This window comes from Sciurus carolinensis, chromosome 3 (assembly GCF_902686445.1).
Source record: "Sciurus carolinensis chromosome 3, mSciCar1.2, whole genome shotgun sequence".
Lineage (NCBI taxonomy): Eukaryota > Metazoa > Chordata > Mammalia > Rodentia > Sciuridae > Sciurus > Sciurus carolinensis.
In genome coordinates, this window is record NC_062215.1 from 44,606,574 (window position 1) to 44,733,716 (window position 127,143).

At 37.9% G+C, this 127,143-nt stretch overlaps 1 protein-coding gene and 4 pseudogenes across 4 annotated transcripts; all 5 read right to left on the reverse strand.

The window, feature by feature from the left end:
* Positions 1-49,555: 49,555 nt before the first annotated feature.
* LOC124979319 (pygopus homolog 1-like) lies at positions 49,556-62,794 on the reverse strand (annotated as a pseudogene).
* Positions 62,795-67,819: 5,025 nt separating this feature from the next.
* On the reverse strand, positions 67,820-69,530 carry LOC124979700 (progressive ankylosis protein homolog; annotated as a pseudogene).
* A 10,137-nt stretch (positions 69,531-79,667) lies between these two features.
* On the reverse strand, positions 79,668-81,374 carry LOC124979320 (pygopus homolog 1-like; annotated as a pseudogene).
* A 5,291-nt stretch (positions 81,375-86,665) lies between these two features.
* Znf624 (zinc finger protein 624) lies at positions 86,666-109,236 on the reverse strand. 4 transcript variants are annotated; one of them, XM_047544253.1, is made up of 6 exons: positions 109,175-109,236; positions 104,890-104,976; positions 103,001-103,066; positions 95,412-95,538; positions 93,470-93,565; positions 86,666-90,329 (listed from the first exon to the last, which is right to left on the reverse strand). In XM_047544253.1, the coding sequence occupies exons 2-6, from the start codon at positions 104,920-104,922 to the stop codon at positions 88,126-88,128; spliced, it is 2,526 nt and encodes an 841-aa protein (XP_047400209.1). In that variant the 5' UTR covers positions 104,923-104,976; positions 109,175-109,236; the 3' UTR covers positions 86,666-88,125. The 4 variants fall into 4 exon arrangements, with proteins under 4 accessions (XP_047400209.1, XP_047400210.1, XP_047400211.1 ...); XM_047544254.1 differs by lacking the exon at positions 109,175-109,236 and adding an exon at positions 108,403-108,526; XM_047544255.1 differs by lacking the exons at positions 104,890-104,976; positions 109,175-109,236 and having other exon boundaries at positions 102,910-103,043.
* Positions 96,180-97,653, reverse strand: LOC124979698 (rab5 GDP/GTP exchange factor-like; annotated as a pseudogene).
* Positions 109,237-127,143: the final 17,907 nt, after the last annotated feature.

Sequence of the window (127,143 nt, forward strand, 5' to 3'; positions counted from 1 at the left end):
ACAGGTGTCTGACATTCACACAAGTGGTTGGTCCTTTTACTGCCCTTTGAGGAAATCTCAGGGTCTGTGCAGGCACCTTGTAACCTCACCTAAAGCAAAAAGGATTCATTTTGTTAGAGACAAGGGCTACAGAATTTGGTGAGGTCTTGGGTGGGGTGAAAAGTTTTGTAAAATTTGGGCTCCTGTGCAAAGATCCCAGGGATATGTAACTGTTCTGACTCTGGGATGCCTGGGTAAATCAAATTGCCCCATTGTGCTGTCTTTCATTTTCTTTCTTTTCATGGAAGGATTTTTAGGCTGTTCTCTATATTCCTGGGTAGACATGCATTATATTGAATGCTTTCTGTCACTGTAAGTGTGCACACACATTTTTGTACCCGTCCACATAATTTATAAAGCATGGTGACCAGGGCTTTCTCTCTGTTCCAGGAGTTAACCATCTTGTTTGTCCCCTCAGGTCCTGACTCATCCATGGTTAATTCTCCATTCTGAGGAGATAAGGACAGGGTTTTCCTGAAGAATGTAAAGGAGATAGGTAAGCTTGTATGTGTTTTCTTTCTGCCATTTTTTATTAATTTTCATTTTGTATTAAAAAAAACCATAGAATATGTGCTCTTTTTGTGTCTCCTCTAGTAGCTATCTTCAGGTTTTCCTATGCTTTTGCTGTGTCTGCACATTAGCCTTACACAGCAGTGCATAGATGGTTTACAATTTATTCATACATTCCTCTGCTAATGGATATCTTCAGTGTTTCCTGTGTTAGTGTGCATATTTGAACAAATTTGCTATGGATATTCCTGAAAAAGTCATTGTAAGCACTTAACTTTTATTTCCCTTCAATTAATACCAGATCATATGGGTAGTTACATGTTCAACTTTTGTGTGAGTGTGTTTGTGTGTGTATGTGTGTTAGGTAATGGGAATTGAAGCCAGGGCCCCAGGCATGCTAGGGGAGTGCTCTACAATGGAGCCACATCTCCAGTGCTTCTTCATTTTATTTTGAGACAAGGTCTTGCAAAGTTGGACAGGCTGGCCTGAAACTTGTGACCCTCCTACCTCATCCTCTAGGTAGCTATCCTCTAGAGCTATCCTCTAGGAAGCTGGGATTACAGGTGCTCACCACTATTCCTGGCTGTGTGTTCAGCTTGTTCAAAAATATGTTTTAGATGTTGACGGACTTTTATTATTTATATATATTGCTGACAATCAAACCCAGTGCCTCACACATGCTAGGCAAGTGCTCTTCCACTGAGCCACACCCCAGCTCCTTTTAAGGACAATTTCATACTATTTCTCAAAGTAGTTTTATCAGTTTATACTCCCACAAACAGTATATTGAGTTATCCATTTCCTCTGGGGGAGTATTCTCAATTGCTTTTATTGTCTTTTCAGAATTTTTGTTTTTGCACAATCACAGTTGAGTAAAGCTTGTTTGCATCGCGTAAAACTAGTTTACCTTGGTGACCTTTTAAAAAGAGTGAAATGAAAAACAGAAATCCCATATAATCATATTTCCCTACATTTGGTGAAGCTGGTGACTCATCCATGGTGAGGAAAAGGCCTGCCGGAGGCCCTGATAGCCAAAGAGGCACTTTGTCCCTGACTATTCAGGGATGTTTTCTTAAGTAGGCTGTTCCCAAGGATTTGCTACTTCCTTCATCACATCATATTTGAGCAGGATTGGACAAAATGACCCATTTATTGCAGGTGGAGGATTGTCATTAAAGTTCGAGGAAGGTGATGTTTCGTGCTGTCACAGGTGGTTTCTGATGTGAAATCCCCAAGACACGTGCAAAGAAAGGGACACCCACAACTAGGGACCTTCCTGTTCAATTAGCTGGGACACAGGCCTTGCCAGAAGGAGGCAAGAGGAAGGGCAGGGGGAAGGATCAGTGGGTGGTGGCCCACATGTTTTTATAATTAGTTCTTAATTGTCTCCCCCATGTGAAAGCAGGTGAAAAACAATGGTGACTGTAATATGCTGATTATAAGTTCTTTGGGTATAAACTGAGGAGTGGGATAACTGGGTCAAATGGTGGCTCCATTCCAAGTTTTCTAAGAAATCTCCATACTGCTTTCCAGAGTGGCTGCACCAATTTGCAGTTTCACCAGCCATGTATTAGTGTCCCTTTTTTCCCACATCCATGCCAATACCTACTGTTGTTTTATTCTTGATAATAACCATTCTAATTGGGGTGAGATGAAATCTTAGGGTAGTTTTGATTTGCATTTCTCTTATTACTAGAGATTTTGAACATTTTTTCATCTTTCTGTTGATTGCTTGTAGATCTTCTGTGAAGTGTCTGTTCATTTCCTTAGCCCATTTATTGATTGGGTTATTTGTATTCTTAGTGTAAACTTTTTGAGTTCTTCATAAATTCTGGAGATTAGTGCTCTATCTGAAGTGTGTGTGGCAAAGATTTTCTCTGTTTAGGCTCTATTCACATTGTTGATAGTTCTTTTGCTGAGAAAAAGTTTTTTAGTTTGACTCTATCCCATTTATTGATTTCTGCTTTTATTTCTTGTGTTTTGGGAGTCATATTAAGGAATGTTTATAGTAATTCAATTCACAGTAGCTAGATTGTGGAACCAACCTAAATTCCCTTCAATAGATGAATGGATATAGAAACTGTGGTGTATATAAACAATGGAATATATACCATAAGGAAGAACAAAATTATTGCATTTGCAGATAAATGGATGGAGTTGGAGAATATCATGCTAAGTGAAATAAGCCAATCCCAAAAAACCAAAGGTCAAATGTTTTCTCTGATAAGTGGATAATGACACAAAATGGAGGAGAGGAGGGGATAAGGGAAAAATGGAGGAAGGATGGATTGTATAGAGAGAAATGAGGGTCAGGGACAGGATGGGGGAAGGAAAGATAATAGAATGAGACAAACATCATTACCCTATATAAATGTATGATTACACAAATTACGTGACTCTGCTTTGTGTACAACCAGAGAAATGAAAGTTGTACCCCATTTGTATACAATGAATAAATAATAATAATAATAAAAGAAAATCAATGGTGAATTGACAGTGGATCAACTAAAATTCATGACATTGTTTTAGGTTTCAATATTGCATTTTTATAAAACCAGAATTCAGTATGAGTTTACTTTCCTGACTTATGAAAACAAATCAATAATATGCTTTTAAAAGGTACTTGTAGCTCTTCCCCTTTTCAGCTGAGAGAATTGTCATGTTTGACCATTGCTCATGAACCAGTGATGACCTTGAATAATTTTAAATTAACTTGCACTGGCTAAATATCTTTCACAGGACCTCGCTGTGACTGACAATGCTTAAAAATATATGTCAAAGTGACATATGTACATGGTATTGTACTATGCAAAATTTGTCAATCACTTATAGAAGATCCCCAAAATGATGGTGATTCTTTAATAACAACTATGGCTATTTTAAGATGCTAAAAGATCATTTATATGAAATCACTACAGAATTTAATACAAAATCTGGTAAAGTTTTTTTTACATGGGATATTGTTGAATTAAATTTTCCCTTTTTAATATTTAATATCTGAAGATACTTTAATTTTACATATCTCCAATACAAGGGGAGAAATTAGGTTGTTTGTAATGCTCTTTAAAAGTTTTGTTGTGTACAAAAATAGTGTTGTGAGCTTATTCCCAAAGTAATTGACATTTTCATTCTAGGACCCTATATTATTAACTTTTATTTACATTTTTCTTTGCTCATTTTCAAATTTGGAAAGTATGTTTATGTCTTGTAGAAGTTTGTTTTCAAACATGCTTGCAGTTCTTTTCTTGTAAGCAAATACCTTTTTTAAATAAATAGAATGGAACTCTAAAATTTATTTGAGTATCATATAAGAAGGCAAGAAAAAAGAAACAGAGGATCAAGAAACAGGAAATAAACAAAATAAATATTAAAATGGAAGATTTTTAACTCTGGAGATTCAGTAATTACTTTAAATGTAAAAGGTCTAAATTACTTGATTAAAAGATACTGGAAAAGTACATCTAAAAATGTGACCCAGGTATGCCTCTACTTCATGTACAAACATAGAAACAAGATGTATCCCATTTGTTTTTTTTTTTCTTGTAAACAAATGGGATACATGTGGTTTCTCTATTTGTACATGGAGTCAAGACATACCATTTGCGTAATCATAAATTTACATAGGGTAATGTTGTTTGATTCATTCTGTTATTATTTTTCTCCCTTCCCCCGCCACCCCTCCCACCCCTCTTTTCCCTCTATACAGTCCTTCCTTCCTCCATTCTTACCACCCTCCTTATCCCAAACCCTAAACCAAACCATAACCCTAACGCTAACCCCTCCCACCCCCCATTATATGTCCTCATCTGCTTATCAGCGAGATCATTCGTCCTTTAGTTTTTTGAGATTGGCTTACCTCACTTAGCATGATATTCTCCAATTTCATGCATTTGCCTGCAAATGCCATAATTTTATCATTCTTCATGGCAGAGTAATATTCCATTGTATATATATGCCACAGTTTCTTTATCCATTCATTAACTGAAGGGCATCTAGTTTGGTTCCACAATCTGGCTATGGTGAATGGAGCAGAAATGAACATTGATGTGGCTGTATCTCTGTAGTATGCTGATTTTAAGTCCTTTGGGTAGAGGCCAAGGAGTGGGATAGCTGGGTCAAATGGTGTTTCCATTCCAAGCTTTCTGAGGAATCTCCATACTGCTTTCCAGAGTGGCTGCACTAATTTGTAACCCCACCAACAATGTATTGGTGTACCCTTTTCCCCACATCCTCTCCAACACCTATTGTTGCTTGTGTTCTTGATAATCACCATTCTAATTGGGGTGAGATGGAATCTTAGGGTAGTTTTGATTTGCATTTCTCTTATTACTAGAGATGTTGAACATTTTTTCATATATCTGCTGATTGCTTGTACATCTTCTTCTGTGAAGTGTCTATTCATTTCCTTAGCCCATTTGTTGATTGGATTATTTGTATTCTTGGTGTAGAGTTTTTTGAGTTCTTTATAGATTCTGGAAATTAGTGCTCTATCTGAAGTATGAGTGGCAAAGATATTCTCTCACTCTGTAGGCTCTCTCTTCACATTACTGAGAGTTTCCATTGCTGAGAGAAAGCTTTTTAGTTTGAATCTATCCCAGTTGTTGAGTCTTGCTTTTATTTCTTGTGCTATGGAAGTCCTGTTGAGGAAGTCTGATCCTAAGCCAACAAGTTGAAGATTTGGACCTACTTTTTCTTCTATAAGATGCAGGGTCTCTGGTCTGATTCCAAGGTCCCTGATCCATTTTGAGTTGAGTTTTGTGTAGGGTGAGAGATAGGGGTTTAATTTCATTCTGTTGCATATGGTTTTCCAGTTTTCCCAGCACCATTTGTTGAAGAGGCTATCTTTTCTCCTTTGCATATTTTTGGCACCTTTGTCTAATATGAGAAAATTGTATTTATTTGGGTTTGTGTCCGTGTCCTCTATTCTGTGCCATTGATCTACCTGTCTATTTTGGTACCAATACCATGCCGTTTTTGTGACTATTGCTTTGTAATAGAGTTGAAGATCTGGTATTGCGATACCCCCTGCTTCACTCTTTCTACTGAGGATTGCTTTAGCTATTCTGGGTTTTTTATTCTTCCAGATGAATTTCATAATTGCTTGCTCTATTTCTGCAAGGTACATCATTGGGATTTTAATTGGAATTGCATCAAATCTGTATAGCACTTTTGGTAGTATGGCCATTTTGACAATATTAATTCTTCTTATCTAAGAACATGGGAGATCTTTCCATCTTCTAAGGTTTTCTTGAATTTCTTTCTTTAGTGTTCTGTAGTTCTCATTGTAGAGGTCTTTCACCTCTTTTGTGAGATTGATTCCCAAGTATTTTATTTTTTTCGAAGCTATTGTGAATGGGGTAGTTTTCCTAATTTCTCTTTCTGAAGATTCATCACTTATGTATAAAAATGCATTGGATTTATGAGCATTGATCTTGTAACCTGCTACTTTACTGAATTCACTTATGAGTTCTAAAAGTTTTCTGGTGGAATTTCCTGGTTCCTCTCAATATGTAATCATGTCATCAGCGAACAGGGATAGTTTGAGTTCTTCTTTTCCAATTCGTATCCCTTTAATTAATTTGGTTTGTCTAATTGCTCTGGCTAGAGTCTCAAGGACGATGTTGAATAGAAGTGGTGAAAGAGGGCATCTCTGCCTTGTTCCAGTTTTTAGAGGGAATGCCTTCAGTTTTTCACCATTTAGAATTATATTTGCCATGGGCTTAGCATAGATGGCCTTTACAATGTTAAGGAATGTTCCCACTACCCCAATTTTTTCTAGTGTTTTGAGCATGAAGGGATGCTGCATTTTATCAAATACTTTTTCTGCATCTATTGAAATAATCATGTGATTGTTAACTTTAAGTCTATTGATATAGTGAATGACATTTATTGATTTCTGGATGTTGAACGAAACTTGCATCCCTGGGATAAAACCCACTTGATCGTGGTGCACTATCTTTTAATATATTTTTGTATGCAATTTGCTAAAATTTTGTTGAAAATTTTTGCGTCGATGTTCATTAAGGATATTGGTCTGAAATTTTCTTTCCTTGGTGTGTCTCTGTCTGGTTTAGGTATCAGGGTGATATTGGCTTCATAGAACGAGTTTGGGAGGGTTCCCTCCTCTTCGATTTCATGGAATACTTTGAGGAGTATTGGAATGAGCTCTTCTTTAAAGGTTTTGTAGAACTCAGCTGAGAACCCATCTGGTCCCGTACTTTTCTTTGTTGGTAGGCTTTTGATGACCTCTTCTATTTCATTGCTTGAAATTGATTTATTTAAGTTGTGTATGTCCTCCTCATTCAGTTTAGGTAATTTATATGTCTCTAGAAACTTGTTGATGTCTTCGAGGTTTTCTGTTTTGTTGGAGTATAGGTTTTCAAAATAGCTTCTAATTATGTTTTGTATTTCAGTCGTGTCTGTTGTGATATTTCCTTGTTCATTCCAAATTTTAGTAATTTGAGTTTTCTCCCTCTTTCTCTTTGTTAGTGTGGCTAAGGGTTTATCAATTTTGTTTATTTTTTCAAAGAACCAACTATTTATTTTGTTAATTTTTCCGATTGTTTCTTTTGTTTCAATTTCGTTGATTTCAGCTCTGATTTTAACTATTTCCTGTCTTATACTACTTTTGGTGTTGGTCTGCTCTTCTTTTTCTAGGGCTTTGAGCTGTAGTGTTAAGTCATTTATTTGTTGATTTCTATTTCTTTTGTTGAAGTGCCCCATGAAATAAATCTTCCTCTAAGTACTGCTTTCATAGTGTCCCAGAGATTTTGATATGATGTGTCTTTGTTCTCTTTTACTTCTAAGAATTTTTTTATTTCCCTCCTGATGTCTTCTGTTATCCATTCATCATATAATAGTGTATTATTTAATCTCCAGGTATTGGAGAAGTTTCTGTTTTTTATTCTGTCATTTATTTCTAATTTCAATCCATTTTGATCTGATGGAGTACAAGGTAGTATCTCTATCTTCTTGTATTTGCTAACAGTAGCTTTGTGGCATAAAATATGGTCTATTTTAGAGAAGGATCCATGTGCTGCTGAGAAGAAAGTGTATTTGTTCTTTGTTGGATGGTATATTCTATATATGTTCGTTAAATCTAAATTGTTGATTGTGTTATTGAGATCTATGGTTTCTTTATTCAATTTTTGTTTGGAAGATCTATCCAGTGGTGAGAGAGGTGTGTTAAAATCGCCTAGTATTATTGTGTTGTGGTCTATTTGATTTCTGGAATTGAGAAGGATTTGTTTGACGTACATGGATGAGCCAATGTTTGGGGCATAGATATTTTTGATTGTTATGTCTTGCTGATTTATGCTTCCCTTAAGCAGTATGTAATGTCCTTCTTTATCTCTTCTGACTAGTTTTGGCTTGATGTCCACATTATCTGAAATGAGTATGGATACTCCAGCTTTTTTGCTGTGTCCGTGTGCATGGTATGTTTTTCCCATCCTTTCATCTTTAGTCAGTGGGTATCTCTTTCTATGAGATGAGTCTCTTGCAGGCAGCATATTGTTGGATTATTCTTTTTAATCCAATCTGCCAGTCTATGTCTTTTGATTGATGAGCTCAGGCCATTAACATAGAGGGTTATTATTGTGATATGATTTGTATTCCCAGTCATTTGACTCATTTTTGTTTTTTGACATGATTTGGTTTCTCCTTTATTTGGCTATTCCTTTAGGCTAGTTCCTCCTGTTGCTGATTTACATCGTTGTTTTTTTCATCTCTTCCTCATGGAATATTTTGCTGAGAATGTTCTATAATGCCAGCTTTCTTTATGTAAATTCCTTTAGTTTTTGTTTATCATGGAAGGATCTTATTTCTTATTTCAAATCTGAAAGTAAGTTTTTCTGGGTATAAGATTCTTGGTTGGCATTCGTTTTCTTTCAGGGCTTGGTAAATGTTGTTCTAGGCCCTTCTAGCTTTTAGGGTCTGGATTGAAAAAACTGCTGATATTCTAATTGGTTTCCCCCTGAATGTAAGTTGATTCTTTTCTCTCGTGGCCTTTAAAATTCTGTCTTTATTTTGTATGTTAGGTATTTTCATAATAATGTGCCTTGGTGTGGGTCTGTTTTAATTTTGTATATTTGGAGTCCTATAAGCCTCTTGTACTTGGTTTTCCATTTCATTCTTCAGATTTGGGAAATTTTCTGATATTATTTCATTGAATAGATTGTTCATTCCTTTGGTTTGTTTCTCTAAGCCTTCCTCAATCCCAATAATTCTTAAATTTGGCCTTTTCATGATATCCCATAATTCTTGTAGATTCTGTTCATGATTTCTTACCATCTTCTCTGTTTTGTCAACTTTGTTTTCAAGGTTAAATATTTTGTCTTCAATGTCTGAGGTTCTGTCTTCCAGGTGTTCTATCCTATTGGTTATGCTTTCTATGGAGTTTTTAACTTGGTTTATTGTTTCCTTCATTTCAAGGATTTCTGTTTGTTTTTTTTCAGTATCTCTAACTCTTTATTGAAATGATCTCTTGCTTCCCGTATTTGTTCTTTTAACTGTTGATTGGTGCGATCATTTAATGCCTGCATTTGCTCTTTCATCTCTTCCTTCAATGCATGTATTTGCTCTTTCATCTCCTCATTTGCTTCCCTGATTGTTTTAATTATGTACATTCTGAACTCCCTTTCTGACATTTCTTCTGCTGTACTGTCATTGGGTTTTATTGATATAGTATCTAGGTTTGTTTGGGACATTTTCTTCCCTTGTTTTCTCATATTGGTCAGATGTCAGTGGGACTCTTGAGATATTGCAGATTTCCTCTATTGGCTTATAGTGTCCCTGTAGATTTCCAGTGTATCACCTCCAGCCTTCAGTAGCCAGAAGTCTTGAAGGAACTTGATAATGCAGTGCTTCCAAAGAAAGCTGCCCCTAGCCCGCTACTGGTTCCAGGGCTTGGAGCTGGCTCTGTGCATAAAGGCTCTCACTGGGCAGTCTGCTCCGAGAAGCTAGCCTTGAAAGGCGCCTCCTGCCGGAGGGAGCCGAGCTGCTTGGGGAAGTCCCTGGCTGCCCTGTCCTGGTCCCTGAAGCTGCCTGCAGGCTGGAGCTCCCCGCTGGCGGGACTTGGAGCTGGTTCTGTGCAGAAAGGCTTTCACTGGTGGGCCTGCTCCGAGATGCTGGCCGTGTGGGAGGAGCCCACTGCTGGAGTGAGCTGGGCTACCTGGGGAAGACTCTAGCTGCCCTGCCCTGCTCTGATAAGCTGCCCCTATCTGGGCCTGCCGCCCAGGCCGAGCTTCACCCGGTGGGGGAGACTCACCGCGTGGCTCTGTTTTAGTCCGAGTCTCTCATTGCCTCCCCTTTTTGAATCCTGGCTTCTGTAGCTACTGGAGATGCAGTCACCCTCTAGTCCGCCATCTTGGATCGCCCCCTGGAAAGAGCCTCCCCATTTGTTTACAAAAAATGAATTAAAAAAATGTGACCCAACCACATTCTGTGTATAAGAAAATTACTTCAAAAATAACGAGATTGAAAGTGAATGAATAGAAAAAGATATACCCCCAAACAATCAAAACAAAACAGAAGTGACAATGTTAATATTAAATAGACTTCAGAGCAAAGAAAGTTACCAAAGACAAAGAGGGATATTCCATAATGATAAAATAATTAATCCATTGAGAAGACACCAAAGGTAGAACTGCAAAATATGTAAGCAAAACCTACAGAGTGGAAAGGAGAAATAAACAAATCTACAATAATAGTGGGAAACTTCAACACCCCACTCTTACTGCTAAGAGTAAGCAAATGCCCTTTAATATGAAATGCAGATTTATTTTTTATCAATTATTTTGTTGTTATTGGAGAACCTACTTGAATTTTTTTTACTTTTTCCCTGAAAATATTAGCCCATTTTGATGAATTGTAGAAAATTTCTAATTTATTTGCAGAAAGATGGATTTGGCTTTGGTATAGGGAATTTCTTCAACTGATAAGATATATGTAATATATATTATATACAAAAACTCAGATACTTAATTTATATTTCATATATATGAGTGTATGATCAATGTTAATTTTAGGGTGAATGTTTTTATTAAAATGACTGTGTCTCCTGATGCCACACAGATGGGGAAATCCCAGCCTCATTATCCCTAAGCACTCTCCACCCTATCATCTCTGCCACTATCAAGTGAGTCCCTTGTACCCCCAGACAATAAAACACCCCAGTAGAATTCCAGAGAGCAGAAGTCAGAGAAGGAACACACAAACTCTCTCCAACTATCTTTCTGCTGGTCTCTGATGAACACAGGTGTGATCAGACTTAATCAAATTAGTTAAGGCATAGGAAGAAAATCAGAACTATGCTGGAGCCATCTTCTGGGGTCATGGAGAGTGAACTGAAGGAGACATTCCAGTGTGGTATGCGACATATGTGGAAGAGGGAGCTATGTGAATAAAAGCCCTTTCTCACAGAGTTTTGAATGGGGCAAAAGGCAGACAGTTTCAGGTCACTCAATGGAGAAAAAGTAGAAATGAAACAACCCCATATCTCCACAAGCTGAGGTATATCAGAGGAACCTATGAAAAATAAGTTTCCTCAAATAAAGTCATGTTCCAATTCTGTTTCGGTTTCAAGGGAAAGACTTCAAATACTAATTATATAAAAGTATGAGAATATCATTTGTGATTTTCGTAATGAAGTAGATTCCCTTACCCTGGAGGATCTGTTCCAAGATCCCCAATGGATGCCTGAAACTACAGATAGTACTGATCCTTATATATAAGCAGTGAAAATCCCCACAGTTTATCTCATGGCCAGATGTTTGTCAAAGGACTGATAGGTGGGTCGCCCATGAATCCATGGACAAAAGGATATTCACTTCAAGGTCAGGACAAAGAGATGTTGCCTGATTTCATCATTCCATTCAGAATGGTGAGCAAATCAAAACTTATACATTGTTTATTTCTGTAATTTTGAATGACATGGGTAACTTATGGGTAAGTGAAGCCATAGAAAGTGAAATCTTAGATAAGGCAGAATGCTGTTTTAGTCACCATTTTCATTGCTGAGACCATAAGACATGCCAAGAAAAATTAGAAGAGGAAAAGTTTATTTGGGGGCTCACAGTTTCAGAGGTCTCAGTCCATAGACAGCCAGCTCCATTCCTTGGAGCTTAAGGGGAAGCAGAACTTTATGGTGGAAGGTTGTGGTGGGGGAAAGTGGCTCAGGTCATGATCAGGAAGCAGAGAGAGAATACCCAGCTTACAAAATGTATATCAAAGGCATGTCCCTCCTTCAATGACCTACCTCCTCCAGGCACACCCTTCCTGCCTACAGTCACCACTCATTTAATCACCATCAGGGTAGAATGTACTGATTGGGTAAGGCTCTCACACCTAATCATTTTACCTCAAAACTTTCTTGCATTATCTCACATATGAACTTTTGGGGGACACCTAATGTCTAAACCATATGATGCTGTAAGATCTAAGTACACCATGAGATGCAATTAACTTTACTTTATGGAAAATTAAGTTGGAAATGTGAAATAACCACATTCAAATAACACCCTTTGGTGTCAAGATGGAAATGTCCAATGAATTATGTTAAGACTTCCAAGTTCTAACAGTATTTGGTGAGCACAGGAGCATGCAGTGTCAACTGTTGGGATTGGACCTCTCAAGTGACTACTGACATTTACTCCTCAGTATCTCACTTCCTATGTATGCCTTCTGTTACCAATCTGCAATTTCTGATCATTCAGAACCTTTTTACCTGATATGCTACTTGAGGGATTCTGCCATAGCACATTTTTGTGACAGGGATTGATGAAGGATGAATTATGAATTATGAGATTTGCAATGAATTTAACTTAACCAGTTCTAAACTGTATGAATTTCAGCATACCAATACATTTTTTTTCAGTTACAAGGATCATGCATAATTCCAGACAGGAGAAGGATAAGTGAATAACAATAATAACCATGTGTCATTAAGCCAGCCATTTGTTCCCAAGTGAGGTGGGTCAGTAATGAAGCAAATGTGCATGACATTTAAAGTAGAGGAGTCCAATGCCAGTTCCCTCCCATTCTTTTTCAGAACTGCCACAGTGAGACACCTTCAGTCCTCAGTCATTCAAGACTTCAGGCTTCTTGACAATGCAACCAAGATGCCAGTCCAGAAATGGAGAAGTCATTCAGCTCCTGGGGTAAGTTAGCATGAGAAAACTCAGGAGTCTTTAGAAGTATCATAGAACTTAAATAGCAGATAAGGCCTGAATAGGGGCTTTCTGAAAAAGGTAATCTTGAAATACTAAGGTTCATTTGAGAATGCCTAGCATTCCCCTTGGCCTCCTTCTCACCTTAGCAAGGAATGAGCTTTGCAAGGTCCTGTATCTATGAAGGCAGAGAGCTGGTGGAGGGTTATTCCAATTTGAATACTCTGAGAAGAAGAATCACAAACCATACTCCCCTTACTCATTGTCTTAGACTTGTTCACACACTCAGGTTGTCCCCAGGTGCCTTGGGTGACCCCATGGACAAAGAGATATGTGTCCTCTGAACCTCAAAGACACTAAATGTTCTGGCTGCAGGTTCTGGTATTTTTTTTTTTTTTTTTTGGTGACTATGCCAACCATAGACAAGTCAGGACTCAACTCTCCAACTCACCACCAAAAATTTGGTCTTCCAAGGTGAAACCTAGGAAATGAATCAAAATGTAAGCAGAGGTTAAAAATTAAGGTCAAAACTGTCTTGAATAGGAGGAACATTAGTAAACTCTAGACATTTAGCAGGACTGAATCTGGTTTTTGTTTTTTGTTTTTGGTGGTGCTGGGAATGGAACCTAGGGCCACAAACTCCACCACATAGTAACACACCAGCTCAGTGTTTCTGTGCTAAAAGCCTCACATGGACTCTTTAGAAATAGTGTGTCCATAATCTGACTTTCATTTCAAACCTAATTTTATTTGTTTTCATGCATATAGATATATATATGAATAGAAATAGACTTTAAACATTAATATTACAGTAAAGAGAAAAGGAAAGATCTATAAGGCTAATGGTTAAGTTTCAGAATTACATTTGGACATTAGAAGATTGAATTACATCGATATATATGGATAAATTTATTACTAATTTCACAAAAAAATATTAAAACATATAAGACATTAATAAATCCCAAACTGCTTGGTGTCTAAAGTAGGATTTGTAGTAGACTGTCCATGAAGAGTAATTGAAGGAACTTCTGTATTCAGGATATGCAGCTTAGATTCTAAGTTGTTATTTGTGTTCTATTGACAACAACAACAAAAAGAAAATTAATGTGCCATGGCACATTCCACTCATAGATAAGTTACTAAGGCATTATAGAATTTCCTCAAAAACTTAAAGCAGAACTGCCATATGATTGATGTAGGAACTCCACATTTTTGCAGTCTTATTCACAATAGCCAGTGTATAAAAACAACTTAAGTACCCAATTAATGGATGAATAAAGAATGTGTTTTGTACGTGTGGGGTGAGAATGAAAATGAGAATATTGTCTTTTTCTTCTTTTTTTTTGGTATTGGAGATTGAACACAGGGGCTCTTGAATGCTGAGCCTCATCCCAGCTCTTTTTTATATTTTATTTAGAGACAGGGTCTTGCTAAATTGCTTAGGGCCTTGCTAAGTTGTGGAGGGTGGCTTTGAACTCACGATCCTCCCTCCTCAGCCTCCAGAGCCACTGGAATTATAGGTGTGTACCACTGCACCCAGTTATTATTCAGTCTTTTTGATAGTTACATTTTTATTCTTAATTAGTTGTACATAATAGTAGAATGTATACTCCATATATGCATAATATTGTTGAGTATTAAAGAAGAAAATTCTATCATTTGTAACAGCATGGATCCCTGAGGACACTAGCTTGTGAGATCAGCAGGTACAGAAGGACAGATACTTCTTGAGCTCACTTCTGTGTGGCATCTAAAATAGGCAAACTCACAGAAGCAAAGAGTCAATGGTAGGTGTTAGGAGCAGGGGGAGGTGAAAAGTGGGTAGTTGATGTTGCTTAAAAGGTTATGCCTTTTTACAAAATGTGGTTATGCAAATGGATAATTTCTAAAGATCTAAGGTATACCATGGTGAATAGAGTTAATATGGGATGTTTGAAATTTGCTAAGGGAGTAGATCTTGGGTATTCTCAACACACACACACACACACACACACACACACACACACATACACTCAGAAGAAAATGAGGACTGTGAGTTGATAGATAAGTTCATTAGTTTTTTTGTGGTGATCATTTCACAGTGTATATGTACATCAAAACATCAAGTTTTGTACCTTAAGTATATATAAATTTAACTTGACAGTTTTACCTCAACAATGGTGTTAACAAAAACAGTAATCTAGAGTCTGCAGGGTGTGGGTTCCAGTGCTGGAGGAGGGAACAAGTCCACCATTCTCAAGGGATGTACCCAAAGAACCATTCAGCTGGAGGACAGTGACTTCTCACTGCTGAGAAACAACTTGTCTCTCAAATAAGCCTTTGGGATTGTTTCCAGGTAACATCACAACTCTAGATCAAAAAGCACTCATGCGAATTTTACAGCAGAAATTACATCATTGCTCTTCACAAAGCTCCTTTCCTCAGCATAGAAGAGTTATGTGTCAATTGTTCCAAGCATTATTTTTTAAATACACATGAGTTTTGTAGCTTTATCTTGTTTTCAGTTATTTCCAGTCTTGATTCTAGAAGACTGGAAGGGAAGGATCTGAAGGAGTTAGAGTAAACTAAGTTCTTTACTAGATGCAAATGTGAAAAATAAAATAAAACTCTTTTCAAATCCTGTATGTGTTTCAAGGGGGCAGATTCCATGGATATTTAAAGCAGAATTTCTGAGATACTTTAGAAGAACATATCCACATTCTATGCTGGAATGCACAGCAGGAAAGAAAGGAAAAGGTGTTGTTAACCCAGAGTTCATAAGACTACACAAGAGCAGTGATCTAAGTACACATGTACAAAAAATCATATGTTCAGGGATTTAAAGAACCATTAGAATTACCTACTGTAGGTGCTGAGGGGTTCTGCCTGGTCAGAAACAATGTGTATCACCTGGTGTTTCAATGAGCATTCTCCTGGATCTTGAATCCTGTCCAACTTCTTCCATTCTTTATCTATGCTGTGTTGTGATTGTTCATGTAAGTTAAATCATAATGTTAAACTCAATTTTGATAATTTGTACATGTTCTGTTCCCAAACAACTGTATCATTTTAGATATTATTGCCACTTATACAAACACATTTCTTGTGAGTGTAAGTAGGATCAAAGCTCTAGCTACTTAGCTTCTTATTTATTATTTTGTGCTGGAAGGTTCTGAGTTGGTGAGTTATGATTTCCTGAAATGTTCACAGTAGGTTTCTGTAAATCCTTCTATGTGAAGGAGTAGGAAAGAGTTAAATATACAAGGCTTTGGTATTATTAATTTTCATGTCTTAAATGAAAGTAAGGGATGGACCAAGCATAGATGGTGACCCATGGGAACTCCACCCTTTTATCTGAGAAATTCTACCAATAAAGAATGTTGGGAAAGATGCTCACAGTGGGCTGTTTTTTTCTAGTAAACCTTAGGTACAACCCTTAGCATCAGAGTCCTTCCCAAGGAGGAAATCTGTGCTGAAACTACACATAGAGAAGGTGGCTAGGCAAATTCCTAAGAGCAAGGACAAAAGAGTGAGTCAAGGGGCTCATCTCAGCAGGATGAAAGTCTTTATTTGGCTCTTAAGAAATGGGATGAACAATCAGAATTTGATGGAGTAAAAATCAAAGTTTAATAAAGACCTCCCAGAAGTTGTATGGCTCCTACTAGATCCCCCAAATTGTCCCAGGTGAAAATCTACTTTGTCCATCCTAGTTCATATGAACACAGGAAACCATCCCTAAGTCTCCTGGGACAAGAGCCCCACAATCTGATCAGCACAAGACCTGATGGAAGAGTCACAGTCTCTTCTGCACATGTGGTGAAAATGGTCTGAAGTTTGAGAATAGATATTTCTGGGACTCCTTCACAAGGATCCACGTGCACTATGGTGAAGCCCTAAGTGGGGCGGGAGTTAGCTTGAGAGGATTTAGATCTGCAAGGCTTGATAGAATTAAGGGGAACATGTAGATGAAAGCAAATGTTTAAAAAGCCTTCAAGAGAACATTATGTCTCATTCAACTGTGTGTTTTATGGAAATGGATACTATTTGACTGGGGAATGTTTCCCCTACCTACTGTTGTACAAGAGAAGCAGAAAAGTGTGCAATATTAATTAGACGTTCTAAATGAGAACAAGAAGATTTCTTGAGTCCACACAGGAAATAGGAGTCAATCAGCATAGCTGGAGTGTTAGAAAGGTCAGATCTTCTATAAAATAATGCTGGTTAAAGTGTAAACTGGGCTTTATGCAAAAACCCTTCAGCACCTCCAAGTGATGACTGCTGAGACTTTGACCCAGAAAGTTTTCATCTGAAGGTCAATTACTACCTTGCTATTAGTTGAAAATGTCCCATAACTGAAGGATATAAAATACCACTGAAACACAAAATATGCATGATGTCTTAGGTGATGCTGGAGAAATTTTCTAAGGAGGAGAGTATCCAGAAGGCTCAAAATAAATAAAGAGGTTTGTGCAAAACCATGCTACCAGGGGGTGCAGAGTTACTTGACATATTGATGAGCAGTTTGGTCTTTTCCTTAGACCTGACTTTAGTGCTACCCGTAGAACTGCTTGGTTCTCTCCCCACTTAGACTCTACCACATTGCCTGCTTTTGATTGACATGCAAACAGTTGGTGATTTATGTGTGCCCATTCCAAGCAAGCAGTCTAATCGAGAAAAGGTAATCAACTTTTTGGGTTGAATTACATGCTGTTTGCTCTGTATTTGTTTTCCTGTGACTCATGAGAGTCAGGGCTGATGACCTGTCCTAATGGTAAGGCAGAAGGGCAAAGGAAAACTGGCCTATTTAAGGAACATCTCTATGGGACCCTGCCCTGTAGAAGTCACTATGGGAATATGAGAGATGTACTGAAGAAGGACATGCCATTGTCCACCAGAAGAACTTCCTTCAAGGATTGGGACATGATTTGAATTGACAAATATGTTTCCCCCTGTGCTTGTTTGACCTGGTCACTTGTACCATGGTAGGGGATTGTAGCAATGCAGAGATGCACCCTGTGAGGTGCAAGATGGATATGGGGCAGATTCCCAGAGAAGAAGGCCTTATCTAGAGCTGGCAAGCCTGTATCCTTGGGATACTAAGGTGTGTTGTAGCAGGAATAGAAAGACAGTGTGGACAGGTCATCGTGCTCCTAGTTGTAGGTGCAAATGCTCAGAGTGCTGGAAGTAACCAGAACAAGTGATATAGCCCCCAGTAAAAACTCTGGATACCAAGGTCTGGTGAGCTTCCCTGGATAGAGATGCATCTCAATTTGCCAGGAGAGTTACACATCTCAAGGACATGCAAGGTGTGTCTTCAAGGCTCTCCAGGGCCTCTCTCTAGTCTCTTTTTTGAATTAGTCCTGATGTGCATCCTTTATAATAAAATATAATAATAGGTATAGTGTTTTCTCAAATTCTGTGAGTCACTGTAGTGGACTGTTGAGGCTGAGTTGGGGAGAGCAGGAACCTTGAACCTGTATCCATTTGGCCAGGAGAGCAGGGAAGATGGCAAGATGGGTTACAAAGGGCTTAAAGAAACATTTGGCAGTGAAGTTATGCTACTCTCTTCTTCCTAAAAATGCTTTCCTGGGTCTCTACATATGTAATATTCAACAAATTATAAACTACATATATGCAGTTTACTGTCACTGTATGTTTTATTGGAGGAATAAAATCAATATGACATATTAATAAAAAGAGATGTTTTGTAAGAAATTGGCTCATGTGATCATGAAAATTGATGAGTCCAAAGATCGGCAGTCAGCAAGCTGGAGCCCCAGGAAAGCCAGTGGTGGAATTTCACACTGATCCTGAAGCCCTGAACACCAAGAAACCAATAATGCAGTTGAGACCCAGGAACTGATGTTCCCTGATATGTGAAGGCAGGTGAAATCCATTGTTCCAGGTCAAGGGAAGTTGGGCCGGAGGAGTTCACTCTTGGTCAGTGTTTTGCTCTATGCAGGCTTTCAACTGATTGGATGAGGTCCACCCACAGTTGGGAGAGCAATTTGCTTTACTTAGTCTACTGATTCACATGTCAACTCAGTCAAAACAACCTCACAAACACACCCCAAATAAGGTTGACTAAATATGAGAGATCTCTGTGGCCTACTGATGTTAACCCTTGAAATAAACCAAAACCAATCACTTATGGTTCAGCAAGTAATTGAAAACGGATGCTGATACATGAACTGTTAAAATTTTTCATCTTGACAATAAAATTTCATTATTTTTCCAAAACAACTAGATATTACCTCATGAATTCATAAGTTAATTTATAATTATAAGTAAGAGAAATATAGAATTTATATCAGTCAGGAAGTTCATTTGTTCATTAGTAAATTCAAAAGTTACTTAGATTAAATGTGAGAAAAAAATCTACAGATACATCCAATTTGTATTTAAAAATGGATGAACTGGGTGCAGTGAAACATACATGCAATCCCAGTGGCTCAGGAAGCTGAGGCAGGAGGATCATGAGTTCAGAACAAGCCAGCCTCAGGAATAGTGAGGCAATAAGAAATTCAGTGAGATCCTGTCTCTAAATAAAATGCAAAATAGAGCTGGGGATGTGGCTCAGTGGGCAAGTGCCCCTGAGTTCAATCCACAGTATCAAAAAAAAAAAAAAAAAAAAAAAAAGAATGAAAATGTGAAAAGGTTACATACTTACGTTCCCAAATATATGACTTTCTGTCAATGGCAAAAGTATGCAGACAAGAAAAAGCTCAGTGGTTGCCAAGGATTAGGAAGAGGAAGAGATGAATCTGTGGGGCACAGAGAATTTTTAGGTCATTGAAAATTTTTGTAGGATACGATAATGCATGTCCTCATATGTTTTTCCAAATTCATTGAATGTAGGACAGCAAGATTAAATGTAATATAAAATACAGGCATTGGATGATAAAAATGAGTCAATGTGTGCTTGTCTGATGTAACAAACATTTTACTCTGTGAGGCACGTTGATTTTGCTGTGCACCTAAAACTTCTCAAATAAATGAATTTTGTTTAAAACAACAACAACATATTATGTTCCCCCAAAAGATGAGAGCAATCTAAATTAAAATTCTTTATAATAGATAGAAATGAGAGAACACTTAATAGTCAGTGAATATGAATATATAGCTTACTGCATATTATTAAAATAATGGGAATCAAATTTTGTTAGAAGCCAAATTCTAAATAACCATTGACAAGTACTCATCTTTATTTTTAACTGTAATGTGACCCAGAATTTCCAAGGCACTCTGATGGCAATTAGTATTAGTCATGGAAGTTAGCTGGTAATGAGTATGATGTTTCTGGAATGTTCATCCAGCACAATAAAAGGCAAACACAACAGTTTTTTAAAACTATACCATTTGACCCAGCTGTCCCACTCCTCAGCCTATACCCAAAGGACTTAAAATCAGCATACTACAGAGATACAGCCACAACAATGTTCATAGCTGCTCAATTCACAATAGCCAGATTGTGGAACCAACCTAGATGCCCCTCAATTGATGAATGGATAAAGAAACTGTGATATATATATATATATATATATATATATATATATATATATATATATATCATGGAATATATATATATATATATATCATGGAATATTACTCAGCCATAAAGAATAATAAAATTATGGCATTTGCAGGCAAATGGACGCAGTTGGAGAATATCATGCTAAGTGAGATAAGCCAATCTCAAAAAACCAAAGGACCAATGATCTCACTGATAAGCGGATGATGACACATATAGGGGGTGGGAGGGGCAAGAATGGAGGAAGGAGGGACTGTATAAAGGGATAAGAGGGGTGGGAGGGGTGGGGGGAAGAAAAAAATAACAGAATGAATCAAAAACTTTTACCCTAGGTAAATGTATGATTACACAAACGGTATGCCTCTACTTCATGTACAAACAGAAAAAGAAGATGTATCCCATTAGTTTACAATAAAAATGAATTTTTAAAAAACTATATTATTTGGATAGAGATAAAACTCATTTGCAAAGATATATAATATCCTTCAGATTAATGCAAATCAAAACCTCGCTTGGAAGAAAAAAACCTGTGAGCTCTAACATACAAAGAAAGTCTTACTTTACATCAGTACCCTTTTCCTCCTTTTCAAGGTATTTGTGTGTGTGTGTGTGTGGATTAAATAGCAAGGCAGTGAAAAGGTGGGCCAGAAGATTGCAGTCTGTGCGATTAAACATTGTCAGAATCATGTAGACACAACAAATTTTGTAGTAGACAAAATCTCACCTCTTCATAACAGAGAGGAAAGGAACTTTCCATTTTCTCTAGAAGCACTCCTTGCTGCGCTGTGCTTTTAACCTTTACATCAGGAACTGTTAAATGCCAAAGAATGATGTGAAAGAGGAACTCTAATAAAGTTATATTTGTGCATTTATTTCAAAGCATATATGGACAGAAGATGTAAAGGAATTTGATAATTTATCCTATGTTGATGAATAAATTATGGATATGGATAAAGTGCCACAATCTATAGTTCATAAATATTTACAAAGGGCTTTGGTTCACATTTTGAAGTTTCTATGTTATGATGTGCTGTGTTATGATGTGCTATTCCAATTTTTATGGTGACATAAAATACTTTGCCCCTACAAAGTAATCTATTAATATTCTGCAAAATTTTATAATAGTATTTTAATACAGCTGAGTATTTCTAAAATCCCACATGTCTCTTTGCCCATAGTGAGTATACTTGTAAGTGAAGCTACTTCAAAATACAGTATACCAATATTGATTTTTCAAAAAGATAGATAAAATTGAAGGTCCTTTTTCTGGGTGAATAATAAAGAGGAAGACTCAAATTACTAAAATCAGAGATGAAAGTGAGAACATCACTATCAATTTTACATTAATAAAAAATTTAGTTCAGCACAGTGGTGATGCTTTAGTCATAGCTACTCAGGAATCTATGGCAGGAAGATCACATGCGCCCAGGAGTTCAAATCAGCCTGGTCAAAATAGTGAGAGCCTGATTCAAAATTCCATATTATTAGAGAAAAATATGAAAAATTATATGCCAAAAAATTGAATAACTGGTAAGGAATGTGAAAATTCCAAGAAACATACCACCTTCCAAGATTAAATCTTGAGAACTCATAAAAAATAAGAATACACATAAAACTCACAAGGAGATTAAATCAGTAATCCAAAGCAAACTTTCAAAGAAACTTTCTGAACTAGAACACCAAAATTGAACCAGACGACTTTGCTAGGGAATTCTACCAAGCATTTTTTTGACCAAACATTTAAATAAATAAAGCATTACTCACTTTCTTTTTCAAACTTTTCCAAAATTCAAAGAAGAGAGAATACCCCTTATGAATTCTGAAAGGCCAGCAAGAACCCAATAGTGAAGCCATAGACTCACCAGAAGAAAACTCTAGATCACCATCCCTTAGGAATACTGGTGCAGAAATGCTCACAAGACTAGCAAGTGCAATTCAGCAGCATATTAAAATGATTGTATAACATGACAAAGTACAGTTTATTCTAGGAACATGGGAATGGCTCAACACATGAACATCAATCAATACCACATTAGCAGACTGAAGTAGAGGGGGAATATGATCATCTCTGCTGAAGCAGAAGAAGCGTTTTACAAAATTCAGCTCCTTCTCCTAAAGCAAACAGAACAAAACAAAAACAAACTAACAAAAACAATTAACAAAGTTGGAGTAGAAGGAAACTACCTGGATAAGGACCATATATAAAAATCCACAACTAACATACTTAGTGATGAAAGCATGTTTGATAAATTGGCAACGAGTTCAGGATGCCTGTTTTTGCCCCTTCCATTCAATATAATATTGACAGTTCTGGCCAGAAGCATAAGAAAAGAAAATGAAATTAATGCATCCAAATTGGGAAGAAAGAAATTAAAGTATGTCCCTTCACAAAGGACATAACACATATGTAGAAAACCTTGAAGATTTTACACAGAAAAGTGTTAGAACTAATAATTTCAGTAAAATTGCAGGGTATGAATTAATACACAAAAGGAAATTAAGAACACAATTCCAAGGCTTCACACTTCCTGATTTCAAGAAAGAAGAGCTATATCAAGATAGCATGGTACTGGCATAAAAAACAGGCACATAGACCAGCAGAGCGGAACTGAGAGTCCAGACATCAACACACACCTTTGGTCAAGTCATGTTTGACGGGAGTGCCAAAAGGACATGAGATGGATAGGCGAGTCTCCTCAGTAAACAATGTTGAAAAGATTGGATACCCACACATGGAAGAATAAAATTGGATCCTTATTTTATATTCTATACACAGAAGTAAACTTAACATGGAAGAAAGACTTAAATGTAAGACCTGAAACTGTAAAACTCCCAGAAGAAAATCTAGGAGAAAAGTTCCTTGATATTGATCTTAGCAATGATTTTTTGGATATGAAACCAACCTCATGGGCAACAGAAGCAAAACTAAACAAGCAGCAAAAGAAATAATCCCTAAAATGAAAGGGCAGCATCCACAGTGGGTGAAAGTATTTAGAAAGCATGACTGATAGGGGTTAAAATTACTCAAATAAATGGGAAAAGCCTGACTCAGCATTTTCCCAAAGGAGGTATACAGATGACCAACAGGTATGAAAAGGTGCTCAGCATCCTTAATGGCTGTGGGAATGCAAATTCAAAACCAAAGTGAGGTGCCCCTGAGCACCTGTTAGGCTGACTCTTAACACGAAGTGAAGAGAACAAGTGTTGGTTAGGGAATGGGTCAAGGGGGACCTTGTACACCGTTGGTTCAGAATTTCAGCTTTACTAGTGTTAAGTGTTCTGGAGGTGAGCAGAGATGATGATTGCAAATAATTCAATGTATTTAATATTACTGAACTGCACATTTAGAAATGGTAAAGATGGTTAAATTTTATGATGCATGCTTTTCCCACAGTTTAAAAAATAAATTTAAGAAATGCTTATTCATTAAAAGTCTTGGAACATAGATTTGATCCTGAAAGCTCTGCAGTTTTAGCATTGATCCCTAGTATCTGGTTTTATGTATAAGCACATTATTCATATTCATAAAAGCTTGGTACCTTGGCAACAGTGGTACCTAATCATTGCTTTTATTGTTATTACATTGAAATTCCCCATGTCTTCTGAACTCTGTACTTTGTGGTTGATTTGTTGGGTTTTAACAACACTGGGGTCATCTCTTTCCTTCCCACAGAAGTTAGTCATTTGAGAGCCTGCTCCCAGTACCTCCTTGTGTGGGCAGCTTGATTCAAGCCTTGAGAAGCCAAGAGACATGTAAATCAGGGGCTGCCTGCAGCCCAGATGTTTATTATGAGGGAGGTTTTATGTATATAAATAAGAAAACATGGGTAATTAGACCTCCTTCTTTCCTATTTGGATGCCTTTTCTTTCTTTCTCACCTCTTATTTCTATGGCCAATACTTCCAATAGTATATTGAATAAGATTGGTCTCTCCTTGTACCTGATCTTCCTCGAAATGGTTTCAGCTCTTCTCCACTGTGTGTGATGCTGCTTTGGCCTATCATCCATTGCCTTTATTGGATTGAGGCACATTCTTCCTATATCTTATTTTTTGAGGGTTTTCATTATGAAGGGGTGTGGATTTTATCAAATTTTTTTTTGTAATGCATTAAATGGTGCAATGATTTTTGGTTTTGATTCTGTTACTGCGATGTATCACATTTATGTATTTATATTTGTTAAATCATCATTGCCTCCCTGGGATGAAGTTCATTTGATAGTGGTGAATGATCTCTTTGGATTTGGTTTGCTAGAATTTTTGTTGATAAATTATGCATCTATGTTCATCAAGGATATTTGTCTTTACTATCAAAAACTACAGTTGTGTTTATTTTTGTAGGGTCTCTGTGTGACTAGGGTATCAGAAGAGTTCTGTCCTCCATACTTCATGTTTCTATAAATATGTTAAAATATACTGTATTATGTGTAACTAAAAAGAACAAATAAACTTAAAAAAGAAACTAGTGCAAATATTTTAGAGTTGTTTCCTCATGAAGGCTCATTTCATGTAGCCTAAAAACTGAAGTTATTGTTTCCTTACTTCATATTCTAAATAACATTTTATTTTTTCTAATCATATTGTTTCTGGGCTGACTCTTCTATGTGTTTATTTCATAAAATGAGGACAGATGCCACTATACCAAAGGGAACAGATGACAAACTTGGGACTAGTCTTTGGATCATTCCCCTTTAATATGATTATATATAAATAGAGGTATCTGTCTCTTTGTTCCTCATTGTTAGTTATAATATGGTTTCTAAGAACAACCATCAGAAAGCTGAAAAATGGCAAATTGAGCCATCATAATCTGGGCCCACATTTATTAACCACTTCTTTTGATCGCTAGATTTGATTGAGTATATGTAACATATTAAGTCTTGATAATTTAAACAGTAAGTCAATAGAATGACATTTTATTAATGTGTGATATTTAATGTTTATTGTCAAAATCAAGTTTCCTATCTAAAACAAATGGATTATTTTGGAAAAAGTAAACTAATCATGCACCACCACACATCCCAGCAGGTGTATTTCTGACATTTGTCCCAGAGAAATTAAGCTTTATGTTCCCACAAAAATCTGTGCATAAATGTTCATAGCAGCTTTATCACAATCTTCAACTAGAAACAATCCATATGTGTCCTTTTTTAGTTGTTGATGGACCTTTACTTTATCCATATATGGTGCTGAGATTCGAACCAGTGCCTCATACATGCTAGGCAAGCACTCAGCACTGAGCTATATAGCTCCAGCCCCCATAGGACTTTTAACAGATAAATACACAAGACATCCATACCATGAAATGCTACTCAGTAGTATAAAGAATGAACACAGATGTATTTAAAGTATAATTATGAGTCAAAAGAATCAATCCCAAAATATTACATACTAATTCCATATTTTTATTTCTTGAAATGACTGGATGACAGAAATGGAGATTAGTAAAGGTGGAAGGGAATTGGGTGGATCTGTGAGAGCACAACATGAGGGATGTGGTAACAGGAATGTTCTGTATCCTGGTTATGATACTGTACCATAGTTTTGCAAGATGTTACCATTGGGGAAAACCTGGGAAAGGAGAGACAGGATTATGGTTTATTTTTTTCTTACAACTGCATGTGAATCAAAAATTATCTAAAAATCTTAAAAATTTAATTTTAAAAACTATCTGTGAAAAAAAAGAATAGTTCTGTCCTCACAAAATGAACTTGAAAGGATCTCCTCTTCAGTTTTTTAGAAGAGTTTGAGAAGAATTGACACTCTTTGTTTTATTTATTTATTTAAAAAAATTTTTTTGTTTTAATTAGTTGTACATGACAGTAGAATGTGAGATTCAAGATGGCGGACTAGAAGGAGGCTGTGTTCCTTGTCGCTCCGAAACTCCGGTTTCAAGCAGAGGATATCTGTTTCTTGGTAAGGCAGTTTTTGCTGCTTATCGATCCCCTGCTGTTTACCCCATTTGTTTGCTGTGATCACCTGCAGTCTGCCAGCATATTGACGCCTTTTTTGAGTGTAGATTGCTCACTGTCAGGCGCCTATCATCTGCCATTTGCCTGCCTCTGCCTGTCCATCGCCTGCCTTCCACCTATCCATCACCCACCGCATGAGACTCACCTCCCGATCATCCGACGACAGTCAGCAAACTGATTGCCGACCACCAGTGGAGCACCAGCTGCCTGCTGTTGCCTGGAAGTTCACTGTTGCAGTACCTGCAGGATTGATTACATGTGTCTGCCGCCATTTTGAGACAACAGCCAGGCCCTGGAGGAACCCTGGCCGGACTGACTGAGCCCCATCTCAGGATCCCTCAGCCAGACCGATCACTCCCTGCCTCTGGGGCCCTCACATCGACTGACTGCTCCCTGCCGCCAGGACCCCCACACCAACTGACTGCGCCCTATCACCAGGACCCCAGACCGACTGATTGCACCCAGCCTTCAGGATCCCACAACCACACCAAACACACCCGACCTCCAGGAACCCTGCCTGATCAACCACATCCCGCCTCCAGGACCTCCTGCTGACCATGGCCACACCCTGAGCTGCAGCTCCCCATTTGCAAACACATTTCGAAGCTAGAGTGGCCATCTTGGATAATCCTGGAAGCCTTAGCTCCGATCTTTAGGTGGGGCAAAACCATCCTGAGATGCCTGCTGGAGGCTTGAAGCTCATTGTCAGGTAACTCTCATGTATCAGGCTACTGAACTCTGGGAGGTTTCATTACTATATGACTGTTATACTGTAGATTTTCTTTTTTTCTCCTTATTGAAAAAGTTTAAGTTTTTATTTCTTTACTTTTCTTGCTCTCTTTTCCTTTTGTTTACCCGTTCCCTCAGAGTCTCTTTCTCCCTTTTTTGCATGCTAATATCCAATTTCTTTTGATTACACTCTCACCCTTTCTATTATGTAGAACTTCTGTATATTCCTTTCTTATCCCATTAACAGCCACATTCTACATCCCTCTGCATCCTCTTTGTCCTCCATTTAAAACTGCAGACCTTATTGCAAATCTGTTTGTTTTACCAAAGATAATATTTGAACTCATTCTGTTTATTATGACAATTTTGTTATTGGCCTCATAGGGGCTATTTGGTCTAGGATTGCATAGTGTCTGAATTGGGCACTGCTAATATTGATCTCCCCTTAAAGAAAGGGTTTTGGAAACCTGTAGGGCCACTATAAGCCTATAGGGGGAAATCTGCAATACCCCAGATCTGCACTGCTAGAGGGGAAGGTACATGAACAACATGAAAAAACAAGGGAAGAAAATGATCCAAACAAATCTAGATTCTATATTAATAGAATCCAATGACAGTATGTTAGAAGAAATGTCAGAAAAGGACTTCAGATTATACATGATTAAGATGATTCGTGAAACAAAGGATGAGATAAGAGAGCAAATGCAGGCAATGAATAATAATACCAATAAGCTGAAAGAGCAAGTGTAGGAAGCAAAAGATCATTTCAACAGAGAGATAGAGATTCTCAAAAAAAAAAAAAAAAAAAAAAAAAACAACGGAAATCCTTGAAATGAAGGAAATAATAAACCAAATAAAAAACTCAATGGAAAGCATCACCAAAAGACTAGACCACTTGGAAGACAGAACCTCAGATAATGAAGACAAAAAATTTAATCTTGAAAATAAAGTTGCCCAAACAGAGAAGATGGTAAGAAATCATGAACAGAATTTCCAAGAACTATGGGACATCATGAAAAGACCAAATTTAAGAATTATTGGGAATGAGGAAGGCACAGAGATACAAACCAAAGGAATGAACAACCTATTCAATGAAATAGTATCAGAAAATTTCCCAAACCTGAAGAACGAAATGGAAAATCAAATACAAGAGGCTTATAGAACACCAAATGCACAAAATCACAACAGGTCCACACTGTGGCACATTATAATGAAAATGCCTAACATTCAAAATAAAGATAGGATTTTGAAGGCCGCGAGAGAAAAGCATCAGATTATATATAGGGGGAGACCAATACAGATAGCAGCCGACTTCTCAACCCAGACTCTAAAAGCTAGAAGGGCCTGGAACAACGTATTTCAAGCTCTGAAAGAACATGGTTGCCAACCAAGAATCCTATATCCAGCAAAACTTACCTTCAAATTTGAAGATGAAATAAAATCCTTCCATGATAGATAGTAGAATGCATTCATACATTTTGATAGATCATACATAAATGGAATGTAATCTCTCATTTTTCTGATTATACATATTGTAGGATCACATTGGTCATGCAGTCATATATGTGCCTGAGGTAATAATGTCTGTTTCACTCTACTATCATTCCTACCCCCATATCCCTTCCCCTCCCTTCACTCCCCTCTACCTAATATAAAATAACTCTATTCTTTTATTGTTTTATAGACCTAAGGATTGAACCCAGGCTTTAGCCATGTGAGGCATATACTTTACTGCTGAGCTACTGGTCCAACCCTTAATTCTTCTTTTACTGTTTGATAGAATTCAACACAGAAGTCATTAGGTCCTGAGCTCTTCTGTTCTAGGAAACTCTTCATTGATGATTCAGCATCTTTACTCACTATTTGGCCAAGGTTTTTCATTTCTTTATAATTCCATCTTGGTGGATTACATGTGTCAAGGTATGTATTCCTATCTTCTAGCTTATCCAGCCTGCTGGCATGTACTAATGGTCTCTTCATAGTAGTCTCTTATGATCCTCTATGCTTTTGCTGTGTCAGTAGCAGTGTTTCCTTTTTAATTTCACTTATTTGAGTTTCCTCTTTTTTTCCTTCATTTAACTAAATGTTTGCTGATTTTGTGTTTCTAAACATGTACTCTTAGTTTTGTTGATCTTCTCTTTTGTTTCTATAGTTCCTGTTTCATTGATTTCTCCTTTTTATTATTTCACTTCTTTAGTCAACTTTGGGCTAGTTTGTCCTTGTTTTTCTAGTTTCTTGAGGTGCAGTACTAGCTTTTTGGGATCTTTGTTCTGCTTTGATATGGGGGTTTACTGCTATAAACTTCTCTCTTTGAACTGCTTTTCTGTGACTCACAGGTTTTGATCCAGGGCCAAGAAACCAGGGAGGAGGCCGAGTGCAGGGGCCTGGCCTTCCATGGTGGATTTCTTAATTGGTGGGGTTGTTCTAGGGACCAGCAGGTCGAGTGCAGCCAGGCCTACAGAAAGGAATTATGCTGAGCTTTCAGATAAAGTTTCTGTTTCCTGTCTGAAAAGCAGCATTCTAAAGTCATTTTGGCTGGGCTTTGAACAGCCTAGGCTTTAATATTTTGAATTACTTGAAGGTGGGAATCTTGACCTGTTGTCCAACATATACACCAGCAGAAACTTCAGAATGCCTTTCCTCTGTCACCAGTGTAACTGGGTCCAGAGAGTCTCAGAGGTTCATGTTGCCTTTTGGTCATTTCTAAGTATAAGAATTATTAGTATAAAGACCTTAATGTTCTTGCTAGGAGGTAGGACTTTCAAAATAATTTATAAAATAATAATTACATGGACAAATACAATACCATGTGGGTTTTTCTCTCTCTCTCTCTCTCTGAAACAAGGTCCCTCTAAATTGCTGAGGGTCTTGTAAAGTTCCCCAGGTTAACCTTGAACTTGAGATCTTCCTGACTCAACCTCATGAGTCAGTGAGATTACAGTCATGCACCATCATACCCAAATCTATGGCTATATCTTAGAGGCTCTATTTTCACTGAACAATTTGGTTTAAAGTAAAATGGTCTGAAACAAATATATTTTTTAGAGAAATGAGTATGCTCATTTGATGACTTTTTTTCCTTTTTGTGGGGGTCTAAATCCTGATCTTCTAGAAGAACAAAAATGATATACCAGTATATTAAATAACAGAAATAAACTTAGATTACCTGATGATTCTGAAAATGGTGATTATCATTTTGCTACATTTAAATAAAAATGGTATAACTATTGACCTTTCAAATTTTCTTTTTCTTTGAAAAAGTTTGTGTATGTTTAATATGTACAACTTGATATTTTGTTATCCATGTACATTTGAAATGGTTAGACAATCTAATTTACATATGCATCACCTCATATATCTACCATTTTTTGTGTTTGTTGGGAAAATTGTAGATCTACTCTCTTAGCAACTTTAGTTGCACAATAGATTCTTTTTAACTATAATTAACATGCTGTGCATTTCATCTCCAGGTTTATTTTTCTTGCAATTTAATGTTTACACCATTTGACCTAAATTCCCACATTATTCTAAACCCAACTAGCACCTGAAAACTACCTTTCTACTCTATGTTCCTGTGAGTTGACATTGTTAAATTTCATGTATAAATGAAAACGTGCAGTATTTGTCTTACTATGTCTGAGTTATGTCTCTTGACATAATGTCCTCTTGGCTCACCATGCTGCCAGAAATGGCTGGATTTCCTGCCATTTTTTTTTTGTGTGTGTGTGGTGAGGGGGAGGGAGAGGGAATCTTAGTGATTTGGGGCTAGTAGTAGTCCCTTAGAAATTCTTCCTGACTGAATTCAACAAAGCACAAGTGTATTTTCCCCCATATCCTCAACAACAATTATCCTTATTTGTATTCTTGATGAATGTCACTCTGACTGGGGGAGGATGAAATATTACTGTCATGTTGATTTGCTTTTCCCTAATTACTAATGATGATGAACATGTTTTCAAATAATTTTTGGCCATTTGAATTTTTTATTTTGAAAAATATTACTTTGTGTAGTGTTATATTTTTGAGTTCTTTATATATTGTGGTTATTAACACTGTTGGAAGAGTATCTAGGAAACATTTTTTTCTCATTCTGTAGGCTCTCTTCACACTCATTTTCTTTGATGTGCACATTTTTAATTTGGTGCCATCCCACTAATTGATCCTCACTTTTCTCAGTCTTATTAAAGAAGTCAGTGCTCCTGCCAGTGTGTTGGAGTGTTGCCACTATATATTCTTCTAGCAGTTTTGCTGTTTCTGGACTACTTCCTAGGACTTTGATCCACTTTGAGTTTATTTCTGTGCAGAGTGAAAGACAGGGGTCTAGTTTCATTCTTCTACACATGGCTATCCAGTTTCCCTGCAGCATTTGTTCCAGAGGCTGTTGTGTCTCCAATGTATGCTTTTTGCACCTTTGTGTATGTATGCTTTTCACATCAGATTTATGTGGATTTGCCTCTATGTCTTTAATCCATTTCTAGTTGATGTTTATGTTTTGTTTAAGATACAAGGCCTGCTTCATTCCTTTGCATGTAAATATCCATGTTTTTCAGCACCATACATGGAAGAGACTATCCTTTCCCTATTGTAAATTTTTGGTGCCTTTTCAGTAATTGACTGTATGCATGGGTATGTATCTGAGTTCTCTCCTGTGTTCCATATTCATATGGTATTCTCTTTTCTGTGTGTCAGTTTTCATGTATGTATCTTACTGTTTGGATTCCAATTTCAATATACTTGAAATCAGGTACTATAATGTCTCTTGATTATCTTTTTTTCCTCAGGAGAAGATGACTATTCATGATATTTTGTGGTCCCATATGAATTAAAGGATTTTCTTTCTGTATGAAGTAAAATTTCCATTGATAGTTTGACAGAAATGTCACTGAATCTGTTGCTTTGAGAAATGTGGGCATTTTAACAATATTTATTCCTCTGATTCATAAGTATGCTATATAATGCATCCACGTATATCTTCAGTTTTATTTATCACTGTTTTATAGTTTTCAGTATACAGATAAATTTGCAATCTTTGAATACATTTGACTCAATTTGTTCCTAAGTATTTTGTTCCTTTTGAAGCCATCATAAATGTATTATTACCTTCATTTATTTTGGACATTTGATCTTTGAGAGTAATGAGAAATGTGTCTGATTTTTGCAGGTGGATTTTATTTCTTGAACCTTGACTGAACTTGTTAATTAGTTCTAACAGTTTTTAGTTGTAGAATTTTCTATATACAGGACCTGTCATCTTCCAACAGAGACAATGCCTCCTTTTTCCTTCTTGTGTTCCATTTCCTTGACTGATTCCTCTAGTTAGAACTTCGGCACTACATGGAATAAAAGTTCCTGAAGTGTAGGCCAGATCACCTTGGTCCTGATGTTAAAGGTAAAGTTTTCCATTTACAGCATTTGAAGTGGCAGGTCCTATATGACCTTTATTGTTTTGTGGTGCCTTCCTTTTTTACCTAAATTTTGGAGGATGTCCATCACGGAAGAATGTTGATTTTTTTTTTCAGAATGATTTTTCTACACCTATTGAGATAATATAATTTTATCATTCATTTTGTCAGCCTGGTTTAACATATTGAGTTATTGGGTATTTTGAAGCATGCTTGCATCCCTGGAATAAATCCACTTTGTTCTAGTGTATGATTCAGTGAATGTGCTGTTGAATTTGTTTTGCCAGTATTTTGTTAAGAATACTTGTGTCTATGGACACAGGGATATTTGCCTGTAGTTGTTGCTGTTGTTTTTATAATAACTATCTCTACCTTTGGCATCTCAGTAATTCCTTGCTCATAAAATGAATTTGGAAGTGTTTCTTCCAGGTTAATTTTCTGTAAGTTTTTAAGAAGATTTGGTGTTCATTATTCCTTAAGTGCATGATAGAATTCACTAATGGAGTCAACTGCTCCTGGACTTTTTTCTTTTTGGAGACTTTTTTGACTATTGATTCAATGTCTTTATTCATTACTGGTCTGTACACTTGTCTGTTTTTTCATGATTCAGGCTTGATAAGTGTCTGAAAAGGAGACTCTTTACCAACTAGGAGTCCCCTGCCAATTGATACCCATCCTCAAATTTCCAGCCTTAGGAAAACTCTAATCTACTTTCTTTATCTTTGAATTGATGTATTCTGGAGATTTTTTATAGAATGAGACTATTTTTTGGAGTAACTTTTACATGTTGCATAATGTTTTAAGGCACAGGGGTGGGGTGTGTGTCCCTGCTGGAGTAGCATGGAGGTGGCTTGGGGTTGTGCCTTTCATTTCACTCTTAATGCTCTGAACTTGTAGCAGTGTCTATGAACAGCTTATGTGCTTTTGTAAAGGCCTCTCATGCTCACAAAGTTCAAGTGGGTCTCCTGTTGTTGGCCTGAGAACTGCACCTGGCTCCTTTCCATTCAAAGTGGTCTCTATTACATGCTGACCTTCCCATGAAGGAGCTTCCCTGAGTAAGAAGGGGTTCCATGGTTGGAGTAAAGAGCATCCAAGCTGGGAAGCCAGTCCTGTCTTTCCTTCTGTCCCTCACACAGAGCCAGGTCACTTTTCTGTGAAACTAAATTATGGAGATGGAGGGGCTGGTACAGGCATTCCCTGTCCCTGTGGTCCTTCTCAGGGACCATGGTGGTCTCTGCTACTGGCTGATCCAAACTCAACTTACTGGCCCTGTGTTACTACAGTCACTGCATTTGCCATCTATGCTTTAGCTCCATGAAGATACTTCAGGTGTGTAGACAGTGGCCAACATATTGAAACATGTATACATTTTGACCTGGAAACCTCATTTCTAGGAATCCTCCACAGAAAGATTTACAGACACAGATATCCCTTCAGCACTGTAATGGGAGGGAAACAGTCCAGTGTTCAACAGTTGAGGCTGCTGTGTGCATTGTGTCATTTCAACCTCTGCAAATGCACAAGGGATGACAGTTGGACTGAGCCATATGTACAATGGACATGGCAACAGGACAGGACAGAAGAGCCCAAATCATGACCTGATGCCTACTTAGCCACTAAGAATGCAAGATCTCTTCTCTCATCCTGTACAATAGTCAAATCACAATGCACCTGAAACCTTGCAACTGCTAGAAGAAAGCACAGGTTGAGCACTCCATCACGTAGGCACAAGCACCAACTTCCTCAACCAGACCACTAAAGTTCAAGAAATAAACCAAAAATCAATAATGGGACACCATTAAATTAAAAAGCTTCTGCACAGTAAGGGAAATGATTAAAAGCACAAAGATAGAGCCTAAAGAATGGAAAAAATCTTTACCAGCTATTCCTTCGACAGGGAATTAATGTCCAATATATATAAAGAATTCAGAAAAATCAATGTCAAATAAATAACCTGATAAATAAATGAACAAAAGAATTAAATAGGCTTTTATCAAAAGAAGAAACATAATGGCCAACAACTACATGGAAAAGTGTTCAACATTTTTAACAACCAGGGAAATACAAATAAAACTACACCGAGATTTCATCTCACTCCAGTCGGAATGGCACACTGATACATTGTTGCTGGGACTAAAAATTAGTACAATCACTCTGGAGCTCAGGTTAGAAATTCCTCAAAAAGCTAGGCATGAAACCATCATATGACCCAGCTATTTCACTCCTTGTATTTATCCATAATATCTAAAATCAGCATACTCTATAGGGATACAATCACTTCAATGACTATAGCAGGACAATTCACAATAGCCACATTATGGACTCACACAGATGCCCATCAATAGATGAATGAACTAATGAAATGTAGTGTGTGGAACTTTATTCATTCATACAAAATAATTGTGGCATTGACCATAAATAGAACATAAACCTAAGTGAAGTAAGTCAGACTCAGAAAATCAAGACTCGAATATTTTCTCTCATATATGGAAGCTAGAGCAAAATAAGGGAAAGAAGGAGATGGTGGTGGGGAAACTGAATATCATAAAGATCAGAGGAGTAGAAGGTAGAGAATGGGTGGAATGGTAAAGGGGAAGAAACATGGATTGAATTTAAAAGACAAAATCATGTTACATGCATATATGTAAAGATACCAAAGGAAATTTCACCTTTGTGTATATGTAGAAAGTACCAATCAAAAGATAAATAAAGAAACATAAGGAAGATCAGTGGAGGACAACAAAAAAATTAGGATAGGGAAGATGGGAGAAAACAGTAGAAAATGGGAATTGAAGTCAAATTCCTTGCATGTATGATTTTGGGAAAATGATCTCAACTACTATGTATAACTTTAATAATGATGATTATCATGGTAATAATAATAATAATAAAATAATAATAATAATAAATGCACATGAAGGGTAGGGCAGGAAGGATGAGTATTTCACGGGTGAGGGCACTGTTTCTTGAAGGGAAGACTGTGTCGTCCTTCATATTATTTTTCATTCATGTTGAATTCTGCATTTCACTCTTGAGAAATATTACCTAATTTTGAGTAAATGGTCTTAATAATGAAAACCGGAGAATGTAGTGTGTGAGTGGAAATGGATATGATTTCCTAAATGAATTTTTGTATAATTAAAATATTTCATTATAAAACATTTACCTATCAATTAATGAAGAAATAAAATATTTTCCACTCCATGTCCATGACAGCATCATTGATGATGGGCAGGTCACTCAAGCTTCATCTCTTAAGTCTCTCCTTTTCAGTCTGTCTACACAGATTCATTTACACATGTATGTATGCATGTTTATATTATATAAATGTCATTTTAAAAAGTGGTAACCTCAGTACACATGTCATGAATACATTAATGTTTTCTTTTTTTGCAGGGAAGAATTTCCTTGACATCTTTCCCTGTGGGCACAGACAGACCCGCCTCACTAGTTGTACAATATTTCCTGAAGCAGATTTATCCAGCCAAGTTCTCTCTGAATGTTAGTAAGGGCTCCAGTTCCTTGCTATCCTTGCTATCCCAACTTGTGCTGTGAAGAAGAGTCTTGCAAAGAAATACTGAAAAATGGTGCAACTCCTCAGGTGGAATTAATTCCTGGCATTAGCCATGCTAGGTAAATGTACCCACTTTTAGAACTTTGATGGTTGTTGACAAAGAGTCCTGTGAGAGAGGAGAGTCCATGCCCACATCTTCCAGGGGATCTTCCAGGGCCTCTGCTCCCATATTCTTATTAGTGTTGGTCATCACCAGTGAGTTAAATGAAGACAAATCCCACCTCAGTAACTATACTTTTATGTGGGTTCATTGGGAGGTGGAATGTCTGACATTTTCCGACCAATGTGGTGATTCCATTTCCAATAGCAGGAATTCATCCTTTGTCCTAGTAAGAAAATTGAGTCATGAGGTTTGAGTATCCCTGGAAGGAGTAGTCATTTCCTTTGTGGCTTCTGAAACTTTTGACACAGAAAAGTAGTTCCGACCCCAATGTTATGAAAGTACTTACTGTGGGGCTTTGCTTTTTACATATAAAAACATATATACATATGTCTGGGATTTCCTCTTCTAACAAAACCAAATGTAATTGGCTCCTACAATATGATGTGGCCAAACAGAAATCAGACTGTACTGATCTGAAAAATCCAGAATAGGCATCTCACAGGGACAGAAAGATGAGTGGTCACCTGGGACCAGGGGAAGGGATTGAGGAGGGACTGCTTGTGGGTAGAAAATGAGGAAAATGCTCTGGACCTCGGCAGTGGTGATGGCTGCGCAACAGTGAAAGTGCACTTCACTGCACTGAACTGAATGTGATTTAAAATTAATCATAAACAAAATGAAAATAATCTTCTAAATAAACAGAACAAATGAAATGGTAAGAGATGGGAAGGGTCACTCTGGAATATGAGCAGGTGCAAGATTTAGATCAGAGACTGGAACTAGCTGTGGAGCCACTGGAAGCTCCAGCCCTGGTGCTCCTGTTGAAAGCGTTTCTGGTCCTGACTCCCTCTGGTGCTCTAGGTGGTAATGGAGCTGGTGGTGGATATGCTGCAAATGCTGCAAGAGGAAAGATCACCCAATGGTCAATGTTCCTTCCAGGGACAAATATTCCCCATTGCCTTTCAGAGAAAGCTCCACACACAGCCACCTCTGGGAAGTGTTCACAGACTGCATCCAGCTAATGATTTCTGTCTTTCATTGTTTCTGCCCCACACCAGCTTCTGGAAGCTCTGTCTACATGCCCCGCCCTAGCCCATCCCCACATGCTCACAGGCCCCATCTTCCTCACCTTCAGGCTCTGCCTCAGTGGGCTCTAGGTGCTCCAGCAGGACCAGGAGTCGGTGCCCTCAGTGTTGCACATGTGGGCCTGGCATGTTGACGTGGCTGCTAAATTGTGCTGCTGGATAGTGATCCAGAGAGGAACCAAGGAGGGAGACCCACCTAGAGGAATGTGGTCGGGCCACAGTGTGAGAGGCCTGAAAAGAGGTGGCAACTCATGGCACTAGAATCATCACATGAGCAACTGAAAAACTTCCCTTTCTAGATGATAACATGCACAATCACCTTCAGCAAGAGGGTCCCTGCATGTGGACACCCAGGCTGCCATCACAGAGTCCTGAAAGGCTGTTGGAGAGAGTGTGGAAGGACAGTTAGGACATTGTCACATGGACACCTGGACCCAGGAGCAAAAATGAGGTGAAATGTAGAGTGCACAGAAATGAGTTGAAAAGATGACAATGTGGTTTTCCTAATGTCTCCACCATGGTGTGGACGGTGACCTTGCACCTGGTCAAAACCAAGGCTGGGCAGAGAGAGAGGGGGGGGATGGATGAGGAGTCGAGACCCAGATTCCTTGGGGTGTAGGACTGTGGCCTTATCATCTCTCAGTACCTGCAGGGAGGTGATCAGGGTGGCCTTTAGGCTCCAGGTCCCCCTCTGTTCTCTAGGCTCTACCTGTGGAGTCCCCTCTGCACCCTCACTCATACCAAGACTGAGCTGATGCCTGTGGGTGGTGCCAGACTCTGGCTCCTCCTTCTCCTGCATAGTGAACTGAAACTCCCACTCTACAGCTCCTCAGTGGTAACCTGCATAGAGTATGTAAAGACAGTGCCTGGCAGCTGGCAGGGAGCCCCAGGCCCTGCCTGGATGCTGTTGAGGCTCTTTCTGTCGCTGGAGAACTGTGCTCCCAACACCTCATACAGACCCTGTGTTACACAGGCTTGTATTCTGGGAGGACAGGAGATGACACTGGGGACCCAGGATTCACCCTGTGCACTTCCCTTCCCCACCTGCCAGCCCTGTCCTAGGCTGACCATGATAGAACACCAGGCTCACAATTTCCCATCAACTACTCCTGCCTTGGGTACCTGTTATCCACACTCAGAAGGAAGGGCATGGGGCTGCACAGGGGTCTCACAGGGTGGACTGTCCTGCCCTTGGCTGATTGGTACCACCCATTGTTGACTCCTCATAAATATCCTGATGTTTCTGGAGCAGAGTCAGAACCAGCATAGCACCCTTTGTAGGAATCTGTCTCTGGGGTCATTCTGGGTCTGTGGTCCTTCAAAGTTAGGATACAGCCCAAAAGGCAGCTCTCATTCTGGGACCTCCTGAAGCCATGACCATGGGAAGTCAGGATACAGCAGAACTTGTTGGTATCTTAACTATCTGTTGGATTTTTCTTATGAAGTCCTGATGTTTCTTACATTGAGATACTGAACCAGTTTAGCATTCTTTGCCATATGTTGTACCTACAGGGTGTCCTGAGGCTGGGGCCTTGGGTAGAGGATTACAGCCACAGAGAGTACTTGGCTGTGGATGCCCTGCCTGCAGCTTTGGCCCCTAGAAGCTCAGAGGTAACTAATATCCTTCTTTGTCAAAGATGTACCACCAAGTGAGCTGGGGAAGTGGTTTTTGCTAGAATGTGGGTGCCTGGGTACTGGGGTGCCCAGTTCTGCTTGCATCTATCACCATTGAAGTTAAGTCATGTTTTGGGGTCCCTAACCTGATTCTCCCTTCTGATGAGACCACATGTGTCACTCTGGGCTACTGCCTGCTCTTCTCATGCCTCACTATATTTCTCTTTGTGAACACAGAACCCAACACTGACCCTAAGTCTCTATGATAGACCTGAGTCTGCCAGATTTCTATCCTGGAAGGACAGATGATGACACTGGGGAACAAAAATGAACCCTGGACACTCCCATTCCCCTCATCCAGCCCTGTCCAGGGGGGTGACCACAATAGGACACCAGGCTCAAAATCTCCTACCATGTACTTCTGCCTAGGTCCTTATTCTCCCAAATTCAAGAGGAAGCAGGTACTCATGGTGGTGATCTGTCTTGGGTATACTTGACCTGGGCTGTCTGTTGTTTGCCTTAGGCTTCTCCTTCCACATGGACAAAGGCATTGGATCAAGAGCAAAAGCAATATTCCATACTTTTCCACAGATTGTGCCTATAGGGTATCCTGAGACTATGGCTTTGGAGAAGGGGCTGTGTAGCCACAGAGGGAGCTCTGGATTCAGGGACTAGTAAACTTTGGCCTCTACAAATGGGAAGCAGCAAAAATCTTTGTGACATGTGTTTCACCAAATGAGCTGGGAGATGGCTGTTTCTAAAATGTGGGTGCCTGGTTGTGGGGTTCCAAGTTGTTTGGTTCTGTCACCAAGGAAGGGAAGGCATGTCCTTGGGGTTCCTGACCTGGCACCTCCTCCAGCAAAGGCTACATCTGTCCCTCTGAGTTACTGTCTGCTCTCCTCCTGCTCATTCCCAGTGGTGCTCAGCCCTGGCTGTTCAACCATCAATTTGGATATGAAGTTTCTGCTTTAGTTCTCTTCCATGAGAACCTACAGAGAGCAGGTAAACAGAGTGCCTGGTAGCTGGCAAGGAGCCCTAGGTCCACCCTGGCCTCTGTTCAGGCTGTTTCTTCCCCTTGCGTCCTCTTCCCCAAACCTCATACAGGCCCTGTGACCCAGAGTTCTACCATAGGAGTAAGGTGATGACCCTGTGGTCCAGAATGAACCCTGGACACTCCCAATTCTCCCAATTCCCATGTCCAGTCTTTTCCTGGGGACAACCGTGATAGGACACCTGGCTCACAATCTCCCACCAGCTGCTCCTGCCTCAATCCCTCTTCCAACAAACTCAGGATGAGTGGTTGCAAGGGTACTCATGGTGGTGGACTATCAGTTGACTGTCTGGTGTGGGTCTTTATCCTCTACTCTCACAGGGACAGAGGCACTGGGAGTGAGAGCAAAACCAGCATCCCATTCTTCTCCATAAGTTCTGCCTGCAGGATGTCCTGGGGCTGGGGCCTGGGTAAGGGGTCATGCAGCCAGAAAGGGAGCTAGAGACTGGTAATCAGCAGAACATTTTATTTTATTTTATTTTTTGTCAAAGGTGTTTCACCAAATGAGAAGGCTATTGCTAGAATGTGGGTACATGGTTATGGGTTTCCAAGTTCTGTTTTGATCCATCACCAAGGAAGGGAGGTCATGTCTTGGAGTCCCTGACCTGACCCCTCTTCCAGATAAAATCACATATGTGCCTCTGGGTCACTGTTGGCTCTCCTCCAGTCCCATGACATTTTCCTATGTGTTCACAGCAACCCCATCACTGTCCCCCACATCCCTGTGACAGGCCTGAGTGTGGCCATGGTTCCAGCTGTGAGGAGACACACCTGAGTTTAGACCCAGATCCTCCTCCTGACCTTTCATATGACCCTGGACAAGGCATCATGTCTTCAGACCTTCCCCAATCTCCCTCTACACAGTGGGGGTCATCCTAGCATCTCCTTCCTAGCAACATCATCAGGTATGTGTGTGAGATAACATTATGGACTACTATCACATGTATGTAATACACAAAATTAGAGATAAAATTCAGGAAGGTGTGCAATGTGGCATAGGATACACCTAAAAATACATCTGGTTTCCTACCTATGACCTTCAGAAGGTCACTTCGTCATGAGAGGGTTGAAATCAATTAATTCAGATATTTTCATGCTCCATAGCCCTCTGAATGTTTCCCATTACATTTAAATTCAGAGCTAAGTGCCTGGAAAGGACCTCCTGTTTGCATCTCTCAGCTACCCTCACTCCTGGTGTGTACTTCCATGACTAGTTTGTAAAAAGAGCTACCATTTTGTGCTGTGTCTCCTCAGTTTATTCCTTTCTGGGTATCCCCCTCCTCTGGCTCCCTTAGATCTCTGGTTCTGGAAAAGATGCTGTTATCTCATGTGGCACCCTAAGGAGAAGGTAATGAATCTTAGGACAGAGAGGGCAACAGATGAGGAGAAATGAGGTCTCTGTCCTGCCTGATTCCTGCAAGTAACCTTGTGACTCAGCTTGGAAGCTGATCTTCCCATAACTGGACCTCAGCTGAGACCACAGCACTGGACTCCTGAGAGACATGGCAGGAGCCTCCAGCTGAGCCCTTCTAGATTCCTGCTCCACAGAAACTGTGAATGTTTATTGTTTTCCTATGAGTTTGTTGTTTTATCGTGAATAAACAGGATATTTATTGTTTTATGAATGTTTGTTGTTTTATCCTCTAAGTTTGGGGTAGCATTTTCACATAGTGGTGGATCAGTAATATAATCAACAAGGTCTTAGAATCTGTCCCTTCATCCCTCTCCTTCTGGGCTCTCTCCAGCACCACTGGTTGCCCTTGTAACTTCTTCTGTCCCTCAATTAGTTTTGACTTTGAATTCCTGAAAAATTGATCCTTCCCTCTGGCACATACTGCCCAGGGTTTTGCAGAGTTGGATCCCACTCAAATCTTTGCTTGAGTGACTTCAAGGCCTCAGCTTACCAGGTGCCAGGGGCATAGAGGAGCAAGACAACAGAATTTGGGGACATTAGGAGGCACCTCAGAAGCTTCCCTTTCCCCTACTCACAAGGTTTCTTCACCAGAGCCACTGCCAGGGTCTGGTCCCACTTCCACATCAGATCCTGAGACTCCAACAACATGGTCCTTGACTTTTCCAAGGATGAGAGGGTCAGTGCTCTGCCACATTGTATCCTTCCTCAGTTCTTTGTCTCCAGGTTTCCAAGCATTTGTCTGGCTCGGAAGGACATTCAGGAGGTAGACAGCATTATCCAAGGACCTGCATGCACCAAAAGCTAAAGGTTGATGAGCCTTGGGACTCTTGCAGTGACCAACTGCAACCTCCACATTATGTCAGGAAGAAAACTGTGGCTTCTGTCCTAAATCCCCTCCACACTAGGCAGCTTTTCCTATAGGAAGGTGCCCATGCTGGTGGGCATGGGACTCCAGGCCAGGCATACCCCAGTTTTCCTTAGGGATGTTCTGGTCCTGAAATTCTGGTATCTCTCTTCCTTCCCTGCTACGGATCTGGAATATGGTGCCTTGATATGAATTGCCCATGTCCCATGAAGGTTCTGCCTCCAGCATCTTCCTCCTTTTCCCTTGTCACTTCCTTGGGTCCAGTTTCACTTTTACACAGTGCTTTGTGCCCCCATGGTATATTTATGTGTGTGTTTGTGTGTGTTCTGAGTGGAATTGGTCCCACATATGAAGAGGGATAGGTTATCCAGGATCTTAGGGATTCTCTTTCTAAAGCAAACCTTGGTCTAAGATGTCAGGACCCTTCCTTGTCTCATTTGGGGTTTTTATTTTTGCTCTTGGTTTGTTTTTATTTTTTTAAAGTTTGTTATTTACGTGAGACCACTCATTTGAGTTTATCCATGTTATTCTTCAATATACAAAAATGTTAATAAATGGATTGAGCTGTGGATAGTTTGTGGGTAAGAGTTACATGAGGTAATTTCTTTTTAGGCAGTTGAGGCATAATTGACATACAACATACTGCACATGTTAAAGGATAAAAAATAACAAATTTTATGTATATAAACACCTTGGAAACCTTCACTCAGATGGTGAAAATGAACTCAGACTTGTATCCCCTTCATAATCCTGTGGCCACTTGTAATCACTTCCTGTCCTCCCATCCCTTGCAACCATCTGGTTTATATAATTCTGTCCCTGTAGCCATTCAGTATGTGCTTTCTTGTAGGACTTATTTATTCCATGTAATTATTTTCAGTTTCATGTGTTGTCACTTGTATGTACCACAAATTGGTTCTCCGTTCATCTGCTGGTGGACATTTGTGTTGTCTCCAGTTTTTGTCTTTAAGAACAAAGTTGCTGTGATCATTTTTGTACAAATCCTCATATGTATATAGACTTTCATTTCCATGGGAAAACATCTAGGTGTGGAAATGCTGGATCATGTAGTTGATGTTCGTGTTTAACTCAGAAATCATTAAATGGTTTTCCAAAGTGGTTGCTGAAAGTAGAGTTTTAGGGTTCCAGATTTGTCCTGAGAGAATTCTTAATCCCTGTTATTGTATTTTCAGCTTTTTCTGATATGGATTTGTGCAATAAGTCCAAGGAAAGGCTATTTCTGTTATATAAAACTCAATATCTTTTGCCTTGGAATAAATTTAAAGAAAAAGCAAAAATACCTCTAATCATACCTTGCCAAAACTTTTGCAGTTTTGCTTGCATATATATAATAAGTCCACATACCCAACATAGGATTTACTATAATTCAGCAATTGCTGTACTGTGACATATTTGGATTGTTTCCAATTTTTTCTTTCAGTTACAAAATGAGACAACTGCCAATATTTTGCTAAATGTATTTCTTTAGGATTCAAATATTTTACTACTGGGAAATTAGATCATTTTTTCTCTATAATTTATTTACTTGTTTTACATTGACAATAATTTAGGTATTTAACAAGGTACTATATGACTTTTGACATACCTATATATTGTAGAAAGAGTCGATCAGTTAACTGACATACCAGTCACCTCACTACCATTTTGTATTTTTTGATGAGAACATTTACAGTCCTATTCTTTAGCAGTTTTGAAATATAATTATTAGCTGTTGTTACCATGCAGTGCAGTAAGTCACTAAAAGTTTCTTCTCCATTCTAAGACCTTGTACTCTTTGAAGACATCTTAACTTGCCCCCATTCCTCCTAGAAGATTTCCATTTTTCTTTCTTTTTATTTTTTTGAAATTTTCCTATACCAAGGATCTTGCACATTCTAGCCAAACATCCCACACTGATTACATATACAGCCTTTTAAATTTTGAGACAGGTTTGCACTATGTTGCCCAGGGTGGCCTCAACCTGCCATTCTCCTGCCTCAGTCTCCTGAGTAGCTGGAACTACAGATGGGTGCCACCATGCCTGGCTAGAAATAAACCTTATTAAAATTGCACATGAGTGGTTCAAATCCCTTGGAACACAGTACCACACTATCTTCCAGAAATTCAGAGCCACCTATTCCTCCACCACCACGTTATGCTATTTATAAATAGCAGACAAAAATAATGATATTTAAAGCAAATTAACTTGATAATTAATGGGGACATACTGGTGGCATTTATCTGTGAGTTATATTTCCATGTGTCATTGTTTCTACTTGATATTTGCTAGTATATGTTCTTATAAAAACAGTCCATTTTATAGAATTAACAGCAAAGTCAAAGGAATAGTCTGCCTAGGAGTGATATTAACAGGAAGAGAGTGAGAACATTCCTAACAAATGCTGTTTATACATATACATGATTCAACTGATTTTTTTTTTTTGGTGGTTGTGTATGTTATTTAATTTTATTTTAAAAATTTTTACTTTGAGATAATTATATATTCACAGGAAGTTGTGACAACAGTAAGAGAGGTCTTTGTATACTTCATTCCATATTCTTTGAAGGTTTCATCTTACATATTCATGGAAGAATATCCCAACCAGAAACCCCCATACAGTGTATGTTCAAGTTCTATTGCATTTTCTCAGATATGTGTGTTCATGTAACCGCCCTGCAACAGACATACAGAACTCCAGTTCAAAGGCACAGATCTGCCTTCTTAATTCCATCCTTCTTCCTTAACATTGTCAATTACTAATCTGTTTGGCATCTCTGTAATTATGTAATGATATAGTGTGTAAGTGTATTGACACCAACTTGTATTCTGCATTGTGACTCTGGTAGTAAGAACCACAAGTTCAGGCTCCTCAAGTTCAAGGGTAGGGTCCCCAGCAAGGCTGCCTTTACTTCAGATGCTGGCTGTGTTCAGGGATCCTTGGGAGCCTCTGACTAAAGTCTTCTGACTAAATGACTACTAACTGGGGGCTCCTGTGACCCTGATATTCTTGGCACTTCATCCAAATTATTCACAGAATTCATGGAATACTGATGATTAAAGTGTTGCTATAGAGGGTACAAAACAGGACAAGCCAAATGAAGAGACATCCAGGATGAGGTGTAGGAGGGTCTGAACAAGGACCTTCTTCCTGCAGAAACTGGCACATCTTTCTACTGGCTCATCACTGTGTTCACCATGAAAGCGTCTCCGCTGAGATTCAATGTCCAGAACTTTTATTGGGGCTTCATTATATAGGTGTGATTGATTAAATCATTGAACACAGTATTGAATTCAGTCTCCATCTCTCTCCCTTCCCCTGAGGTTGGGCTGACTCAATGAATGGTGTTTATTGGACCACCCTCCCCTATCTTGCATTAGATCCCATCTGTTAGCATAAACACAGTTATGATAAAAAAAAGATAATAATAGAATTCAAGAGCAAATACCAGTCAATTCTGATTATGCAATAGTTGCCCTATGATATGGACTCATTTTTTCATTCAGCATCATAGGCTTACAGTCATCCCAGTTGAGGCATGTAGCAACCATTCATTCTTTTTACTGCTGTGTAGTATTCTGTGTTGCAGAGGTCCCATAGTCTGTTCCACCATTCACAATGCTGACAGGAGGATAAGTTTTCTATACAAATAACTTCTAGGGGCTGGGGCTATAGTTCAGTGGTAGAGCACTTGCCTCATATGTGTGAGGCACCAAGTTTTCCCACATAAAAAAATAATTAAAAGTATTGTGTCCATCTACAGCTAAAAATATTTTTTTAAAAATCACTTCTGGACAATAGATAAAGAGTACATCAATGATTGAAATAGTAGTTGAGATATAATACAAGCTCACCTGTATTCTTTACATTCTTCAGGGAGATTTTGTCCTCTACCTCAGCACAACTGAGAAAATCACCTGTACGTGGGTCATGATCAGAGGGGGGAAACAACACAATAAACTGCTTATGACCAAAAAGAAAACCTTCCTTCATTACATTTTCATAAAGTCTCTAGTATGTAAAAATGTACTTTTGTTCAATCATATTAACAGAAACTAAAAAAATAAACATTCCGTTTTGCATGGGAATCTGGACATTCACCTAAAGTTCTTCTTTCTGAAGAGGAAGACAATGTAACCAGTTGAATGAGGGGAGTCAGTTTAATAAGGTGTATCAGGGTCTGAATAAATTGTTCTCAGTGATTCCGTGGCAAGCTTGTTCTGGGTACCTAATTACACGTATGCTATATCTCCACAATTTATATTACCCCATCCTGAGTTCTGGTCCTTTGTGAACTCATGGCTTTGTCATGGGAGAAAACTGTTATGTTTTGGTTGAGAACTGTAAGAAGCATTAAAATGTTAGGAGGTAGAGAAATGAAGGGCTGGCTTACCCACCTTCATTGGTCTGCGGTCTCATTCAACACAGGAAGCCAAGCAATGGTGTGTCCACTGGGGAGGCTTCATATGGGAGATTCATTGAAGATGGTTTGGGAGAGATTTCCATATGCTCATGAGAGGATTCTGGTACAACTAAACATTCTTTCCATATGGAGGTCATGATGGTCTGATTGTACTTGTATTCTTTCAACTTTTAAACCTTAACATTACAATTTCTAAGGGTCTGACAAAGTGGGTTTTGCTTTTACCCCATCTAGAAAAATGGGGATTTGCAGTCAATATAGCTGTAGATTCTAGAAAATACATTTATGAGAAAAATGAATGGAAAAGGTAAATTATCATCTTACAATTACTATAAAAATTACCTTTAGAATCACTGCTGTAGGGTAACCACTTAATAGTAAATGTATATAAAATAACAAATGAATGTACATAAGATTGAGTAGAAAATAAGAAAAGGAAAAATATTTGATTAATCCAAGAAAAAGAAGTAAACATATAAATAGAAAACAAGATGGCAGAATTAAATCCAATTCTATTAGCAGTTATATTAAACATAAATGTATTAAACACTCCAATTAAAAAATAAAGATTGTCAGACTAGAAAAATGTAAGACCCAAATATATGCTGCTTAAAAAAGTACACTTAAAATATAAGGACATAGATAAGTTGAAAGTAAAAGACATATAACGTGTTTTAGTTCTTTTCTGGGTAATACTACACTGTTTGAAAGCTCATCCCACAGAACAACCAATGTCTGAGAGATGAGTGTTAGCAGGAAGAAAGAAAGACTTTATTCAGGATCCAAAGAATGAGAGGAGGGAGCTCAGCTCACAAATCAACTTCTCCACTGCAGGGCGCTAATGGGTTACAGAGAGAGAACAGAAATAATGACAGGGATAGACTAATAAAGGGGAGGAATAACTATGTCTTTTCTGGGAATAGGTGAATATCTTCCAGGAACTTGGGTGCCACCTCTTTTCACTGTTTGGTTTTTAATGGTGCTTGGTTTTTAATGGTCTTTAACCTTGAAGTGGGGAAAGAGAAAGACTAGGCAAGTCTAAGCATATAACCCTACATTTTTTGGACAAAACATATCTTAGACGATCAACATGTCTATGTCCAGTTCTGAATTGAAATTGACCCAAATGTTAAAGCAACAAAATAGTCACAGAATGAAGACAGAGATGTTAAGTATTTTCCTCTTGTTCAAATAACTCATCAGATATCTGCAACCCATGTGAAGAGTCAGAATATTCAGGAAAAGGGGACTTCAAGTCCCTAAAGAATAATATAGGCAATCATTATCATCATAACCCACAAGTCAGAGGTGTTGTTGCAAAGCTAGTGGGGGACCAACAATATGTTGCCCAGCTGTGTGGCCTCCAAAATTAGTGCTTTTTAAGTTCAAGTAAGGGCAAGTAAAGCTAGAGATTTTATTTAGGTTTTTACTTGGTGACAACAGATTATCAAAGCAGTGGCTTCAAACAGCCATTTATTAACTTGAAGTTTTGCAGGTTGGAAATCCAAGTATGGTATGGCTGAATTCTTTGCTTAGGTCTCCAAGGTTGAAATCAAAGGGGTTGACTGGATGGAGTCTCATCTGGAGGCAAAGGAAGGATCTACTTCTAAACTCACTCAACTGATTAGCCGAACTGAGTTCCATGAAGTCCCCATTTCCTTGCTGGCTGGCAGTCAAAAACTGTTTTCAGTTCCTAAAGGAAGTCCATATTCCTTGAGAGATTGTCCCTTCATCTTTAAAGTCAATAATGAAAAATTTCTTTAAAAATGAACACCCTCACATGGTAATTTCTCTCATCAGGAAAGTTCCATTCTTTTTAATTTTTCAACTGTTGAGGCCAACTAATTTGGGACCTTAGTTAAAACATTTACAGAAGGACTTAGCTTAGTTTTTGTTTGGATAACAGAACTGCATCTACATACACCAGGAGCTAAGAATGGGGACATTTTATAATTCTATCACACAATGCAAACCTAGCCCAAAGAACATAGTTTTGGTGATATTAATATCAGAAAAAGTAAAATTTGTGGTAAAGTATTATTAAAGATATATACTTCATATTGACAAGTGGAAGATATGACAATTCTACAGAAAGATAATTCTAAGGAAGATTTGTAATTCAACAAAAAGATATAAAAGTCTTAAACTTATATTCACTAAATGATATATAAAATATATGAAGCAATAATGAATAGAAATAAAAGAAGAAGAAAGTAAACCTAAAAGTCACAGATTTGAAGATTGAATTCCTAGTGGCTAATAGAACCAGCAGAAAAGTAAATCAATAGGAATGTAGATTGGAAGAATATTATTAATCAATTGGATTTAATATTTATACAACATTACATCTAAATGCCAAACTTTGAAGTGAAAATTCTTACTTCCACATTATTTTCAAGGGACTATAGCACACTAACCAAACTCAGTCAGAGGTTGGGCCATAAGGTAAACTTCAACAAACTTCTGTTGATTGAAATAATACTGTGTGTTCTTTAACTACAGTGGAATTAAACTAGCAAATTTTAAAATTAATCAAAGATCAGAAAGGTGACAATAAGGTTATAAAATATTGTTACTGAATGAAGAAAATATATCAAAATCTATGAGCAGAAAAATTAGCTCAAAATCAATTGTAACCCTATACATAAAATCTAAAACCATAAAATTTCCTTAAGAAAGATAAGTGAAAACATTCAGGATGCTAATGTAAGTAAAGATGTTTTAGATAGGACCCAAAAGATATTACCTCTAAAAATGAAAGATATATTGACATCCAACCAAATAAAATGACTGCCTTCAAAGATGCCACAAAGAAAAATTTAAAAAAGCTAAAATCAGAGTATTTACAACAAAAATACCTGTCAAAGGATTTATATCTAGACTATATTAAGAACACAACAGTACTTATTACCTATTCTTTTTCTCCCCCACATACATTATTCAATTTAAGAGAGCAAAAAAGACAAAAGTTGCACAAATAGTGAGGTGAAATATTAATAAAACCTAAAAGTTAATGTTTCTGCATGTGCATTCAAAAAATATAAAACATTAAAATTCTCTATCACTGAACCTCTGTAATGCATAGATGGAAAACCCTACTTTAGTTAATGCTGTGATTAAGCATCACTGCCCTCTGCAGTGGACCAAAAGTTTCCCTAGTGGGCATTAACTGGACATCTTCCTCATCCATACAGGTATCAAGGCTCCAAAATGCTTCTGCAGTTAGGAAGCCATAAGCTCTTTCAGTCATTCCAGTACAGGTCTGATGAAACCATTTCTGATGAGAGGGCTCACATAAGATGGCAGATATCCTGATCATCATTCACTTCATTTGCACAAATCCATAAGGATACACTAGGCGGAAGACAAACGCTCATGACAGCGTAGGTGGAGAGAGCATTTACTGCAGTTTACAATGGTGCAGGCATCTACTGCTCCTCTAGGTGTCCTGGCTGGTTCTGTGTCCCATTTGCAAGGCTGTTATTTATAGCTTCGGTGCTACTCAAATGCCTGTTTTCTTGATTCACTGAATTGTATTAACATTTTTGTAATTCAACATTACTCTGAGTCACTGTATTCTCCATATTTAAATGAAGGGGATGAGCAGGTGAAATTTAGTAGTTTTAGTTGCTCCTTGACTAAAATCTTATATTTGGAGGTGGTACTCTTGGGCTGACCAAAAGTGTTTGAGGGAAGAATAAAGAATGATTAGACTCTAGTGGAGAAGTAAATTTTGAATTATTTCGAGAAACAAAATTAGATGTCAAATCAGAATTAAGATTCTTGGCTAGCATCCTCTGGAGGAATCTAACTGAGGCTTTCAGCAGGATTTTCTCTAAATATTAATGAGGCATGTTAACATTCTTAGTACATTAATATAAAATGAATGTCCAAGTCTTGAACTATTGTGTGATCCAAAGTTAAAAGCATGATGTGGGTTAAAATTCATGCCCAAAGGATTCTGGGGAAATGGATAACACTGAATCCTGAGTAAGGATCACAATATGGGGAAGAAATTCTGGGGTGGGGAGGAATGTAGGTGACATTCTGAATACCATTTAGGTTCCAAAGGCAGGATAAACAGGGCCAAGACACTGATTTGATGAAGACAGTGGTATAGGAAACAGTATTGTAGTTGTTGTCAAATGCATTAGCAGTCACTAGATCCTCAAGGGTTTGACTCAGTGGGGGAGCATACTCAGACAATGCAGGAATAGGTCCCTGTGTATTTGCCTTATATTTTTTCTTATGCAGACCTCCGAGTTGTACAACTGGTCCTCCTAACCCATCCAGTCCACTACTGCCACCTCAAATGCCCTTCAGAGAAATGGGATCCTTCTCCTGTTCTGTTGACACTACAGAACGCCAAGCATGACTTCTATCGCCACCCCAAGCTGTGGGAATCAGTCACTTTGCTGTGAAAGGTAGTAGCTTCTTTCCATGCTGGTGTGCTGAAGCTATGAGGTGCAGCCTAGGATGGTGGGAATGTTGGCCCTAATCACCTAAGTCTCAAAGTTAGCAAAAGATTTAAATATGTATTTAACAAAGAAGAAAGCAAAATGCCCGTCAATTGCATGAAAAATATTCAAAGCAATCATCACAGAAATGCAAACTACATACACCATGAAGCACTACTATACACATTAGAAAAGCTAAAAATTCTAAGATGACAATACTGTAAGTGATCAAGGCTAAGAGTAATTGGAAAATTCATATTTTGCGGCTGGTGTCCAAAATGGTATAGACACTTCAACAACTTGGCAGTGCCTTGTACAAGGTATACATCTGTTTGCTGTATGAACCAGCAGTTCCAAACCTAGAAATGTATGCAGTATCCATGAAAAGCTCTATCCAAAAATCATACAGATATGTTCATAGAACATTGATTCATAATAGCCCCAAACTAAAAACAACTGAATTTTCTACCATGGGTGAATAAATTGTGTATGTTATTGTGATGGGATGCTACTTGGCAATAAAAGAGAATGAAATACTGACATATGCTCCAAGAATTAAACTCAACACTGGTGACTGAAAGAAGGTAGAATCAGAAAAATAAAACCTGTACAATCTCATTTGTATGAAAGCCTAGAGAAGAAAATCTCAATCTATATTGACAAGAGTCAGAGTTTTGGTTTCTTGGGGACAGAATTGGCAGAACTGTCTGGGAAAGGAAGGAAATGGTTGTGGGTCATAAAAATGTTCTATGCCTGGTTTTGGTGGTGGTTATGCAGGTATATAAATTTACCAAAACTCACCAAAATGTGAAGTTAAACTGGGTACAACTTGTGATATATAAACTATTTCTCAATAAAAGAGATGAGAACAATTGGGTTCAGTTAAATACATACTTATGAAGAAATATACAGTGTTAAATATAAATCTTAGCAAAAAGGAAATGTCAAAATCTGTTATCTAGATTTCATTCCAAGAAGCCAGAAAAAGAATGGTGAATCATATCCAAGCAGAAGAAACTGAAAGAACATAAGTTAATGAAAAAGAAACTAGTTGTACAATACATCAGAAATGATATTGGCAAAGATTAATAAAATGTTAAATGCCTGTAAAACAAACCCACAAAAAGAGAACATGCAAATATTACCCAAATATTACCAATATGAGAACTGAAAAGGGGAATATTACTTGAATCTCACAGATATTAAAACTATAATAATAAAATATCATGAATTATTTGAAGCCCAAAATTAAGAGATTTGACAAAATATGGACAAATTACAAACAGGCAAACAAAAGAACTTACACAAGGATAAGAAACTTCAATAGTCCTAGTAAAAACAGTTGAATTCATAATTTAAAACTTTCCTACAAAGAAAACTCCTGGCTCATTTATGTCAAATATAATACCAATAATACCAATCTTACATAAACTTTTACAGAGAACCAAAACCAAACACAAAATAAGAGAAAGAAAGAAATCAAACAAAATGAAATAATTCTCATTTCATTTTATGAGCCCACCATCATCTGAGATAAAGTCTGGCAAAGATATTACAGTAAGGAAAACAGTACTGAAACATCACATGGTATTATCCCACAGAGATGTACAAATTTTATGCATCAGTTAAATTTAACAATTTTTAAAATAACAAAAAGGAAGCATATAAGATAATATGGACAGACAGAAAACCCTATATAAAAATATAAAATTGGACAATTCCTATTCAAAAGTATATAAACAAGATAACATGTAATGTCAGAATGGAATATGTAATTCAAGAATGTAAAGTTGCTTTAACATCCAAAAATGAGTCCATGGTGCATGCCTGTTGATCCCAGTCACTTGGGTAACTGAGGCAGGAGGATTCAAAATATGACAGCCTCAGATCTTGTCAAATAAACCCTGTCTCAAATATTTCAAAAAGGGCTGGAATTATAGCTCAGGGGTAGAGTGCTACTGGGTTTAAACCCAGGGTTTAATCCCAGTAGTACAAAAATCAATCCATATAGACAAATTTTGAGGGTGTAATGCTAAGTGAAACAAGCCAATCACAAAAAGACAAGCACTGTATGATTCTCCTTATATTAGGTAGCTAAAGTATTCAAATTTGTAAAGACAGAAAATAGAATGGTGGCTTCCAGGGGCTGGGAAGTGGGGTAGAGAATGGTGAATTTCTTTTCAGTGGGTGGTGATTTTTGGCTTTGCAAGATGAAAAGCATTCTGGGCATGGATGTGAGTCGTGGATACACAAGAATTTGGGTATCATTAATACCACTGAAATGTATAGAAAAAAATGGTTAGGTGGCAAATTTTAATGTCATGTGCATTTTACCACAATTTAAGGAAATACAAAAATCAATGCATATAATTCAATCACATTAACAAGATAAGAATCATTCCTAGAGTTGCAAAACAAGTATTTAATGAAATTCAACACCTGCACCTGATAATAAACCTCAGAAAACTAGAATTTGAAGGAACTTCCTTAATGTGATAGACCTTATCTAAAATTTACCTCATCTCCTACTAATGATGAAATTATTCATTTTTCTTTAGATTTGTAAAAAATTCAAAAATGTCTACTGTCTCTACTTCTGGAGATCCTAGCCAGTGCAATGAAGAAAATAATGGTATAAAGATTATAAAGGATAAAGTAACACTGATTTTTATGTATACACATACTATCTATAATAATGTAAATATTGAAACATAGAAAATCTAAAACAGTGAACAAACCATCCAATTTAGCAAGGTAACTGGTTTTAAGGCTAACTTTTTAAAAAACATGTACATATACACACATACATACAAAATATATTAGTTATATATATTGTAGCAATAATCAAAAAATGAAATTTAAAAATAGCATTTAAAGTATCAAAAACATCACTAAAGGCTAGACTAACAAAGCTACAATAAAAAATATAGCAAAACTTTTGATATTGAAAAACAGTGCAAGACTTCTACATAGCTAAAACAAAATTAGTGATATTAAAATATCTACAATAAATTCAACTTAAGCATGTCCATAAATTGAAAGTGTCAATATTGTTACTATGTCTGTTCACCCAAAATTAACATATGTATATATTTGAGGTAATACCAATCAAGATTCCAGCTTTTTGTGTGGAATAATGTTTTAAAAAATCATTCTTAAATTGATTATGAAAATGCCAATGACCTAGAGTAGCAGTGATGGTTTTGAACAAGAGGGAACAAGTGGAATACATATACCATCAGTTTTCCTTAAGAACATTTGGTATTGGTACAATGATAAACCAATAGGACACTAGAACAGGGTAGTTTAGAAGACCTTTACATATATGTTGATTTATCCTACATGTTCCACTACAACCGAAGTAAGGAGGGAAGTTGTGTTTTCAGTGAAAATGATGTTAAACAAATTTTATATTTATCTGAGAAATTGTCAATTTGTTCTCCACTCCACATGATACATAATTTTTTTTTCACATGGATCATAAAGATAAAAGTGAAGAGTAAAGTTGTAGATATATGGAAGAAAATGTAGGAAAAAAAATTTATGACCTTAAATTAGGAAAAGATTTCTCAAACGTGGCATTAAAAAATCACATTACAACCAGAGAAACAACATGTATCCCATTTGTTTACAATAAAAAAATTTAAAAAATAAATAAAATAATAAAAAAAGAAAAAAAGAAAAAGCACTCTTCATAAACATTAAGAACTTCTATTCATCAAACTATATCATCATTTAGAGAGCAAAAAGCAAGTGGTGTGAGTAGATGCTATTTGCAATACAAATATCGAAAAGATATATTGCATCCAGAATAAAGTATCCTACAAATGAACAAAAAAACAGTTCCTTGGGTTAAAGAGGGCATTCATAAAGTCAATAAGACTCTAAGAGGTTCAACATTATTAGTTGCTGAGAATATGTAAATTAGACCCAAAATGAGATACCAGCACACACTAGAACCAGGATGTCACAGTTTGGATCTTGAATATCCCTCATAAGTCAGTATGTTAAAGGTTTGGTCCCCAGGATGATTCTATTGGAAGGTAATAGAACCTTTGAGCATTGGGGTCTTGTGGGAGATCCCTAGATCAGTAGGGATGCACCCCTGAAAGGGACCACAGTGCAAGGGTCTTTTTGCCTCCTGCTCCTGGCTCATGATGTAAGCAAGTTTGCCCCACTACTCACTCCTGGGCTTTGTCCCAGGCCCAAAGCAGCAGGGCCAATCAAGCATGGCCTGGAATCTCCAAGTCTATGAGACAAAACAAACCTTTTCTTTTTATAAGTTAATTCTCTAAGGCATTTCATTATAGTAATAGAAAGCTAACTAGCAAATTGTCCTTGGTTCCTTATCACTCCATTAAAACTGCCAAATCATGGGGATGCCAAAATCATCCCCATAACCTAATCCAAAGACACTCTTCAGTCTTTTGTTATTTTGACCTGCTAACAATGCTCCTCTTGTTGAAAGGCTTTGCCCCTAAGAGATTTACTTGCTTAATGACATTTAGCTGGACATTACTGTTTTTCATTTTTGGATGATCTTACCTGGTGTAACTGTTCCACAACTGATTTATCTGTTCTCCAGGCATCAAATGTAGAGGGTTTTTTTTCTCCCTATTTCCAAATATTGCTGCTTTGAGCAAGATGACTAAGTTTGAAGGCAACCCCAACAACTCAGAGAAATCCTTAGCAACAGAGCAAAACCCCGTCTAAAAACCAAAAAAAAAAAAAAAAAAAAGACCAGGGATATAACTCAATGCTAACGTGCCCCTAGAATCAACCCCACTTACTAAAAAAATAATATAAAGAAAACAATAATAAACTTAGACCTGTCTGGCATTTACCTTTGTAAGAAAACTTAATCAGTCCCCCTGACATTTTGTGGCCAAAGAGAAATGAGACTGCACTGATTAGAAAAATGCAGATAGGCATATCACAGGGCTAGAATGATGACTGATGAGTTGCTGGCGACTAGCAGGAGATGAGGAGGGAATAGTTATGGACACCTGATTCAGGAAAATGTTCTGGAACAACATAATGGTGATAAATGCAGAGTTTGAGAATGTATGTAATGCCAATAAACTGAATCTTTTAATAATGAATAAAATCTTTAAGAGAAACTAATTTTAACAAAAATACATAAAATAAAAAGCAGGAAAAAAGAAATAGCAGGGAAGAATAAGGGCAGCTCTTGGGTATGAACAGGTGTAAAGGGACACTCAGTGGGTGTTGCTGGCTGAAGGTCACTATGTGCTGCTGGCCTGGCTCTGCCATTGCAGGTGTTTCCAGCTCCAGCTATCTCTCAGGGGATGGAGGTAGTAGAAGTTGAACCAGTTTCCATAAGCACCAGAAGTGTCCCTGAAGTTGCAAGAGAAGTAAAGATCACCAAATATCTATGCTCCTTCCAGGGACAAAATATTTCCCACTGCCTTTCACAGAGCTCCACACACATCCTCCCCTGGGAAGTTTTTCCAGAATGCATGCAGACAGTGATGGTTCTGCTTCTCATTGTGCCTGCCCCACCCCAGTTTCTGGAAGATCTGCTCTGCATGTCCAGCCTGTTTAAACTCCTCATGCTTACACTGCCCACCCCAGTCTCCTCAATTTCAGCCTCTTTCTACATGGGCTTAGGATTCTTGAACAAGGCCAGGGCCATGTGGTCTTGGTGTACCATGCGGTAGCCTGTCACAGTGACCTGGTTCTGCATATTACCAGGTGGATAGTAAAGCAAGTGCAAGTCAAGGAGTGAGGAGACCACTCAGGAGGGATGAGAGGCAAGAGCATGAGAGGCCTGACCTTTTCTCCCATGAGGTCAGTCTTCCTGGCACACACTCTTTGGAGGAGCAGGCTGAGGCTCAGAGAGGTGCCCAGTCAGTTCCTGGACTCACAGTTGTATGTGACCCTGCCCCACTGGGCAGGACTTACCTTCCCAACATTAGGTCCAGCTCCCGTAGGGTGAGAAACGAGATAGTGGACATGGAAGAGGAGTTGCATCTGGAAAGCTGGCTCCAGAGTCTCCACCAGGCTTTCCAATGAGTTTGCTTGGAACACACATAAAATGCTGATATCATCCACATCGGTAGCCACCTCTCCCTTCTGGGGTGGGACATTGAGGAGACATAGATCAGTGGCCAAAATGTAACCCTCCAGGCATGTCTGAGTCTGGGGGTGAGTGCAAAATACAAAGCTCATAGCAGCTTGTTTCTGAGCAGAACAGGAAAACCCCAACACAATGGCTGGCAGGTTTGAAGGTGGGATTGCAGAGGGAATATTTAGAAACATTAGCATGTTCAGGTCATTTTGTTGGCTGATAAGAAGTTGCTGCATTAGGAGCATTGTCTCATGAGTCCCAACAGAACATCACCTTTTAGAGATGAGAAAACAGGCTTATCAAAGACAGGAGGGTTCCTGTCTGAGGATGCCCAGGACAAAATTTTCTGTGGCACTGTTGGAATGGCTCCAGGAAGTAATGAGGTCCAGGTCCCACAGTCCTGAAAGTCTGAATGGCAGTGGGAACTGGGTCCACCTAGAAGGTGATGAAACCCATGAAGTTCCAGCTCCTGCTCTCAGAGTCTGGGCTGTGATCCTTGAGAGCGCAAGTGAAAGAAATAAACCAAGTGGCAGAGAAATGAACCAAGTTGCAAGAGTCCTCTGACGTTTTGACTAAATGCAGCCCTACTAATCCTGATGATGTGTAAGACTTGGAGAGAGTGTGGAGGGACAGTCAGGTCACTGCCACCTGGACACCTGGGTGCAGGACTTGTAATCAGTTGGATGGCAGAATGAAAAATCATCAGAAGAAAGGAAGTGAAGTACTGTCAGTGTCACTGTTCTGATGTCGTCACTAATATGGGGACAGTGACCTTGCATCAGGCCAAGGCTAAGACTGTCTGAGAGGGTGGTGATGGGAAAGAACTTGGTGCTCAGAACCCTTATGGTTCATGTCTCTGCCCCTCCACCTTCCAGCCCTACAAGGAAGGTGGTCAGGGTGGTGTCTGGGGTGAGTCTTTTTTAGGCCCTGGCTGCAGAGTCCCCTCTGCTCCCACACTCACCCTGTGGCCGAGCTCATTCCCAGTGGTTGGGTCAGCATGTTAAGAATGCAGGTACCAAACAGGAGTGCCCGGAGGAGAATGAGGAAGCATCTGGCCATCAGGAGGAGCCAGGAAGTCCAGCTCCAGATATTGCTCCAGATGCTCCAAGAGTTAGCTAATTCTTGTCTCTTTTTTGTATTGTGCTCTTTCAATTGTTGAGCCATGTCCCTGGTTATCCCTGAGTGGTTTATATAAGAATAGAATTCTTCATTTAAAAAAAGGTAAAGTTCCTCCTTTTCAGCAGTTATCAAATCTAGTCCTCTTCAGTTCATCAAACTACTGATGCTAAGGAGTCTAATTGGTCTTATAGGACCACTATTGATTGGCCACTTGCTTTATGTCACCTGCCATTTCCCTAGATAATTGATTACAGAAGCTAGCTGATGAGACAATTCCTGCCATTCCAGTTCATATTCCAGTCCTGATCCCCAGGGCAACCAGCAGTGGAATGAACTGGATTGTCCTTTTTCTTCAGGTATGTGCTGCTAGAGGTACAATGAGTGTTCAGTTGTAGGGGGCTATGTCTATTTGTGGGGTGAGGAAAGCCAGAGCACATGTGCCTTTCCATTTAGTTGTTCAGCATAAATAGGTATGTATTCTTCATACAAAGACAAGATCTGGGTGAGGACCTTGTATTGGGTCATTTAAGATCATCAGCCCATTTTTCTTCAATAGTTTTCACTGGTCATTAGTTAGGTTTCCCACTGGGATTGTTTTTCCCTTATTACTGGTAATGCAAGTGGTAGTTTTTGATACCATTCCATGCAGAATTTTCTTGTTAAAGAAGTGTTCCGGAGAGAGCCTTTGCTAGTCAAATTTGTTAGGGGTGCCAATGTGGCTAGGTACTGGGGAGCCTCCAGGGGTAAGCAGAGCCAATAGTCTTTTGCTAAATGGGGTTTAGATCATTGAGAAGGGGGTGAGTTTTGCTTAGGATCTGATATAACTCAGGGTCTAAATCATGTGTCTTACTTGATTTGAGTCTAGATAGGGGTCAAGGGGCTGGTTTAGTTTCTCAACAAGTGGGGCTTGAAAATTTGGGGCAATCTTGGTCTGGGAATCCCCAATATTCTCAAATTGTTACGTTTCCTCTTCAGTATATCTTCCCGCATTTGTGACAGGAAAAAAAAAAACTTTTCTGTCAGGTAACATTTGCTTGGCATTTTAGGTACAAGTACATTGGTGATTCTGTCATCCCTTTTATGTCTGGAGAAGCAGAAACTGGGGGGATGGGAATGGATGGGGGAACATACTCTTCAGGAGGAAGTGCAGCAGAGCACATAGGGCATGTTTTCACGTTGCAAAGATTTGTCCCTCATGAATGCAAAAAACATGTATAATACATGTATCGAGTCTTTTGTTCCAGGAGGAAGAAATGTATTTCTGACAGGTACATAGTGGAAAAGGACTGGGACTCATTGCCCCAGGACTTAGACACAAGTCATTACAAAAAGCAGCAGATTCCCCCTAGTAGTCTTACCATGCTTAAGTCAAATATGGCTAGAGCAACCCTCTGCATTCAATTCTAGTCATTTGGGGCTGCTGCAGTCAGACCTATGGATAACAGCAAGGCAGTTAATGTCATTAGTCCTAGTCCAACAGCTTGACATTGTGACCATTGCTCTTATTTGTCCCTTATTGAATTCCTCAAGCTTCCACCATGGGTTGGCCAGTCAGCCTTCAGGTTTGCAACTGGAAGGAGCAGGGCTGTAGTTTCCTCAGGTCTTTGTAGCTGGCAATTAATGTCTGTGGTGTGGTCTCTGGAGTGTTGGTCTGAGTGGGTTACTGGGGTTGGCCTGAGATGTCCAGGAGGTGGATTTCCCAGTACCAACTGCCTTTTTAACTGGAGAGTTGTATATCCATGGGCCTATTCCTGCCACTTTAATGGCAGTGGGAGAGGTTAATTTGACTATATGAGGTTCCCACAGGTGGGTTGAAGTGGCTCCTTCTTCCGATGTTTAATCCACACAGAGTCTCTGGGCTGGTGTGAGTGCACTTGGTTTCTGAGTGAGAGGGGAGCCCTCTCCTGAACATCTCTAGCTATCTGGTGAAGAGTCTTTCCTAGGGCCTGGAGTTGTTAGGACAGACTAAACTCATCTATCTGACAGGATTTCCTATTAGTTTATTTATTGCAGGTGGGAGTCTCCCAAACAGAGTGCTTCCAGGTATACAGGGGACCTGGAGGAGAGCTATAGGCAGGAGATCTACCCATGAAATCCCTGTTTTGTGACAGAGTTTAGCAAGGGTAATCTTTAGGGTGTGGGTCTTACATTCAACTTTCCCTGAACCCTGTGCTCAGTAGGTGGCATGTAGCTTCCATTTGATTCCCAATATTAGGGTAATGCCCTGGGTAACTCCCAAAGGTGGGTCCATTGTCTGACCTGAAGAACAGGGGCAAGCCCTGTCTGGGGATTTCTTTTAACAGTTTTAGTCACTTCTCAGGTCAGTTCTGTTTGTTTCTCCACCCATCAGGTATCAGTATCCCTTGCTTGGTTTAACTTCCATGAAGTCTACCTCTGTGTCTTCAAAAGGTGAAGTCCTAATGGTCTGGGCCCCTGATGCTGGGTTGGCTGCCCACTTCTGGGGTGCAACATGGAGGAGACGGAGAATCAGTGGCCAAAGTGTGACCCACCACAAGTGTCTGGGGATAGAGTCTAGTTCAAAATACAAAGCCTTAAGGGGCTTGTTCCAGGGAGGAGAGAAGAGCCCCAGAACAACAATGGCTGGCAGAGTTCAAAGAGAAACTGCCAAGGGAATACACAGTAGCAGCTTCAGACCAGTTTATTAGAAGACAAGAGGTGGTAGCTCCATGCATTAGGAGCATTATCCCATGAGTCCCACCAGAACATTGCCTTCTGGAGATGAGAAAACAGGTTCATTCCAGACAGGAGGATCCCAAGTGAGGATGCCCAAGACATCATTCTCTGTGGTGCTGTTGAATTGGCTCCAGGAGGGAATGAGGTCCAGTTCCCATAGTCTTGAAAGGCTGAATGGCTGTGGGACCTGGGTCTGCCTGGAAGGTGGTGAAGCCCAGGGGGCCCCAGTTCCTGCCCTCAGAGTCTGGGGTGTGTTCCTTGAGACAGCAAGTGACAGAGAAATGCCGAGTCCAATTGGCAAGAATCAATCTATTTTCGCTAAATGCAGTCCTACTAATCCTGATGATATGTAAGACTTGGGAGAGTGTGTGGAAGGACAATCAGGTCACTGCCACTCACTCAGGTGAGTCCAGGAGTTACAATCAGCTGAATGGTGGAATGTAAAATCATCAGGGGAAGGGAAGTAAAAGAGTGTCCATGTTGCTGTTGTGATGTTGACACTAATCTGGAGAGAGTGGACTTGCAGGCTGGCAGAGAAGGTGGGGATGGGCAAGGAGTTGGTGCTCAGAATCCTATGGTTCAGGACTCTACCGCTCCACCTTCCAGCCCTACAAGGAATGTGGTCATGGTGGTATCTGGGCTTGGAGTCCCCCTCTGTTCTCTAGGTTCTGACTCTGGAGTCCCCTCTGCTCCCACACTCACCCTGATGTCAAGCTCATTCGCTCATTCCTACTGGGGGTCGGCCCTGGCTCTTCCACCATCACTTTGGAGCTGAAGCCCCTGCACCAGTTCTCCTCACTGAGAACCTGCAGAGAGCAGGTAAACAGAGATCCTGGTAGCTGGCAGGGAGACCCAGGTCCTGCCTGGTCTCTGTTTAGATTGTTTCTGCCAATTATGTCATCCTCCCCAAACCTCATACAGATCCTGTGTTCCAGAGTTCTACCCTAGGAGGACAGGAGATGACACTGGGGCCTCAGAATAAATCCTGGACACTCCCAGTCCCCATTTCCAGCCTGTTCTTGGGATTACCATGACAGGACACCTGACTTACAATCTCCTGCCACCTGCTCCTGCCTCAGCTCCCTGTTCCTGCAAACTCAGGAGGAAGACGTTGCAGGGTTACTCATCGTGGTGGATTCTCTTGTGTTCACTTGCCCTGGGTTGTCAGGTTTGGGCCTTGGTCATCTCTTACTACACGGGCAGAGCTGCTGGGAGTGAAAATGCAACAAGCACCCCATTTTTTGTAAGAAATTCTGTCATCAGGGCATCCTGGGGTGGGTTCTGGGGAAGGGACCATACAACCAGAGAGGGAGGTCTGACTGTGGGGCCTCCTATAGCATTGACCTCTAAGTAAACAGCAGAACATCTTTCCTGGTGAATGTATTTCACCAAAATGAGCTGAGAAGGAGGCTGTTGCTAGAATATGGGTGCCTGGTTACAGGGATCCAAGTTCTGTTTGGATCTATCACCAAGGAAGGGAGGCCATGTCTTGGGGGTCCCTGAGCTGACCTGTCCTCCAGATAAAATTACATATGTGCCTCTAGGTTACTTTTGACTCTCCTCCAGCCCCATGACATTTCCATATGTGCACACAGCCATCTCCAACACTGTCCTCCACATTCTTTGACATGCTTGGGTACAGTGGGGTCCCAGCTCTGAGACAGACCTGGGTCTAGACTCAGCTCCTCCTCCTGTCTTCTCATGTGACCTTGGACAAGTCATCATGTCTCTCAAGGCTTCCCCAGTCTCCCTCAGCACAGTGCGGTCATCATAGCATCTGCTTCCTAGTGATGTCACAGCATATGTGAGATATCACTTAGAAAACCTGCTGCCACATATGTGTAATGCACAGTAATAGAGATAAAATATAGCAACAGGTGGGATGTCATATAGAATAGAGCTAAAAGCAGACCTAGCCTCCTACCTTGTGACTTTGGAAATGCCATTTTTCTTCTTGACCTTCTTTCCCCTTCTGCATTGTGAGAGGGTTGGAATGCAAGTAGTGAGGATATCCTCATCTCCCTAGGCCTTCTAGTTGCTTCCATTGTCTTTAGATCCAGATCTATGTGGCTCAGCCAGGCCTGTGTGCTGGGCATACTGCTTATCAGCTTCTAGCTCCCCTCACCCTGGTGTGCACATCTGAGCAGTACCTTCCCCCTCAGTGTGACCTGGGCTTAGTCTCTCCCTGTGACCTCTGGAACATGAAAAATGTTCATGTGGTGTCACCTCCAAGATTGACTTATCAAATGACTGTGGCTAACATCTTACTCTCCTTCTTGTTTCTTTCTTCTTCTTTTGGTGTTGTTTCCTTGTCCCTCTCTCCCTGGGATCTCTGACTCCACGGAAGCTGCTGCTTTTTCTGTAGTCCCCTAAGGAGAGGCTCATGAGTCTAAAGACAGAGATGGCAACAGATGAGGAGAAATGTGGCCTTGTCCTAGCCGAGTCCTGCCAGTAACCTTGTGACTCAGCTGGGAAACACCTTGCCATACTGAGCCTCAGCTGAGAACATGGCCCCAGCTTCATTGGAGACATGGCAGAAAACCCAGCCAAGATCTTCACTTCTGATGTTTGTTGTTACATCTGCTCCAAATAGGGTTGGGTCACTGTATAATCTGGCAGTCCCTGGAATCTGCCCCCACTTTGCTCCTTCCCTCCCCTTCTCTCCTCCTAGACTCACTCCAGCCACACCTCCTCCTCTGGACAACTCACTTCTGACTTTGAATCTATCAATAGTTGATCCTCCTTCCTAGTGCAGGGCTGGATCCCACTTGGCCCTAGATCTAAGGATTGAGTCACCTCAGTGAGGTCCCTCAGATGACCTCTTGTAGAGACTGAGTGTTCCCTCAGAGCTCCAGGGCTTATTTTGATATAACACTTGGTCTTTTCTTTCAGTTACATTTCTCTAGTGCTCTGTCCCTCTATTCCCCCAGATTTGAGCTCTCAAATGGCAGGGACCTTACTGGTCTCTTGCTTTGTAGTTCCCATGCCTCACTCAGCACATGGAACAACATAAGCATTTGGGGCACAGTGATGGAAGAAATGAGAGTCTCTGGTCTCTTGAGCAGGTTCCAGTGAATGAGCAGCTCAGAGAGTGGAGATGGATGCTCCTAATGGGAGGTGCAGTTCTGTGTGGTGGCAGGGAAATGGCCAAAGGCCCTCTGGTGGCTCTTCCTGGTTTCAGGTGCTCCAGCAGAGCACCCTCTGGTGGCCTGTGCTCACCCTGCACCCATGGAGGAAAAACCACCACAGTAAACAGGGCTTTGCTTGAGTGACTTCTAGTCCTCAGATTACCAGGTACCTGGGGACAAAAAAACATAGGTCCTGAAGGATCTGGGTACATTAGAGGGACCTTCTTTTTCCCCTACTGGCTACAATGGCCCAGAAGGCCATTGACCTCCCAAAGTTTTTTCACCACAGCCAGGGCAAGGACTGACCTAGGAAGTCAGGACCCAGGTTTCTCCTATGGATTCTGTCCTTGTCTTGTGCCTTGGGCCAGTCCATGCATGTCACTGGGTCTTGGTTTCCCAAATGTCCAATTAAGTGTTAGAGTGGAACTAACACACAGGCACTTATGGTAGATGCTGCATAGTTTCCCAAGCTGGCTAGGGTTGGACAGGTTGGTGCTTCAGGGCCCCAAGTTACTGTCTTCCAGGATGGATGCAGGTGCACCCTGCTTGGTGCAGCCTGGCCTTGTTTTCATAGCCTGTGTGTGCTGCAGTCAGCACGTGCATGGAACCAGTGCCACTTAGCACTTTCACAGGGATACCATCATTCCTAGTGTGAAACCCTATTTCTCCCATCTCTCCAATGCCAGAAAGTATAATCAGCCTCACTTAGCCATATGGATGTCAGGGGAAGGGTGGACCCCCAAAGCAAATATGAGGTGCTCTATTAGAAGTGGGCTTGAATGGGAGCCAGGTGAAGGCACCAGAGCCTCAGAAACATGCTTGACATCCCCTCCCTGTCTCTCTGATCAGAAAGGAATATGTATGTTCCACAAGAGAGGGAAGAGTATGGCTTGAGTTCACACAGTGATTCAAGGAGAAATTGGGGACAGAAGAGTGTGGGGGGGCAGTGATGAGAATCTTCTTCGTGCTATGGAAGAACTGGAGGTGTTGCTTCATGCTGACCTGGACTGCACCCATGCACTCACCTCACTGACTCTCTGTCCCAGCCTCTCTGGAGCTGGTTTTCATCCCCGAGTCTGGCCCTGGCCCCAGATGCTACATTTCAGAGGGTTTGAGGAGGAAAGAGGACAGAATGCTGCACAGTTATGTTGATTCCATGAGAGCTGCTCCCCAAGTCCCCAAATTCCTTCTGCTCCCTTCTCATCAGCTTGAACTGTGGTCATTCTTAGCTGCAAAAGAGGTGAGGAATGAGAAGCTTAGTTTTGTGAGTTGGTTGCCCTATAATCCAAGTCTTTGTTCTGAAGAAATGGACAAAGTTAAAACCATGTGTTCACAGACTCTTCCCTTCCTAAACTCCAAGATTAAGGGGAGGAAGTAGAGTCTTTTGAAGGTGCTGGGCAATGGTTTATTTGTTACCAAACCAGGCCTGTCATGCCTTCTCGCAGTATGCCCATCCTAGAGACAAAGCATTTTGCAAAAGAGAACTTTTTCACAAAGGCAACCAAGTGTGGAGGTGGGATTTTCAAATGTCTAATCTGCCTCCCTGAGGCTAAGTTTCAGGGTCACTTATGGGATAAGGGAGCAGGTGATGGTGATTGAAGATGAAGTAATCTGTGGTCCATGCAAGCAGAGTCTATATTGATGGCTCTTCGTAGGGCATATTTTTGGAACAGAGTCATGTCAGAATGGTGTGGTTTTCAGTCTTCTGGCATCAAAGTCCCCTGTTAAAGACTTTCAGGTCCAAATTGACAAAGGTGGCCTTCCCATCCCTGAAAGGTGACCAGACTCACATCAGAGATTATTAATATATTGCTCAGCTGTGGGACATCCAAAAGTGGTGACTTTTAAAGTGAATTAAAAGTCAGTAACTCACAGCAAGTGAAGCTGAAAGGATTATTTGAGGATCTCTTGAACCCCATGCCCACTCTTTTCTTGATGATTCTTCATTCTCAGAGAGAGGGGTGAAGTCTGGGCTCTGCCCCAGGACATTTGTTGGGAAACCTGTCTTTAGTTCCCTGGAAGAGTGGCTTGAGTCTCTGTGTGGTCTTTCATTTGATATGCCCCAAAAGAGCTGCAAGAAAATTCTCTCTTACACTTATATGGGGTGGGGAAGCAGAGGGTGGTGGGGGCCTTTATGGACACAGCATGTAGATGCATAAGTTGGTCATATTAGAACCATGACTATGATGCTCAAACTCACAGGAATGATGAAGTTAGAATTAGGGTTTTGAGAGCAAAGCTGAATGAAAAGTTTTCAGGAATTGGTGGGTTAAATATCCAGCTATAAAGAATATACCATCATTGACACAGCATGCTTCTAGACTTGCTCAAAATTAAATGTCTGTGATGAAGGAAGTAAATGCTTTGACCCCAGGACACTTCAACACCCATGGTCAATATCACTAATGAAGATATTTCACACTCAGTAAAACCATTCATGGTTCAGCCTTCACATGGTAATACTGGTAATTTAAAAATAATTGATGTAAAAATATTTTAAAATATTTTGCTATGCAGGGTTTGATCCAGGACACTTGAAAAGGCATAGTGATTGCTAAATCAATTTTTTTAATAGTAGAGACATTTTATTGAAAATGTGAAAATAGGAAATGTATTATAGCCTAAAATAAATTACATAACATATACTGCATATATTTATATCTTTAAAACATTTTTTTTGTTTAGGTTCTTTCAGTGTAGTGATTTTGACTAAAACAAGAATTTAGTGAACTGTGTCCATAATTTTTTAAAGGAAAAAACCCACTTTCCAAAACTTAGAAAAATATACTGCACTAAATGGATTTCCAATGCATTATTTCAGGGAATATCACAGTGACTTTGATAATTGTTTATAAAATGTCTTGCTTTATGGTGTGTGTGAGAGGGAAGCACCATAGTACACTCCGAATTACCTGTACCACAGAGGCGAGACTAGGAATTGCAGAACCAGGTAATAAATCTACTTTAAAAGTTATGAGACAGCAACCTGGCATTAGAGTGCTAGATTATGACTTAAAGCTTCAGTTCATCATAAAAACTAAATGGAAATTTAGAAGGCTCCGTTCAACTTGCTCTAGTGCCATATTCAGGAAAGCACTAGAAAAGCAAGCCTGGGGCAAGTCATGCGGAGGGATGCTGACACATTGGGAAATGCGCTTTTGTGACTGCTGTAAGGTAGCTCGTGTACACACACGGTGGGGTGTGAGAGCCCACTCAGATCTAGGAAAACGAAAAGTGAGATGCTAGTGATCATGTCAGTTTGCTGCTCCGATGGCGTTACAAACGCTCCTATAGAGTATTTCCATACTTTGGCCTCGTGTGGTCACAGAACTGTTCCTCAGTGTGCACGGCAGCGAGGCTGCAGCTCGTTGCTCACCATCTGTAGGCGGTTTAGGACTCCATGGTGGGAGGGAGGTGAGGCTGGCCACAGGGCTACATCTCTGTACAGCCTTGTCAGTGGGAAACAAATCAGAGGCTGAACTTCAACCTGCTGATTCTTAAAGCGACAAAGTGGGCCAGGAAAGAGTCCCTGGCCTGCTGGGCAGTGGTGGCCTGAGAGGCGATGGCACAGCCACAGTCCTTTGGTTCTGAGTGGAGATTGTCGGAGGGAGGAGTGGACACTCTGACCACAAGGCAGTTATGTCTTCTGGGTTTTCAAGAAGCAGGGGCACAGAGCCGATGGTTTTGTCTATTTATAAAGTGGCAGTAAAGACCTTTCTTTAGGTCCCCACATCAGTGTGAGCATGCCCAGTATGCTAGAGAATTTACATGAAACCTTTGATCAAGGCCTCTCATTACAAAAAAAAAAAAAAAAAAAAAAAGAATGAAACACATGGGAGAGGAGATGATGCTGAAGTGCCATCCCAACTGTCCCTGCAGTGCCCATGGTGTCCTGTGCCTTAGTCATTCTCCTCTCTCATTTCTACAGTGTCTGTCACCTCCTCTGTTGGAGGCATGTCAGTCATGGCAGAGTCTTCCCCCTCAGTGGCTGACTTGTTCTCCATCTTCTTTTTCTGTTTCCAATAGACATAGCAGGCTGCAATGGTGACCATGGTGGATTCTCCCACGAACCCTGCTAGGAGGGAGCCCGCATCCAGGGTGGCTCCATGCATCCCTAAGTAGGGCAGGACCACAAGGCTGGTGATGAGGACGATGATTCGCAGCATGGAGCTAGGCGCCAGGACAAAGGTTTTCTTCAGTGTCATCAACCACCCTGTGAGATGGGCCCTCAGAGTGACTGGCACCAGGAAGGAGGAGAAGATGCGCAGAGGAACGACACAGAGTTCTGTGAAGATGAAGTCCACACCTATGATGTCTATCAAAATTTTCTCGGAGACATTGGGGGTCCAGAACATCACAAAGCAGAGCATCAGAGACAAGGCCATGCAGACTAATGTGAACTTCTTGACGTGGGTGGCCGTGACAGTGTTGCTTGTGCTCACCAGTTTATTGCTGGGGTTTTTCTTGTCAAAAGCAGGATAGCACAGATTTCTGTCAACCAACCATATGGCATGTGACCCACGGGGTATGTCGCTGTCAAAATTGCCATTGCCTCTGTAGCTGCAGAACTGCCACCAAGGTCCCAGGAAACAAAGAGGTTGCCAATGGGCCTGCTGATTCTCTGTGTGGCCAAAATCAGAGCCAAAGGCCACCAGAAGCTCAGCATCTTTTGTATTGTCGCATCTCCCCCCAGCTCTGGTCCGCTTAGGTCAGGGATGATGTCTTGGATGTTCTTGTAGTAGCCCAGGCACAGGGTGGTGCAGCGCAGGAGGGCACCCATGTACAAGGAGAGGATGGGGATGAGCAGGGCTCCTAGCATTCCAGGTGACTGTGAAGCAAAATGGCTAGGAAAATGACCTGAGCTATGACGTCTGAGATTGAGGCACGTCCCACCACAACTGTATTTGTGTCTTAAGAGAATGCCAGCATGGGTCCATGCCATGGCATCCATAAAAGGGAAGGCAGCGAGATACAGGAAGGCCCTTCTGGTCTTACTCCCCACCGACGTGGTGCAATTTATTGATAATGTAGTAGCCTAAGTCACTATAAGTGATCAGGGTGTGAAAGACAGCAGCCACGGGGCCGGCCACCACCATGCACAGGACGGCTTTGGTCCTGTCTCACTTGCTGTTCACAAACATCAGGCCCACGTTTTTTTTTTTTTTTTTTTTTTTTGTTTTGTTTTGTTTTGTTTTTTTGTGGTGCTGGGAATCGAACCCAGGGCCTTGTGATTGCAAGGCAAGCACTTTACCGACTGAGCTATCTCCCCAGCCCAGGCCCACGTTTTTAAAGTTACTCATGGGGCCCACGAAGAACTTCATCAGGCCCGTAGCTGGCCAGCATTTCGACTGCATCTTCCTTGACAGCAGCAATGCCCCGGTTCAAGGCCTGCTCCCCGAAGTCGATAGCTATGTTGGTGATGCCCAGAGGCACCAGGAACCCAATCAGGGGCCAGTAGTGCGTGAGCGCCAGGAATTTCACCATAGTCCCCACCGTGGGCTGACCCCACACACATCTGCCGCCGCGAGAGGAATCTGCAGGGAGGCAAGGGGCGGGCGGACGGAGTCCGCATCTGGCGGGGCCTCAGGGTGGCGGCGGCGGCTCCTCCTCGGGGCTGCGGCGCCCTCTGCAAGCGCAGCAGCTTTAGCAAGAGATCCGCAAGCCCAAGTCCATCCCTGCTGCCCTCCCACACAACAAAGATCTGCCGGGGGTGGGAAAAAAAAAAAGGAGGGACGGTGGCGGGGGCGGCAGCAGCTAAGTCAATTTTTAAGGGACAAAATCTATAATAAGTATAATGTGGACAAGATTATCAAGTCATTTCCATCAAATATAATTGATAAAATGCTTTGATTAAACTAAAAATAAATATGGATAAATGAAATTGGTATGCCATGTGATGTATTTTATATTGTTTTATTTTTAATTTTTGGTTGTTGGTATTGAAATCAGGGGTGCTTTACCACTGAACCCTTTGCCCAAGCCCTTTGTTTTTTATTTATGGGGCAGGGTCTTGCTAAGTTGCCAGTGCTTGCTTCAAACTTGCAATCTTTCTGCCTTAGCCTTCTGAGTTGCTAGGATTATAGGTGTGTGCCATGGTGCTGGGCTCATTATTTTAAAACCATAGAATTAAAAATGTATTATTGAAGTCTGTTCTCAAAAAAACTTCCTCAAAAATTTTTTAAATGTTGGCATAATTCTGATTTCATTGTATACTTTAAAATATTTTGAGGGATCAAATTTTTGGGGGCCAGAACAGCAAAGTCCAAACATGTAAAAACCGATAGTTCCAAATTCCTTCTGTATTTCTTGGGTGCTAGGGAGATGCCTATTTTAGTTCTGTGATATGGTTTCAAAGCAGATGTCTTCATTAAGTTATGTTGAATCACCCCCTAGGTCACATCATTTCAGTTTCATCATGCTATATTTTGTGCCCACTTGTGATTGCTGGTTGGTGCTCAGGTTAGGGAAGCAGCTCTGTCCCCATGGGCATTCAGGAGCCCACAGTTCTTCCATCTCATGCTTTCACCAGTCCCCACCCTGTGTCTCAGCCCATCTGCATCCCCCAGCAGGAGGGAAGGAGCATGGAGAAACTCAAGTGGGAGAAAGGTATGGGCCTGGTTTGCAGGAGGTTCCTCTCTCAGTCCCACTTCTCTTCCATTGGCTAGAACTGGTCATGTGCCCACACCTAACACAAGGAGACTGGGTAGTATGGTGCAGGTGTATGACCACAGTAAAGGAGGTTGGATATTTGTGGACATCTAGGGAACAGGGAAGAATTCATCTGTGCTAAGAGAAGAGAGCTCATCCTGCAGTGTCCTGCAGTCTAAAGATGGAGATAGATATGGTGTGAGGATCTTGCATCCTAAAAGAGGAACGAATAAGAGAGTGTGCTCTGGGAATCTAGGTGATTATACTTGACTGAGAAGCTGCCTACAAGATGGTAGTAACTGAGCTCCATTTTCACAGTAAACCAGATTCAAATGTCGAGGGGAGATGGCAGCAGAAGTGTAGAAGCATGTAATTGTGTACAGGATACATTAAGAAATAATAAGCAGTTTTTAAATTGTTTTCTTTTTCTTTTCCTGTTTTTTTTTTTCTTGCTACTGGTGATTAAAACTCAGGGCACCTAACCACTGAGCCACTTCCCCAATTCTTTTTATTTTTCAATTATGAGAAAGGGTCATTGCTAAGTTACTTAGGGCCTTGCTAGGTTGCTGAGGATGGCCTTGAACTTTGAATCCTCCCACCTCAGTCTCATGAGTGGTTGTGATTACAGGCATCAGCCATGGAGCTCAGCTTAAATTCTATTATCAAAACACTGAAGGGCATGGAGAAATGCTCAATGAATTATCAGAGTAACTGGGAATATCAGATGATTTAAATTTTGTAAAACTGTCTAAATTTAGTTGAACATCTACAAATGTGTGGGGTGATAATTTTCAAATTTTCTAAAATTATAATAATATAATCACAAGAATTCCCTATGTTCTGGTGTGATATACTGTTGTCTTTATACCAGCCATAAATACCTGTTGTGTAGACCAGGTATTCTCCATACTTTGTCACCCAGGCCGTGCTGTTCATGTGAGACAGAGACTTCATCTTTCATCTCTACTTTTTGCCCTGCAATTCAGGTCCTGATTCTGGTGCCCCAAGAATACTCCTTGAAGCACTGCACTTGGGAAAAGGCCCCTCTTATTTATAATTTGAAATGACAAAAGTGTCTTCCTCGAGATGAAACCACCAAAGAACTGATATTATAGAATTTGGATATGATGTAATAGCAGGCCTCTGAAGAAGTCTAAGTGTGCCTTTTGGGTTTTGGCTGACAACCATGGAGCTCCACAGCTCTCATGTCATTTTCTCATGTGGCCACCAGGGTGCAGTGCCTGATTGTTTGCCACCACGGCACCATTGCAGGTTTGCAAGTTCTACCCTCCACAAAACACGTTTAATAATAGTAGATAATATGCTTAGTAATAATCATTTGCTTTTATTCTTCATTATGATTTGGAAGTTGATGATAATTCCCTACAAGAAATCCACTAGCTGGAAGAGGTATATGTGGACACATGAAGATGTGAAAAAAGATGGATCCACCCCCACATCTCTATTTGGATCTCCCTTCCTCCTCTTTCCATCATGTACAAACATCCATGTAAAACATCTTGTCACAGTTAGATGTGATTTACCACAGATCTCTTCAGTTCTGTTGTTCCTTTTGTGATGGGAATCTTGTTTGGAAGCAGTCTGCTCCTCAGAGTCAGAATGTAACTGAAATGAGGTCCTACCACAGGTCATTGGCAACAGGTCTCGGCCAACTTTGTCAAATTGTAGATCTCATGGTTGAGGTTTGGCACACACTGTCTACTATTCCCAAAGCACTAAATTTTCTTTTCCCTGGGTAACTTTCACTAAAATTATTTATATCCTAAGAGAACATCAAATCAGAATGATTTTGGTGATAAGCATTTGAGGGTGAGAAGTTATAATTTTATTACTTGTACACAACAGTTTATCAGCCTGCATTATATTATGATCCTTGGTGTCCCTCCCAGACAGTGACCTCAGAGCAGAGTCTATTCCTTAGTTCCAATTCTGTCTCAAAGAGTAGTTGCCAAATACTGTTGAATGAATACACTTACTTGAGACCCAAGATCTGACGGGATGGAAAATCTTATTTGAATTTGGTTACTAGAACTATTTTGTGGGATATTCTAATGGTTAATATATGTTTATTTGCACTTGTCCAAACCCATATAATACTAAGATTGAGTCAGTGTAAACTAATTTATACTAGAGATAATGATTTGTCAATTCATCAAATTTGGTGGGAGGTGTTGATAATGGGGGAGGTATATGGGAAATCTCTTTGTCTTCTGCTCAATTTTGCTCTAAACCCAAAACTGTTCTAAGAAATAAAGTCTATTTAAAAAAAATCCTTATGGAGCAATAAGTTTAAAAGAGAAAAGAAACATCATGAGGAATCTAAAATTAGAATGACCAAATTATAATCATAAAGAACAGAACTGAAGTTGCAAAAAACATACTCCCAGACAGTGGACACATCTGAGAAGAGGCCCTCAAAGCAGAGAAAAGATGTAACAGAAGAGACTATGTGAAAGGAGGTTGCGGATGCATAGTAAGGAGATGCACGATTGTCCTTCCATTTAGTGATAAATACGCATATACAGGTGTCATTCCTGTGAGAAGCCTAGAACAAAAGGAACAGAAGCTGCACTGAGAAATACACTAGAGAACTTTCCTAAACTGGCTTTTTCCTAAACTATGCTTTTATCATTATCTTGATTTCCTCTGTTTCTGGGCTTACATGTCTGTTCTCCTTCATAGCTTTAAGAGTGTGAGCAGTGCAAATTTTGTATGAACTTTTTTGATCATGCCAACGTTAGGCTAAAAACAACTCATTGAGGGGTTGAGGTATGGATCAGTGACAAGAATTCTAGCCTATCATGTGCAAAGTCCTGGGTTGGATTCCTGGCACTGCCAATAAATAAATAAATATATAAATAAAGATAAATTTCATTGTTCCTAGTGTTTCTCTTGTTATGAAAGAAACTGTTTTGATATATTTATAAATATTTATTTTGTCTTCTGTGAACTATTTCTGCCCTTTACCTATTTTCTATTTTGCTGTTAGTGGTTTTGATTTGTTTTTAAAAACTGCTCTTTTGGTGACTTAGGAAGCTGTGCAGGGAAGTGTGTAGGGTTGCAGAGTCAGAATTTTCTATGGTGGTACTCAGAGTGGAAATCAGTACCCTTACTCTAGGTAAATCATTCATGTTTGAAAATGGTACTGCCTTGCTCTTGTAAAGGAGGCCCATTAAACTTCCATGTTCAAACCTCCTAGTTCACCGTTTGGAAAAATGGGTAGCTAAGACCCCAAAGTGTCTTGAACACACAACCTTCTGAACTGGAGTCAGTTGGCTACCATAGAGCCACAAGGTCACTCGAGCAAGAGAATTTCAATCCTTTAATAACGGATCTTTCCTCCTGAGCTTCCTGGTCGCATCCTCATGCAATTTCTTTGCTTTTTCTATAAATGTTAAATCAATTAGAAAAGGCATAAAGGGACGCTGTGGAAAGCTGGATTGTGCAAAACTGATGAGAGTACAGCTGGATGTCCAGGTGCCAGGGCGCTCAAGATCCCTCCTGGGGATGGCGGGTTTCAGGCCAGGGAAGACCAAGGAGGCAGAGCCGGTTGGACCTCTTCTGTGCGAAATGCCTGGTTTGTGTCCTTCAAAGAGCTGGGGACCTGGGGCTTCATCTCTCTCTGGGGGAAGCCAGATCGCTGTCGTAGGACGTCACTGTGAAATGCGCAACCCTGGTCAGCGCCAAGAAGTGAGGATTGGGAGGACCCTGGTGCTCCCATGAGTTCCTAGTCGCACCGAAATTATGAAAAAGGTAAAAACAACTGAGGGCACACTTAGAAAGTGACTTTGTAACTTGGCATAAAAACAGAATGTTCCACGTTCCTACCTGGTTCTCTTGTTATACAGCTTAAACTCATTTTTGAAAATAGACATTCAAAAGTGTAGTAAAAATGACAATCAAGAATCCCACCATCCACTGTACACATTTTGATGTGTTTCTTTCCAGACAGCCTCCCTTCCAGATATGCACAAGTGTCCACCTAGTGTCCACAAGGTCCCTCCCATTTTTAAATTTTTATTTTTATTTTATTCTATTTTTTACCATAAAGCACAGTTACAGAAAAACAGCACAAAACAAAAATATAAACTTAATGAATTTTCACAAAATGAAGACACATGGCCTCCACTATCCAGGTAAAGAAATTTAGCCTGCCAGACATTCCTAAAGCCCTCGGGGAATCAACCCAGGCTGCCTTCCTCCACCAAGAGAAACCACTTTCTTTACGTAATTGCTTCTTTGCTTCTCCTTATAGTTTTCTTACCTAAATGTGCATCTGTAAACACAATGATTTTATCTAATATGAATGGCATTTTCAATCTGCTGAAGCTGGCAATCATCTTTTTCCTCACATTCTCCCCTCCCCATCCCTCAATAAAGTGCCCTTCTCAGTACATGGTGGTACAGTTTGCCAGCATGTATTATTTCTGGTGATGTTAATTTGGATCATTAAATTAACACAACATCTGCTGAATTTCTCCAATGTAAAACTACTCCTTTCCCCTTTGTAATTAATAAATATCTTGGAGTAAATTCTGTCACACTATGCAAATATCCTGTTTCTTCTCAAACTTGCACCCATCGATTTTAGCATTTGTCCTGACTGCAACAATTATTACTGTGGTGTTTGCCTAGTGGTGATTTTCAATCTCCTTTTTTCTATCTACATTTATTATTATAATTCTATAAGAAAAAGCTGGTCTTTTCTCTCTTTTACTTATGTATTATATATTCAGTTATTTATTGCATCAATAAAGGCCAATAATGGATATTGTTTAATTCCTAGAATGTTATTCTTCATATTGTTGCTGAAGTGTGTTAGCTTTGGCCATCTTAAACTCCTTCAGGTTGGCTCATGTGTCCTTTTAACATACCACTATCTTCTCTTTTTCTCTTTTAATAGCTTACTGTACTTTAATAGCAAACTTACAGGAACATCACAGAAAACATACAACATTTAAGACGTGTTTGCATATAGCACATCTCAGAAAAGTATGATGAGTGGATGGGATCTACTGTATGATAAAAATGCTACAGGCATTGCCATCAATAAGTAGTTTTCTTGCTTTAAAAGATCCAAAATGCTGGCATTATGCAGAAAGCTTTATGGACTTATTTATAATTGTCATAAAACTGAACTACTGAAACTGGTTCACTGAAACATTTTGACTTGCATTATTGCTTTATTTACATTCCCTACATTTTTATTGAAAATTCACACAAATTAAAATGGAAAAATTGCCAATACTTGATTTCTGCTACCTATTGTTCCACTTAGGGGGAAACATGTTGGGGTGGGGAGTCTAATGTCCAGAACTACCAATAACAGAAAGAACAGAACTTATTATGTTCATGGGGGAAATGAAATTTTTCCTATCTTAGTGGGTTCTTAAGTATGTTCTGCACATGTGCATGATCTAGCTATTTCTTTTGGTATACTGTCTGGCATGATCATCACACAGGTTGGTGTCTTTAGAAAGGCCAACCAGGTAGGCTTCACTTGCCTCCTGTAGAACACCAATAGCTGCTCTCTGGAAGCACACATCTCTTTTGAAGTCCTGAGCAACTTCTCGAACCAGACACTGGAAGGCCAGAGATTGTGAATTGGAAGTAGTTCAGTGGGCTTCGGATAATGTTGAATTTCATTTACTTCCTAGTACTAGGCCTGTAATGAAGAGATTTCAGCACCTTTCCAGTAGATGGCGCACTTTTGCCAGCGGCTTTTGTATTGGGTTGCTTCCTTAGATGCTTTACCAGGGACTGATAGGCTGGGACTTGCCTTTATTCAATCCATGGAACAGAGATCTCCTTAACTACCCTTCTTTTTTGGCTAGATCTCAGAGAGGTGGTGTGGGCATTAGAGAGCGAGGCAGCACAGTGGTGGCTGAAAACAATTCCACTATCCTTGTTATAAACCCATCCTTTAATGACACAGGTTCATTTTGTATTTTCCCTGCCTCAGCCCTAGAACCAACCACTTCTCCAAAGATCCCTGTCCCTGTTCCTGGATTATGGTGTTTAGAACCCCAAATGTGGGTATTGGATGTGTACATTGTAATATAGTGTCATTTCACTTTTCTTGTTTGTAACTTCTCTAAGTGAAAAACCCAGCTCTCATTAGCTATCTGGGATATACATTATATACTTATAAAATGTGTATGTGTGTGTGTGTGTGTGTGTGTGTGTGTGTGTGTGTATGTTTATAAATACATGTATGCGTGTCGTGTGTGTTTCAGTTACTAACTCATATTCCTGTGAGACAAGATTTACTTCTAGGATTATATGTATACAGTTGCTTTTGTTTGTAGCCTTTGCCTTTAGGTTTATAGTTAAAATATTGTTTTGTAAAGTTACTTAGGTTAGTTCTTTTTCTCCCCTAAGCACTTCACTCTTGGTTATTCTACTCATTTGTAATACAGTGAGCTTATCTGTTACTTTTTATATTCCAGTCTGTGTTATCACATACACATAAATTGATTTTAGTTATTTTCTTTGAAGTTTTGCTAATGAAACATTATCATAGTTCTAAGTGTCAGGGTTATACAAAAGAATATACTAAAAATGTGTCACTCTCTCATCATGTCTATTACCCAAACCCAGTTCCTCTTTCCTCCATTTCACCAAACGCTCCCATAGGAGACTACTCTTTTCACTTTCTGATGGATCTTTTGTGAATTCTTCTTGTTTACACTGACAGATACATTTATATTTTTATATAATCCTTTCTTAATAAGTGCATAAATACCTGTTTGCACTTAGTTTTGCTGGTTTTGTTTGACAGCTTGTCCTGGAAATCACGTCATATAAGATCATTGAGATCTTCCTCAGTTTTTTCACGTCTACATAGTGCTCCATGGTATGTATGCAACATAGCGAATTCAACTACTTCCCTATAGTTTTGCAGAATGTTTTCAAGATTACTTCACATTGTCATATGCACCAGCACTTCATCCCCTTTTTTCTGAATATTTGATTGTATGAAAATAGCACATTTTATTGATTCTTTCACTAATTCACAGTTTTTGGGTTATTTCCATTTGGGGAATATTATGAATAATACTTCTATAAACATTCCAGTACATGTAGATAATCCTAAAAAACGTATAAAATTTTCCTTACATGTTTTAAAAATATCTTAATTTTAATTGTTTATTTTATGTGCTGTTTAGGATCAAACCCAGTGCTTCACATGTGCTAGGCAAGCATTCTACCACTGAGCTACAACCCCAGTCCTTCCTTATATCTATGACTCCTAAGTTGTATATGATGAAAATAAGAGAAACATCATTAAACACATACACACACACACACACACACACCAGAAGCTAAAGATAAAGCATTGGTTTCATCAGCAATTCAATACTGCAAAAACTGAAATTACAGCTGTCACAAACCCTGATGAGTCAGAGGGGCCAGAAAAGACCTAGGAGTTTCTATTGAGAGCCCAAAAGGACCAGGTTTTAGAGCAAGGATAAGACTGAAAATCAAGAATGAATAAGAATTGGTATCCAACTAAAAAGCTTCTTCACAGCAAAGGAAAACAATCTAGAATGTGAACAGAGAGCCTATAGAATAGAAGAAACTCTTTACCACCTGTACCTCAGATGGACCATTAGTCTCCAGAATATACAAAAAACTCAAAACATTAACACAAAAAAAATAACCAATCAATAAATGGGTAAAGGAACTGAACAGACACTGTACATAAAAAATACAAATGGTCAAAAAATATATGAAAAGAATGTTCAACACTTCTAGCAATTAGAGAAATGAAAATTAAAACTACACTGAGATTCTATTTCACTCAAGTCAGAATGGCGATTATCGGGAACACAAGTCACAATAAATGTTGGCAAGGATGTGGGGGAAAAGGTTCACTCATACAATGCTGGTGGGACTGCATATTGGTGCAACCACTATGGAAAGGAATATGGAGATTCCTCCGAAAACTTGGAATGGAACCACCATTTGACCCAGTTATCCCACACTCCATTGGCTTATATGAAAAGAACTTAAAATCAGGATACCACAGTGGTGCAGTCATATCAATGTTTATAGCAGCTCAATTGACAATAGCCAAGCTATGTAACAAAACTAGGTGCTCTTCAACAGATGAATGGATAAGGAAAATGTGGTATGTACACACAATGGAATAATACTCAGCCATAAAGAAGAATGAAATTATAGCATTTGACAGGAAATGGATGAAACTGGAGAATATCATGCAAAGTGAAATAAGCCAATCCCAAAATCCAAAGCTTGAAAGTTCTCTCTGATATATGGATGCTAAGCCACAAGAGAGAGTAGGGAAGGGATGAATAGAAGTTCATTGGATTAGACAAAAGGGAATGAAGGGAAGGAAGGGGGATGGGAATAGGAAAGAGAGTAGAATGAATCAGATGTAACTTTCCTATCCTTGTATGTGAACATATGACCAGTGTAACTCCACATCATGTACAACTATAACAATAGGATCCTAATTAGAATATGTGATGCTCTATGTATATATAATCTGTCAAAATACACTGTACTGACATGTATATCTAAAAATAAAAAATAAAAATAAATAAAAATGTAGATTGGAAGAACACTACTAATCGACTTGATTTAATATTTATAGAACATTACAAAAATGCTGAATTTTGAGTGAAAATTCATACTTATACATTATTATCAAGAGACTACAGAGCATTAACCAAAATCAACAAGAGGCTAAACCATAAAGTAAACCTCAACAAATGTCTAATGATTAAAATAATATAGTGCATTCTTTAACGACAGTGGAACTAAACTAGATTTCAAATTACTATTGGTAAGTAGGAAATCCATGAATGTTTTAAAACAGCAAAGATCACATAGAACTGTGAAAATGGAGTTCAGAAAAATATTTTCAACTGAATGAAAAAATACAAACATATCAAAATCTATGAGCAGAACAAATAACTCAAATGGATTGTAAGCCTATACATAAATTTTAAACCATATTTTTAGATTAAATCATAATTGAAAAAATTCAGAATGATAATGATGGTAAATATTTCTTACCTAGGGTCAAAAAAAATGATAAATTGATATATCCATCTAAATAAAGAAGTCTGTTCTTCAAAGATGCCACTAAGAAAATTAAAAGGAAAGCAAAAGACAGAGTATTTACAACACAAATATATGTTAAAGGATTTATATCTAGACGGTATAAAGAACACTTAAAACTCAACAATACTAATGACCACATTCATTTTCTCTATATCCCGCACATTCATTATTCTCATTTAAGAGAACAAAGGAAATAAAATTGCACTAGTAAGGAATTAAATATTAATAAAAACTAAAAGTTAATGTTTTGTGTGTTTTCAAAAAATATAAAACCTTAAATCCTGTATCACCAAGTTGCTATAATACACACAGAAAACACTATTTTAAGTTGATGCCTGTGATTAAGCATCACTGCCCTCTGCAGTGGACCAAAAGTTTCCCTAGTGGGCATTAACTGGACATCTTCCTCATCCATACAGGTATCAAGGCTCCAAACTGCTTCTGCAGTTAGGAAGCCATAAGCTCTTTCAGTCATTCCAGTACAGGTCTGATGAAACCATTTCTGATGAGAGGGCTCACATAAGATGGCAGATATCCTGATCATCATTCACTTCATTTGCACAAATTCCATAAGGATACGCTAGGCGGAAGACAAACGCTCATGACAGCGTAGGTGGAGAGAGCATTTACTGCAGTTTATAGTGGTGCAGGCATCTACTGCTCCTCTAGGTGTCCTGGCTGGTTCTGTGTCCCATTTGCAAGGCTGTTATTTATAGCTTCGGTGCTACTCAAATGCCTGTTTTCTTGATTCACTGAATTGTATTAACATTTTTGTAATTCAACATTACTCTGAGTCACTGTATTCTCCATATTTAAATGAAGGGGATGAGCAGGTGAAATTTGGTGGTTTTAGTTGCTCCTTGACTAAAATCTTATTTTTGGAGGTGGTACTCTTGGGCTGACCAAAAGTGTTTGAGGGAAGAATAAAGAATGATTAGACTCTAGTGGAGAAGTAAATTTTGAATTATTTCCAGGAGCAAAATTAGATGTCAAATCAGAATTAAGATTCTTGGCTAGCATGCTCTGGAGGAATCTGACTGAGGCTTTCAGCAGAATTTTCTCTAAATATTAATGAGGCATGTTAACATTCTTAGTACATTAATATAAAATGAATGTCCAAGTCTTGAACTATTGTGTGATCCAAAGTTAAAAGCATGATGTGGGTTAAAATTCATGCCCAAAGGATTCTGGGGAAATGGATAACACTGAATCCTGAGTAAGGATCACAATATGGGGAAGAAATTCTGGGGTGGGGGGGAATGTAGGTGACATTCTGAATGCCATTTAGGTTCCAAAGGCAGGATAAACAGGGCCAAGACACTGATTTGATGAAGACAGTGGTATAGGAAACAGTATTGTAGTTGTTGTCAAATGCATTAGCAGTCACTAGATCCTCAAGGGTTTGACTCAGTGGGGGAGCATACTCAGACAATGCAGGAATAGGTCCCTGTGTATTTGCCTTATATTTTTTCTTATGCAGACCTCCGAGTTGTACAACTGGTCCTCCTAACCCATCCAGTTCACTACTGCCACCTCAAACGCCCTTCAGAGAAATGGAATTCTTCTCCTGTTCTGCTGACACTACAGAACGCCAAGCATGACTTCTATCGCCACCCCAAGCTGTGGGAATCAGTCACTTTGCTGTGAAAGGTAGTGGCTTCTTTCCATGCTGGTGTGCTGAAGCTATGAGGTGCAGCCTAGGGTGGTGGGAATGTTGGCCCTAATACCTAAGTCTCAAAGTTAGCAAAAGATTTAAATATGTATTTAACAAAGAAGAAAGCAAAATGCCCATCAATTGCATGAAAAATATTCAAAGCAATCATCACAGAAATGCAAACTACATACACCATGAAGCACTACTATACACATTAGAAAAGCTAAAAATTCTAAGATGACAATACTGTAAGTGATCAAGACTAAGAGTAATTGGAAAATTCATATTTTGCGGCTGGTGTCCAAAATGGTATAGACACTTCAACAACTTGGCAGTGCCTTGTACAAGGTATACATCTGTCTGCTGTATGAACCAGCAGTTCCAAACCTAGAAATGTATGCAGTATCCATGAAAAGCTCTATCCAAAAAATCATACAGGTATGTTCATAGAACACTGATTCATAATAGCCCCAAACTAAAAACAACTGAATTTCCTACCATGGGTGAATAAATTGTGGTATGTTATTGTGATGGGATGCTACTTGGCAATAAAAGAGAATGAAATACTGACATATGCTCTAAGAATTAAACTCAAAACTGGTGACTGAAAGAAGGTAGAATCAGAAACATAAAACCTGTACAATCTCATTTGTATGAAAGCCTAGAGAAGAAAATCTCAATCTATATTGACAAGAGTCAGAGTTTTGGTTTCTTGGGGACAGAATTGGCAGAACTGTCTGGGAAAGGAAGGAAATGGTTGTGGGTCATAAAAATGTTCTATGCCTGGTTTTGGTGGTGGTTATGCAGGTATATAAATTTGCCAAAACTCACCAAAATGTGAAGTTAAACTGGGTACAACTTGTGATATATAAACTATTTCTCAATAAAAGAGATGAGAACAATTGGGTTCAGCTAAATACATACTTATGAAGAAATATACAGTGTTAAATATAAATCTTAGCAAAAAGGAAATGTCAAAATCTGTTATCTATGATTTCATTCCAAGAAGCCAGAAAAAGAATGGTGAATCATATCCAAGCAGAAGAAACTGAAAGAACATAAGTTAATGAAAAAGAAACTAGTTGTATAATACATCAGAAATGATATTGGCAAAGATTAATAAAATGTTAAATGCCTGTAAAACAAACCCACAAAAAGAGAACATGCAAATATTACCCAAATATTATCAATATGAGAACTGAAAAGGGGAATATTACTTGAATCTCACAGATATTAAAACTATAATAATAAAATATCATGAATTATTTGAAGCCCAAAATTAAGAGATTTGACAAAATATGGACAAATTACAAACAGGCAAACAAAAGAACTTACACAAGGATAAGAAACTTCAATAGTCCTAGTAAAAACAGTTGAATTCATAATTTAAAACTTTCCTACAAAGAAAACTCCTGGCTCATTTATGTCAAATATAATACCAATAATACCAATCTTACATAAACTTTTACAGAGAACCAAAACCAAACACAAAATAAGAGAAAGAAAGAAATCAAACAAAATGAAATAATTCTCATTTCATTTTATGAGCCCACCATCATCTGAGATAAAGTCTGGCAAAGATATTACAGTAAGGAAAACAGTACTGAAACATCACATGGTATCCCACAGAGATGTACAAATTTTATGCATCAGTTAAATTTAACAATTTTTAAAATAACAAAAAGGAAGCATATAAGATAATATGGACAGACAGAAAACCCTATATAAAAATATAAAATTGGACAATTCCTATTCAAAAGTATATAAACAAGGTAACATGTAATGTCAGAATGGAATATGTAATTCAAGAATGTAAAGTTGCTTTAACATCCAAAAATGAGTCCATGGTGCACGCCTATTGATCCCAGTCACTTGGGTAACTGAGGCAGGAGGATTCAAAATATGAGGTCAGCCTCAGATCTGTCAAATAAACCCTGTCTCAAATATTTCAAAAAGGGCTGGAATTATAGCTCAGTGGTAGAGTGCTACTGGGTTTAAACCCAGGGTTTAATCCCAGTAGCACAAAAATCAATCCCTATAGACAAATTTTGAGGGTATAATGCTAAGTGAAATAAGCCAATCACAAAAAGACAAGCACTGTATGATTCTCCTTATATTAGGTAGCTAAAGTATTCAAATTTGTAAAGACAGAAAATATAATGGTGGCTTCCAGGGACTGGGAAGTGGGATAGAGAAGGGTGAATTTCTTTTCAGTGGGTGGTGATTTTTAGCTTTATAAAATGAAAAGTGTTCTGGGCCAGATGTGAGTGGTGGATACACAACAATTTAGGTATCATTGATACCACTGAATTGTATAGAAAAAAATGGTTAGGTGGCAAATTTTAATGTCATGCACATTTTACCACAATTTAAGGAAATAAAAAATCATGCATATAATTCAATCACATTAACAGGAGAAGAATCATTCCCAGAGTTGCAAAACAAGTATTTAATGAAATTCAACACCTGCCCACGATAATAAACCTCAGAAAACTAGGATTAAAAGAAATTTTCTTAATGTGATAGGCATTATCTAACATTTACCTTATATCATACTGATGAAAAAATGTTTAGTTTTCCTTTAGATTTGGAGAAAAGGCAAGGATGTCTACTCTATTTCTGGAGATCCAAGATCCTTGTCAAAAACAATGGTATAAGGATTACAAAGGATAAAGTAAAATTGTTTTCTATGTATACGTATGTTATCTCTGATAAATATTGAGTGAATAAACTATTGCAATTAAGAAGTGAATTTAGCAAGATCAGTGGTTCTAAGTGGTCATGGTCTAAAAAACATGTACATGTATACACATATATATAGAATATATTAGTTATATATATTGTAGCAACAATTAGAAAATCAAATTTAAAAAGGGCATTTAAAATATCAAAAAAACATCAATTACAACTAACCTAAAAAATCTACAACTGAAAATTTGGCAAAAGTTCTGGAATTGAAAAAAAATGCAAAACTTCTACATAGCAAACCAAAAATTAATGATATTAAAATATATACAATCAATGAAGCGTAAGCATGCCTGTAAGTGAAAGTGTCAATACTGTTACTATCTCCTTTCTTCCAACGTTAAAGAATACATCTGATGTAATATCAATTAAAATCCTAGGTCTTTTGGTGTGGGATAATTTGTTTAAAAATCATTCATAAATTCATAATGAAAATGTCAATGACCTAGAATAGCAGTGATGATTTTGAACAGAAGAAAAAATTAGAAAACATACACTACCAGTTTTCATCAAGAACATTTGGTATTGGTACAATGATAAACCAATAGAACACCAGAACAGGATAGTTTGAAGAACTTCACATATATGTTGATTTATCACACATGTTCCACTACAACTCAAACGACGAGGGAAAGTTGTTTTCAATGAAAATGATGTAAAACAAATTTTATATTTATATAAAAATGTCAATTTGTTCTTCGTATGATACATAAAAATTATTTTCTGATGAATCACAGACACAAAAGTAAAAAGTAAATTAGTAGATATGTGAAAGAAAATGTAGGAAAATATGACTTTAAGTTAGAACAAGATTTCTCAAATCTGGGCATGAAAGAGCACTTAAAATTTTTTTAAAAAAGAAAAATTACTCTTCATCAAAATAAGAACTCCTATTCTTCAAATAATATCATTTACAGAGTGAAAAACAAGCTGTGTGGGGAGATGCTATTTGTAATACAAATATGTAAAAGATATGCATCCAGAATAAAGTTTCATACAAATGAACAAAAAGCCAGAGTTCCTTGGGTTAAAGAGGGCATTCATAAAACCAATAAGAGTCTAACTGGTTCAACATTATGAGTGGCTGAAAATATGTAAATTAGACCTATAGTGAGATACCAGCACACACTAGAACCAGGATGTTACAGTTTGTATCTTGAATATTCCCCATAGGCCAATATATTAAAGGTTCGGTCCCCAGGATGGTGCTGTTGGGAACCTTTGAGCACTGGGGTCCTGTGGGAGGTCAGTAGGGGTGTGCCCTTGAAAGGGACTATAGGACCTTTCTTCTTCCTTCCTTCTCCTAGCTCAGATGTAAGCAAGTTTGCTCCCCTACTCACTCCTGCCATGCTATGCTGCTTTGTCCCAGGCCCAAAGCAGTAGGGCCAATCAATCAAGGACCAGGACCCCCAATTCTGTGAGACAAAACAAACCTTTTCTCTTTAGAAGGTAAATCTCTCAGGCATTTCATTATGGGAAGAGAAAAGAACTAGTCCACTGACCTTGGCTCCTTATCACACCATTAAAACTGCCAAGTCATGGGGATGCCTATATCATCCCCATCCCCTAACCCAAAGGACAATTTTCAGCCCTTATGTCATTTTAATGTGCTAACTATGCTTCTCCTGTTGAAAGGCTTTGCCTCTAAGACAGGGTTGGAAGGCCATGTTTAGGTCTGATGAGGATTAGGAGGGGAAATGAACAATTCAACTGAGTTAACATCATGCTGCATCAACTGCCTGACAGAGGGGATGGCAGTTAGTTATTTCAGGGTTTGAAACTCAAACTTCTCAATGAGAAACTGGCTATATCCAAGTACATTAACTATACTCAAAGAAGGTAAGTCTCTTAGCATTAACAGATTTCACTATTAAAATTCAATCTGAAACGGTACTTTTAAACACAATATGAAATAATTCATTTATAATGGGAGACAGTGATATCACTTATCAAATAATCCCTTCCCAATATTAAATATATACTTATCCATGGGGAGAGGGGGTATTTGATATTTACCACTAATGAAGTGTAGCTCATCATGTCTCCATCTTTTGGGATATAAACGTTCATGTTTTATTAAGGCCTTTTGGTTTTAGGGCCACAGCCTTTGGGTTCTCATTTTGACTATAGGCCTCTCCTACTATTCCCAGAACTTCCAAGCACTCATTAATGGACTTGGGAGTTCTTGGCTGTTTCCTCCATCATGCAATTTTGAGACTGCACACTGGCTCATCTTCTGACACACTACTTTTGCCACTGTGACCTTTCCTTTGGTGCCATGTTGAAAGTGGAACTACTTTCTAAGGCTGTAGTCTTTTGATGAACAATCAGGAAACAAGTTCCAGATATTCTTGAGACATATCTTTCATTTGGACTTTTGATCACAACCTCAGGGTGGGAGGAATGAGGTGCTGAGTAAGTTCTTTGGAATATATTTGACATCAGAGCCCATTGCCCCACCCTCAGATCCTTGACACTCCTCCCTCACAATGTTTACCCCACAACTAAAGTAGTTCCTGGCACATAGTTAAGGGTCCAATTAATCAATTTCACAAGAAAAAAATGTTTTTCCTTTTTATATAGTTACTACATGTTCAGTGCAAAGAAAAGTAAAAATACAGAAAAGCACAGAAAAGAACTGCAAACAAATGACACGTGACAGACCGCCAACCTAAAGCAACTCTCATTAACTCTTGGAAAGCATCTCTTCATTTACCTTTCTAATGGTCACACAAATACATCATGTTACACAGTTTTATATCATACATGCTACATTTACATTTTATATTTTTTTCTCCATATCCCTTATTCCCACTTCTCCTTTTCTCCCTCCTTTCAAGGTTACCAATATCAATGGTCTGGTTTATATTCGTTATGTACATACAATCACACATAATTATACAATATGCTGTGGTCATTACTTCAATGTAAATGAAGTCTTCTATAAATACGTCTGTTGGAAAGCAATTATTTAAGCAAAGTATTGTGGAAAAATCTTGCAGTCAGTTCATGTAACTCATTTTAAAAATTATTCTCAGACTGTTCCAAAACACATATATGTCACAAATCTCCAACCATTTCCCTGTTAATTGGCAGTATGTTTCTAGTTGGGGTTTCTTTTTCACCCTAAAAAGCAATACTGCAACAAACACCTTTATATTCTTATGCACTGCTGCTGCATTTATTTCAATGAGTCAGAGACCCAAAAGTGAGAATGCTGGGTCAAAGAGAATTTTCAATAATATATTGCTGATTGCTGATGAAACTATAACTCCATTAACAAAGAAAAGGTTAATTTTTGCCAACTCCAAAGAGTGGAACTTTCATCTCATTACTGGCTTAAATATGCATCTCCCTGAGTACCACTTAGGTTTAAATCTTTCTATAGGTTAATGGCCATTTGAAATTGCTCTTCTACAAAGTCGTTCAATCCAGATGTTTAATTCATCTAGATTAAATATTAAATGTAAAAAAATGTAAAAATCCTGGAAATAAATTTAGAAGATTTTGTATAACTTAGGGATTAAAGATACCCCTTTTTATTAAAAAAGTAAATTGAGAACTTAAAAGGATTAATTTTATTACAAAATTAAAATGATATATCTTTCCTATATAGAAAAGTATAATTTCTAGATTGAGAAAAACATTTGTTACAACCATGACAAGGAATTAATATCAAAAACATATAAAAAGCACCTCTAGATTTATAAGAAAAGGCAGACAAACTCATAAAATAGGCAAATAGATATACAGGCAATTAATTTTTGATAATTTTTAAATGAGTAAAGTATGAAATCTGCATGAAGGTTTTCATTTGTCCACTTTTTTTTCTAGAGTGAATTTCTTATAACTTTTAAGATTTAATATAATTAAATGCTTTTCCACATTCATTATATTCAGAGTGTCTTGTCAGAGTATATTTTCCATGAATTTCTACTGAAGATTTTTCTATATTCATAAAATAAAGTTTATAAGATTCTTATTATGGAGCTAATATCTGGATCAACAATTTATTGTTCTCTATATTAACTGAGTCTTTCTTTGATGTATTCTTTGATGTACAGTAAGGCTTGAACTACTCCTGAAGGCTTTTCCACATTCATTACATTTATAGGGTTTTTCTCCAGTATGCATTCTCAGGTGTACAGTGAAGTCTGAGTTAGTTCTGAAGGCTTTTCCACATTCTTCACATTTGTAAGGCCTTTCCCCAGTATGAATTCTCTGATGTAGAGTTAGTTGTGATAGAGTAATACAACCTTTACCACATTCCTTACAAGTATAAGGCTTTTCACCAGTATGTGTTCTCCAGTGCACTGTGAGGTATGAACCTCTCCTGAAGGCTTTTCCACAGACATCACACTTATAGGGCTTTTCTCCACTATGGATTTTCTTGTGTTCTGTGACATGCACCATCTGGCTAAATGCTTTTCCACAGTCATTGCATTTGAATGGTTTCTCTCCAGTATGTGTTCGCTGATGAGTGTTAAAGCCTGAATTACTTGTGAAAACCTTCCCACACTCATTACATTTATAGGGTTTTTCTCCAGTGTGCCTTCTTTGATGCACAGTAAGCTGTGATGTATTAGTGAAAGCTTTCTCACATTCATTACATTTATATGGTTTTTCTCCAGTATGTGTCCTTTGATGCACAATAAGGTATGATTTTGTCCTGAAGGACTTTCCACAATCATAACATTTATAGGGTTTCACTCCTGTATGAATTTTCTGATGCTCCTTGAGATTTACCATTTTGGTGAATGCCCTCTCACAGTCAGTACACTTATATGGTTTCTCTCCAGTATGAATTCTCTGATGTACAGTTAAGTGCGATTTTATTCTGAAGGATTCCCCACATTCATTACATAGATAAGGTTTCTCTTCAGTATGAATACGCTGATGTATAATTAGAGATGAAGAACGCATGAAGGCCTTTCCACATTCATTACACTTATAAGGTTTCTCTCCTGTATGCATCCGGTGATGTACAGTAAGGCATGAATAATTAATAAATGCTTTCCCACATTCATTACATTTATAGGGTTTCTCTCCTGTATGAATTCTCTGATGTTCTGTGAAATTTGCTATGCGGTTGAATGCTTTCCCACAATCATTACATTCGTAGGGTTTTTCCCCTGTATGAGTTCTGATATGTACAATAAGGCTTGAATTACTTCTATAAGCTTTCCCACATTCATTACATCTAAAGGGTTTCTCTCCAGTATGAATTCGTTGATGAACATTAAAAATTGTGGTATTTTTAAAAGATTTCCCACACTCATTGCATTTGTAAGGTTTCTCCTCAGTATGGGTCTTCTGATGTACACTAAGATATGACTTATTCCGAAAGGCTTTCCCACAGTCATTACATTTGTAGGGTTTTTCACCATTATGAGTTTCCTGATGTCTTGAAAGTTTTGATTTGTCACTAAATGCTTTCCCGCATTCACTGCATTTATAGGACTTCTCTCCAGTTTGAATTCTCTGGTGCTGATTAAGGCGGGCACACTGGCTAAAGGATTTTCCACAAACATTGCACTGATAAGGTTTCTCCTTAGTATGAATTCTTTGATGTACCATAAGTGAAGATGAAGCAATGAAAGCTTTTCCACATTCATTACATTTATAGGGTTTTTCTCCAGTGTGAATTTTTTTATGTTGACTAAGATAGGAAGGCTGGCTGAACGTTTTCCCACATTCATTACATTTGTAAGGTTTTTCTTTAGTGTGAATTCTCTGATGTTGAATGAGTAATGACCTATAACGAAAGGCTTTTTCACATGTACTACATTTATAGGGTTTTTCTTTATTATTGGATTTTCCCCCTGAACTAAATTCTGAAGTCTGCTTTATAGTTTTGTTACCTTCCATATCCTTGCAAATTATCTTTCCCAAATGAGAATCTGTAATCAAATCTAAATTCTCTGTGAAGTTTTCCTCATGTATTTTGAATTTGCCATGGGGCTCTTCTGTGATAATTCCTGGTTCTGGAAAAAGAACAGACCCAAATCTAAAGTCTCTTTGATCAGTGGAAATTTTCTTGTGTGGTACTCTTCTTTGACTCAAATGACTCTTCTCGCTATTTTGCAATTTTAATATTGTGTCCCTCCATTTCCATAATCCTCCCTTTCTGGAATCCCAGAGACCACTCTCTGCAATTTTCTCTACAACAGTCTCCTGTAATAAATCTTCTTCAAAAATATTCTCTGTAAGTATAACATTCTTAGCTGCAGGTTTGATTTCCAAGTCCAGGGGAAAAAAGAAAAGAAACAAGTAACTCATATTTCTTAATCTTAGGGGAAACTCACTAAACATCATAATAATATGTGGTTTTAACTGCTTTCCAATTGATCTTGTTTTCTAGGAAGATGAAGGTAGGGTTAAGAGAGGGTAGTTGTACAAAGAATCAACGAGTCACAAATTCAATGAGATTTTTTTTTCCTATTAAAAAAATTACTCAAAACCCTCCTTAGATTCTAAATCTTTCACATACTTCTCCCTTTCCTCCTTCCCTTTCGAGTCAATTTCTTTAAAGAGCATTCTCTTTCCTTGCTTCTCATTTACTTCAAAAATCAGGCATCTGTCCCCAACCATCCATTTCATTTGTTCTCACTATTGCTTTCGTTGTGAGAGTTTTCTCTCAAATTTCACTGACAAAGTATTTACTTAAATCCTAGTACATGCCTTTTAATAGAACTTGATGGAAAAATATACTGATTTTTCAAAAGTTGAACAAAACACTAGTCAAAATTAGTACTTATAGTTACTGATATTTCAAATAGTGAAAATTATTATTTAATCAAGGGTAACATTCACAAATTATGGGTTCTAAGAACATTTCTAGTGGTTTGTCAAAAATTCATTTTAATAATTCAGTAGGGTGTGATCTTACAATTTGTTTTTACAGATTAAAATCATAAGAGAGAATATCCTCTGACCATAGCAGAATTAAAGATAACAAGATTATCTTTAGAAAATTCTCAGCATAAATTTAAGAAAAACAGTTATAAATAACCCAAAGGTCAAAGACATCACAAGAGAAATTGTCAAATACTTTAAACTCAATATTATGAAGATACTATATAAAAAAGTGTCCTACAGTCCTTATAGCCCATAATACATCATTAGGAAAAAAGAATGGCTAGAATCAATGATGTAAGTATCCAACTCAAGAAGAAAGCAAAAATCCATAAATTAAACCCTAAGAAGGTAAAAGTAATGAAAAAATAAAGAGCAGAAAGTAATGAAACAGATATCAAACACACAAGGATAAAAAATGGTTCTTTTAAAGCCACATAAGATTGATAAACCCTATAATGAGTGATAAAAATTATTATCAGGAATGAAAAGAGGGATGTTACTTCAGATCTATATAGATGTTTGAAAGATAAACAGAGGACAAAAAGTACACCAAGAAATTAAAACTTTATATTAAATGGACCAATTCCTAGATAAATATAATTTTCTAAACTAAAACAAAAAAATATATGGAATAGGAATAGTCCTGGTAACTAGTAAAGATTAATAAAAGTTGCAATTAAATACCTTTCTCAGGCTCAGATGAATTCTGTGTACCTATGAATTCTATATGTCATAAAAAACAAAAACTCTCTCTCAACTCTTCCTTACTATAAGCTGATAACCTTGCCTGAGAATATGGAATCCATCATAACAGAATGCTTTAACCTTCCCACCACCAGTTGACCTACATCTGCACCCATCTTCTACACCTTTCCCAGGGTTACAACACAGGAGGTGACCTCCCTGACAATCCCTCCTTTTCAGTCTAGACTTCATCCCCTTAAACTTTCTCAAACACTTTAGTCCTTCAATGATTACATCAATTTCTCCCTCTCCACTGAGGCATTCCTATGAACACTGAACCATTTTATGGAAACTTCCACTCCAAAAAATAAAACAAGAGTGCTGTTCTTCACTCCATATTTTCTGTAACTATTGCATCATTTTTCTCTCCCTCTTCAACAGGAAAAAATAATCTCCTCTAGATACTCATCTATCTCCATTATCTTTCATTCACTCATTTAATTATAGTGTTTAATATATAAGCAGAATATATATAGTAAATATGTGAGTTATAATAAAATGAATACTCAAATGAACTAATTTCCATTTAATTCTTTCCATCTCCACTACCATCACCATAATCAAAGTTACTATCTTCTCTTGTCTAGATGATTGTTAACAACCTCTTAACTGTCTGCTTTATGTTCTTAAGTTAAATCCTCATTAACAGCACTAGTTTCTAAAAATTCTTAATTAAAATATTTTTATGCTTTTGCCCTCAGCTCACTGAGGGTAACATCCAAACTCCTTACCAGTATCTGCCATGCCCTGCACAGGCCGCCTCCTGTCCCTACCTCTAATCTCATTCTGTACCAGTCTCCCTTCACTTAGGCTTCAGTCTCAGAGACTTCCTTTTGATTTCTAGAACACATTATGTTCTTTTCCATATGAGGTCCTCTACATTGCTGATTTGTTTTTCCTGGAATGCTTCTCTTCTCTTCCCCTGGCTGGCTTCTTCTCACCCCTCAGGTCTCAGGTTAAATTCCACCTCCTCAGAGGCCTCCCCTGACCACCCTATCCAAAGGAGATACCCTCATCCCTGTCCCAGTTACTTTCATATCTCCTCATTTATCTTGCCGCTAACAGGTACTTCAACTATAGCTTAACTTGTTTTAATTTGTTGAAATTCAGTCTTCATGAGGGTTAACATCTGATTCACTGCTGTTGCCCTATTACTTAACCCAGTTTACAGAATACAGATGTATCATAAACACTGATTAAATAAATAAATTCTATATTTTGATTTTCAACTGGTTCCTTGTTTGTATTCTTAATTAGTTAAGAACCTGGAAAAAAAAAAAGATCCTCGTATAGGTTCAACAGGCTTGCAGATGAACAATGTTAAATTACAAGTAAACAGATTTATTTTAAAAGAAATCAGTGGTGGCCCTTAAGAAAGCATTTTTAGGAAAAAATGAAAGACAAAATGTCAGATAATGATAAAACAAATGAGAAAAACAAAAAGTTAACTGGAAAGGATAGAATTTAAAGGGATATGTTGTGAATGTTTGAATAAAAAAGAATAAAATAGCTGTAAAAAGTATGTCCCCAAGAAAGTAAAGTAGGATGGTACAATGAATCAAAGGTGGAGGATAGAGATGGAGGGTGGGGAGAGAAAAAAGGCAGCAACAGGAATGGGCAGTGAGGGGAATGGGACAGGGGATCTTTCCTTTGAGGTACCTTTGAAAAAATACTTCCCCAAATATTTCCTATGTTCTGTGGAATATCCCCTGTGATCTGTTATTTGAAATAAACCACAGTTTCTTGGTTCTGATTAACTTACCTGGATAGGGAGTTCTCGAAATTTCTCTTACCACTGCCCATGGTCCTTTCCCATTCTCCAAATGAGATATCATGTCTGGTTTAGAAACTGCAAGCCCTGTTCAGAGAAAAATGAATAGGATTTAATTAGAGCTATAAGCAAGAATTATTACCAAATTTTTTCTCAATCTTCTGTTCAGACCACAAGAACTTTTAGAACTGCACTAATATTGCTGATAGTCATTTATGGCTATTTAAATGTGAACTGAAATTAAAATAAAAGGAAAATTTTAAATTCAGTTCTTCAGATGCACCAGCCAAATTTCAGTATTCAAAAACCACAAGTGTGCAAGAAATAAAACCAACAATCAATAAGTGGGATGCCATTAAACTAAAAAGTTTTTTTTGCACAGTTAAGGAAATAATTAAGAATGTAAAAGGAGCCTACAGAATGGGAGAAAATCTTGGCAAACTACTCCTCTAATAGGGGATTAATATCCAGAATATACAAAGAACTCAAAAATCTTAGCCAAAAAAAAAAAAAAAAAAAAAAACAACCTAATCAACAAATTGGCAAAAGAACTAAACACAAATGTCTCAACAAAAGTAACACAAAAGACCAATAAATACATGAAAAAACATCCAACATCTCTAGTAATCAGAGAAATGCAAATCAAAACTACACTAAGATTTCATCTCACTCTAAGCAAAATTGCATTGATTTAAAGAATAAAAACAATAAATGCTGGTGAGGTAGCAGGGAGAAAGGAACACTTGTACATTGGTGGTGGGTTTTCAAACTAGTACAACTACCCTGGAAAGCAATTTGGAGATTTCTCAAAAAACTAGGGATCATCCACCATATGACTCATATGATGAACTACCATATGATCCAGCTATCCCACTCCTGGATTATTTTCCAAAAGGATCTAAAATCAGTATACTACAGCAGCACAGCCACATCAATGTTTATAGCAGCAAAATTCGCAATAGCTAAATTATGGAATCAATCCAAATGCCCATCAATTGATGAATGGATTAAGAATTTGTGATAAACACACACACACACACACACACACACACACACACAAGTTCTACTCAGCCATTAGAAAGAATAAAATTATGGCATTTGCTGGTAAATGGATGGAAATGGAGAATATCATGCTACATGAAATTAGCCAAACTCAGAAACTCAAAGGTCAAATATTTTCTCATATACAGAAGCTGGATTAAAATAAAGGAAAGAGGAAGAAAAGGATAAGATTACATAAAGAACCAACCAAATACAAATTAATAGATGAGTGAAAGGAAGTCTAGTAGATTAGAGGAAGGAAAAGGGGAGGGGGAGGAGGGTGAGAAAGGAGGGGAAAGGGGGGATCATGAACTGAAATTGATTTCCACACATGTATGAATTTGCTGGGATGACCCCAACTACTATTATAACCATAAAGCTATAATTAAAAAAAAAAAAACAGAAGAGGCTAGTACCTGCCATATTGGACAGTACAGTTATAGAATAAACCTCTCATAGTAGAATTTCTGTCATACAGTTTTGTTCTAGAGAATTACAGAGGACCTCAAGGAGCTCAACACTATGATCCAGGTTCATGGGATAACGGATCACAAGAATAACCTGAATTTAGAAAGAAAATGAACACATTTGCTCCTTTATAGAGGCAATGATAACAATTCCAATTTATGGAAATGATCAGGAAAAACATTAGTCCTAAATCTGTAGGACTGTCAAAAATCCAAGACTCCAAAGAAACAAATATTTCTTACTCTACAATGAGCATACCATTTAAAGGTGAGGAATAGCATGAATTTCAAAAATACGTCCCTGAGATTAAGAGATTTTGACACCTAAACTCTAAGACACAATTCAGTGAAATACTTTAGAGGTTCAATATTCCTAGAAAACTTGGTCAAATAGGCAAAGCCATCAACATATAAGTTAGCCTTACCCAGCGAGACAAGATTTCTATAATTCTCTAGCATCACATCTTTGTGCAGATTCTTCTGTGTAGGGTCCATCAACCTCCACTCCTCCAATGTGAAGTCTATTGCCACATCCTTAAACGTCACTGATTCCTAAAATAAATATAATGCAATCACCCAGGGATTATACAATTAGACTTGTTAGGTAGACAGTAAATACAAAACTGGGGAAGAACTCTAGCAATCAGAATCACCAAATGATTATACAGGTCGACCTGTTCAATCTTTCCAGAATACATGACAAGAATCTAAAACCAGAAGAGGAAGTCTATTCCAGATTTTGTGTCTTACCTGATAGCAGGAGTTTTTCAGACCACTTCATGTCTAGCTTTTTATAAACTCTAAATATTCATCCTACAATAATACCTGGAGTCAAACAGTATGATTTCTGTCTTCCCTAGAAAGTCTTTAAAATATTTAGTAACTCTAGTAGTTTGCATCCAAATCATCTCTTCTCCCTCCAAACCTATTTTATATCAACTTTCTTTCAATTCCAACCTATAGAGTATTAGTTAATAAAAGATAAATTTTTTTTCAAATAAATAGTACTTTATTATTAATTAAGCTTCCCCTACCAGGAAAAAGTAAACAAAACAAACAAAACAACCCACACGAACTGTACCTTAAAAATGTTCTGCCATTTATAAGCAGTTAAGCTACTTCCAGATCCACAGGCAGGCTGCAGTAAGGCTACCTACTATGCAGGCTCCAATAATGCTACCACGTAATGTCCATCATCCTGCATACACCTGAAGTTGCAAGGGTGGAGGAAGCTTGTCATTTTCAACATTTTCAGAGTCAACAGCTGCTAATGGTTGACTCTGGGGCTTAATTTCAAGTGGGTATTTCTCCACAATGTCTTGAACTTCTTTTGCAATTCCATCTGTCCAATCAATTAAGTCTTTTTCAAGTTTCTTGGCTTCATTCATGATTCTTTCTTGTCTTTCATTCAACTGAGACAGGAGATCCAAGTTCTTATATATCTGCTTCACACCTAAGCAAGCATCAGGAAACCAACTCTCGGGTTCTTGCTTTCTGGGAGAGGTCTGGCTGGACATGTAGTGATCAAAATCCTCCTGGCTTAGATTCAACGACTGGGCATCTAATTTCTCAATGAAAGCCACAGCACAGCACAGGTTGATGAAATAGTAGCCATCCTCCACCGTCATCAGCCAACTGGGGTTGCAGAAGTGGGTAATGTACTGGATGTTGGACTGCAGGCTTCGGGATTGCCCTTCAGCAGGATGTAGATGAGCGTGGGCAGGAAGTGGTCCGCAGATGCGGGCTCTTTCTTAGTGATCTTGATGGCGTTGAAGATGTGCTTGCTGCACCAGGTGATGCAGGCCAACTTATCTCGAGGCTCACGCTTCTAGTCCATCTCAGTATCTGTAATTGCTTTCACCACCATGTTAGACACTTCTGGAATTTCTTCATTGACAGGGACACAAAGCATCTGAGGTGTAATTCAGTGCAGGGTGCTGAGCCTCTTCTGAATGGCGAGGTCCTTCTTATCATCAGTGGTTTCTGAACAGAACATGTACTTGTAGAGGTGCGTCATGATGTACTTCTCAATCTGATCCATTATCTTCTCAAGTCTTTCTGGAGCCACTTTTCCACGAGTCTGCATTCTTTCTGCCACATTCTGGTAAAAATCCTGAGTATACTCTGACTGCTCCTTGATGCTCAAATCCCTTTTGTAATGCATTCCTTCCAAAAAAATCTTGGTCTGTTTATAGATCTCTTGTCTGGTCTTGTGGAAGATCTTGAGAAACTCTTATTGAGTCCTCAGACACTCTGTCTGTTTCAATGCTGGTTTGCCGGTTTATGGAAGGACTGGGAGCTTTTGCTTCCTGAATTTCTGCCTTTTTTGATCCAACTCTGAAAGAAACACTTAAGAATTTCTTCACTGTGGTAACCCTGCAAGTCTTCTCAGTGGTTTTCTTTTCTTCAGATTTGGAAAATGTGAGGGACGAGGCCCCCTGGCTGCTCTGACTGCTGGCAAAGGCTTCTTCCTCCTCCCGCTGAAGTCATTCAGCCAGCTCCCAGTCCTCCTGGATCTGTTTGTGCCGGGCTCTGTGGTACTCCTCCCGCCAGAACTTGGAGCAGAAGCCCTGCCAGGCAGGGTTGCCGTAGTAGCCGCATCCCTTCTTGCACAGGAGCTCCAAATGGTCCACGGTGGATTCCTTGGCACTGAGACTTCAGGCTCATCTTCCTGCTCGGCGGCCCCTGGGCATTTGCCAGCCACCGCCCGCGCTGCTCCTGGAGGTGCGCTCGGCCTGCCCCCAGGCCCAAGATATATTTTATAATTCAGATACTTGTATATAAAATGGGGTCATTATTGGGATAAGGAGGAAACAGCAGAGAAGACTGAAAAAGAAGACAGGCCCTTTGGGCTGACATTTAAAATATACAAAGAACTCATTTAAAACTCAAGAAAATAAACAATCCAGTCAAAAAAATGGACAGAATATCTGAATAGACACCTAACCAAAGATAAATGGATTGCAAATACATATATGAAAAGATGCTCTACATCGTATGTCATTACAGAATTGCAAATTAAAACTACATTGAGATACCACTACGTATATATTAGATGCCAGAACCCAGAACCCTGACAACACCAAATGCTAGCCAAGCTGTGGAGCAACAGAAACTCTCACTCATTGCTGGAAGAACTGCAAAATGGCAAAGCCATTTTGGAACACAGTTTGAAAGTCTCTTAAAAATTAAGCATATTCTTCCCACATAATCCAGCAGATTCAGTTCTTAGTATTTACCCAAATGAACTGAAAACTTAATGTCCACAAAAAAAATCTTCACATGGACATTTATAGGAACTTTATTCATCATTGCCAAAACCTGGAAGCCACCAAGATGTTCTTCAATATGTGAATGGATGAATAAATTGGTATATCTGACAATGGAATCTACTCAATACTAAAAAAAAAAAAAAAAAAAAAAAAAGTGAGCTATCAAGCCAAGGCAGAGAAGCAACCTTACATGCATATTATTAAGTGAAGGAAGCTATTCTGAAAGGCCACAAAATGTACAATTACAACTATATAACATTCATGAAAAGGCAAAACTATGTAGATGATAAAAAGATAAATGGCTACCAGGGGTTCAAGAGAGGGCAGATGAATATGCACAGCACAAAGGACTATTCTTTATGATACTCTAATGGTAGGTACATATCATTGTGTATTTGTCAAAATTCATGGAATGTACCATACCAGAGTGAACCCTAAAAGACTTTCGGTGATAATGATGTGTCAATGTAGGTTCATCAACTTTTAACAACTATACCACTCTGATAGTCGGGGAGATGGGAGTTATGTGGAGGGGGATAGAAATATAGAGGAATTCTCTGTACTTTCTGCTCAATTTTGCTATAAGCCTAAGATTGCTTTAAAAAAAAAAAAAGTCTGTTTTAAAAGGGAAAAATACGTAGGCCCTTTTGAATTATTTCTTATTTTGTATATTTGAATTCTGATCCATGTAAATGCTTTATATTATTTCAAAACAAAAATTTAAAAAACAATCCCTAAAAGTCAAAAGTAAAACGAAACCAGTTGGTAGCATACCCATTCATGATAGAACTACTTTGAATGACTTTAAAACATAGTAATTTGTCTGCATATTTCTGTTAAGATATACTCTGAGGAGAAAAACAACTACAAAAGAAAACAAAAGGTTTTCAGTAAATAATCACATTTTATAACTGTTGTGTGTACAGTGTCAGATAAAGCAAAATAGTGTATCAGTATAGTTGAGAACTAGCAAGTTTTTCATGGAAGAAGGCATAATGTAATATTGATGAAATTATATTAAAAAATCAATTTCTGAATTTGAATATGAAGTCTCAATACAGATTTATGAATTATTTTATGATTAAGGGGGAAATTGAAGCATATTTTGAACAATAAGCCTAGAAACAATAATCAATAAGATAGCATTATGAAAGTCAGACTGTGGCCTCTAAATATTACTTCCCACTAAAAGGAACCAGGCCTGGGACATTTTGACTAATTAAACATCAAGAAAGCTAACAAAGACTACTATTATCATGTCTAAGACACAGGAAACAAAGAGTCTTCCACTAGTCAGTGATAGGACAAAAGGGTAAAAACTGCAATGCATTTAATAAATAGCTAATACATTTATATTTACGGGTTCACAAAAAACTATTAAAAATCCTCACTGACAATCTTTGGAGAATGCCTGGGACAAAAATCAACCTTTTTGTCCTGCTTTTATTAAACTATATTTTGTTTGGCTAATGGTCAAAGGTAATCTAATAGTGGATGAAGGAAGGTTTTTCTCTATGGAAGTATTCCAACATAGAAATGAAATGGGAAGAATCAGAACATCACCATTGGGAAAGTTCTGATGAATTAAAGGATACTCAAGGGCTGCTATCATAAGCAAAAGGACTCATGTAGCCATTATGTATCCTCTGGTGGCATATACCTGCAATATGAAATAATATTGCCAAAAATATTCTAAAAAGATCAAAATCTAAATTTGATCAAGGATCTAACAAATAATTTAAAGGAAATACAATGGCAGAAGGGCATGTTAAATAATCCCAAGGGATGCAAGCAGTAAAATCCGCATTGTGTAAAACTCTAAATCAATGCTATCTAATTGAAATATAATGTAAGTCATATATGTGATTTTTAATTTTCTAGTAGTCACATTCAAAACAAAAAGAAAGGGTGAAATGAGTTTTGATAATATATTTATTGGACAAAATACAAATATTAAAATTTTAACATGCAATCGATATTAAAAATATTAATGATATACTTTATATTATTTCATCATTGAAATAAGGGTATGCATTCTAAATTTATAGCATATTTCAATTGTGACTAGTCACATTTCCAGTGGTGAAGAGTTACATGTGCCTAGTGGCTTCTCTATTTGACAATGTAGCTCTAAAGTACAAATGACTTGGTTTGTGATTACAAAGAGAAAAGGGGGAAAGGTGAAACTTCTACATTAAAGTGACCCAAGAGACATATTTACCAACTAAACTATGCGAATCAACTTGGGGAAACAAATACCAACTGGATATTTGATGACATAAAGGTTTGATATGATGCCAATGTTAGCTATAATAATGATAAAATACATTTACATATTATATAATATTATATATTATATTGATGTAAAGGTATATTACAGGAATAGGATTGATAGTCTAGGAATAAATCCTTATATTTATGGTAAGCTGATTTTCAACAAGGACACTAAGAATTCAATGAGGGAGAGAATGGTCTTTTTAACATATAGTGCAGAGTCAACTGGATATTTATAAGCAAAAAAATAAAATTTAATCCTAAAATTTAATCCTAAAGGTCACACTCTAGATGTAAAGTGTCATATGACCCCTTTTTTGAATAACTATTGCTTTTTTACTAAGAAATTTTGTCTTTTATAATGTACACTGCCAGAAAATTTAGTTTGAAATCATGCCAGAAAAAAAAAACGAGAATTTGATGCAGTTTTGATTTCCAACCCAGTTATAGATTCTGAACACAGTTTACATTTATCTTAACTTTGTATTCTGAGGAGAAAGAACCCCAGTTCTACTTTTCAATCTTTATGTAAAGTCCATTTTGCTCTGCACCTATCAAATCACTGATTTCATTAAAATTTCCACTGAACTACACTCTTCCTCAAAATGTAATAACCCTTTGTCCTCCTTCATTTGGTATGAGGTATCCCTCATTGCAACAGGTCAATAATACTGAAAAGTTTGGCCTTTGAATAGGACTACTTATAGTAATTCTTATGTCACTGTAAAAATCATAAAAATCTCATTTGCTTTTAAAGGTTCTTATCATCTACTCTTCATCTTGAGGTTATGCTTATCAGTTGTTTCCTGTTAGGGAATTAAATTGCTAACCTAAAACATCAAAGTATATACAGGCACTATTAAACTATCTATGACTTTACTGGTTTTAATTTGTAGTTTCTATCTTATGCACCTCAATCTTATGTAAGAAAAAATATCATGACTCTTTTTGGTCTGATTATAATAGTCATGCAAATATTAACTTCTTCATCAGTCTTAAACAGTCTGTTAGATGTTTGAACTAAAAAACATGTACCTATAAGATAAAAAGTGTTTGGCACTGAAATTTCTCCTTTTGAAGAACTGTACTAGGAAAAAACTATTTTAAAAATGTTAATAATAGCAATTCTATAAACAAAACAAAATAAATGCCAATAAAAACCAGTAAAACAAAATTAGATTAATGACTTGTTGAAGTCATCACAATACTGGTTTTACTCAAAATTAAACAATGCAAAGTTCAGTACTTATAAAAAGAGTTCCAAATTTAAGTAGGAGCCAGATACAACTCATTTGCCAGGAGTCCCCTCTATCAGAAGAACAAAAAAAAAAACTACAAATTGTTCACCATATCAGGAAGGATGGTGTTTTCCTAAGGTTCAAGATTCAAAGTCTAAAACTATGAATATCTTACCTTCAATTGTTAAAGTATAAACTGTTATATGCTAAAGGATAAGTTTAAGAACCATTGGTTCAGTGTTGCATTTCAAAAAGACTATATGTATAAGATTGAATTTCAGTATGTATCTTATAAAAACAAAAACTGAGTTTTACACAAAACATTTTTGGAATAAAACCAACATTCAAAGTAAAAATTTCAAAAGCAAAAACATAATTATCCTATAAACATAGTGAACACATGTCAAAGATTTACTTAAATCATTAATGAGGGATCAGAAGCTTGGCAAAACTAATTCAAAAGAAACAGATGTATGTATACAGTAAAAAAGAAAATGATAGATTAAGATGGCAAAATTAGATACAAACCTGGTTAATATCCTGTAGGGCAATAAAGTATAAACTTTGGTGATTATCTTTTCTCCTAGGTAGAAATAATCTGTAACTTTTCAATATTCTACCAGATTACATAAAACTTTGAGGGTCTGAATATTGATTAATAGTAAACAGTAAGTCAAGCACAGCAACCTTCTCCTGCTGCATCAGGTTATCCTTTGGCTTGTTAGACAATGGTCTTATATGACACTGAAAGGTCATGCTTTTGTGCCTAATTTCTAAGTTTTGGATAATTTTTTTAATAATAAACATGATTTTGACTTTTTTCTGGAAAAATCAGGTAGTTAATATACTCACAAATTAGAAAGTAAGCTTAACAAATATGAAATAAAAAAAATCTAAAACAATTTAAACTCTTTTCAGACTATTTTCACTGATGTTGACAGATTCTTGATATTTTTCATTACATTGGGTCTTACTATGCAAAGCAAAAATCAAACTATATAATGATAGGATAACTTATCACTAGCAATTATGATGTGACAATCTGTCAAATTTAGAACTGCTACTACTAAAAGAAAGAAAGGAGATTTATTAAATTGATGCTAACAGTACTGGGGCTACAATATCTATCAAATATTTACCATGAATTTATATGGAGCTGGGACTATCAAGAATTAGGGGGAGTAAAATGCAGTTTTTCTTCATGCCCCTTACAAATGATGCTGCCATTACCTTCACCAGCTCTGCTTCTTCTGTCTGAAGGTGAAGATCTCCATCTGGCTCAGTAACTTCAGAACTCTGAAGAAACACATGATAAGATCACTCAGAGATAGGCTGCCTATGACCTAGAAGAGAGCCTCAGCAGGCACCCCCAGTCTACTGTGGATATAGTGTATATGGGACAACCTCTTTTATTGTTTTAAATAGGGTTAAACTAAGGTCCCGTAATAACATCCAATCATTATCTTCTTTCACCTTCTTTGAGGCAATGACAAATAAGCAAATCAGAAAGAGAAAACTCCATGTTTTTTAAAAAGGGGGGATTGACAAAGAACCCATCAAAACAAAAATAAAACAAAGGCCTTCACATACTTTCCTTTTATCATGAGGATGAGATTGATTTTTCAGAATGTATTTATCTTGCTTAAGAAAAGATTCAAAACCCAATACCGTGTGTTTTTTACAACTGAAAAATCAGTACAATATATATAAGGAGGCATTTCTCAGGAGTACTCAGGAAATATTCCAGGGAACTCTCATAATATTGTTTTCTTCCAAACTTCAGAAATTGTATTCAAATAAGGAACTGATTTTTATAAATGACATGAAATTTTACCATTTCTTCTAGTAGTACCTATTCAGATTTACCATTTTAGAGTTTCATGTCATTTTTTAAAATTATGGGTAATAAAATATCTGCTTAAATTTTATTGGAAATAAAGTTCATAGTTCCCCTCTCTCAAGTTCTTGTCTAAAAAGCATTCAGCTTTTAGAAAATTAGTGATGATGTGCACCTCAACCTTGGTAATATGGATAGGTATGATCAGGCCATAATCTATTACTAAACAAATACAACTGGACATACTGATCAAGTATAATATTTTGGTTTTAATTTATATTTTTAAAGACATCTTTTAAGTATTATTTACATGTTATATAGTCTGGCTAGAAAGACTAAACAACCATTACTATAATAAATTATATTTGTTGTACTACCTTTCTTCTGAATCTTTTACTTCAGGAAGTCACTGCTAAACTGGTTTTTATCATATTAATACCCAACCTAAACACACTTAAGAACACACACACACACACACACACACACACACACACACACACATACACTTAAATGTCTTCAGGGACATATTAAAAGACTCAGCTTAAATATCTCATTTCTGGCCCTACCTTTTTCAACTATTTAATACAAATCCTTGTAATTGGGTACAAGGTTAAATCTAACTCTCCTCATGAGTTTCCATGACCAATTTCAATAACACTAACACTCCATTTCTTTACTTATAAAGCACTCATCTTTTATCATGTTACTAAGCAATACTCACCGAAATTATGTAACCACTATTTTATGCTATAGCCTCAGTGAAACTGTGAGCTCTTTATAGCCAACTACTGTGTCTTATACATATTTTTCTCCATGTCAATTACTAAGCTTGACTACTTCTTTATGGGTAGAAAATGGGAGATCTCTGAGAGTGGACACAAGGGGAATTGTCCCATGACTTAGGTGTTTGTGTTCACATATTTTTTTCTCAAAATTTCCACAAATGAAAAATAATCCACCATACTACTCCATAAATACCTGAAATTTCCTGGGAATAATACAAATTTAACCCCAAAAGTGAACTGCCAAGACTAGTTATCATATCTAAAAGTAGCCCAAATATTATTGGAAAGATTTTGTGTCCTTAAATTTGGTTCAATATGTATAATGAATCCTTCTAAAAATTTTAACTTTTGCTAAGATTAACCCAATCTTCATGAGTAACAGAGTTTGGTTTTCTTCTTTTAAAGAGTGAGTAAAGAAGAAAAGTTATGTGATTTAGAAAACTTACACATGCTCTGAAACCAACAGACAAGATCAGAAATGGAGGAGAATGACTTACCAGAGGTCCAACTGGAAAAATAACAGCAGTCATAATCTCTGCCTCTCAATCTCCCTCTCTTGAGAGAGTACAGTCCTACAAAGACATCTGAGGAAGAGAAATAAGCAATGAAAACCAATTCTGCCATGGGTATTTCAGATTCACTGACTTGGAATTCTAATTTAGTGAGCATGATAACCTTAAGGGCACATAAGAGCAACTCCTATGACCCACAAAGGACAAAGATCCTTACTATTGGTTATCTTGAGATCGTAAATGCAGTCATAGCTAGCAGACCAAAAACATTGTACAAGGAACTTTAAAAACACTTTATGGTTTAATCTTCACATCAACCCCATAGGAGGAGATAAATGAATATATATATATTCATTTCATAGATGAGGATGAGGCCTAGAAAATACAAACTACTTACCCAAGGTCATGTAGATTCATGACTTCAAATCGATTTAATTTCAAAGCCCACATTTTTTCTACTAAATCAACTTGCAGTGTAAAGTTACAGAAAACAATGCAATCTTTCTTTGCCACAATCACCTACTCATCTAGCAATGAAATATTTTAAGAATCTCTTTTTCCTCTTTTCTGGAAGAGTCAATTTGCTAAAATTTGCTGAGACCTCAGATTCATGCAAAGAAAGTAGCACAACTTCAAACTTTAAATATTAAAAACTTTGACTTGCTCCTCTCCATCTTATATTCAAATAAAATTGTATCTGCCCTTCCTATATCAAGCAAATCCAAATAAAAAGGAAGAAGGAATAATGATAATGGAAGAGAAAATGGAATTCAACACACAAAGCATTAAGCAATAGTGCTTTTATATTAGAAAAAAATTGCCTAGTAAAGATTTTGGACTGTGGAGAAATAAGGTGGCAGAGGTCTTATTCAGGTGTGCTTGGTACTGATTCTGCTTTCTCTACTTTTGGAAGAAACTCAATAGACTACATTCTCTAACCATGATGCAGTAGAATTACAGATTTAAATGAAAGTCTGAAGAGGGAAAACCTGGAAATTAAAAGTAGCTCCTTAGTAACTGTAAAGAGAAACTGTCATTCCTAGTGAGTTAGAAAAATGAAGGTATTAAAAATGAAATATGCCTGGATATCTGCCAAAGTTATAAAGAGATTCAATTCCTAGCTCTAAATACTTCCAGTGAAATTTTTAAAAAGAATGAACAGAGTAAGTATCCAACTAAGAAAAATAAATAACATAAGCTATTAGTAAAGAGGGAGAAATATTAAAAAAAAACTAATGAATAAGAAAATAAACATCTGACAAAGCCAGTAGGTGATTCTCTAAGTAATGAAATATATGTCACTGGTCAAAACAGGAAGATGAAAAAAGATCAATAAGCCAAAAATAGAAATGAGAAAGGACTTAGAGCAAACACTTTAAAATTGTTTGCCAGTAAAAATAAAATTTCCCAAAGTGCAATTTCTTTTTAAAACTTTCTTAAAACTGACTGAAAGAACAAAAACTTCAGAGGCCAATACAGAAAATGCAACAGAGACTGCTAATTGCCTTGCAACATCCAGTCTCTGCTTCTACCTAGCAAAGACTTATTTAGCTAGCAACAAGCTACCCACCTAAAGACATTTCCCAGCCTCCCTTGTGCCAGGTGTGGCAATGTCACTAAATTATGGCAAAAGGGATCTAAATAAAAGATGTATTCAACTTTCAGGTCACTTCTTTAAAAGGGAGCTGCGTGCCTTCCACTTCTTACTTTCCCTTATCCATTGGTGACACTAAAAGAAGGAACCAGCTTCCATCACAGAAAGAAGGACCATGCCTCCTGGATAATCTGAAGCAAAAAGATAGAAGGAACCTGAGTTACTAGATGATCTAAAAATCAGAGTTGCCTAACCCCACCAACCTCATCACTACCCTCCAACTATCAACTCAGATTGTTGTAATGAGAAATAAACTTTCTTGTTGGAACCACTGTTGTCTGGACTCTGTTAAAGCTGCTGAATTAACTTCCTATTAACATAGTAAGTCATAAAAGAAAAATTTAAATTTATCAGGGAAATATCAAGGAGCAGGGTTTAGTTAAATCCAGAAAAATATTTGAATATCCTAGGAATGTACAATAGTCTGCTTCATGACATTGGATTTCACTAGACACAATAAAAATTAAGAAGTTGAAGGAAGAAAAACACTGCGATGTGGAGATAAGCCTTGGGTTTAAAAAAAAAAAAAATCTGGGGGATTCCCATAATGAAGTCTCAAGCCTACCAGCAAAATGGTTTTCCCTTACACCAAAACTTTTCTAGATTTTTTTTTTAAGGTCATGGATCCTTTTGGAAAGCTAATGAATATTTCGAATCTTCTCCAAGAAAACGTCCACATAGAATTAGGAGGGTGATAAATCTGATGATGCTTATTATAAAGGAAATTCTTCAGTTCCATCCAAGATACAAATAAGGATCTCAATTCCATGTGATAGGCACAGAAATCTACACTTTCAACAAGTACCTCAGGTTCTTACCTTAAGAAATATTGTCTTAATGCCAATTTCTGAACTCCAAATTAAAAACTCTTCTTTACACACTTCAAAATCCAATTGAAATATGTTTTTACCAAGAAGCCTTTAGAGCACAGGCAAGGTATGGTGTTGCAGCAGTTCCTGGGCTGAGTTTCTGCCTCGACCCAGGTGTTTCTTATTATACCACATAACACTACCAGTAAAACTTAACTTCTGGCCAAGGGACTCATTTGAGAACTTAACCTTGTCCCAGAATAATGTACATGCATATATGATGTAGGATGGTATTTCAGGGAATGTGAAGATTGACTGTTCCCCTCCTAAGACCATACACTGACTTCCTCTTAAAGAGGCCGTTTTACAAGGTTGCAAAGAAAAAAGTGAGATAAGAGAAATAATCAACAAAAACTATTTTTTCCCTAACCACTAAAGCAGACCTACAAAGAGTAACATATTTTCAATTCCAGGGAACTACAGTAGTGGTTTTACCAAGAACGACCTGAGCCATAGTTTCTTTTTAAATTTGTAAAGATTAATAAACTCTTCTGCCATATGTCACATACATTATGCTAGTATATTTAACCAAACTGTAAAATAAACATCTTTCAAAATGTGATCAGAATAAACAATATGTATAATTGAATATATTCAGCTTTATCTTAATCATGCTAACATATGCATGGAACAAGAAAACAAAAAAACCCGAGTACACCAAAACTCTCTTGACACCTCTGATACTTGGGGCCTCGATGTTTACCCATTTTTCCATAGTTTCCAAGTACACAATCTATATTTAAGTGGAGTTTCTATATCTATAATTAAGTGGGAGTTTAGTATGAAATAAAATCCCAGAGTACCTGCCCGTACCCCAGGTTTTAACCGTGATTTGGTTAACTTAGCAATGTGACCACAGGCAAGTCACTGAGCACAATAATCAGTTATTTGAAGGTAACCACTTTACGTTTGTATTTTGACATCATGCACAAGATAACTAGACCTGTATTTCCCCAGAGTCACCACTTCCCTCACATTTTCTTTTTCCTGGATGTTGTCACTGCACCCAAGCGCTGTCTTTCCAAGCACTGCAGAATTATCAAGAGACTTGAGAAACTTCACTTGCTGTGATTCCCAGGCCAGAGTAAGCATTTTAAAAACCAATGAAGCTTCCATGTTCTTGCTGAGAACTTCAGTGTCCCTAACTAGTCCCGCATTTCCCAGTCAATGCAATGATACGTCTGAGACTAGTGTTTTAAAGGAGACTGAAAACGAGCCCGCAAAGAAAAGCCGCCATGGTTCACTGGAGAGTATAACTCAGGTCACCAATGTGAACCCCTTTTCCATCTCTGCCAGTTCAGAAGCCAGGGCGGACATTCTCCGACCAGTCTCGCCCTCTTTCCTTAACTGGCCCTTCTCTGCCATTCCGGGGTCCCGTTCCTCACAGATGCAAAGACGCGGGGTTGGGAAGACCGTGTAGGTCCGGTCAGCGGGCGGCTCATCCCCGCGGAACCGCAGCCCAGGCCCCGCGCCGAGGATCCTAACCCCTTGTTGCGAGGCCCGCCAAGTGCGCCGGGAAGGTCCTCGTGACAGGACCGGGCGAGGAAACCGTTGGGTCGCAAGGACAGCCCTAGGATAGGGCCGGGTGGAGACCGAGCCCACCCCCAGGCAAGAGGCCCTGCCCCAACAGCCTCTCCGAGGGGTGGGAGTGCCCACTCTAGGCAGGGGAGGAAGCGGCCACGCCCCGGACGTTGCCGGGAACCGAGCGCCAGGGGAGGGGCGGGGGTAGGCCCGGGGCAACGAGTACCTGGCGGCCGCACTGAGGACAACTGAGGGCGCTCGCAGAGCAGGGTGGGAACGCGTCCAGCAATGGCGCCCGCTCGACTGGGCTGGCCTCCAAGCAGACCAGTGCGCCTGCGCAGCCGGGGCGCTGGAACTACAATGCCCAGAATCCTCAACGCCCGGGCAGTGTCCCATACCGTCTCGCCCCGTTCGTCTGAGTTTATGCATTTATGAAGGGTTTGTTTACTGATGCTTTGGATGACCTAAAAAAACTCAAATCAGATTGAGAAGACGTATGTTGAGGGACCATGACTGTCTTAAGCACTAGCACTAGGCATTACTAACCCAGAAGAATGACAGGACCCTGGCCTTAGACCCTGGCCGCCTATAACTTAGTTAAAACCCCAGACGCCTGCAGAGTTGATAGATTTGTGTCCAAGCTTTTGCTTTTTTTCCATTCAAACTGTTGACGGGGGAAAAAAAATCGATATACCTTCGTTATAATTTGGTGTCTTCGAATCATAGTTTCCTATTTCAGTTCACCTAAATAATAATGATAGTAACAAAAATATATGATTGCCTTTGACCCAATTTCATGACTTTAATGTTCAAGACCATATTCTGCATGGATGGTCAAACAGAATCCTTATGGACACCAGAGCTACTTCCTCAATAATGGAACCATTTCCTCTCTAACTCATTCCTACTCTTGTGTGTGTTGGATTCCATAAGACCTCTTTCTGCTGCTTTATGTACAATGCCCAAGTATGCTCAGCCCTTCCAGATGAGGATCTTCAGGGAAATGTGAATCTCAGTAAAACTGAACATAGCCCAAAATTGGACTCTGCATTAGCTCAAAGAAAAAAGGGTACCTGTGGGTACCCTTATAGAAACTATCAAAGGGGAAATACAAGTGGGAAATTGAACTCACATGATGATCAGAAACCAGAGAGAGAGGATTCCACTTGCCAGATATAAAAATATACCCCAAAGCCGCGCTCCAATCCCCACCTCCTCCAGTCACACCCTACTACTTCAGTTACCACTCAGTTAATCCCTATCAGGGTATTAATTCACTGAGTGCTTTAAGACACTTACAACCCAATCATTTCTCCTCTGAACCCTCTTGCACTGTTTCACACATGAGCTTTTGGGCACATCCCATTCTTATCAGCAAAGACTGGTTGGGAACCCAGACTTCCACCCTCACTTAAACTTAGTAAGTGCTCTCATTACTCCTGCAAGAGTGATGTCAGAAGAGACAGTCTGGGGAGCTAGGATTTTTATTCACACTTGGTAGTATTGAACCTCCCCACACACTGCCCAGTGGAGGACATCTAAGAAAGAGTAATAAGGTTCTCCCTCTCTCTCAGCCAATGTGTTATCAGTGGTGGTCTAGTGGGAAGCCTGAAATGCAACCTCTGCCCTCCACTACAAGAATCTCTCACTCCTCAGAGCTGTCTAAATAGAGGTTGGGTGTGAAACAAGGACTTCCACCCACAACAGCAATAGTCAGTTAGAGACCTTCTTACCCCTTTTCTGGTCAATGGAAGAATACTAAAATATTAAATATAAATAAGATCTATAGTATCATAATACTCAAGATGTTGCAAAATTTGGCAAAAGATGAATCTACAGAATCAACAATTAAGATGACATCCAGCAGGAAAACCACAAAGATATCCAGGCTAAGAAAAATAATAAACTCCTGAAAACTAAAAAAAAAAAAAAAAAAAAAAAAAAAAAAGATAATTGAAAAAAAGAAAACGTTCTAAAAGCAGCAAGACAGAAACACCACCATATGAGTAACAGAAAAGCAATTAAAATGGCAGTGGAGTTTTCATGAGAAACCATGAAGGCCAGAAGTAAGTGGAATAACATTTTACAAATGCTGAAGAAAATTTCTGTGAATTCAGAATCAAGTGAAAATGTCCTTCAGGAATGATGAGGAGGTCAAGAAATTCTCAGATGAAGGTCAACGAAGGTAATTTGTTACCAGTAGAACTACCCTAAAAGAATGGCTAATAGAAGTTCTTCAAAGGGAAAATACATGATTTTTTTAAAAGAGAAACATGGAACATCAGGAAAGAAACTGAGAAATGAAAGAGTAAAAATATGGTTTTATAAAAAAATTATATAGATGGGCATGCCTGGCAGAAAATATACCTGAGTTTTAAAAATTCTTCCCAGTTTCACTGAAATACTGCATGTCATGTCCTGATTTTCACTGAATAGACTTGAATTTAAGAATGAGGGATTTTTGAAAAGTAAGATAATCTTTTTTTCCTAAAAATTGAGATTCTTTTTAGTCTAACAATTTATATTATATAACTAATATTCACAATAAAGAACTTCCCAGGTGCCTCGGGGAAAAAAAAAACCTCAAGGTGCAAAATTAAGAATGTTTCAATCAAAGAAACCTGAGAAAATTCAATGCTACTGTGGCAGGTAGAATAATGTCTTCCAAGGATGTCCACATTCTGATCCCCAGAACCCATGATTATGGTACCATATGTGACAAAAGCAATTTTTCAGAGATTTAATTTTCAGTTAGAGAAATCCTACTAGTTTTTCCAGATGGGTTCAGTATAATTACATGACTGTTTAAAATGAAAAATCTTTCCTGGCTATAGGAGATGTGACAACAGAAGAAAGGGAGAGAGAGATGTAAAATTTCTAGCTTTGGACAAGGAGTAAGGGACCAGAAGCTAAGGTTCCTTCGAGCCTCCAGAAAAGAACACGTTCCTTTGAACATTTTGATTTTAGCCCAGTGAGACCTGTGTTCAAGTTGTGACCTGCATAACTATTTAATAACTTTGTCTTGTCTTGTTTTAGAACACTAAGTTTGTGAATTACAGTGAATTTCTTATCAGGAAACCATGGAGGCCAGAAGGAAGTGGGGCAACATTTTTCAAGTGCCCCCCCAAAAATAACCGTCAATCCAGAATCCAAGTTTAATCAGAAAATGAAGCAAAAATTCCTCCCAGCATGCTTTGTACCACAACCTAAAGGACTTTTAGTAAAAGAAAATACATTGCCTACTATAAATTGTGCTAAAACTCTTCATGGAAATGAACCAAAAAGTATTAAATAATTGCACCCAAAGTGGAAGGCAGAAAAACTGAAAGCGAGGCTAAAAATGAAGAATGAGAATCATGCTCCATGGATTAAAAGGTATGATCTAACCAAAGATATTCCCTAGGATGTAGTGCAGAGTCAAGCAAGTACCTTTCAGTTACAATGGCCTTTATTTAAAGATGTTTAGATGCTAAGGAAAGGAGTGCGTGAAGAAGTTTATCAGGTACAGGAGGATCAGAAGAAGAACCAACTTCTTCTGCCCAAGTCATCAAAGCTGGCTCAGAAAATACAGTAGGTACCACAAGTGGGGGTAAAAACAAAATAGATAAACAAGTACAGAGATCAAATCTGTAGCATGAAAACTAAAATTAGTAACAAATTGTATTTTATTAGGAATTATTAAATAAGTAGATTGTTAGATCTCTTGTTATAAAAGTAATTGTGTTAGATGCTATGTTAATCTACTTCACTGTAGTAACCATTGTCTTATGTATATGTAGCCCATAACATGTTGTAAACCTCAAAGATACACAAAAAAATTTATTTAAAAAGCAAAGATGACTGATGAATGCAAGGTTGGCTCAACATATGGAAATCAATAAACATAAAACATCACATCAATAGACTTAAAGACAAGAATCATATGATTATCTCAATAGATGAAGAAGAAGCTTTTCACAAAATACAGCATTTCTTCATGTTCAAAACACTAGAAAACACTGGGGATAATAGGAACATGCCTCAACATTGTAAAGGATATTATGCTAAGGTCAAAATCAACATCTTTCTAAATGGAGAAAAATTAAAAGCACTCCCTCTAAAATCTGGAACAAGACATGGATGCCCTCTTTCAACACTTCTATTCAACATATCCTTGAAATTCTAGCCAGTGCAATCAGACAGATGAAAGAAATTAAAGGGATATGAATAGGAAAAGAAGAACTCAAACTATCACTTTGCCAATTCCATGATTCTATATTTAAAAGATCAAAAAAATTCCACTATAAAATCAATACCCAGGGCTGGGGTTGTGATTCAGTGGTAGAGCACTCACCTAGCATAGGTGAGGCACTGGGTTTGATTCTCAGCATCACATAAAAATGAATAAATAAAATAAAGGTATTGTCCCATCTACAACTAAGAAAGTTTTTAAAAAATCAATACCCATAAATCAAATACATTTCTATACATAAGCGATGAATCCACTGCAAGAGAAATTAGGAAAACTACCCCATTCACAGTAGGATCAAAAAATAAAAATTAAATACTTGGGAATCAATCTAACAAGAGATATAAGACCTCTACAATGAAAACTATAGAACACTAAAAAAAGAAATTTAAGACCTTAGAAGATGGAACGATCTCCCATACACTTGGATACACAGAATTAATACATCAAACTTATATACAGATTTAATGCAATTTCTATTAAAATACCAATGACATTCTTCATAGAACTATAAAAAGCAATAATGAAATTCATTTGGAAAAATAAGAGATCAAGAATAACCAAAGCAATCCTTAGCAAAAAGAGTGAAGCAGGCGGCATCACAATACCAGACCTTGCACTATACTACAGAACAATAGTAATAAAAACAGCATGGTTTTGGCACCAAAATAAACATGTAAACCAATGGTACAAAATAGAATACACAGAGACAAACCCACATAAATACATTTATCTCAACATACATTGGAGAAAAGATAGCCTGTTCAACAAATGGTGCTGGGAAAACTGGAAATCCATATGTAGCAAAATGAAATTAAACTTCCATCTCTCACCCTGCACAAAAATCAGCTCAAAGTGGATCAAAGACATAGGCACTAGAGCAGAGACCCTGTGCCTAGTAGAAGAAAAAGTAGACCCAAATCTTCATCATGTCAGCTTAGGACCTGACTTCCTTAACATGACTCCTAAAAGCACAAGAAGTAAAATCAAGAATCAAATAATGGGCTATATTCAAACTAAAAAATTTCTTCTCAGCAAAGGATACAATCAATAATGTGAAGAGAGAGCCTACAGAATGGCACCTCAGATAGAGCACTAATCTACATGATATATAAAGAACTCAAAAACTTAACACCAAAAAATCAAATACCCCAATCATACATGGGCTAAGGAACTCAACAGACACTGCACAGAAGAAGAAATACGATTGATCAACAAACATATGAAAACATGTTCATCATCTCTAACAATTAGAGAAATGCAAATCAAAACTACTCTAGTGGCTCAGTGGTTGTGGTTCAGTGGTAGAACACTTGCCTAGCATGTGTGAGGCACTGGCTTCAGTTCTCAGCACCACATATAAATACACAAATTAAATAAAGATCCATCAACGACTAAAAAAATATTTTAGAAAACTACTCTAAGATTTCATCTCACTCCAGTCAGAATGGCGATTATCAAGAATACAAGCAATAATAAATGTTGTGGAGGATGTGGGGGAAAAGGTACATTCACACATTGCTGCTGGAACTGAAAATTGGTGCAACCACTCTGGAAAACAGTATGGAGATTCCTCAGAAAACTTGGAATGGAACCACCCTTTGACCCAGGTATTCCACTCCTCAGTTTATACCAAAGGACTTAAAAACAGCATACCACAGTGACACAGCCACATCAATGTTGATAGCAGCTCAATTCACAATACCTAAACTATGGAACCAACCTAGATGCCCTTCAACAGATTAATGGATAAAGAAAATGTGGTATATATACAAAATGGAATATTACTCAATCTTAAAGAAGAATGAAATTATGGCATTTGCAGATAAATGGATGGAACTAGAGAATATCATGCTAAGTGGAATAAGCCAATCCCAAACCAAAGGCCAAATGTTTTCTCTGATAAGCAGATGTTAATCCATAGTGGGGGGAGGAGGGGTAGATAAGGAAGAATGAAGGAACTTTGGATTGTGTAGAGGGGAAAAAGGGGAGGGGTGAAGATATGAGGATAAGAAGGACAGTACCCATCAGCCATTATCATTATGATACATATGATTATCATTATCATTATGATACATATCATTATGATTACTGAGACAGCCATTATCATCCTATATACCTGTATGATTATACTACTGGTATGCCTCTGCACCATGGACAGCCAGAGGAATGAGTATTGTGCTCTGTTTGTATACAATGTGTCAAAATACATTCTATTATATATAACTAATTAGAACAAATTTAAAAATTTTTTAAAAACAAAGATGAAATGATCCCCCCACACGCACATAATTAAAATTCATTATTTCCAAAGGTAGTCTACACTATTTTTGGAAGCTGTTCATTATTATCATAAATTTTTACAATCTGAACAAAATTGAAGTAATTTTTAACTCTCAGTTTATTATTGGAAACCGAAAAAAGCATAAGTTCTTCTCTCTCTGGATTGTTCTTTATGAGTTTTAAAATTTATTACATAATGTACACAAGAATATCTATAACAAATGTCTGTAACAAATTGAACAGTGTACTCCTTCCTTCCAAACTTAAGAAATAAAACATTACCAATATCTTTGTAGGCTCCTCTCATTGCTTGTTCTTATCCCTGTAAGAGTAATAACTTATCCTAAATCTTAGGTTAAATATTTCCTTCTATTTCTTGGTAGTTTTACTAAATATACTTGACATACAATGTTTTTGGTTTATAAATCTTTTGGCATTACTTGATATTTCAACTGTGTTACTTTACACAACTAAAGATTAATTCTAAAAAGATATGGTTCATCTATCAATATACATGCTTATTGACCCCTTACTCTGTGCCAAAAACTGCTAAGCACTGGGGATGCAACATGCTCTGTCATTTAGGAACTTATCGTTTAGTATTAAAGTAGATGAAAGAAAAGCCAGATCTTGCTACAGTAGCCAAGAGATTTTTGAAAAATATAGGTGCATATTCTACTAGAAATCCAAAGGTGTTGTAAGTCTGTACTATTTAAAATAGTATAATCCTAGTACATGAATATATAAACATAGCAGTGAAATAGAACAAAGGAACCGAAATAGTACCCAATGCATAATCAATTTGGCTTACGTAAAGGCAGCATTTCTTAATTCAAGAAATGTCAGAGGCATTTGGCTATAAATTTGGTAAAAGAGATGTTTGATTTCTAAAAATAAGTCCATCTCTACATTGATTTCTAAAAATAAATTCCAAAGTCCAAATGTAAAATGAAACAATAAAAATACTAAATGAAAGTAAGGAAACTGCTTCATAATTTGGAGTAGGAAAGTCTTTTCTAAGAATGACCCCCAGGGGAAACTCACTTTTTCGCTGGAACAGAGAATCCATATATGTAATTTTCTAGAGACCTCTTTATGCATATGTGATACATTAGTGAGCGACGCTCATTTTTACTATTAACTAAAGAAATAAAGAATCAAAAAATGTAATAACTTCTTTCACCAATAAGTGATTAGCAAAATGTTAAAGCTTTATAGCATACAATATTGGTATTCACTGTTGAGAGAAATAGAGAAATGAATACTTTCATTCTCATTCATTAATAGTGAGAATGTAAATGTACTATCTTTTGAAGGGCATTTAAAGAACCTATCAAAAAATTTTAAACACTAAAATCTTATGATCCATACCACATTAGTATTAACACATTTACAAAATATTTGCAAAGATCTTTGCTATAGTAGTGTGTGCAAAAGCAAGTCATTGTCCACCCAAAGGGGAATTGATGAATAAATTATGGGACAACCATATGATGCAATATGTAAAATAAATAATGGTGCACAATTTCACTCTTTATAAACTACTGTATTATCTAAAGAAAACTCAAATTGCTGTTTAGAAACAGAAAAAGGTATAGCCTACCTCAGACAAAACTAACAAATGCACAGCAGCCACAATGTCTTCCTGTAGGATTCTCTTCTATGAAAGGATAGAGTACTGAGAAGACTTTACCTGAAGATAAAAGCTGTAAAAACCAGGCCTACCTTGAAAAATCATGTACAGTTTGGACTAGAAACCCTAACATACCAGTTCACATGAGCTTGACATCATGTGAACTCACCTCAAAAGGGTCACAAGAGTGTCTACATGATCACCGATAAGGGCATCCTTAGTCTTTGCAGCCAGGGTTTTTGATTCTTTCACTGTTTTACCAGAGGCCCACAATACCTACAAAACAGAAATTTGACCTGGAAATCATAACATAGGTACAAGAAAAGAGAATGAAATAAATACTTACTGAATCTGCCTTTCTCGTTTAAGGGAACTGTATTAAGATTAAATCTACCATCACATTTACTCTTTGTCTCAACCTCAGGCAGAAGCTATAATTTCACACATTTTCAGAATAAGGAACCTGAGGTTGATAGAGATTAAAACTCAAAGTAACATACTGAATTAGTTGTGGTGACAGGATGTGAGATAAGATGTAATTCCAATGTCCATGCTTTCACTGCTCCATCATTCACCTCTGTGTACAACTCACTACATGAAGGAGATCATATATTTCATACTTTTTGCCTCTATACTCTCACGGAGAAATAAATTCCCTTTCTTTCTTGCATACATATGAAGAATCAATTTATTAAAAAAATGTACAAAAGTTTAGCTTCACACATAGAAAACCTGCTCTATCTTTTCTGTTCTCTTGAGCAGTTTATATAACATAATAATTTCTGTAATTCAGATCTGGAATGTTTCTCAAAGGGCCCATGTGTTAAAATCTTGGCCCCCAGCTTTGCACTACTGGAAGGTGGGGGAACCTTATTATCATCATTATTATTATTATGATTCATTGTACACAAATGGGGTACAACTTTCATTTCTCTGGTCTGTATATGAAGTAGAGTCACATCCTTTGTGTAATCATACATGTACATAGAGTGATGATATTTGTCTCATTCCATTATCTTTTCTTCTCCCACCCCCTCCCTACCCCTCATTTCCCCTTTGGAGGAACTTTTAAGAGGTGGAACCTAGTGGGAGGTCATTGGAGGCATGCTCTTGAAGGGGCTTGTGAAATATCAGTTTATTTCTCTCTCCTTTTCTATCCCAGGCATTAGATAAACAACTTGTGCCATACTCCCACCATAAAGTACAGTGCCACCTTAGGCTCAGAGCTACAGGGCCAATTGGTCATAGATTAAAACTTCCAAAATGAGACAAAAATAAACCTTTTATCTCATTACATTTATGTCAAGTATTTGTCACAGTACAGGAAAGATAACATTATAATCATCTATAATTTGAATTATATTTGTTCGAATCATTTTGTAAAACAATGTGTCATCCATTCAATTTCTCATGTCTGGAATTTACAAAAGTTTTCTTTGGGTTAAATGTGCAGTAAATTTTGTGTATGTTCTGGTAATGTTCAAAAAGTTACATTTTCTTCATGTATTATAAATTCAAGATATATATTCACATTTGTAGGGTTGGCCTTATTATTTTAAAGATTCTGTATTTCTATTTTTAAAATTTAACTTAAGTCATAGACTGATAGAAAAGAATTAGTCTCCCATAGCAACTATGCTTTTCTATTCTTTGTAGTAAAATAATTTTTGCTTTATATCTTAAAGTTATTCAGTGTATCAAAGACTATACTTTCATTATTGATAATATTTTCTAATAAGAAGGGTCTTTTAATTTTATACATTATATTTAGTTCTACAATATCTGATATTACCATTGCCACTCAATTTCTTTTTGTCTGTACTTGGCCAATAATGAATTTCTTTAGCCAGCTCTCTTTTTGTTTTACCAAGAAGTAGGTATCAGAGCTATTTTTAACAAGTGCCATTTTAGTACATAATAGGACATATAAGGAGCCAATCTGAATACACAATATATGAAAAGATGTTCCATATAATTTGTCATATAATACATCCAAATTAAAATGAGATATCTCCAATGAAAAAAATTACAATGTTTGGTAACACCAAACATTGGTGTTCTGGCAAGGGGAATAGGTTAATAGCTACTAATTCAACAAATTGGTTGCAGTTATTTTAGGAGAAATTCTGCAAATCTATTAAAATCAAACATAAGTGTAGTCTATAATTTTGCAGTTCTATTTTTTTGGAAATATTATCCTTAAAGAAACATTATACTGTGTTTACTGCAGTTTTGTTTGCACTAGAGAAAAAAAAGGCAACAATCCAAATGTCTGTCAATAGGAGAATGGATAAATAAAAGTGTGGTATAGTCATACAATGAAACACCACACCAAGAGATAAACTAAGTCTATACCTCAATATGATTAGATCCCACAAAAAATAAGTTACAACTAAGACACACTATAACACCTGCTGTAAAAATATGTACTATACAATATTATAGGGGTTCTGGAATTATTAAGTATAAATATATGAAAAAGTTTAAAACTTTTTATTATATCAAGTTTTTGGGGGGTAGGGGTGGTACCAGGGGGATTGTATTATACCCAAATTGACTGAATAATGATCCTACATGTATCCATCATCCAGTTTCAACAATGACATTTTGCCAATCTTGTTTCATCTACTCCATGACCTCTACTGCTTTGATAGGACATTGTATCATTTCATCTGTAAATACCTGGGAATGCAAATCATGATTTGTAAATTGATAATATAATTACTGTGCCATTATTACATCTAACAAAATTGATAATTATTAATATCATCCGATATCTAGTTAACTCTTCCCGATTGTTCTCAGAGCTATCATTTTGCAGCGAGTTATTCAAATCAGGATTCAAACAAAGTTCACACTTTGGGTTTGTTTGTTTTTAATGTTTCTTAAGTCTCACTTATTCTGTAACCATCCCCTTATCCTTTCCCCCTCATTTGCATTTTGTTTTGGTGGGGAGACTGTCACTTATACAATAAAATGCCCACATTGATTTGGTTGATACTGCTTTCTCCTTAAGCTAGTTGTCCTCCAGTATTTCTTATAAACTGGAGAGGTTTGAGTAGATTTAGGTTGGATTTTTTTAGACAAGAATACTGAATAATACTGAATAGGTGCTGTTATATGCTTCCTAATGCACATCATGAGGCTAATGCCTGATGAGAGCTATAACTGATCAGTGGCTTCAAGATGTAAAAGTAGTTTTGAAAGTTCTAAGAATATATATCCTAGAGACAACAATAGTTACCACTGTGGAAGGAAGAGGAAATGATGGTGGATGAAAAGAATTTTTAGTTTTGTCTAAAAATTTTGTGTTGATTTAACTGAAATCAAACAATGATTGCTGCATTATTTGTATCTTGCATAATATTTAATGATTAATGAAATGGAAAAAATGGGAAAAAATTCAGTTCTCAATAGGAAATGCATTGCCCCCAAACATAAAGAGATAATATCAGCAATCACTAGTCAAATGAAAATGAATTATCAAATTCACTAATAATTGATTTTTAAAAGTGAGAAAGCACAATACCAATTATTCCCATAATAAAGAAGTTAGCATTCTCATACATTGCTGGTAGGAGCATAAATTGGTCTAATTGCAATAGACACAACTTGATAATAATTATTATAAATAATACAAATAATTTTAAAAATATGTGTTTCGACTCAGTGGATTCTGTTTGAACCTGCCAATGCCTGAAAGTGTGATTTGGTTTTGGTTAACTGATTTTAAATAGAGCAAACCATTCTACCTGCTTCTATCCCATAAATACCCAGCTACTTACTCAGGCACTTGTGTCAAAATCTTTCCCTGGATGTTTCAGGTGTGGTAATTTACAAGTCCTGGTCTGTGGCGACCTGCACAGCTGAACTCAAAAAACCAGCTAGGGACGATAGGGGATTAAGAAAAAAAAACAAAAAAACAAAAAAACAAAAACACGGACATATTGGAAAGCTGGGATCAGGTAGGACACTGCTCTCTGATGGAGAAACAGTGACTAAGAGTTTTGCCCAGCAAGTTTATTTATATAGGGTCTCATAATCAAGAAGTAAAGGACTAGAGAGGCATTGTTCTTTGTGCACTAGAAAGTTACAGGGTTAGAAACACTTCTGTAGCTATTTCACTGTTGCAATGCTTGGGGCTTCCTGTGGCTCCCAGGAAGCCCATTGTTCGAAGTTTTGACTAAGCAGGCAGGTTTGAAGTTTACAGTACTGATGAAACATTGTTATCTTGCTATGCTCAGAATCCTCTATCCCTGGGAGCTGGCACCTGAACTCAAAGCTGTGAGTTAAAGAATTCTATGGCAAGCACAGAATTCTCCCTTTTAACAGCGGTCACCATCAACTGGGCAGTTTTCAATTGGCGCCTTCCCACCACGAAATTCGCAGGAGTGGTGTCCCTTCTGTCCAGGAGTCTGTTCAAAGCAATGATTCATTCTCCACTCCCGACACTGGTCTGTCTCCACAGGCAAGATGACCGAGATTAGAAGAAGCAACTTGGGGATCATATCAGAGAGAAACTTCGCTTGTGATTCTAAACCAGAACTGCTGCGTGAAGTACAATAAATCATGCCTTTGCTGGTCTCTTCATGACCACAGCCCAGTCCTGCAATCCCCATCGTCTTATTATGACGCCTTCATTCTATAACGTTAGGGGACAGAGTGAAGGTTTAAAAGTGATGTCTTGAACTGCCTTTGCGTTAATCTGAGTATGAAAAAAAAAAGTGACTTAAGGCCAGAAGAAGTAAATATTTGAGATGTGAACCTTATTGGTCTCCGCCGCCGCCGGTCTGGATGGGGGTCTTGGGCACGGTTCTCCCCACGGTTCTCTCCAGAGAGGGGGGTTCCCGCCCCTGGACTCTGGCGAGGTGGCACATGCCCTCCTCTGGGGAGTTAGGAAGGACTCCCAGACCAGTCGCTCAGCACCGCTGCTATTTCAGAGATGGTCAACAGCGAGAAAGGAGCTCCTAGGGCGAGCGTCACACACCGGGTACCACATGGATCTGGGTAGAGAAAGAGGAGGGGAGGGGCGACGGAGAACCATGTCCAGTGCGGGAGAATGGGTGCACAGGGCGAGTGCCCTGGAGCTTGCATAACGCTTGAGCTCAACTGGGCACCGCACCTGCTTGGTGGCCCAGGCTCTCTGGCTTGTGCACCCCATACCGCGACCTGGCTTTGCTTACTGCTGGATTGAAAAGTCCCCAGGGGATTCAAGCTTTATCCAACTCTATTGTATTGGATACCCGCTGGGAGTGCCAATACAAGAGGAAATAGTCCAACTTTGTCCTAAAGTGAAAACAGCACATCGAGAGCGAATATAAAAAGTCTGTAAATATGGGCAAGTGACCCAGAAGGACAAGGTAATAATTCACGGGGAGGACAAGCGGGATTTTTGTAATTTGGTTGCAACATGTGAGTCCAGAAACTGTGTTGCTGCGTAGGTGGCCATGATTTTTACTGTGTTTACTTCAAGTGGAAGAATGAAAATATATAGCCCTGCCCTCATCCTGTGTGCCTCTGCAACAGGACTCCTTACCTTGTTGCTTCAGCCAAATATTCTTCCTTGCATTGCCCCAGTTCTGCTCAATGCCCAGTACAGCATTTTCCACCTCTTTTGTCAGGTTGAGAACATTTGGGTATTTTGAAGATGCTTCTCTGAGCATAGGAGGTTTTCCTCTCACTAGTCTTAATTCTGTACCGTCTGAGGTCCAAATGTTCTATACTCATCTGAGTCCACTTCTTATGGATTAAAGAATTCCGTTTGGCATGCTTTTTTGTTCAGTCTGTTCCTTGAATGTTGACTCACTCCTGTGTCATTAATAGCCACTGATATGGTGATGACTCCCAAATTGCTATCTATAGTTCAAATTAAATTAGTGAGACCTGGATTCATAATGATTAACATGTATACAATTTATTATGGGTCAGGCACAGTTCTAAGTCCTTTACGTATATAATTCAATTATAACACCAACTTATGTATGTGTGTATATATATATATATATATATACACACACATATATGTGTATACATCTCTAATACATATATATACATGAGTTACATATGTATACACTTATATGTATATATTAGTATATGTATATTATTCTTATTCCGTTTTATAGATGATACAAAGAGGTTATGTAATAGGTTCATCTCAAATTAAACTTGTCCCAAGTGATTGCTTTGACTTCCTCTGCCAGACATGCTTCTCCTGTAGCATGTTTATTCCAGTCAATAGTATCATAAGTGTTATTTATATTCTGGGGTGAGAGAAAACTTGCTTTTATACTGATGTGTACTATAAGATTATGAACAATGTGCTGCTTTATGAGATGCTTTCCCTACACAAACATTTATGCTTGTAGGGTAGGGTTCTGGAGTAGCAGAACAAATTTTCACATTTATTACATTTGCAAAGATTTTCTTCTTTACTTCCTTTATAAAATATCTTATCATACATATAGTAAGACTTATATGTCACCTATAGGGTTTCTGTATTATTAGGGTTCTTTAGATAATCAGAACCAATAGGATGTGTGTGTTTAATTGGCACATGCAATTGTGGAGGCTGGCAAGTCCTAACAAATTCAGTCAGTGGGCTGGTAACTCAGGAGAGTCAATATGTAGTTCCAATCTGAATCTAAAGGCCCAAGAACCAGGAAAAATGATGGTATGAGTTCCGGTCTGAAAGCTGGTAGGCTTTAGACCCAAGAAAGTCTTATATTTCAGTGAGTCCGGAGACTGAAAAAGGCTGGTGTGCATACTCAAACTGTCATGCAAGAAGAGTTATCTTATTTAGCCTTGTTCAATTCAGGACTTCAGTTGATTGGAGGGGGCCCATCCACAGTAGGGATGGCAATCAGCTTTACACAGTCTACCAATTCAAATGTTAATCTTATCCAGAAATACCCTTGAAGACATACCCAGGATGATGTTTGACTAAATATCTGGGCACTTCCTGAACCAGCCAACTTGACACACAAAATTAACCATCACAGTTTCTCTCTAGTGTAAATGTTCTTTACAAAGTGTTTGTGCTGGTTTGAGGTTAACATTAATTAAAATTATCTTTCTTAAGTAACTTTTCAGATACATGGTTTCATATGTATTTCACATGTAGAACAATAAAGGGCCTTTAGAACAATAAAGATAAACTTCAATCTGAAACCTCTTTTCCAGTTGAAGTTTCTTAAAGGAAATTCAACTCTTCATCAGATGACACCCTTGTTGTGTTGCTAACTTTTAAGCAAGACTTCACATTTCTAAAACTTTTCCATAATGAATTACCAATATCATTATTTTTACATCTTCCTGCTCTTGTCTCCTAGGGTTTTTTGTTTTTGTTTCTGGTTTTTTTTTTTTTTTTTTTTTTCTGCTCTAGACAGTTGCTTATATCAAATCTGTTGGGTAGGTGATGGTGGATATATTTTATTCTCTGATGGGTGGGAGAAAACAGAAATGCTGGTTTGTTCAAATGTAATTTCACATGAGTCTAGAATATACTTCATATCCACCAAAAAAAAAGGAGAACAACCCTGTGCATAGGTGAGCTTTTGTGTGTGTTTACTTTATTCACATGTTGTATGGTTGATAATATGAAACTGCAAGCTATCTGTGTATCTGTGTCTGTCAGAAAAGCCTTTATCCCAATGTGTTTCCAAAAAATTTTGATCACATTTCCATATATGTTTATTAAAATTTATATATCTTATTTACAAAGGTCTTTGGGGAATTTTTGCACTTTTTTTCCCTACTGTGAGGAGGTTTTCTTTGTCAAGTAGGATCTCGATGTGTTGCCTAGGCTCACTAGGCCTTGCTACACTGGTCTGGAACTCCTGGACTCAAGAGCTCCTCCTGATTCATCTCCAGAGTAACTGGGACTACAGGTACCTGCCACCACACCTGGCTATCATGAGGAGTTTTAAAAAACAAATTATTGACCTAAATTCTTGTAATGTTATCAGCTAAATATGGAACTATTCTCTATTTAAGTTTATTAATTTTTAATCATTGGAAACTTAAGTTTTAAGTAAAAAAAAAGGATAATTTATGAAATTATGGCATTTACTGGTAAATGGATGGATCTGGAGAATATCATCCTAAGTGAAATAAGCCAATCCCAAAAATATCAAAGGCCAAATGTTTTCAAAGGCCATATGTGGATGATAATTCACAATAAGGGGAGAGGGGAGGGAAGAACAGAAGTTCTTTGGATTAGACAAAGGGGAATGAAGGGAAGGGAGAGGGAATGGGAATAGGAAAGACAGTAAAATGAATTGGACATTACTTTCCTATGTTCATATATGAATACACAACCAATGTAATTCCATATCATGTACGACCAGAAGAATGGGAAGTTGTCCTCTATGTATGTACAATATGTCAAAACATTCTACTGTCATGTATAACTGAAAAGAATGATTTTTTAAAGGATTATTTATCATAGCTGTGTTACATATTTTCTTGCCTTGTTTTTATGTTACAGAATGGTAATGTGTGTGCTCACATAAATTTTTAGTGGAAAGTCTGAAACTTAGAGAAAAGATGTAATAGAAATATAAAGTACAATCCATGGTACAAAAAAGGAAAAAAGAAAAGGAAAGAAAAAAAAAAGAAATATAAAGGACATTTATGTTTCCTTTAGTCAGATTCACATGTTAACATTTTATCCTGTTTATGATTTGCCCTCTCTCTATACATATTTTTTTCTGAATCATGAGTAAATTACATAGTTCCTTTTCCCTAATACTTTGATGTGCCCAAAATACTCTGATATGCGTTTTGCAATAAGTATATTACTTTACATATAACAATGGTATATTATCAACTACCTTCAATTTAACATTGATGTAATACTTATGTCTATACGCTTGCTTATATTTGTTTTGAAAAATCAATCTAGTAATATCCTTTGTGAATTTTGGCTTTCATATAGGATCTACTCAAGGACTATATATTGCATTTAGTTTTTGTCATGTGTCTTTGTCTTTTGTAATCTGGAACAGTTATTGGGTTTTTCTTTCATGACAGTAACATTTGGGGGTGGGGGATACCGGGGATTTAACCCTGGGACACTTTACCACTGAGTTGAATCCCCAGCTCTTTTATTTTTTATTTTGAGATGGTCTTACTAAGTTGCTGAGGCTGGCCTCAAACTTGCAATCTTCCTGAGTCTTCTCAGTTGCTGGGACTAAGATGTGTGCCACTGTGCCTGGCTATGACATTAACATTTTTGAAGAATGCAGTCTTTTTGTTTTTAATGCAAGTTGAGTATCTGTTATAGTCAGCTTTTGTTGCTGCTGTGGTCAAAAGACCTGACAAGAACAATTTTGGAGGAGGAAAAGTTTATTTGGCGTTCACGGTTTCAGGGGTCTCTGTCCATAGTCAGCAAACTCCATTACTCTGTGCCTGAGATGAGGCAGAACATTACAGCAGAAGGATCTGAGGGAGGAAAGAAGCTCAGGACATGACATTCAGGAGGTTTTGGTCACCAGGAACAAAAAATATACCTATAAGGCTTGCCCCCAATGACCTTACTCCTCCAGCCACACCCAACCTGCCTACAGTTACCACCCAGTTAATCCCTCTCAGTGGATTAGTGTACTTACTAGGTTAAAGCTCTCATAACCTGATTATTTCACATCTAAATTTTCTTGAATTATCTCATACATGAGCTTTTGAGGGCACCTCATATCTAAACTATAACAGTATCCCTTACCTGAAATGCCAGGGACCAGAGTGTTACAGATTTGGGCATTTTTCAGGTTTCATTATGCAGTATTTGCATAGATTTTTACTGATGGAGCATCCCTAATATGAAAATCTGAAATCTGGAATGCTCTGAAATCCAGAACTTTTTGAATGCTGCAAAAGCGAAAACTTTTTGAGCAAATCTGAAATGGGCTGAAATCCAAAAGGTTTTGAGTGCTGTGTTATACCCAGAAAGTTCCAGATTTCAGAGCATTTCACTATTTGAATTTTCAGATTTAGGGATGCTCCACCTGTAGTCCTTATTTTTGAGTTTGTCAAATATTTTCTCTTAATTAGATTC

What these genes read in the sequence shown, in the direction of transcription:
- Znf624 (XM_047544253.1), bottom strand. Translation starts at nt 104,922, where the DNA reads ATGACTGCTGTTATTTTTCCAGTTGGACCTCTG. An exon ending in AAGAAGCAGAGCTGGTGAAG is followed by an intron (nt 95,539 to 103,000) that starts GTAATGGCAGCA and finishes TATTTATTTTAG; the next exon opens with GAATCAGTGACGTTTAAGGA. An exon ending in TTCGAGAACTCCCTATCCAG is followed by an intron (nt 90,330 to 93,469) that starts GTAAGTTAATCA and finishes TCAAACCTGCAG; the next exon opens with CTAAGAATGTTATACTTACA.